This window comes from Heterocephalus glaber, unplaced genomic scaffold (assembly GCF_053883595.1).
Source record: "Heterocephalus glaber isolate CG9 unplaced genomic scaffold, H.glaber_assembly_v1.0 deba00000331, whole genome shotgun sequence".
Classification (NCBI taxonomy): domain Eukaryota; kingdom Metazoa; phylum Chordata; class Mammalia; order Rodentia; family Bathyergidae; genus Heterocephalus; species Heterocephalus glaber.
The window spans coordinates 64,993,742-65,136,679 of record NW_028258142.1 but is presented as its reverse complement, the minus strand read 5'-3'; the positions used below and the strand labels follow the sequence as shown (position 1 = coordinate 65,136,679).

General features: G+C 49.0%; 1 protein-coding gene, 4 long non-coding RNA genes and 2 pseudogenes across 5 annotated transcripts in view; 4 read left to right on the top strand and 3 right to left on the bottom strand.

The window, feature by feature from the left end:
• Positions 1 to 19,773: 19,773 nt before the first annotated feature.
• Rab12 (RAB12, member RAS oncogene family) lies at positions 19,774 to 38,552 on the bottom strand. Its single transcript, XM_004853220.3, has 6 exons — positions 38,363 to 38,552; positions 30,442 to 30,502; positions 27,374 to 27,512; positions 23,193 to 23,282; positions 22,550 to 22,654; positions 19,774 to 20,831 (listed from the first exon to the last, which is right to left on the bottom strand). Exons 1-6 carry the CDS (start codon positions 38,529 to 38,531, stop codon positions 20,718 to 20,720), a joined length of 678 nt encoding a protein of 225 aa, XP_004853277.1. The 5' UTR covers positions 38,532 to 38,552; the 3' UTR covers positions 19,774 to 20,717.
• On the bottom strand, positions 24,317 to 25,824 carry LOC110350858 (protein phosphatase 1A pseudogene; annotated as a pseudogene).
• Positions 38,553 to 38,740: 188 nt separating the features above from the next.
• Positions 38,741 to 55,555, top strand: LOC110350857 (uncharacterized). Its single transcript, XR_002397775.2, has 2 exons — positions 38,741 to 39,116; positions 54,164 to 55,555. It is a non-coding gene; the product is annotated as an uncharacterized LOC110350857 (long non-coding RNA).
• A 13,465-nt stretch (positions 55,556 to 69,020) lies between these two features.
• LOC101717674 (protein THEMIS3-like) lies at positions 69,021 to 119,616 on the bottom strand (annotated as a pseudogene).
• Positions 105,493 to 107,629, top strand: LOC110350856 (uncharacterized). Its single transcript, XR_002397774.2, has 3 exons — positions 105,493 to 105,836; positions 106,289 to 106,413; positions 107,445 to 107,629. It is a non-coding gene; the product is annotated as an uncharacterized LOC110350856 (long non-coding RNA).
• Positions 119,617 to 131,116: 11,500 nt separating the features above from the next.
• On the top strand, positions 131,117 to 132,080 carry LOC147830178 (uncharacterized). Its single transcript, XR_015442739.1, has 2 exons — positions 131,117 to 131,361; positions 131,646 to 132,080. It is a non-coding gene; the product is annotated as an uncharacterized LOC147830178 (long non-coding RNA).
• Positions 132,081 to 138,002: 5,922 nt separating this feature from the next.
• Positions 138,003 to 142,938, top strand: part of LOC147830177 (uncharacterized) — a 46,075-nt gene continuing 41,139 nt past the window's right edge. The window contains exon 1 of the long non-coding RNA XR_015442454.1: positions 138,003 to 138,387. This is a non-coding gene — a long non-coding RNA (uncharacterized LOC147830177). The remainder of the gene's footprint in view (positions 138,388 to 142,938) is intronic.

The window sequence follows — 142,938 nt, the reverse complement described above, 5'->3', positions numbered from 1 at the left end:
CTTATGTGTGTTTGCCTGTCTGTCTGTTCACTATGTTACAATGTGTACAGCTATTTTGTTTGAGCTCAACAATTTTTCCTTCTTTTTGCCTTTTTGGATTTTTAAAAAATGTTTGCCTATAACTTAAATTGGTTTATTGAGAAATGTCATTAAAATCAAAAAACATGCTTCCACCCAGGTGGCTAGCTGATCAAAATGAAGTCAAGACTGATTTTACAAAGACAATATATTGTTTTCTGTGTATAATAACTCAGGAATCTTTCATTGGTCAAAAAGAACATGTTAATTGTTACAGTCTGTTTCTCATAGGACATCTAAAACTTTGTAAGATAATTAAATAAAGACCCTTGGGCTAAAAAACTACTGGACAGTACTCCCTTTGGAAACAAAGGAGCAGCTGCCTGGAAATATTTGTTCTAGCCTTTTTTCACAAAGGGAACCCTGTAGGAACAGGAAAAGGGGATGTTACTAGAACCTCTGCATCAGGTCCTAGTCTCCTGTGAGCCATGACAGCACAAGGTGAATTAATCAATACATAGACAGAAAATGAGACTTAGAGAAGAAGCTGAGCTTTGGCCTGATCAATGCTGTTCTGGGTGGCAAACACCACAGACCCGAAGCTTGCCACACCTTTATTCAGAACATCAGCAGAAACAAAAGTATCGATTGACTCAGAGGGCATGATAACCATGATGATCCTAGAACAATGGGGAACTATGCAGATGAAGATTTGGTTCTTCCCAGGATGTCTCCAGATGGTGTAGTCCTGCCCTGGAGCATCACAGCATCATGGGACCATTGAGGTCTTATCTGTGACCAGAGGCGAAAATGGAGTTTTGTCTCAACATGCTGTAGCTGGCCTGTAGATGGGAAAACTAGGCCCTAATCATGATTTAATTATGAAATGATTTTTCCCCCAAATGTAGAATTGCTCCCTACAGAACCTCAGTAATTTCCATAGTCTTATGGGAATACACCCCAATAAACATTACTAAATATATTATTGTGGTATGTTCACATTGGTTATCATCAAAAGGCTAATTTTTCTGTGGGAAAACAATAAGGTTTTATTAAAAAATGCTCTTGGAACCAAACTAAATTAAGGGACAAAGGGTTTCATATAACTGTGATACTCATTGTTATTTCATGGTGTGCTAAATACATTCATGCCTTCCAGGTGTACAGGTCTTCTAAGATATTATTTATGGTAATAACCTTTTTTTACTCAGTACCTGGCTCTGTCTTGTGCTTTAGCTACTTGTGATAAGAGGTACATGTCAAGCCAGCATGAGATAGCCAGTCAAATAATAGTTTTTCTTAAGAACTTATGTGATGAAGGGCTGGGGACTTAGCGCAGTGGTTCCACTGCCTGCTTTGCAAGTGCAAGGTCCCAAGTTTGATCCCCGGTACCAAAAAAAAAAAAAAAAAAAGAACCTATGTGATATATATGTTATATGTGCCATAACACTTAGAGGTGGTCAGGTACCAACCGTACAAACAATGTCACAAACTAAAATTAAAGGTTAGACATTATAAACTTCTAAGATACATTTATAGGCCGATATGTATGTTCTCTTTAGATGCCATCCTATTAAAGGATAACAAATTAGGTGAGAGTTTTATATGTGTCATTTAATGTCTTATAATCAGATGGAGGTGTTTCACTAAAAGACTATTCTATATTTTGATGGACATTTAAGTGTGTTATCATGATAATGTTATCATGATTGTCATGCTAAAATACTATGTGTGGCTCTTGCCCTTAAGTTTCTCTACATAATATATAAGGGTTGTCTACTAATACAGGGACTCAACTTTCAGAACAATTGGGCTGGGGATTTAGCTCAGTGGTTCTGGCACCTGCCTCGCAAGCACAAGGTCCTGAGTTTGATCCCTGGTACCAAAAAAAAAAAAAACTTTTAGAACAATCATGGTTGATAAAAAATAACAGTCCTTAACTATACTTTATATTTCAAAGTGCTTGATATCCAGGTAAAATTATAATAGTTAAGCTCACTTATTCCAACTGCAATGCTGATGTCGCTGATCTTCTCTTCTGGGTGTTCAACAACCAAAGTTTAGAGACCAGAATTAGAAAGGTAACTGGGATAAGAGAACAGCCAATATTTTGGCCCTGGCCCCTCAAGGTCAACAAAGATCCAAGACATGAGAAAAACCTTTTCTACAGGATCCTACATCTTTGATAAGTCACCCAACCTCCTGAGCATGGCGATTGCTGGATGCCAAATCAACAAATGTACAGTGTGCCAAAGGAGGGTCATCAAGAGGGAAAAGTCTCTCACACTTTCACCAAAAGAAACATGGTCAATCAAGGCCAGGACCTATCCTGACAGCTGACACTGACAGAGGAGCTGAGAGGCTCTATGCATGGTTCCAAAGTAATGCCTGAGGAGACTTAACTGACCTTGATAGATAGCAAGAGGTTAATTTTGATTGACACAGGTCTCACTTTCACTTGGTCTTGAACACCCAATAAAAGAGTATAACTAAGGGCCAGGGATTTAGCTCAGTGGTTTTGCCCTTGCTGTGCAAGCGCAAGGACCCGAGTTTGATCCCTGGTACCAAAAAAAAAAAAAAAAAAACAGTATAACTAAAATATTAAGTCAAGACCATAATAATAAAGGTAGTTATAAAAAGGAGCTCCATTCACTGACCCCTTCTGGCACATTCCAGCTACTCTGGTAGCTGACCACTATTATTGGTCATTAAAAACTATGGTAAAATATATAACAGCTCAACACAAGTTTTTAAATTTCTTAGCTAAAATTGTCCTTCAAATTGTCTCTTTCTTCTTACAGCTGAAACTAGAGAGACTTATGATGAAATATCAGACTTATAGATAACCTCCATCAACGAAAGAGTTCAAGAGCCAGCAGGTTACAATCACTATTTCAGTTTCTAAATGTGACTCTTTCCTCAACCTACCTTTCCAGTCTAGTGCTCATGCTTAGATTATACATGCTCTAATTTCTTAATGCTTTGTCAGATTCTGGAATCCCCCGGACCTTCTCCTTGTCGTCTTTGTGGGAGGCTATTATTGGTTCCTCCTGGTGGAAATGTCTGTTAGCTATGTTCATAACAATCTTGCTGAGATTATTTGGCCCATGTCATTTTAACTGTTTCTTTGGCATTGTCTCCTCCAGACTCAAAGCTATATGTCCACCCAAGATAAGAATGCCTGGCATCTATCAAGGGTCTTTAGGTAAACCCTCTGTGGAGTATCTCTGAGTGCTGATCACAACTATAACCCTCTTCAGCTGGAAGTAGCCAGAATAGTCCCCGCCCCTTGCCCCCTCATCTCAGTTGGGGGTCCTTCTTCAGAGGAGGGAATATTATAGATAGGTAAGGTAATTAGGTATCTCATAGGTAGTTAGACTGGGCCAGCCCAGGAGGAGCCAATATGAAAGACAATCAAGACACATTCACTGGTTAGCCTTAGAAAAAGAAAAAAAGTGCTGCACCCACTTACTTCCCCAGGGGATAAATAGCAGTGATTGATGCTCTAAATAGGCATCAGTCTCCCCAGCCCAATTCCTTTCCAGAAATTCCTTGTATGCTTGCTGTGTGACTTATTTTCCCACTTGATGCCCATTTAATCAATATCACCTGGGAGCTGTACTTGTAATCTTATTGGTTGTTCATGGTTTTGTCCTGCCTAGTGCCCACCTTGTGATTTTCCACTGGATCTTGTAGTTTTGTCCCACTTTGTACCCACCTCACCCCGTGGCTTTGCCCTATAAATACCCTTGAAAAGCAGGGTCCGTGTGCAACCCCCTTTCTGGTCCCCCTCTGTCTCTCTTAAACAGAAGCTATCTTTCTCTCAATAAATTTTTCCTACTCTTTTTTTCCTCAGTATCAGGGATCAAAGTCAGGACCTCGTTCTTGTCAGGCAGGCACAGTACCACTGAGCTACATCCCAGGCCCTAATTTTTCCTGCTCTTAACATCAGTTGTTCCTAGAGTTCATTCTTCAGTTTTAGAGAATGTGAACTCAAGGTTCAGATATCTAGCAGGTTGGGAGTTACATTTCCCTTGTTTTTATTATTTTTGCCTGTGTGGATTACTTGCTGCTGTCCATCATTTTTAGATTACTTGGTGCCCTATATCAAAATCACCCTTGCTGAGCTTGATGGAACAAACGCACAGAAAGCAAAGATTCTCCTCCTTTTTGTGCTGAGCTTGGAGCCCAGGGCCTCCCACCCACTAGGCTAGCTCTCAGCCTCGGGCCTGCAGTGACAACTCATCCCTGAGTCGAAACAGGGAACACATTTCTCCACAAAGATCTGCCGTGGGGCTGGGGGGAGGCTCCAGACAGCGTGTGGGTTCCATTGCTAGCTCTGTAAAAAGATGGCCAAGAAAAAGAAAAAGAAGCAGATGAAAAAGGGAGCCTAGAAAAAGATAATAAACATATCCATCACCTCCTCTGGTATAAAATGAGGGTGCTGCTGTAGTTGCCTTCTTCCACTGAGCTTCTTTTGACCCATCCAAAGCCCTGGGTTCAGGCGGACACTGCCCAGGACACCATTCAGTCGCCAAGGCCTTGGGCCGGCAGGAGTTGAAAGGAAGGAAACTCACAGTGCCAGGGGATGAGCGTGGTTTGCGAAGGGTGGCAGCCGGCACCCCTGGGTGTGCACCATCTGTGCATCTTTTCATTTATCCCTCAGATTCTGTAACCCATCAAGCCACACCCGTCTCTGCCCTGGGTGGCCTGGGCTTTCCTGACTCCCAGGAGGAGTTTAATACAGATGACTTTATTTGTGTGTTGTTTTTACTCTCTGTGTGTGTGTGTCTGCATACACACGCTGCTGGTGGAACCCGGGCCCTTCAAGCTAAGCAACTCCCCCCACCCAGTCCTTATTTATTTACTTATTTTAATTTGAAGAGGGTCTTGCTAGGTCGCTAATTTGCCCAGCTAGGCTCTTTTGCAGTCCTCCTGCCTCAGCCTGCCAGAGGGTTAGAATTATAGGTATGAGTCTCCACACTCAGCTTATTTTTTTGTATTCTTTATTGCAGTTGTTCACAGCTCAGAAGTCTTTGATTTTGGGAGTGGGGTCAAACTTGGGACCTTGCACTTGCAAGGCAGGCAGCAGAACCACTGAGCTAAATCCTGGGCCCAGGAGTCTTTGATTTTGATGAAGTCTAATTTGTCTAGTTTTTTTCTTTTGTTGCTCCTTCTTGTTCCTGGGACACAATACCAGACATGCACAAGCTAAAGGAGAAGAGGTTTTCTTGGCTCGGTCTGTGGAGGTTTCAGTCCGCAGCCGGCTAGCTCCAAGGTGGTGCGCAGGGCAGAGGGGCAGCAGCTCACGGCAAGCAGGGTGGCAGAAGCAGCACTGCTGACACCCAGCTCTGCTGACTTTTCTCCCAAAGAGAGGCCCTGGGGAGCATCAGACGCTGGGAGAGGCCACCTGCTCTTCCAGATCTGCCCCAGACAGAGCCTGTCCCCGCCCACCTGACTGTCACTTATCTTTGTCACTGGCTCCTCTCCCCTGCTCCGTCCTCCAGAGAGAATCACTCGCAAACTCTTGTCTGTCCTCCTGGCCCATTCGGTCCCCCAGAGTCACTGACTCCCCCACGAAAAGGGTGAGCCAGCCTCTGACCCTTGACAGGCTGCTGGGTCCCCGCTGTCCTGTGACCCCCGTGTAAGGCCCTGAGACCTTTCTCCGGTCACCCTGCTGCTGCCAGAGCACCCCAGGAGCATGGGCCTAAGGGGTAGCCTCGCTAGAGGGCTGGGGGGATGCGGGCTCCTGCACCCCAGCACTGGTCACAGCCCCATCTGCCGCCGGCCTCGCGGGATGACGGGACCAACAGCACGTGGTCACAAGAGCTCTGTCCCTGCTGCTGGCTGAGCCGTGTCACCCAGGCTGCGTGTGGGGTGAGCTGCAGGATGTCACCGTGTGGCAGTCTCGGGACAGTGTGGCCTGGACAGGTCACCTCGCTGCCCTGGTCCCCATCTGAATGTGGTGAAGTCGCTCCTTTGGAGCAGAGCGGGGGCCGCAGCCGTTGGTCCCAGGTCAGTGCAGCTGTTGTGACCGTGAAAAGAAAGAAGCTGGGGATCCAGAAGCCCCGCGACGCCCCCAGGCCCTTCTGCCCACCCTAGCCAGGGCACTTTGCATACAGCTGCAGCCTGGCCCCTCTCCGCAGGCCCCGGCCACAGTGCCATTCAGGACGGAAAGGGGCGGCTGTCACCAGAGGCCTGGGATGAAGACTCCGGGGCTGCTCCTTCTGTCCTGGCCCTCTTCTCCACCACCCTTTTCCAATTTAATTTCAATTAAGCTTCTAGAGCCAGCGCCCGAGGTCTTTGTCCTCTCAGCGGGCCTCAAGATTAGTGCTCAACTGCAGGCTCTTTGGGAACAAGGTCGAAAGAAATCACAGTCAAAGTTAGAAATGCCGGGCCTTGCACAAAGTGACCATCCAGAGCACACTGAGATTGTCACTTTCAAAACAAAGACATTTATTTTCTCCTCCGGAGCAGATTGCCCGAGGCCCAAAGGAAGTCCGCACCCCATCCCTCCCCACCTAGGGATTAGCGTGGGACCTGGGGTCGCGGGGCCCAGCTGCAAAGCCAAATCCCTAATGAGAAAGGGCGTGGCTTCCAATCTCTGCCAGCCCCAGGGAGACCGGTTTCTTAGGTGACCTCTGGGCTGTTTTCCTGGGTAAAATTCACAGGGGACCACAGGAGGGAATACACGAAAATGAGCCTGGGGTCCCACCCAGCAAAGGCTGGCTCCCTGTCCTCTTGCAGGCCACCAGGCAAGCTTGGCCGCTTACCACTTATTCCTGCATTTGAGCTGTGATACTTAGCCTGGTGCTCACTACACCCCACCACGCAGCCTGGCTCAGAAGCAAGAGAAGCAGCAATCCACACACATTCTGCAAGGCGAGGCAGTGACCATCAGGTGGTGGCCTGGACTGGCTCCCTCTGTCCGATGGATTTTCACACAGGGAGCTCTCTCAGGACACACAGGTCTCACAGGACACGTCCAGGAAGCCGGGTGCCATCCCAGACAGCTGGAAGCCCAGGTCAGAGAGACCCCCCTCTGCCCCCAAGTACACGCAGCCCCTGGCCCGCCTCGGCAGGAGAGCTTTTTCTGGTGCTGCGGATGGAACCCAGGGCTCCACGGATGCAAGCCAAGCGCTCCCCCCGCCGGGTGCAGTCCAGCCCCAGGCAGCTGCTGCTTTTTTATTTAAAGCTCCTCCTTCCAGAAGTTGGTCTGGACAGTGTGACAGTTCATTTGTCCTTGTGACTGGACTAGGGGAGACCCGGAGCAGTGACTGGATCACAGGGCTGCTGTACTCATCCGTGGATTAACCATGGACGCTCACAGCTGCATGTGGTACAGGAGGTGGGGCTGCATGGAGTTATCTCCCTCACTGCCCTCTCCCGTGCTCTGCTCCGGCCTCCATGAGGTGAGCAGCTGTCCTCTGCCACACCCTTCCACTATGATGTGTCTGCTTTAAGAGCCAGGCGACCATGGAATGAATCCCTGAAACCATGAGCCAAATGCACCTCTCCTTTAGATTGGGGGTGTCAGCCTTTGTGTTCCAGCATGGAGAAGCTGCCCAACACACCAGCATCAGAGCCGAAGAGACATAACCAGCAAGCCCCTGGGAGAAGCCCAACAGCAGGACTCCTTGTGAGTCTGATTGTATATTCTGAAACTGTAAAAGTGGCCCATGGCAGAAGCCAGGTGGCATCTTTGGAGGGGAGGGAAGAGCAAGTTAAGTAGAACACAAGAAACACTTTGCAGATGTGCAAGGTGCTCAAACCAAGCTAGGGTGGGAAGTACTACCCAAGACGTAAAAACCAGGAATGCAGGGATCTGGAACTTATGGGACCCTGCCAGTTCTCAGCAGCGGGAGCCAGGAGAGGGTCTGGGCTTTGTCACATGGTGGCCCTGGGGAAGTCCACACTTGCTGGGTTTCCCTCTGTGCAAGTAAGGGATCGGACAGTGGACCCATCGCTCACTGGCCTGGCACCAGACTTAAACCTGTCTTGGAGTCCCGTCAGGTGCAACTGAAGGGTTGAAGACAGCGTCTTCTGATTGGTCCTGGAACAGCACCAGATTCAAACGAGGGATTGGAAAGTTGCTTTCTGATTGGTCACAGTGTCATCCCTAAGCCTGATATCATTTGGGGTCCAGTGTTCTGCGTTCTACCTAGCTGGGTGTGCGGTGTGCCCCAGCCCCAACCTCCTGCCTCAATGCAGGCCCTTGGCCCCAGGACTTCCACGTGGCCACTCCAGCAGGTGGCTCCTGTTCCAGGGACAGAGGCTGTGCTCGCTGTGGAGGTGCGGGTGGCGTGGTCCTGAGGGAGGGCGTGGGCAGAGGCTGGGCGCGGGCAGCGGGGTCAGGATGAGCCTGGCCCTGGGGACGGACACGTCTCTCCTCTGGCATCCATCACAGCACCCTTCCCAGACAGCCGAGACCGTCCCTCCCTTCCTGCAGCCTGGCTGGCTGTCAGTGTCGCATGGTGACAGAGTCCCACTGGGCACAGAGCGTGGCATCCTTTCGACCTTGACATCTGCAGGTGCCAGGACCTGGCTGGGCAGCGGGGAAGTGGAGCTGCCCAGGAATGCAGAGTTCGCCCTTGGGTCCCCCGCCCTGTTTGGCTCCTGCCTGCACTCCCTCTGGGGGAGCTGTCTGTCCTGGGAAGGTGCTGAGCTCTTTGTCACCAAGTGGTTTCCAGGAGCGTGTCCTGGCCATGCTCTGAGATGCTGCCCAACAACGGAGGTGCATTTGAGGGAGACACATCTCAGCAGCACCGACTCTCCAAGGGGCAGCAAGATGTGACGACTCAAGTGTCTGGGCAGCGAGGGGCACATCCGCCCAGGGTCCCCTCCAGTTTTTTGGTGTCTTTCTTCTCCCGCTCCAGCCCAATCCCCCTGCAGGCACCGAGATCGTGGGGACTGTCACCCTGGTGTCACCGACATTCACTCCTGCTTGCAGACAGCCCAGCTCCAAGGACAGGGATGGGGACATTGCACACGGAGTGACACTAGAGCTTCCTGTCAACCCATGCCAGGACACGGGAACATGGACGTCACCCCACGGACGGTGTCAAGGCCCAGGGGACAGAGCTGGCAGGGCGCTTCTACACCCAAAGGGCAGCGGGTGAGACCATGGGGTCATGAAGGCCAGGGGAGGTCAGGGCTGGCCCAATGCCCAGGGCCCCAGCAGCACCAGAACCTGTCTGGAAACAGCAGGGCCTCCAGGGACAGGTGGGGTGTGGGGTCCAGAAGGAGGAGGAAGAGGAGGAGGAGGATGGGGAAGGGGAGGGATAGAGGAAGCCAAATAGCTGAGAATCCAGCGAGGGTTGTGAGGGTGTGGGAGCCTGAGGGATTTCCAAGACAGCTGCAGAAATACTTAGGACTTGCTGAATTTTTTTTTCTAAAAAAGCAAAAAATTATCATAGATGGTGATGATGAAGAAAATCTCATGATGGTGGAGGAAAGGAAGAGGAACCACAAAAGCCCGGAAGGGGCTGCTGGACATAGAAGATGAAGGATATGGGCAGAAAGTCACAGCCGGTGGGTGGGCCAAGGTCCTGCCCGAGGAGTCAGCAGAAGAGATCCGCAGTGACATCGAGTCAGGGGAGAGGAAGGAGAGACCCCGGCCCCACCTGCACCTGCACCTGCACCTAGGTGAGAAGTGACCTTGGGGACAGAGCCAGCGGGGCTGGAAATGGCAGCCGGGGGCAGCTGCCTGGAAGGTACAGTGCTTCTCCTTAGGAAACTGGAGCGTTATTGTTTTTTTCAAAATCGATTTTATTTTATTTGTACAAGTTTGCAGTACTTGGCGATTACACTGCTCATGCAGAGGCGGTGCACGTGCCCAACGCATCTTAACTGATTTCATCCCCTCCCCTCTCCCTCTCTCCATCTCTCTCTTCCTGGTTCCTGTTATCTATCTTGCAGTATTTTGCTCTTTGTTGGTGGGAGTGTAAACTAGTATAACCAGTATCCAAATGAATACAGCGATTCGGCAAAAAACAAAGACTAGAAACCCCATTGGCCCCAGCTCTCCCTCTCTGGCAAAGCAGGGAGGTTTATCTATGGCCCAGGACTTGCTCTCAGTCTTTGGGGCCAGGTGTGCTGGTGCATGCCTGCTATCCCAGCACTCAGGAGGCTGAGGCAGGACAATTGCAAGTTTGAGCCCAGCCTGGGCAACTTAACACCTTAGCAAGGCCCTGTTTCAAAATAAAAAATAAATTAAAAGGGCTGGGTAGATAATTCAGTGTGGAGGCTCTGGGTTCAATCCCTAGCACTGAAAAAAAAGAAAGAAGAAAGAAAGAACAAAAGATAGGAAAAAAACATTAAAATCACAAAGAAATACCACTATATGCCCAGCAGAATAGATAAAAGAGAAAAGAGAGTCAATTTCAAGTGAAGATATTATATTCACATAATCATATTTATTCAATTATTTAAATACTTAATCACTTAAATGAATAATCTGAATATTCATTTAACAATTTAAATAATTTGAATGACTATTTCGTTATTTGAATAACTTATTGAGTTACTTTGAATAATTAAAGTTATTTTTATAGAAGAACAAGTTACTATTGTTTTAGAGACAGCAGACACCAGCAGCTCGATTGCAGAACTGCTGACCCACACAGTGTACGCACGCATGCCACAGGCGTGGGAAGCGAGTGTGTCAGAACTTATAAGCTGAACACACATGTGCTATGACACAGAGTTCCACTAGGATGTACCCAACAGTAATGCATATCAGCTAGGTGTGCTGGTGCACACCTGAAACCCCAGCACTCTGGGAGGCTGAGGCAGGAGGACTGCAGGTTCAAACCCACTCTGGGCCACTTAGTGAGACCCTGTCGGAAAATAACAAAAAAAGGGCTGAGAATGTAGCTCAGTGGGAAGCCTCTGGGTTCAATCCCCAGCACTGCAAAACAAAACAAAATGACAACAACAAAAAACACACTAAATTCCAGATAGATTTTGTGAGAATACAGTTTTGACTTCCTTAAATGGTACCTTGGCGGAAAATGACACAAAACATTTTGCTTAAAGCATTGCAGTAAAAACTATTGTTATACTATGTTTACTTATAATTCTTTCTGCTTAAAAATCTCCAGGCTTCTATTTAGAAAAATTCCCAATTTCAAACTGCATTCGTTTTGCTTAAATTATTGCTAAAATGTAGGGCAGAATTTTTAAAAACTTGTATTCCCCTTTCAAATTATACCAGATAGCCAAATGATACATTTTAATTATGTATGTTTTGTATATAGTGGAAAATCTTAAAATGATAAGGATTCTAATTTAGAAATAGTTGTACAATTTACGGGTAATGTGAATTTGCAATGTTATCGTCGGCGCTCTGGCTCCTCCTAGTGGCCATTTTGCATTATTGCAGAAGCTCTTTTGCGGTAAGGTCCTTCATTGAGTTCTGTCCACAGTTTCCCAAGATTTGAGAGGTGGCTTCACGAACGTCCCCACTACAGGAAGGTCCAGAAAGTAAAGCGAACCAAGTCCAGGTGTAGAGTACATTCCACAGCATCCCCTCACCAGCAGTAACACTGGCTCTAAAGAGGTTCTCGAGGTTGTCCACGTCACATGAAGGTCACACGTTGCACAGGAGACAGTTCCTGGGAGACAGGGCCAGGGCATTCTAATCCCCCTCTGCCAGTGCTGTGTTGGCCTGGGAAGTGATATCGGAGAGAACACAGGTGCGACTTTGGAGTCCATGCCACAGGGCTTCCGATGAAGCTGAGCAGTAGGTGGAAGGTTGTGTTCCCCGGCAGCAGGTCTCAATCACTTTCTCATCACTGAGACACAATACCCAACACCCACAACTCTAAGGAAGAGAGGTTTATTTTGGCTCATAGTCTGTAGAGGTTTCAGTCCATGGTCAGCTGGCTCCAAGGCAGAGCTGCATGGCAAAGGGAATGACAGAGGAGAAACAGTCCATGGCAGGGCAGGCAGGAAGCAGGGAGTGATCAAGGGAGGTGAAGGGAAATAGACCCTTGCAGGCCATGGCCCACTGCCGCACCTCCTCCCACCAGGCTTCACCTCCCACCCTCACATTTAGCTATAAATTCATCTGTGAACTAATCCACTATGAATGTCACACCCCATGATCCAATCATCTCCCCAAAGCCCTACCTACGAGCACATGAGGCTTTGGAGGACATCTACACATACACCATACAGCAGCTCAGAGTGTCACAATATGTGCCACTGATTAAGAGCAATCCATATGTTTTAAAAGCACCACGCAGATGGCAGGGCTGCTGTCATTTCTGGTGGAAAATAAAAATGCTATTGGAAATGCTAGAGTGATGGACTGACTACCACCTGGGTCTCAGTGTCCAACTTCTTCACCCTCACTTAGACTCCTGTTGACTTTGGGTGACATTTACTTTGGGATCAGCCATGGGAGTGGGGCAGGGTAAGAAAGCAGCAAAGCCAGCAATATTTAAGAGAGAAACTGGAGGGTTCAGGCTAGCAGTCTTTGTTTCACTGTCTTGTTTATTCTTCACAACAATCCTATAATCTACATCACCAGGCCCAGAGGGCTTAGGCACTTGCCAAAGAAAGATTTTTCCCTTATGTTTTCTTCTAGAAGATTTTTAGTTTTAGGTGTCATATGTACGTTTATGATCTATTTGGAGTTGGTTTTTATTTTTATGCCTGTAATCCCAGCACTTGGGAGGATGAGGCAGGAGGATTGCCATGAGTTTGAGGCCAGCCTGGAGTATACAGCGAGACCCTGTCTCAAGGAAACAAACAAACAATAAAGTTTATTTTTAACTGATACATAAAAACATAAAATTGTATGTGTCTGTGGGATATGAGTTAGTTTTTTGTACAAGACATATGGTTTGAAGTTCTCTTGCCTATGAATAACTCATTATTCTTAGCACTATTTGTTAAAAAAAAAATCTTTCTGCTTTGAATTGCCCCTTTCTGCATTTGTTAAGAACCCATCCAGTACTTGTGGGTTTATTTCATGACTTGTCTGTTTGTTCTTTCTCCCACACTGTCTTCATTAATGTGGGTTTATAATTAAATCCCGCAGTTGGGTACAGGAGAGTGGGTCTTCCAACTTTGTTGTTCTTCAGAGCTATTCTAGTGCCTTTGCTTTTACATATAAAGTTGAGAATTACCTTGTTGATTTCGACACACACACACACACACACACACACACACACACAGATCCTGGAGAGATTTGATTGGGTTGGCATTGAATCTGTAGAGGAGTTGGGAGGGAATGAATTCTTACCAAGTTCAAGGTTTCCAAGCCATGAAAACTACATCTCTCTCTATTTAGGGTTTTGTTTTCTTTCATCACGATTGCCAGTTTTCAGCACATAGTTCTTGCACATATTTTGTTAGATTTGTACTAAAAGTTCTGAGTTCTTTTTTGGGCAGTGGGTGCTATTTAAACATTACTTTAAAATATTTGACCTTCAAATGTTTAGTGCTAGAAAATAAAAATACAAATAATTTTTGTATATTGACCTCATCTCCTGCCACCAGCCTGGCAGAATTTCCTGCCGCTGTGAATTTGACCATGCTGTCACTTTGACGGGGACATACGTGGAACCACACATTATTTGCCCTTTTGTGATTGGCTCATTTCCTTTAGTATACTGTCCTCAAGGTTCACACACATTATAGTGTGTGTCATAATTTCTTTTCTTTTTAAGGTTGTATAATATTCCATTGTGTGGACAGACAACATTCTGCTTGTCCATGTATCCATCAGTGGGCACCAGCATGGGGTTGCTTCTGTGTTTCAGTGACTGAATAACACTGGTAGGAGCACTGACATGCAGATCTGTTCATACACAGACATACAACTCTTCTGAGCATGTTTAATTTTCTGAGTAATCATCATACTATTTTCCACAATAGTTGAACAATTTTACACTCCCATGGGCAGTGCATCCTGGTTCCAATTTCTTCACCAACATTTACTATTTTCTAGTTTGGTTTGCTTTGATAATGGGCATCCTAGTGTGAAGTGGCTGTCACTTGCACGACCCTGATGACGAATGGTCTTGAGCATCTCTCCACGTGTTTGTGGCCTCTGCGTGACTTCTTTGGAGGAATGTCTACGTTCTTGACCCATTGGTTATTGAGTATAATTTTTCATTGTTGTTGAGCTGTATAGATACAGATTTTGGCTGTTTTCCCCCATTGTTTTTATGGTCTTAATTTCATTGGTTTGTGCTGTATCTTCATTATTTCCTTCTTCTGCTTGCATTGAGTCTAAAATCCTCTTGTTTTCTAGTTTGTTAAAATGAAAACTTCTATTATCTGAGTCTCTTTTCCTTTTTCTAACTTCAGTCCTTTATGGTGTCCATTTTCCTCTTTGCACTACTTTAGCTCCTGGAATAAGACAGGTGCTTTCATGGGACACCAGACATGACAGTTAAAGGAACGGTGGGGGCATCCCTTTGTGCCCCTTCTCCCTTGTGACAAAGTATGGAACAATCCACCTTCCCCTTCCCATCCCAAGGATGTGCTTGAACAGCAGGAGCAGCCATGATGTCCCCAATGACAAAGCAGCCCCCGATCCAATCTTCTGCTAGGAAGCAGTCCCCTAAAACCCCACGGAGAAGGCTCAGAAATACCGCCTCAGAGCCCAATGAAAATGACCCATCTTGCACTCCCGTGAAGCACGGACACCAGGCCTGTTCTTCAGTTCCCTGTTGGCCTCCCTGTGGCGGCCCCAGCTGAAGCCCCTCTGTCTCCTCTTCTTTCTCACTGAATGCTTTCGCCTGTGCCTTAGCACTGCGCTGTCCGTTTTAATTTCCATCATCAACGAAGCAAGCTCCGACCTGCATCCTGGGTCAACGACATCCCACACATTCTGATATATCTGCATCTTTGTTCCACTGAAAATATTTTCAAATTCTCTCTTTTGGACACATGGGTTACTTTGAAGTATACTGTTTTATAAAAACAACAACACACATTTGGAGATTTTCTAGGTATTTTCTTTTGTTATTCTAGTTTAATTCGGTTGTGGCATAATAAAATATATGGTTTCATTTCTTTTGGCTTTTGTTAAAGTTTGTTTTATGGCCTGGAAGAGGATTCGTCTTGTTGACTGCTTCATGTATATTTTAACAGAATGCATTCACCACCTGTGAGAGGGTTCAGCTAGGTCAAGTTTAACATTGTCACCCAGGTCAATTAGGTCTCCTAGAGCCTCTCTGATTTTCTGGCTACTTGTTCTATTGATGATGGAGAATTGCGCATTCATTTCTCCTTTCAGTTTTATTGATTTTTGCTTTATGTATTTTGAAGCTCTGTTGGTAATTACCTATAAGATTGTTTTCTTAAGAAACTGCTCCTCATTATGTAATACTTTTCCCCCAGCAGTATATATTTGTTCTGTGATATCCGCTCTTCTTTGGTGGTGCTGGGAATCAGACCCAGGGCCTCATAGAGCCAGACCAACCCTCTACCACTGAGCTAAGCCCAGAGCCCCTGAAGCCTAACCACTCCAGCTATCTTCTTCTTAGTGTTTTCATGTCTTTGTCCATCCTTTTAGTTTTGTCTTTGTCCTCGTGTGGAGGTGGGTCTACTTAGATGGTGTATATTCAGTTCTTGGGTTTTTACACACTGTGACAATCTCTCTTGATATTGCTGAGTTTAAACTTTCTAGTTAATGTTATTCACCTGCTTCAGTGAAACTCAAAATCTTGCTAACTGGTTTCATCCAAGTTTGCTTTCAAAAGACCTTTAAAGGCAGTGCTTGTGTTTAAACCACACTAGTGACACCGGCAAATTAAAATGCCGATAAGAACACAGGGGGCCGGGGATTTAGCTCAGCGGTTTCGTTGCCTGCTGTGCAAGCGCAAGGACCCGAGTTCGATCTCTGGTACCAAAAAAAAAAAAAAGAACACAGGATTTGGGGGCATCTTCCAGTGGGCAAAAGCTGCAGCCCACTGGCTGGTTATTGGATAGATAAGGGGCATGTTTCTACATGTTTAAACCAACGCCTCTGTAAATCTTCTCAAAGGCTGAGAGCAGACAGCAAGGAGTCTGGGCTTCCGGGCCGGCTGTGCTCCTCCTTAGCATAGATTCGGTCAGGTTTCCTAATCTCCCCAAGACACTGTTAAACAGGTAAAATAATATGTCCTGCCAGCATTTAGATGAGCTATCTCTAAAATCTTGGGTAGAGTTGAGAGGAAATCTCTCCATTTGGGGCAAGTGCTCCAAAGAAATGAGATTTCTGGGTGTGTTTTCATGATGCAAGGACGGTTAACAGAGTAAACTTGGGAACGTGGCTGGAACTGAGAGAATAATTCGAATATATGCATGAGTCAGGGACCACTGCTGTGAGTGCAAATGGGAGGCTGGGTGTGGTGGTGCTTGCCTGTTATCCCAGGACCCAGGAGGCTGCATGTTCAAGGCCAGCCTGAACTACATGGTGAGACCCCATTTTATTAAAATAAAAATATGCAAATGAGGATCCTGGGGTCTTCCACCAATGCAGCAAGTTGGTAAGAAAAGGGTTTGGCTCAGTGTGGCACGGAACCAGTGGAGAAAGTGCTGTCTAGGGTCACTTTTGATGTCAGACTTGGGGTTCTGGGAGGATGATGGCTCCTCTCACTAGGTACGGATTACAGGGGACACGCTGGAGCGTCAGTTTGAAATGAGTGTCACTTGTTTCTGGTGTCCCTGTGATGTGCCAGGAGGTAGCCTGCTGGCTGTGCCTGGTGCTTAGGGGTGGTCTGTGCAGGCAATGAGAAGTCACCGGTACCTGGGCCACAGACGTGGGTGAGGGGCACACTGACCACTGAGCTGAGGACAGAGCCACGGTGTGATTGTTGATCATGACTGTCAACTTGACTGGATGAATCTCCCTGGCAGATTAGCAAAGCACACTTCCGGGTACGTCTGGGTGGGTGGTGGGGCATCACCCTGGGGACTGCACCTGGTTCCTTGCCCTTTCCAATGTGCTCTGCTTCCTGGCCACCACGAACTAAGTTTTGTTCCACCATGCCCTTCCATCATTGATGATTTTGGTTGGAGCCGGCTGACCATGGACTGAATCCCCTGAAACCATGAGCCGCATAAACCTCTTCTCTTTTAGACTGTGGGTGTCAAGCCTTTTCCCAGAAGCAGGAAAGCTAATGTGGCTGGGATGAGTGAGGGTGCTTTCAGCTGGTAAGAGGAAATCCCAGTGGAGAGTGGTGTAAATCTTCCCCATCTCGCCTGGGTGGACCACCGAAGGCTCAGGGTGGATGGGTGACTTCAGAGGCTCCAAAGCTGAATGGCCTGCGTCTGCCCCATTTTCCTCATCTCCCTTCCCCAACACCTCCCAGCGGTCTCTTCCTGCAGAAGCCCCGACGGTTCAAGATGGCGGTGGCGGTGGCGGTTCTGAGCAGTCTGTGGCCCTGACCAAGCCCGGAGGGAGCAGAGTGCCTGTCTCTTAAGCTGCCAGCAGGCTTGAGCTCATGTTCAGCACAAGACACGGCCAGTGCTGCCCCCAAAGCGTCACAAAGGGACAGCGCTCCCGGCTGACCCTGGCCTGGCCAGTCACCCACGGCAGCAGGAAGGTGCAGCTTGCCCAGAGCCCTTGGCCACTCGCAGCCTCAGCGAAATGAGGGCAGCCGAGAGATGACTTCAGGAGAAACCGGCAAACCTCCCTCTCCCCGGAGCACGAAGACGAGCAGAGGAAGGGAGCCTTTCTAGAACATTCTGTGTACTCACGGAGGCGGCACGGAGGTCCAGGGAGGGATCTGGAGACAGAGCATGGTTGTTACTATTATGTGGTGATTTACAAAAGGAGATCAGCTGAGCTGCAGCTCAGGGGTAGAGCACTTGCCTGGCCTTGATCCCCACCAAGGCCAGGCATGGACTGGTGAAACGGGAGTGAGGGCTGGAGCCAGCGACTGGTCCTGTTCCCCCGTGTTCCCAGCTTTATCACGGGACTGCAAACACGTGTGTGTGTGACTAAACGACAGCCATGCAAGACTTACTGCCACAGCCCCCTCAGGGTCCTCCCGCTTTCTCTTCACACACTCAGCCATCGCCTCGCCACTGGGAAGCAGCTCGAGTCCTCCGCCCACCCCGAGGCTAGGAGGTGTGATCGATGATCAAGAAAGCGCCACCTTCCCCTTCTGCCAGCCGCCGCCCTGGCCCCAGGCACAGGACGCTGTCCCCACTGCTGCCCCCACAGCCAGGCCACATTTTACTGTCATCAATGGACACACATCCCTCAAGTTAAGCAATGGAGAAAACCGCCTGCTGTGTTGCTGCACGGCTGAGCCCCGAGGGGGACACAGAGGCGGACTGGGACCACGAGGGTAGACCGGGCCCTGCTGCTCTCTGCTTTACAAGGGGTCCTGGCCATCTTCCGCCGGGTTCAGCTCCCATGCTCTCCACAGACTGGAGCCTCTCTGTGGCCACAGCAGCTACAGATTTGTGACGGGGGCTCACCATGGAGTCCCAGAAGGTCTTGAACTATGTAACGCAGGCCTCCAACTCAGTGATCCTCTTGCCTCAGCCTCCTGAGTGCTGGGATCACAGGAGTGCACCACCACACCTGGAGAGGAAGGTATATTTAAACAGAAATTCACTATAGCAACGTGTGATGGAGGCAAGGAGCTGCCACCATGGACAGGGGCTTGGGAGCTCAAAGGACCTCGCGAGCCTGGGGCACAGGAACTGCTCGCGGGCAGTCCAGTGGTGCTGATGGTGCAGCAGGTGACGGCAGAGGGTGGACGCCCGTCACCCGGTGGATGCCCGTCACCCGTCAGGACCGGGCCTGGCCCAGAGCCGAGTCCCCCTCCTCCCCAGCCGAGCACCAGAGCGGGATGCAGAGGAGCAGGCTTGAGCTGAGAGTGCAGCAGCAGCAGCAGGTGCAGCCAGTGGGCCTTGCATGGGAATCACGGGCAGCCCCTTGAGCAGGGATGAAGGTGTGCGCCAGGTCCCTCTACTTGGTCTGCTGGGCTTGAACTCGGCCCTCCGTCCTTGGCTTCGATCACAGGCCGAGACCCCGGCCCGCACTTCCTTCTGATGGAGAGTGAGCCCAAGGCTCATGCTGGGCTCCGTCTCAGCTCCTTTTACTGTTTTAAGACAGGGTCTTGCAAAGTTGTGCAGGCTGGCCCAAACGGGAGAGCCTCCTGCCTCAGCCCACGGGGGGACCAGCAGGCCTTGTTACACACTGCTCTTTAAGTGCATGATTCAGCAGCATTCTACACATGAGCAGCAAGCTAGCTCCACCACCACCCACGGCCAGGACGTTTCCCCAGCTGATGCACTGCATCCAGGGGGCAGCAACTTCCAGCCCCTCCCTCCTCCCAGCCCTGGCCACCACTACTTGTCCCTCTGTATGCATCTTCCCACTCATCTGTACCTCACAGTGGCATCACCACATCCTGCCTTTGTGACTGGCTTACTTCACTTAGCGCAATGACCTCCAGCTCATCCATGTGCTCTTTCCCTTTTCAGGCTGAGTACTATTCCATGGTTGGCACAAACCACACTGTGTTTATCCATTAATTTGCTGACAAACACTGGGTTTGGTTCCCTGTGGGCTGCTGTGAATCAGGCTGCTGCGCGCAAACCCTGTCATCAACACTTGACCTGCTCTTTCGAGTCCTTACACCCAGGGGCCCCTGTTGAGCCCTGGACTGTTGCCCAGTACGGAGGACGCTTGGCTTTTCCTCCTTAGATCAGTGGCGAGATGGAGGAGTGCAGCCGGGGACACTGCTGTGTTCATAGTGTACAACGAAGGAGTAAATGTGGCGACTCCACAACTGTCATTCATAAATACCAAATTTTATTTGCACTTCATTAGTGTAGAAAGACCACGACGCTCGGGACACGCCAGGTGAGTCCGCATGGACTGCTGACCTCGACTGAACAGCACGGTGCAGTTCGATAAAAGATATACCAAAGAGAGTCCACAATTCAGTATCAGACCAAAAAGTAAAATAAAATAACAGAAAAGAAACAGTCAAGGCATCTAGCCGTGGGCTCCGCCGAGGGGCGAGTTCCATCCTTAGAGACAGAGCGCTCAGGAAAGATACACATGTGCTCTTGGATACAGTGCAATGCATCTCTTTATATCCCTTTCAACAGGATTTGTTCAGGATGGCAGCGTTGTTTTAAAATCTTTTCTATCATTTCAAAAACACTTCTTTCTTTAGCAACAGTTCCTAAAAGCACGGGATTCCTCCGTGCACCAGGAAACCCGAGATTCTGCAGCCTCCAGCCAAGTCCAGTCCAGCCCTTCCTTACCTTGTGGCAACAACCTTCGGCGCCAGCTCCAGGGCAGCTTGTTCCAGTGTTCTGAGATGCTACAGCAGGAAATGTCTTGTAAATAAAGAAAAAGCACTTAACATAGCTTCGTTCTCAAAAAGTCTTTAGTTTTACAAATTTTCTTTGAAACAGTAAGCAAAGCACCACGTTCTCTCTTCTTAGCAGAATATCTTCTGTCCTTGTGGCATAAATGACAAGGACAACTGCATTACTTAGGCACATCACACCTTTCCTCTCTCCTGCTCTTTGCCCCAGGTGGATGAGGGCCCAGGATCAATGGATGAACAGGATCAGAGGGGAACGCGAGCTCACCCAGACTTACTCAGGATTGCATATCTGCATATGTACAAGTTAGTGTATAGCTGACTTGGATTACAAAGTGCAAAAGGAAATTGTCAACATGATTGTAGTGCAGAGACGCTGGCCCTCCTCGGTGGAGATCAGCAGCACCGCACATTCGGCCGAGGTGGGGGCAGCTCGGGCGGGACCTCAGGCTCCGGCTGCAGGGAGAGGATGCTGTTGGACAGCTCATTCCGAAGCACATCCAGTGGCATCTGCGGGTGGGAGCAGACAGGGGTGTGAATGGCAGGGAGACAGAAGCGCCTGGGAAAGGCGCTGCTTCCTGGAGCTCAGAGAGGGCTGGACCTCCTGCCTAGCATGCGCAGAGCCCACAGCTTGGCCAGCATTGCAAATAAACAAATAAACAAATAAAAGCTTTTAAGGGCCGGGGATTTAGCTCAGTGGTTCTGCCGCCTGCCTAGCAAGCACAAGGTCCCGAGTTCGATCCCCAGTACCAAAAAACCCCCCAAAAAACAAAAACAAATAAAAACTTTTAAAACTGTGTAGCTTAAAGCTCTCTGACCACCATGGTGAGACACAAAAACACTGAGCCAAAACAAAACAAGCAGGCAGGTTCAGGACTCCTCCAGTGGCAGCATGAAGGCTGCCTGGCCACTCTTGCCATCACCAATTTTCACAGGGCCCAGTATAATGACATTTTACACATGAGTAACTCAACAGGAAAGCTCTCTGTACTGAAAGGGTTATGTGCGTACTAGAAGAGCTGGGTGTGGGGGCCCATGCACTCGGACTGCTGCAGGTGTGAGGCCAGCCTGGGCCACATAATGTGTCTGAGGCCAACCTGAACTCCCCACCGAGAAGGCTTATCTCTGGAAATGCAGGTATGAAAGGAAAGAAAAGAAGGAGCCGCTCTGGGTAGTCCTAGGAATAATCATTTACTGAGCAGCTTCTAACTGTGCTGAACTTCTAACAGCTGCTTCCAGGACTGCCGGTCCGCATGCAGATTCCACTCGGCTCAGAGTGGGAATATTTGGGAATAAAAACGTGTCTGGACTGAACACGCAGAGCTCGCCTTCTTGGCATTATGTCTTAAAAAGGCAGTGGACCAGCCGCCTCCATGGCTCTGGCATTGTAGGGGGCCTCAGAAGTCATGAGGACCAGCTGCATGTGCACAGTGGCGTGCGTGGGGTCTACGTGGACCCCGAGCCCTCTCCTGGCGGGGACCTGGTAGTGCTGACCTCGTTCTCCTCAGGGTCCTGGAACCAAGTCCAGCAGATACCGAGGGAAAACTGTGACTGATTTTAAGCTCTTACTGAAAACCTGGAACGGCAGTGGGCAGGTGGCTGTTTATGGCTTCTGTCTCAAGGGCCCCCAAAACCTCATGCCTCACAGGCTCACTGCTGGTGCTTTTGGGTGTGTGACACTGGGCCGTGGGTGTCAGACACTGGACAGTGGGTGTGAGGCACTGGACTGTGGGTGAGACTGGATCACGGGTGTCAGACACTGGGCCGTGGGTGTCAGACACTGGACAGTGGGTGTGAGGCACTGGACTGTGGGTGTGTGACACTGGGCTGTGGGTGTCAGACACTGGACTGTGGGTGTGAGACTGGACAGTGGGTGACACTGGGCCGCGGGTGTGAGGCACTGGACCTTGGGTGTGAGGCAGTGGACCGTGGGTGTGAGGCACTGGAATGTGGGTGTGTGAGACTGGATCACAGGTGTCAGACAGACACTGGACCGGAGATGTGAGACACTGGACCGGGGGTGTGAGACACCACTGGACTGCGGGCGTGAGACACTGGGTTAGTCCACTGTCGAGTGCTGCTAGCAGGTGAAGCCTGGTGGGAAGAGGTGGTCACTGTGGGCGTGGCCTGGAAGGCTCCACCTCCCTCGTCCCTGGCTCTCTGCTTCCGGCTCCTATGCCTTGGACTGTTTCTCCTCTGCCACGCCGCAATCCTCTCGGGCCCTTTACCTTCTTCAGGATGTCGCCGACCAGCTTCAGGAAGATCTCGTCCACATTGAAGTTGTCCTTGGCGCTAGCTTCGCAGAATCGCATCCCGGTTACCTGCTGTGCAAACTGTGAAGACACAGACAGACACAGACACGCACTCGCCTGGGTCTCTGCGTGGGGATGATGCACGTAGACCTGTGCCTGCCCCAGGCCCTGTAGGGGTTGTGGCCCCTGGGCTTCAGCTTTTGGGGTGGGGGATCCAGGTCTGCCAAGTCCCACTGACACTCAAACACCTAGTCCACAAGGACGACAAGTTGACATCAGGACCTAAAGTCAGCGACTGGTCAAGTCTCTGAAAGAGCAACAGGGCTGAGATTTCAGATGTGAACCTTTCTTTTTCCATGACTAAGTCCTTTGCAAAAGCCAAGGAAGCTGAGAATGTATCAGAGAAAGGATGAACCACGAAAGCAGTTTTCAAATGTAAAAAAGTGTTGGTCAGTATAAATGCCAGCTTGGGTCATAACACACTTTAGATTAATGTGCTTTTCCCTTCTACTCCAAAATGAGCTTAAAGGGGCAGGAAGTTAGGAGACAGCAGAGGGGGAAGGGTGAGCCCTTCAGTGCCCTGGGGATCGGGCCTCTGCAGGGCGGGCAGGGTGCTCACCTTCTCTCCCTGCTGCCGGCTGATCTCCCGGTCCACCTCGCAGTCCAGCTTGTTTCCCACCAGGAGGAGCTCAGCGTCCTCGGAAGCGTACTGCGGGTTTGCAAAGAAAGCCAGCGTCACAGGCCGCCCCTCCCGTGCTCTGTGACACACAGGGCCACCAGCTCCCAGCGCGGCAGCACAGAGGCCAGGACTCTGTCCAGGGGAGGAGTCCAGACTGGCCGCGCCGCCTCGGCCGTGCACTGAGATCCCTACCGTTCAGGAGAGTGGAGAGAGAACGAAGTGAAGTGCATAAAACACAGCCTGCAAAAGCAAAAACAAGACCCCGTGCTTTGGAAGGACGTTTAGTGACACAGGCTGGGCCTCGTGACAGAATACTGAGCCAAGGGAGCAGGATGAAAACCTAAACCAGGGCCAAGATTTTACATGTACTTTAGTTCTTTTCTTTTTAAATTTCTTGTTTGTTAAATCAAGCTTTATTGATAAAACAGAATTCAGAATATCTTACAAGGAACAGGAGCAGGCCCAGCCAATCATGATAGAAAAAATGTGGCAGTCTCCTACTGTACATAGGAAGCTGCTGCTTATCAATTAGTAATTAAATGTAAGGACTTGTAAAAGAGGTGCAAAGAATGAAGGCATTTTAGCCCCAAGATTGCTCTTCATATGAATATACTGTATTACCTGCAATACTGTGGCAACATGGAGACAACATTCTGAAAACCGTGAAGTGAGGTGAGGTGAAGTGAATGGCTTTAGGAACCGTCTGAGTCCTCTGCCAAGAACATGGAGGCATTCTCCATAACTCCTTGAATGTTCAGCTTTGTACAGTTTTGAAATTATTCTCCGTCATCAGGTGCACGTTTGAGCATATAGCTGACATGGCTGCTGCTCTCCCTGTCCCAACTCTGAGTCCAAACACAACATGACTTGAAAGGACTATACATCTGTTGCATCACACAACAAGCCAAACATTTCTTATATCTTTGATAGTGATTTTAAAGCAGTTCATAATTAAATATGAGCATTTTGTACAAGGACAATTACACTTTACAAAAAAAGATCATGCAACAAAAATTGCTGGAGTCTGATTTACAACATGAATTATGGTTTGAAATCGTGTTTACATAAGTCTCAAATTTACAAAAAAATAAAAAATCAGTTCTGGGCTAGCTATTGTACTGCTGAAATTCTCTGGTGTGATCACTCTCACCCAAGTCATGTCCCTTTCCTTAAAGTTGAGGATGGATGTTAAAAGGTTCAACAAAGTGGAGCTGTACTCTCCCTTGGAGGTGAAGTAAACTCCATGGTTAGATGGGTGGTTTCACCACATATCATCAGTTGATGTAGTCAATGCCATCATCTGTGCAAGGATTCAGTCCATTGTAAATGGCTTCAATTACATTCCGCTTGCTTGCCAATTCACCCCCTGGTGGGAGGCTGGGGATAGTCTCACTTGCTAACGTGCACATCACATGGACTAAGTCTGGGACACCTTCCCCCTGCTTCTTTATGATTTCTTCTACTCTGCATTCCAGGTACCTGTCCAACTCTGCCTCCTTCTTCACTGCTTCTGGAGATACTTTGGTGCATTAGGAAAACAGATCAAAATCACACTCATGTTGTCTTGACTTCCCTTATGGGAACAGGTGTCAACTGTTTCATTGCAAACTTTCTCAAGATCGTCAGTGACTTCAAGCCTGGATCTTACAAAACCACAGAGCTCCTCGTTTCCCATAACATCCCAGATACCATCACCTGCAGGAAAAATGAACTGATCGACTTCTTCAGAGCTCTCAATATCATGGACTTCAGGCTCTGGTGAGACAAGCTGCTCGGCAGGACCTTTCCATGGACACATTTGTAATCAAAATCCCCAAGGCCCTGGACACAGCCAGAGAGCCATTCACATGCTGAATCATTACAGAGCCACCTGCATTCTGAATTCGGTCTTTTTCCAGCGGATTACTTGGTTGGTGATCTTGTGTGAAGAAGTGAATGTTCCTGATCCTACAAAGTAAACCTCTTGAGTCTCCAGAGTTAATGAAATGAGTGTGCTGGGGAGAAATCAAGACACCCACAGCTGTTGACCCACTTCTGCCTGCACCATGTTTCTTCTCTGGCATAACTCTCATGTGTTCATCAATCTCCAGCAAACCTGCTGATTCCATTCTTTACATTTTCCATAGCAGGTGCTCCTGAAGATCCTTTAAAATCTTGGTTACTGATGATGTGATCTAACAAATGCTCACAGCAGTATTTGGCAACCTGAGAACCAGCGTGCCCATCATACACAGCAAAGAAAGACCACGTTTCAAGTCCACTTGGCAAGCCGATCACAGCCGTGTGTGTATCTTGCATTTCCACTCGCCAACCCTGCATGCTGCTTAGCCCATATTGCAAGCCATTACCCTGCCCTTGGGCATTATGCTTTTCCATCTTTGGCTTGTCTAAAAATGCTCCCATTATGTCTTGATCCTCTAGGTCATCCTTCCTTCCTGCAAATATATAAACAACTGCTACTTTTTCTACCTAAAAGGCTATTCCCTCAGCTCTTAGTTTAGCTAATTTCTACACACTCTTCAGATCTCAACTTCAGCATCAGTTCTTCAGGACAGCCTCCTTTCTCTGAATTCCCTAGGTCAATTCCCCAGCATAAAGCATATTGTAGAACATTTGCTGGATAAGTGAACCAGAGGAGCCGTGGGTGGGCGGGTCCCTGGTCGGCTCAAGTGGTGACAGTGGCCCGGGAGGGGGCATGAAGGGGGGCACCACAGCGACAGTGGGCAGGGAGGTGGCAGGAGGAGCCGGGTTGCATCTGGGCCCCCTGTTCCTGGTGCCCTAGCAGCTCAGATCATCTGGGTGCCGGGGCGGGTGGCAGAGACGGGGACCCAGAGGAGGAGGAGGAGGAGGAGGAGGAGGAGGAAGAAGAGCTGCGGACACATCGCTTTCACATTCCACCTGCCTAGCGTCCCCCCACGCCCCTCCCCAGCCGCCTGGCCGGGCTGCAACCACTGGGCACCCAAAGCCGCCTAGCCGGCACACCACTGCCTTCTTTTCTTGACCTTCCAAATTTCTCTAATGAAGGTGCCATTAAATTTTTTTCTAGTACTGGGGATTGAATCCAGGCCCTTGCACTGAGCTACATCCCTAGCCCTTTAAAAATGTTTTATTTTCCAGGCAAGGTCTTGCTAAGTAAGCAGCCCAGATTGGGCTGAACTTGCAGCAGTTGCCCTGCCCTAGCCCCCCAGTGCACTAGGAAGACAGGCGTGCATCACTACATCCACTTGAGGTGTTGCTGATTCTATAAGGGGGCGAGTTAAACTGTTTTTATGATTTTCAGAAACATAGGTGCAACAGAATTTCTTTCTTTAAAAGGCTAACACATTGAGGGTCTCATTCCGGGCGTTTCTCAGCAGGCGCTGGGTGCCTGGAGTGCGGCCTGGGCTGGGCAGCTCAGCCCCGTGTGTGCTCAGTGAGCGTCCAGAGAGCTCTATTCAAAGACGGGCACCGTGAAGGAGGTGGCTGGGGCCACACGGGCGGGCCCGAGACCTCGGCCAGGCTCAGACTCAAGGCCCCGTGGCCCTGGGCGCTCAGGCCCGCCCCGGCTCACATTCATCACATTAGTTCTGGAAATCCTGGGCTCTGAGGCCGCCTCTGTCTTTTTCCCTCAGGTGTGCACTCTGAGGCCTCGAGCCACAGCCTTCTATGGGTGTTCCCCAGAAGAGGGGGCTACAGAGCCTCCTGGAGGCCGAGCCAGCGGGATCCCGAATGTCTGAAGCCAGCCCTGGCAACTCAGCGATAATCGCCTATCTCAAAACAGAGAATAAAGCTGGGCTGGGATGCGACTCAGGACGAAGGCCCGGGCTCAGCTGCAGCACTGGGATTCAGTAAGCCAAATGGAAAACCCATGCAAGACGAGGAGCTGCGGGAGCCCGAGACCCAGGGGTGGGCGACCGGCCCATGAAGAGGGCCGCCGGCCCGGGTGCACGGGTCTCTCGGGAGCAGGAGTCCTGGCGTCCACAGCAGCAGCCAGACCCGGGGAACCAGCATGTCTGGCTCCAAAGGCAGGGCTCAGGCACCGGACAGAAGCCCGTCCGGCTAGTTCAGTGCGGGACTCCAGGAATGCGCTCCGCTCCGAGGGCCCGGGCCCACCCAGCCCCAGCCCAGGAGAGGGAGCGCACCTTGTCGATCATCTTCATCCACTTGGGCAAGTCGTCGAAGGTCTCCTTCTTAGTGATGTCGTACACAAGGATGATCCCCTTGGCACTTCTGTAGTAGGCTGAGGTAATGCTGTTGAATCTCTCCTGACCTGCCGTGTCCCTAGGAAACCGAGGCACAAGTCAGCCGCGGGCAGCAGGGACCCTGCCACCCAGGGAGACAGCAGGGGGAGGTCGGGGACTTGGCGCATGCCAGCAAGGGCCCCGCTCACTGGCCAGCAGCAGGCCCTGGGGTGGCCTCCTGGAGTAGCCGCCAGTGCCCGGCATGCCAGGAAGGGAGGGGCGCGGACCCGGGTTTGGGAGAGCACAGTGCACAGCAGCTCCCGGCCGCCGGGCCCCACTTCAGACCACACCTTCCACTCCACCTCTGCGAGTGGCTCTGTGGCCCGAGAGGAAGGAAAGCGGCTCCCCTCTGAGCACAGGGTGAAGCCGTTTATTCTCCAACCCTCCTGGTCTCCGCCTAGGTGCTGACTCTCTGCTGTCATGCAAGGCCAAGGGCTGGCCGCTGAGATGCTGGCTCCACCCCACAGCATCCGCTGCAGTCTGCTCCGCACCAGCCCCATGAAGCCCAAACCCCCACTTCACAAGCCCAGGTCTGATTCCACCTTCCTCTTCCTGGGGAGACAGTGAATCCTCACCTCGCCCTGAGCCCCACAACCTGAGGATAGAGAGCTGATCTCTAGAAGCCTGCGGCGCACACTACCCTCCCGTCCGGTCACACAGCAGTGCCCACAGCTCCAGGCACCCCGGCCGCCTGGTCGTCCCGTGTCTGCCCCAGATGATGGAGTTAGTTGCTTCAGGCTGCCTTTGGCAGTGAAACCTCTACCCAGGCGGCAAAGGAGCCCGGGAAGATGGGCCGAGGGTGGACAGCGCCTCCGAACTCTGCATCTGCCTCGGCCTTGGCTCCCCGGTACTGACTCAGGCAGGGAGACCACCTACAGAGGAGGAAAGGGTTCATTTTCCTGACCATCGAGAAGCAAGGAACCGAAAAACATGGCAAAGACAGCCGCAGCTTCCCGTCCTTTACACTTTTAGGAATTTACAATGAATAATTTTTTCTTATATTGGCTACAAACAAATCATCCAGAGAGAGAGAGTGTTTGCTCTAGCAGGCCCTCTGTGAACCTGACTCCGTCCCTGGTTCCCGGGAGGGAGACTGGCAGCTGTGCTGGCTGCTGCTGCCCTCATCTGGCCAGAGAACCGCGCCAACAGCTGTGACACAGAGCAACAGCGGACAAGACACGCAGTCCAGGCCAAGATCCCTAATCCAACAGTACAGGATGTGCCAACAAAAGGCGGGCGTGTGATGCACACCTCCAACACCAGCTCTTGGGGAGGCTGAGGGAAGAGGGTCTCTGCAGGTTTGAGGCGAGCCTGGGCTCCTGGGCTATACTGTAAGACCCCATCTCAAAAAGCCCATAAAACAACCTAAAACGCTGCAGAATCTGCAATGTTCTGAGCATGAAGACAATACCTCCGGTGGAAAAGTCCGTGCCCGACCTCGTGAGGGGTTGCTGCACTAACACCCCTCTCACCTGCTGCATGCGATCTCTCGGGAGAGGCAGCTCACACCGGGGATCTGATAAGCAGCGTGGCCTTCAGGAGGTGGCCAGTCCTCCTGCTGCCACCCTGAGTCCCACTGCCCCTCCCTAGATGCACGGCGAGACTGAGCATGTGGAGGGCACAGGTGCTGGAGTGGGAGGCCGGCCGTATCCGTGCTTCTGGGCACAGCCAGCTGGGCACATGGACGCACTTCTATAAACTGGGTTCCGACACCAGAGGTTTTCACATGTGTCACAGCCATCGGGCATGTCTGTCATGCACCAAAGCAAGCTTCACACACATTCTAGTACTAGCTACCTTACCCTCCTCATCGAAAAGTACCCGCAGAGCCAGGCACGGTGCCCCACACCAGTATTCCCAGTACTCTGGGAGGCTGCGGCACGAGGATCGAAAGTTTGAGCCCAGCCTGGGCAACTCAGCGAGGCCATAAAATAAAAGTAAAAAAAGGGCTGGGGAGGTGGCTCAGCGGGAAGGCCCAGGGTGCAACGCCCAGGCCCAGAGGCAGGTGCAGAGATGGAAGTATCCCAGTCCCTCCCCAGATGGTCTTTCCCTCAAAAGCCTGTGACTGGAAACCGGAAACAGCATTCTCCTGAAGTCCCTGGGACGGGCAGCCAGGGAGCCGAGCTCGCCACCTTCCCGGCGAGTGAGCGACATCTCCTTTCTGCTTCTCAGGTATCCAGACCCACCTGCTAATGTTTCATAACCAAGCCCAAGCTCAAAGTATGAAAACAGAAACACAACAAAAGGAAAGCCGGCAAGTCTCCGGCCCTCCGGCTGGGCCGGAGCAGGAGAGGGGAGGAAGGTGTTACCTCAGACTCTTCCGGCGGGGCCGCAGCAGCACGGGACAGGGACACAGATGAGGATGGAGACACGGCACTGACATTCAGTGTTAGGTGACGGTGGTGCCACAGATGGGGGCAGTTAGCGCGATGGAAGCAGACACACAGATGTGGACAGACAGGCAGAAGGTGGGCACCTGCGAGAGGGTTAGTAAGCTGAGTGTGGCCGGCCCGAGCTGCCCATCCCCTGCCCCAGAGGCGCCAGCCGCCTGCATGCTTCTGCTGCGTTCTGAGACAGGGCCTTGCCGGATCGCTGTTTCCCAGGCTGGGCTTCAACTCCTCATCCTCCCGCCTCAGCCTCCCAGCGTGCCAGGAAGCCAGGCGTGTGCCACCACACCCGGCTGCAAAGGGGCTTCTCTCCAGGCCCACCTGTGAGGGCTGGCAGCCAGCAGCGCAGGGAGCAGCTGTCAGGACAGGGTAAGCACGTGCGGGCCACCGCGGTGACCAGCTCAGCTCATGCACATGACCTGCAGACAGGCAAAGGCTCATGGCGGTCTCGGGACAGGGACGCAGCGCCGCGCACAGATGGGGTCTGCAGGAGATGCTGCCATTACGTCATTTCCACACACACCGAGCCCACCACACACACAGACACAACATACGGCCTGTGGCGGGTAGATGGCCACTTACCAGATCTGTAATCTGATCTTCTTTCCTCTTAGCTCTACAGTTTTTATTTTGAAGTCAACACCTGTAAAGAAAAGAAAACAAATAAACGTGAAGCAAAACCAGAAAGATGCATTTTGTCATGGGAATCTACTTGTACAGTTTTGAGTTGTTACTAGAAAAATAACAGAACCAGAATCACGAAACCCCAGGGACAAGGCGGGAGCGCAGGGCCGAAAGTCAGAGGCCTGAGGGTGGCGGCGCTGTGTGCCATGCATCCGCCCGGTGTCCACGTCACAGCTTACAACCCACAGCGCAGCACGAAGACCACGTACAACTCATGGTCTCACTCTGTAGCCCAGCCTGGCCTTGAACTCACTATGTAGCCCAGGCTGGCCTCACACTCATGGCGATCCTCCTGCCTCAGCCTCTCGGTGCTGGGATTACAGGTGTGTGCCACCACACTCAGCCCCAAATCACATTTCATAGTTACACTAACAAATGTTATCTTGGGAGGATTCTTACAGGGAACACTGGAAACTTTCCTTTGTCTGAATTTGGAAATTAATATATTAAATTTCCCAGAACTCACAAAAAACTTTGTAAATATAAACAACTTAATACAGCCCACAGCAAGGGGGAGAATTAGTATTAGAAAGTGTAATCTTACACTAAGCAAATTAAGATGTGTCGGGTAGATCCAACTCCCCACGAGGAATGTAACACGCAATGATGAGAACCACCCCAGGCACCCTCTGCATTCACCTGCGGAGCTCTCGACGCCCGCACCTGTGCCCGTTACCACAGACGCAGAGGGGTGCGGGCGCGGCAACACGCGCAGCTCACTGTCCCTGTTTACAGTCCCCAAGGGCTGGTGCGCTCTGGCTCCCATGCCAGCCCCGTCCCATCCCTGGTCCGCGGGTGCTCGAGAGGTCTGGGGCACCAGGGACCCAGTGGCGCAGGCGCACAGGAGGGGTATGAGCTCGGCGCACACCCCTCCCCAGGCCGCTCCTGTCACTGGGCAGCACGGCAGCCCCTGGGGCCACACCAGTAACTCCTGCTTGTGTCACGGACGTCTTGCTACAGCTGCCTCATGGCTCTGGGAGGGGCGAGGCCGCAGGCTGCTGCCCTGTCCTCTCCGGGCTTCCACGCTGCACCACAGTCGCTGGGATTCCACCTGGACCGAATTCCCCTCATAATGACGGCGACAGTGGACATCTGTCACACCAAACGCAGCCATGACCCTCAGTCCGGCAAGGCGGGGCTGTCCCCGTTGTGGGGAGACACGGGCAGAGGCGGCACGACTTGAGGTGCCACAGCCCTCAGCCCAGCATGAGTTGGCGAACAGAAGCACCAAGGCTCGTGGCCATACCGCCGCCCAGAGCGAAGGCCCGACAGGAGTCAGGTGAGCAGAAAAACTGCATGGGCCATCCGGGACCCGGCCGCAGGAGAAGGCCCGTCTGTCTGTCTCTTCTTAAGGTGGGACATTTCCAAATCAGCACTGTGTTTCCTTTTGGTGGGCCACAGTCACAGCAAGGAAAACAGCAAAAGTACAGACACTTCTTTCTTCACCGGCCCTTTCCAGCAAAAGGCAAACTACCACTGGGCCCAGGCTGTGACCACCACACAGGCAGTGGGGAGGCTTGCGCCGGCCCTGGAGCCAGGCCCGACCTGTGGGCCCCTGGGAAGTCGGGGCTGTGTCAGGGTGTGAAGTGCTTTTCCTCCAAGGGTGTGTCTTCCATGAGCGCTGGCCTCGGATGTGACCTTGTGAAAGGACAAGGCTTCAGGCCTTTTCAGCAGTGCATGGTGACAGGCCAACTCAGGAACCATGTCAAGGTCGCACAGAGAGGCACTGTAACCTGGAAACAAATGGCTACTGGCAGAGGCAGAGGCAGCCCTGACCATGTCTCACCCGGCCTTTCCTACCCACGCTGCGTCCTGACGACTGTGAGACAGAAGTCAGTACCACAATCACACAATGCCAGGGCGGTCCCAGGGCCAGGGCCCACAAGCAGGAAATCCCATGGTCGCTGCACACACAGGCCACTCTCCACCGCTCCAGACTGGGCAAGTGCAGGGCCCCTCCCCAGACCCTCCCTGCCCTGACAGGAGGAGCAAGGAGACCCCTGCCCCTGGCCTGGCTGCCCCTCGGGGCACACGGGTGACAGCCCAGCCCTAAGTATGGAGTAGGAACTGGTTCTGGTGTCGGACTACTCTGGTGCTCTCCTGAGAGCAGAGTGCAGGGCTCCCTGCAGCTCATCCTCTGGTAAATCCTTCTGAGCAGGTGTGACGAGGATCCCTTTCCAGAGAACACCGCAGCAGCCAGTGAGACTGCCCCGCCAGGGTGGCACTGGCTGCTCAGCCTCCGCTGCACCTCCCCTCTATTGGGTGTGAGGACAGGGTCGAGGGAGGCAGGCAGGCAGGGCAGCAGGGTTGCTTCTGACATCTGACAATGTCAGGCACTGGGTGAGGCAGCCTGCTGCGCCCTCTGCTGCGTGTGGGGTCACAGAGGAAGGGCAAATCTAGAGGGGTCGGGGAGGAGTGGAGGACGCAGCTCCTCCGTGCACACACCGGTGTTAGCTCCCTGGCTGCTGGGCCGGGGAGGACCACACTTCGCCCAGGCGGCTGCTGACCTTCTGAGGGTCACACCTGCCCCTGCATGTGTCTCCTCAAGGACAAGGATGGGGCTTCAGTCTTTGCATTTATACTGAAAATCGGGAGCGGAGCAGGAAGGCTGTGCGGGTCATGGGTTTCTCTTTCCGGATAAAAAATTAAGAGTGTAGGCGGCGGGCATTGGCTCCTCAGCCACTCAGCAGAAGGGTGCCGCACCCCACACACGGCCGGCGCAGTGGGGCTCAGGGGAACAGCGACACCCCTCCCTCCTCCTGGGGCCTGCGCCACTCCACTCAGGTCCATCCTCTCCCGGCTCCTCCCCCAGGCTGGGGGGGGCTGTGTGTTGCTTTGTAGACTAAGAAGAGGCTGTGTGAGCCGAGGAATACGCTGCTGGGCTCCTTCCGGGTTTTAAAGGAAAAGGGCCTTAAGAAACCATACTCACACTCAGTAAGGACACTACTTCTGGTTGGCAGTCTGGGCCTTCCATCTACTTTCAAAGCTGTATAATGGGGGCAAAAGGGAATCCTCAGTTGCTCCTCCGTTCTAGCCTTTTATTCCGTCCTCCATGACTTAGCTCCCCTCCCAACAGGGACTCACCAGGTAGGCAGACGGCAGCCGACTGGGTCGCCTATGGGGCTGGAGGGACCTCTCGGTGACAATCCGGTCAGGCTTCCTGCTCACCTCCCCTGTGTCCGCGCCAGGCCCCAGATCTGCCTGACTGCTTGGCAGGTCCCAGCCTGGACAGGAGGCAGCCACCCTGTGCCTGGCTGCAGGGGTGCCAGAGCCAGGTCTTTAACCAGATTTTCCTTTGGCCAAATGATGGACCCAACTGCATCTGCACACTTTCTCTGAGAGAGCCCAGCTCCCCAAAGGCGCTGCCCTGCCTGTGAGTTTGCCCACCGTGTCCCATGCCCTGTGTCACCAGGTGCATCACCCCTGTGGCCTGCGGCTCTCGAAATGGGAGAGTGGACGGTTCCCCTAATTCTCTCTCCAGAGATGCCTGGGTCAGGGCGTGGACAACTGCATGTAAATACAGAAGGGAAATCAAGCACACAGCTGAGAACCCTGATCCGGTGTGGATGCTCATGCTGAGCTTTTACCTCCGCATTTCCAGGATAAAGTGTGTGCGCTCAGACACCTGTGACCGGCTACTCCGGCCTCCCCTGCTGGCCTGCCTTGGCCAAGGCGCCCAGAGCACCCTCTGCTCCACACACTTGAGGGACAGCCAGCCAGCATCTGATCAGGCAGCGCCATCCGAGGCACAGCCCGACCCGCCCCCCGCCCCGCCCCAGGCCAGGCAGGGAAGCCAAGCCACTGCTGCAAAGGAGGCAAACAAGGTTCACAGAGCAGAATGCCAAGAACTCTGAAATTCCCCTTCCTCCCTTCTTCATTTTAATCTTTTGTTGTTGTTATTTTCTGAGAAGTTGGTGAGAGTGAATTTTTAAAAATATCTTCATTCTTAGCAAAAGAAAGCTGGCAATCCTAGCTGGCCTCTAGCATTCTGGGCAGAAGATCTGACTGGCCAGGAACATCGAATTCTTGTCCAGACAGCCTTACACTTGCTCTTCCTGTATTTTAATATACTTGCTTTGGGGAATTTGGGGAAATTTTATAACTATGTGGCAAAGTTTATGATGCTTGAATGACAGAACAAATATACAGGCTGGAGTATTCCCTACCAGAAATGCTTGGAACCAGAAGCGTTTTGTATTTTACATTGTTTTTGACTTCTGAGTATCAGCATATACACGAAAAGACATGGGCATTTTATGCTCCGTGGTCACCTGCATTGCTGCCACTGCTGCCGCCGCCGGCACCAGTCTATCAGGGAAGGTCAGATGTGCAGCCCCACTGAGGCTTCACGCTGGAGCTCAGATTTGGGATTTTTGGATTAGGGATGCTCAAGCTGTCTAGGAACAAGTGCAATTCTTAGAAACCCCCAAAGAGAGTGACAAGTGGCTGGTGGGGCTGCCACAGGTCAGCTGATACCACAGGACAATTGGTCACCAGGGCGGACACCTGCACCCAGTTAGGAAGCGAGGAAAGGGGTCACAGTGTCTGATCCGTGGGAGCCGTAGGCCCAACAGAGGACGCTCAGCATCAGTAGAGCGAAGCTAAGGAGCCGGCAGAGGCAGAAGGAACTCAGCCCCCCCAGGGGACCATAGGAGGGAGTTCTCACCTCTCTGAGCTCCTGTCCCCATCTGGGAGCAGGGTGACTTTCAGCAGGCAGTGAGGCCCCCTGGCTGGCGCCTAGCATGTGCTCAGCAACAGCAATGGCTGGCATTACCTGATACACACAGACAGCTAAATTACTACTCAAAGTCACCAGCAACTTCGGCAGAGCCTAAAGCAAGAGCCCAGGTTCTCATTCTTCCTGTAGTGCTTTTTAGAATGCACTGCTGTTGGAGAGGGGTACTCACAGACATACATATAATACACACAGAAGTACAGATACAGATACAGGGTTCTGGGGACTGACACCAGGGCCAGCACACTGAGCCATTACCCCAGCCTTTCACTTTTCATTTTGAGATACAGTCTCACTAAGTCACCAGGCTGGACTCAAATTTACCATCCTCCCGCCTTAGCCCCTCACAGCACCACAATTACAGGTGTGCGCCACCACACCCAGCTATAAATATATATATTTTATGTTTTTTTTTAAAGTATGCTCCTTTTTTCCTTTGGAATGCTGGGGAGCAAGCCCAGGTCCTGGTGCATGCTGGGCACTGAGCTACACCCCTAGCCCTGAAGTATATTTAAAAAAGCTAACTTACCAGTTTATGCTAAATCTAGTGGGAGTCAAACAGGAGGAAGCCAGACCAAGAATTTGGCTATGCCACGCAAAAATGGTTTCTGTATCCCCTACCCAGGAAGTAAGGGCATGGGCATGAACCCGTTTACGTGCACCCACAGATTCCTGCGCTGTAGCAGATAATTAAGTGTACTTATGACGCTTGCATCACTACCAAAAAAAGTGGGCTGAGTATACTGTAAATTTCTAAAGCAAACTAACATTTTTCCATCTCAAACTTTAAAAATCTGCTCCTATACTTTTAAAAGAACCTGTCCAATCATGCTGGTTATATCAGACTAAGAAACTCAATTTCATGACTAAAAAATCCGTTTGAAAGACATACTTCCTTCTATGTAATTTCCATTACACAGATCATTGATTAAAATTGATCTTTCTAGTTTTTCACACCCTTGTGAATTTTGTATCTTTTAAACCAAATCAGCTTCTGATGTGCTTAACAATACAAAAACAAAGCAGCATTTTGTTGACTCATAATTTTACACACCAGTCCCTCCTCTCCAGCCCTCAGGACGTCTACTAGTTAGCTCCTGCTGCAGAAAGCCCGAGGGAGGCGCTCAGCTTAGAAAGACGCTTGGGAGACCCTCCTCCTTCCAGCTCTGGTGCTGTCCAGCTGTGCGTCAGCAGGAGACAGGCTCTGACAGGGCACCACAAGATGCCGTCTCCAAGAACTCACTGTGCAACCCGGAGATGAAACGAGAAACACTGGCCCCAGAAGGACCCAGGAGCTCACTGCCCACAGGACAGCCCACATTTAAACAGGACTGTTCTAAAGGAGCTCCAGGCTCCAGGTCCTCTTCACAACCTTCCAGAGAGGAGGCGGCTCCCCCAGCCCTCACCCCACCCCAAAGGAGGGGCGGGGCTTCCCAAACAGCGCACATCTCTAGCGCTGCCCTCCCTCGCCCCGCCCGGCAGCCAGACACCAGAGGAGTGCAAGGGACAGGAGACTCAGGCAGGCTAGAAAGGGGCTGGTTGGACCGCTCAGTGTCTTCATGGGCTGGATCAGGCCACGGGTTATCACTTTTCTCAGAGCTTCCCATAATTAGAAACATTTATTGAGCCAAACACAACAGGCTACGTACGGAGGAAGCGGAAACGAGCAAGAGAGAAATCCAACCACATTCAGCGTGGGAGACAGGGGCTGTGTGTGCCCGTGTATTTATGTTTGATGAGGGGGCAGAGAAGCAAGCTGCCTGGGTTCCTGGCTTCTTACTCATTCTGAAGTATGCTATGCAGCCTTAAGTTAGTTCTCCGTCTCTGGCCTAATGTTTTATCAAGAGGCCTTTAGGCTCCAGGAGCCCAAGGGCAGCGTCCACGCTCCTGACCATGACAGTCAAGGTTTCCGAGCACCCACTCCCAAGCGCCCAAGCAAGCTCTCCCAGACTGCGGGTGTCCTTCCCCGACTGGCTTGGAAATCCCTTCCTCACCTCGCCCCGCCCGCGCTGGCGCTGCAGTGACCTCTACGCACCTCCGGCTCCCCTCCCCCGCCTGGGCCTGCAAGGATTCTAAAAAATGCGTAACTCGAGGGTGAAGGGTTCTTAACTCCACTGTTTTTATGTCCGATACTAAAGAAAACAACATAACCCTCATTTCCTGGCTGAATATTTTAAACAGATTCAGTTATGCTACTAAACTTAACACCGTGTCCCCACGACTAACATGGAATGGAAATAAACATTACAGGAAGTTTTCAAAAATGAAACAAAAAGACAATACAAAAATTAAAGGTTTGATTTTCCAGTAAGACGTTTGAAATGTAGTAGCGTCGTTAAATGACAATTCACCAATTCAAAATTCCTGATGGAGATTCCCTGTAAATTCTTTACGTAGATTCCCTAAATTCCCTATGGAACCACTTCATCTCAAAGTCTTAACTACCGCTGCCTACAACTTTAAATGTCAGTACGCGGGACGACACTCCAATTCGTGTCAAGTCTCCAAACTGCCCAGTGCCCCCACACACGTCTCTTCTGCTCGCCACCAAGGTGCCCGCTCTTTATCCTACAAAGCGGCTGTTTGCTATTCTACAAACCTCCTGCGGCTGCCTCTGGCGTTGGCAGCCTGGAAGGGGTTTTTAAGGAACGTGGCCCACACCCCGGGCAAACCCAGGGTCGAGCCCCGCGAGTCCGACTTCCTGAAAACATTCCCTAGCAGTTTCGAGTTTAGATCCCTAGGACGTTACCCCCGGCGCTGACTTGGCTGCATTTCGCGATCTGGGAGGCAGTGGAGGACCCGTCCCGCGTGGCCGGCGCCGGGAGGTTCGAGGTCAGGGGTCCACGTCGTGGACGGGTACAGCAGGGAACGCGAGAGCAGCTTCGGTCCGATGTCCTCCGGGGGAACCTGGGCCACCGCGTCCGTGCCTCCCGAAAGCGGGCTCGCCCCGAGCGCCCGAGCAGGGCCGGGGACCGCGCTCGCTCGGCGCAGACGGCGCAGGGCCCCGCCGGGAGCGGCCTCGCGCCCACCGAGGCGCGGATCTCGCGGCCGCCCCGCCCCGCCCCGCCGGCCGGCCGCACTCACCCACGGTGGACTTGCAGGCCTCGCAGAAGGTGTCGTCGGTAAAGCGCTCCATCAGGCTGGTCTTGCCCACGCCGCGCGAGCCGATGATGATGACCTGCAGCTTGAAGTCGGCCGGCCGCGGCGGCTGCTTCCTGCGCCGGGGCTGGGCGCCCGCGGCCCGCCTCTCCATGCGCGCGCCCGGCTCCGCGCCGCGGCTCCCGGCCCGGCCCAGTCCCCACCCGCCCGGCCCGGCTCAGCTCGGCTCGTCCCGTCCCGTCCCGTCCGGGTCCGCGCCGCTGCCGCAAGAGGAGGCCGGGAAGCGGGTCCTGCGCAGGAGCGGCGCGGCGGGGCCGGAGCCGCGGACGGGCGCCCCCTGCCGGCCGGAGGACCGAGCGGCTCAGGCCGAGCCGGGCCGGGCTTAGGTGCGGAAGACCCGGGGCCGACTGAGTCCTCGAAGCGCCAGTGCCGCCGACGGGAGACAGCCAGCTCCGCGGCGCGCCGCGTGAGTGGGACTAAGCTCACGTTTCTCCGACGTGCTCGCTTTCCACAGGGAACCAGTGTGGGGTTTTGCTTTATTTTTTATCCAAGTGTCCTCCTCTCTCGGTGGAGCCAACCTGGGCCCCGTGTGCAGCGCAGGAACGAGGACAGAGACCCTGACCTCCTCCGGTGTCTGGAAACCGCCCTGCTGCACTGCACGGATGGAAGGTATCGGACTGACGCACGCGTGACTTTTCAGGAGCACTGCAGTTTTCCATAGAAAGACAGGTCTGCAAAGGTAATCTCTTTTTCCCCTCGCTGGGGATTGAGCCCAGGGCCTTTACACCGAGCTACATCCCCAGCCCGTCTTTATTTTTCATTCTAAGACAGGTCTTGCTAACTCACTGGGTTGCCCAGGCTGGGCTGTGCTTGTGACTCTCCTGCCTCAGCCTCCCGAGATGCTGAATGACAGGCCTGTGCCCGGTCACCCAGCTTTCCAAGGAAATTTTAAAGAATTTACTTCGGAGCGGCCTGGCTTCCAGCTTGGCCTGCCCTGACAGAGGAGCTTGTGGGGCTGAAAACCTTCTTAAACCTTCTTGTCCAAAATGCCGAATCTTCCCCAGAGTTGCTCCCCTGAAATCATGGCTCGAAGGGCGCAGCTGAAACCCTATGACCCAGTGGCCCCAGGACCCAGACCGACCCTGGTACCGCTTCCTTCCTTGGTGTGTGACGTTTTCATAGCTGCCCACGCTGCTCAAGTGGGCTGGCTCCCTGGGCCTGGTCCTAGTCCAGGCTGTGAATACGGGGTACCTCAGCACCCTGCTTTTGACAACAGCCCCTCCTTCCGCCAAGGCCCCCTTTCTTTACCACCCTCAGTGCTGTCACCGCCACCCAGGACACAATGGCCAGAGCCAGAGAGGGCTGAGGAGGACACCGGCGAGGAAACAGCGGGGCCAGTTTGCACAGGAAGGGACTCAGGGAAGGGCCCTGGGCAGGGGCGGCTAGGGATCCGAGGCAGGGGGTCCCGGCAAGCAGGGGAATTGTGCGTCACAAAGCGGGGAGTGACCACCAGGGTGCAGTGTTCCCTGACCCTCCTTTGTGTGGAAGGGGGACCTCAGCCGAGATTGTGCGGGCTCCAACAGCGCCATGTGACCTTGGTGACTGATGGGCACACTTGTGATTGTTGCATGGCTTCGAAAAATGCTTGCCTCAGAGCCGGGCGTGGTGGCACACGCCTGTAAGCCCAGCACTTGGGAGGCTGAGGCAGGAGGATCGCCATGAGTTGGAGTCCAGGCTGGGCTACACAGTGACTTCAAGACCAGCCCTGAACTACATTGTGAGACCCTGTCTCAAAAAACGAAACAAAACAAAGTTTGACAAAACACTGAAAACATGTTGACTATCGGTTATAAAGATATAAAGGGACAGAAAAAAGTAAAATTAGTATTTATGTAGTTATTGAAATTTAAAACACCAGAAATATTGAGACTTAGGTGGGTTTTCAGGGAAAATATATATCAAGATTAATTAGAATTATGCTTGTCTTCTTGTCCTTTAACTTATGATAAGAAGTGAGTGTCCTTCTATGAATTTTTTAAAATTAAATTTACTTTAAACTGATACATAAAAACATACAAATTATACATAGTTATGCAGAACCTGTGATGTCTAAATGACTAAATCATGTTAAACATATTTCCTCATATTTATCATTTCTTTAGGGTGAAAACATTCAAAATCCTTTCCTCTAGCTTTTTGGTTTTTGTTTCTTGAGACAGAGTCTCGCTATGTAGCCCAGGCTGGCCTTGAACTCACTGTGTAGCCCAGGCTGGCCTCCAACTCTGTGATCCTCCCGCCTTGGCCTCCAGTGCTGGGATTACACACCCAGCTTCCTCCAGCTTTCTGAAATGTTTGTACACCTCGTTCCTGGTGTCACGCTCTTGTCAGGTACTATGGGAGCTGGGTGCCCCTTTCTCTGGGGCGGGTGCTGGTGCAAGGTCCCACCTGCAAGCTCCTGGTGGGGGGCAAGAAGCACCCAGCTGCTCCTCTGGGTCCAGCGTCTCACTCCTGTGCTGCCCATGGAGCCCCACCTGCGCCTGGCGGACACCCTGGGGCGAGTGCAGCTCACCTGTCCAGAACTCCACGCCTCAGTGCCTAGCCACCTGACCTGCACAGACTGTCCGGGACACGGCAGCGAGGCCGTGCCGCCGGAGAGCTTGGGCCTGGAGCAGGCCGTGAGGCTGGCACTGCGGGCAGCTGCTCCTGTGGACAGGACGTGGCCCCAGGCTCGGAACAGCTGGGCACTGGTGGTGATGAGATCGGCAGTGGCAGAGGTGTGGCCAAACGGGCCTCGAAGACAGGGCTGTGGTGTGCAGATCTCTGGTGAGGAGAGCGTCGGATTGTGCGGGCTGAGTAACGCACGCAGGGTGAAGGCAGAAGCGTCCAGGCATCAGGTCCCATGGGGACACATCAGCCCAGGGTCATGTGCCGTCTCCCCGAGGGGTCAGATGATGGTCCCCGCCCCGTATTCTCTTTCCTCACCCTGACTTCTGTTCAGCTGCCCCAGCTGCTCCGTGAACCGCTGTGCTCAAGCCCCAGGACCCGGGGTGGAGGCTGATTTTCTGAGCCAGTCCTTGGATTCTATTCTCCTTGTCAGTCAGTGGCTTAGGGAATTCACGTTGCCAAAGTCTGGTCCATGAGACATGCAGGGAATCTTTAGAAGGAGGTGGGTTTGGGTAAAATGTTGCCTATTTTTTTAAAAAAAGACCTTAGAAGAGGCAGTTCCCTTTCTGCCAGTGGACGCTGTGCGATGCTCACAGTGGCTGTCGCCCCCTTGCGACTGAGAGTGTGCGCGATGTGTTGATGAAGGGGAGAATTGTGGGATGTCATGAAGTCTCCAAATTAACCAGCCACGGAGACTTCCCACCCAGGGACGTCCTACCTGGCAGCTAACCAGGTCCCTTCCTGCTTTAGCATTTGGAGCTCAGCTTTTTCATTATTTAGAGCTGAAATAAATATTAGCAAATGTAGGAAGGCTTTCTTACAGACGAAATAACACGAGAGGTAAACTCGAGTCAGTCCTAATTAAAAAAAAAAAATACAGGGCCGGGGATGGAGCTCAGTGGCACAGCACGTGCCTGGCAAGCACAAGGTCCTGAGTTCAATCCCTGGAGCCCCAAAACAAAACAAAACAAAAACATTGGCCCTCTGTTCTCTTCACGATTCTGGTTGCAAACCAAACTGGACAAGAACTGAATCTAATTTCCCCACAAGGTCAACATTGAGCCTAATCACTGGATTTGATTCAATTCTCGTCCACTTTGGTTTGCGACCAGAATCGTGGAAGGAATCAAGTTTGTGAGCTGAGGTGCCACTGTATAATTCACAAACTGTTCACTTGAATGCTCAGTGACAACTCCTTGGTGTATGCTGTACGATACCCGTGTTCTGCTCCTACAGCTGGGACCTTCAGGTACCCGCCGGGAAGGGAGAGTGCCAGGTAGGCAGAGCCTCAGAGGAATGCAGACTCCATGGATTTTCCAACTTGGAAATCAAAGCATGCGCTCCTGGCTGTGGGCAACCAGAATAAAAAGCATCCTCTGTGACCTGGGAGTGGTTCCAGGTTTTGTGGGGGATTGAAACTTACAATTTTGGGGTTCCTCATTAAGAAAAGAAATGTCTTGGTCTTCCTGTTTGCAAAAGATCTACTTCTTGTTTCCCATTATCTATCTTTTATTTTACTCTTTCATTTACCTATACTTTGCGTTTCTCATCTAAGAGGAACCACAGGATATTTAAGCTCGTGTGCCTGATTTATTTCATAAAAGGAAGGGGAAGGGAACATATAAAGAATGAGGATGTGCCCTGTACATGGACTGACTCCCCACCATGAATATGACCATTATGCACCACAAACGTGTACCGATAAAAATGTTAAAAATTTAAAAAGTAAATTACGTTATTGAAATATAACCCACATGACACACAACTACCCTCTAGAAGTGTATGCCTGAGCGGTGTCTGGCACATTCACAGGGCTCTAAACACCACCACGCTCGGTTTTAGAACATTTTCATCTCCCACAGAAAACCGTGTCTGGTAGCATCAGCCTGCACCTCTCCCAGGCTCAGGCAGCTCCGAATCCATTTTCTGTCTTTAGATTTGTCTGTTGTAGACATTTCCTATAAATGAGGTCACAGTCTTAAAAAGAAATGTCAAAATACCGTGCAGAACTGTCCAGCACTGTGAAATAACCGAGCTGTGCCCTCTTCCTGCTAATGTCATGGCCTCCTGGGTCCGTCAGCAACACAAGAAGAGGAACCAGAGGTCTCGGTCGGTTCCTGCCAGCACAGGAAGCAACTCGGGCTTGGTCAGCCTGAGTCTTCTTCGCCCTCGGGTGCCGGGCGGCGCAGGACTGGGTGGACACTGGCCGGGGCAGCTGGGGACCCCCGACCTGCAAGCCCCCTGGCCCCGCCGTGTCCAGAGCCCCTTCTTCCACCTGGCCAGTGACACATCCCATCCTCCGGAGCTGGCCGCATGTGTCCCAGAAGCTGGCCTGGAGCTATGTCCCGAGAGCTGCCTGCTGGCGAGAATTCAGCACGAAGGTTTAGTCAAATGATAAGTAACAATTCACAAATTTCAAATAGCTAACACTCCCTGTAACCTTGCTCTTAAACATGGCGTTTTAAAAAACCAGTAATTAATTGCCTGGATTATTTCTATAACTTCTTGTTACATCGATCGGACACTTCCGTCTGATGACATGACAATGATGCTGTAACGTCATCTTCATTACAGAGATCACCGATGCAGCCCATGCCTCCACGGGGATGGGGATCCTCGCTCCACAAGGGCCCAGGGATAGCACTCGCCAACCACACACTTCCTCCTGTGGACAGGAGCTCGCTCTGTGTCCATCGATGCCCCTTGCAGCCTCTTCTTCCTTCCTTTCTTCTCCCTTCCCCCCTCCCCGCCTTCTTTCCCTTCTTCCCTCCACCTGGGTCCCCTCCATTGCCCTGGGCCGACCACCCGCCTGGTCCAGGGGGGTTGCAGGGTTGACCCCCGCCCCTGATTTTCTTTGATTTCTTTCTCCTGCTTTGTAGTTTTGCTCACATAGATCTCGTTCCTATTTTGTTAGATTCACCCCTAGGTTTCCATTTAGGGGACTGGTAGGGTGCAATGATGCGAATTTTCCCGTAAGAGCAACATTGTACCTAACCACTGAATTAGATTCAGTTCTCATCTGATTCGGTTTTCAACCAGAACTGTGGAAAGAATCAAGTTTGTGAACCGAGGCACCACTGTACTTCATACGCGTATTTTCTGTGGTGAGAACACTTAAAATCTACTTGTTTAGCAATTTTCAAGAACATAATATAGTTATTAACTATAATCACCATGTTGTATCTAGTGTACGGAGTTTTTATCATGAGTGGCTGTAGGATTTCATCAAATGCTTTACTGTATCTCTTGATATTACCCTGGGATTTTTCTTCTTTAGCTTTCAATGTGATGGAGACAAGGTCTTGCTAGGTAGTGGAGGCTGGCCTTAAACTCCTGCCTCAGCCTCCCGAGTGCTGGGACGTAGGCGTGTGCCACCACACCCGGTGATTTTTGAAGGTGAAAATAGCCATGCATACCTGGGATAAATTCTGCTTGGCTGTGGTATATAATTCCTTTCTGCCATTGGTAGATTTGGTTTGCTAACATTTTGTTGAGAATGTTGGCATCTGTGTTCATGAGAGATGTTGGCTTGTGGTTGGTTGGTTGGTTGGTTGGTTGTGGCTTTGTCTGGTTTAGCATTCCTGTGACACTGGCCTTACAGACTGAGGTACAGAACAGGCTCTGCTTGTGCCTTCTGAAAGCAGCTGTGAAGAGCTGGTGCGATTTCTTTCGTCAGTGTTTGGTAGAATCCACCTGTCAGTGCATCTGGTCCTGTGCCTTCTGTTCGGGGAGGTGATTAATTATTGATTCAACTTCTTTAATTCTCATATACCTATTCGGAGTGCTTGCTTCTTGTGTGAGTTTGGGCACGTTATGTCTGTCAGGGAATTGGTCCATATCATCCAGGCCATCAAATTTGTGGGCACAGTTACCCATAGTACTTCTCGATTATCCTTCTTTTTTGAGTTGAGTAGTTTTGTTTCCCCTTGTTCTTATTGTTTCTGTTTTAGGCAGGGTTTTGGGCTCTTAACCAGGCTGGTCTTAAACTCCTGAATTCAAGCACTCCTCCTGCCTCAGCCTCCCAGATGCTGTGATTGTCATGCACAGGTCACCATACCCAGCTTTGATTACACCGTTGTCTATGGGATCCATGGTGAGCCCCCTTGCATTTCTGATAGTAGTGACATGTATCCCTCTTTTTTACTTAGCCTGTTTATCAATTTTATTGAAATTTTCAAAGAACCAGCTTTCGATTTCATCGACTTTCTCCCTGGACTCCTTTCTTCAGCTTTATTGATTTCTGCTCTAATTTTTGTCATTTATTTTTTCCTGCCTTTTAGAGTTCCTGCATCATACACATTTTGATAAATCTGCTTTCATTGTCTTCATTTAGCTGAGAATACTTTTTTTTTTTTTTGGTACCAGGGTTCAAACTCAGGACCTTGTGTTTTTGAGGCAGGCGGCAGAACCACTGAGCTAAATCCCCGGCCCAGCTGAGAATACTTTTAAATTTCTCTTGAAATTTCCTCTTTGATTCATCTGCTGTTTAGAAGTATGATTTTTTTTTTTGGTACCAGGGATCGAACTCAGGACTTTGAACTTGCAAGGCAGGCGCGGTGTCACTGAGCTACATCCCTGGCCTACATCCCTAGAAGTATGTTGTTTAATTGGCAAATATTTGGGGATTTTCCAGTTATCTGATACTGATTTCTAGTTTAACCCCACTGTGGTCTGGGGCGGGTATTGCTCAGTAACTGAAACCGCAGTACTCAGGTTAATTGCAGTGCTGGCACTCTGCCATAAACAAGTGGGTTTGGGGTTGCAATTTGGGCACCCGGTCTCTAGAAGCTTTGCCATCCCTGTCCCAGTTCATATAGAGACCTGTTGTTTTCCCTTTGCATTCTAATTTTCCAAGGCTTATCTTTAGCTCTTTCAGGTCCTGACCTTCCGTTACTTGATTTATTCGGTTTGCTCAGGCTCTTGCCCTTGTGGCCTATCTCCCTTCTATCTCCTGGACTCCACAGCACTTTGGGAGCAGGGGCATAGACAGAAAAGCCCAGGGCAAGACTTAGATGGCTGACACTGCAAAATCACCGCGTGCTCCCTGTGGCTGATGACTGTAAAATCATCGTGTGCTTGTCGTGTACCATGTGCTTAAGAATGTACCCTCTGTGTGCGTGGACTCCTTGGGAAAATGTTACTCACATTTTAAGAAATCCCCACCTGACCTTGTCCCCTGCTCAGAAACAAAGGCTAAGACCCCGACTGGCCTAGACCGCACCAATCCGTGACACAGTTATTTTTAGAAGTCTGCTCACCCCTGTGCACCTCAAACTCACTGGGCGTCTGGAGTGAGATGCTCCCAATCTTGCAGCTCGCTCTGCTGTTAAGAGAGCTCTTCTTCCACTTCCTCGGCATTTGCCACACCTTAAATAAACTTCCACTTCGCTCCGTATCAGTCTTGACGGCCCCATGTTCTGCTAAGAGTCCCACTTCTTCATTCTTCACCAGAGTGAGGGCAAGGACCCAGAGAGAGGTGGAGGTCATTTTGGGCAACCCTTGTCCCCCACAGCTCCCACCAGACACCACAGGGGCAGGTTCTGCTACGCTGGGACTGGCTTGTTCTGGATGAGTTGGACAAATAGTGTGGTTGTTATGGAAAACAGTCTGCAGGGTCCTCAAAAACTTACCAGCAGTACTGCCAGTTGATTGGACCTCCCCCCCGAAAGTGTACCTGAAGGAAGCGAACTTGGGGTCTTGAGGAGCTGCCTTTATCGTAGTGTTATTCAAACAGATAAGATGTGAACTCGATCTGCGTGTTCACTTGATGAGCAAATAAGAAGACTGTGCTATGTACACACAGAGGAATATGACTCAACCTTAAACAGGAAATCTTGGCACACTGTAATCCCAGGACTTGGTAGGCTGAGCCAGGAGGGCCACATAGTGAGTTCGAGGCTAGCCTGGAGTCCATAGTGAGATCCTGTCTCAGAACACTAACCCTTCCCCCAAAAGAAAACTGCAATTTGTTTCACTTTAATAACATTAAAAAAATAAATGTCACTTTGTTTTTCTTCAAGGAATCTCTCCATCTTTTGATGTTTCTGTGTGCATTCGTACATTTCATTTTTGTTAGTACATCATTTTTCTTATAGCATTAATTTTATTTAAACTATGATTCCAAGTTGGTGCCGAGCAAATACATTTGAAAGTAAGCAGTTTAAGAAGTGATCCTTTTGGCTGGCAATCTAAGACATGAACCTTAATTTATGGTTTCAGAGATTTCCAAATGTGTAATCCAGGGTCTTCGGTACCAACACTGCCTTTCTGAGATCCAGGCGGAGCTTGGGATTTATCAGTGGCAAAGGTGTTCCTGACTCATGCTCATAGTAACTGAAGCAGGAGAGTGGTTGTATTTTGCTAGCTTTTTGAGACACGCATGCAGTTCAGGCTGCCCTTGAACTCACTGTGTAGCCCAGGCTGGCCTCGAACTCGAGTCCATCTTCCTGCCTCAGCCTCCTGAGTGCTGGGGTAACATGCAGGCGTCACCACCCAGCCTAAAGTGGTTGTAGAGTTCTTAAACATCAGCGGAAGGTCCAGTGTCCCTGGGAGTTTGCGCTGCTGTTCTGACATGTTTGAAGATGCACAAAGGCAGGAGCAGGGCACCAGTGAGCGCTCCTGTTGCAGTTGATTCTATCTTCTAGGCATACGCGTGGGCTGCCAAGGATTTCTGTCTAACTCCCATCTTGGTATCAGTCTTTAAACATGTACACAAATCCTCATTAGTCCTGTTCTGTTCTGAGAAAAATCCTGACAGTGCTCACACAGGCTGCATGGGGCCCTCGGAAATCCAGAAATCAAACAGTAAGATCTGCTATATTATGTGGCACCACCTGGGATTCTTTTAACTACTGGGATCAAATCCAGGGCCTCTCACTGGACTGCTGAGCTACATCCCCAGCCCCCTTTTTAAAAGTAGAGTCCTAGTAAATTGCTCAGGCCGGCCTTGGGGCATAGTCCTTGTGGCAGGCATATCTGGGCTTTTCTTTAAAACAAATGTGCAGTATTCTGCATTTCTTACTTTAGTCATTTATCTCACTCAGTTTTTATTACACTTCTGTGTGGCTTTGTGTGTCATTGTCTAAGTAATGTGTTGTACTTTGCATCGATCCTCTGTGTTAATGCTCCATTATGACGCTGTTACAGTGTACTGTTGTTGCTGCCAAATGGAGAAACTTCTCGCTCCCTCATTCATAAAAGCTCTTAGACCTTCCTCCGAATTCCAGGCATTGCCCAGAGGGAAAAACCTGTTTCAGGTATAAAATAGACTCAGTGTGCCAGTCCTGCCTTCTCTTTCATGTAGTATCTGTCTAATTGGTGGGATGGTGACATTCTTTTTGTATCTTTACTCTGAAATACTTCATATTGCTGAAAATGCACATTTCTCGTATTTCACGTTTACGAAGCCCGTGTGATGACTGCTGACAGTCTTGCTCATCCTCACTTTGTGGTGGATTTATTTTTATCTCTAGAGGCTCTGTTGATATTTTTCCCTCCAGCTGAGTAGAATTTGTGTCCTGTTTCTAAGTCCTTCTAGCCAGATGACTTTGAGAATGTTCCCACCAAGACTTTTCCACAAGAGTCCAGTTTTGCAGGTTCAAATCATCCGGCCAGCACTTGGCTGGGCGGAAACAGTATTTGGCTTATTTACTTTACAAACATGTAATGAGCGCGCTTTGGATACGTAGTGAATGCACCCTCCCCAGGAGCTGGTCCCTAGAATATGGCATCTAATCCTTTCACTCCCCTCGCTCTCCGCTCCTCTCCTCCGTCCCTGGTTCTGGATTTGGTTTCGGGCATCATTTTTAACATCTGTCTTCCAGTGTTTCCGGAACGTCATCAGTTACGGGGACGCAGAGTCACAGCCTCTGGACTTGGGCACTGCCCAGGGGCGCCGCTGCCCCTTCTCCGAGTGGCTTCATTTTATTCCCACCTCTTACTTATCCCCTTTAAGGACTTACAAAATGATCGCAATAACCTGAAGCACTTGTCCTTTCTGATTTCTGATTCTGACGCTTCCATTTTTTCCCCGCCCTCCGAGGAGAAAGGCCCTTAAGATCCCTGACTCAGCGTGGTTGACTTCGCATTTTGACTTTACCAAAGTGACGTGCATCGCAGAAGCCTTTCTGCGAATTTCGAGTTTGAATCTTCTCCTGAGCAGTGACCCGCGGTCCCGTCCTGCCTCCGTGCCGGGGCAGCAGCAGCCTCCACAGGGCCCAGTGGCCCTCTTTAGGGAGCATCCGGGGTCTGCAGGGTGGGCGGCAGGCAGCGCGTCACGGCATTTTCAATTTCAGATACTTTCAATTTACAAAGTGTTTATCGGGATGTCGCTCCACAATAAAACAAGGCTTATCAGCAGTGGTTCAATATTCTATTTTAGAGTTTTAACTTTAAAAAAGTCTTTAGCAAACTTCTCCATTTTAACAACACCTTTTCGGGCCGGGGATTTATTTAGCTCAGTGGTTTCGCCGCCTGCTGCGCAAGCTCAAGGACCCGAGTTCGATCCTCGGTACCAAAACAACAACAACAAAAAAACACCTTTTCACTGTAAAAATTCTTCATTAGCACAATAATTATCTGCACAATTGGAGGGCCATAAAGCATTATGTGTGGATTATTAATGGCGGATCAAAGGCTTTGTCTTAGAAATTTGGCTTGTATCCTAATAGAAGCGGATGGAAATTGGAAGCTCACTTTTTATCACTCAGACACAGTAGAATGCTGGTGGCTGACGTGGCATGCACTATGAAGTGGACACTTTGTGTCAGTCGGTGCATCAGTGGCAGGGGGCTAACGTTTTTAAAGCTGCTCCCTGACTGGTCCATGACTGAAAAACAGCTCCTTGTTTAGAAGCTCAGATTTGTCGAGATGGGCTCGGAGAGGGCTTTCGATTACTGATGGGCCCCTTTCCATAAAGTAACAAAGACGCCTTGTATTTTGCAGTGTTGGAAAAAGTCACTTTTTTCTGTCTGAAATCACCAGTGCACACTGCTTTTGTTAAGACACATCGCTGCCACCTCCTGGAAAACGGCATTATGATTACAAACTGCCTCTTCCAAGTGGCCGAAGCCACACAAAGTCTGTGACAATACAGATGCCGCTCTTGTGGTGTCCTTGTGCAGTGCACGACCTGGGCAGCTGTACACTCTGCTTAGTTGTTTTCTGCGCCCGGTCCTGAGGGTTTCTCTGGAGAGTTTCCTCGTCATAAGGGAGACTCTGGGGAGGTCCTTGGGTTTCCCTTTGCCTAATAACCACAGGGGGGATGGTGTGGGAGCAGACCGCAGATTTAAAGATAGGAAGTGGGTAGAGATCCTTCTATCCTCGGGCCACACTATAGATTACTTGTGCCTTATTATTAGTATTGTTAGTAATATTGATATAGGGTCTCACTATGTGGCCCAGGCTGGCCTGTAACTCCTGGTGACCCTCCTGCCTCAGGCTCTTCAGCACTGAGATTATAGACATGCACCACTATGCCCCATTTACTTGCATATTTTAAACCACCCCCTTCAAGACCTTGTCCAAAGAGGAGAAGGTGAGGAAGTAGCACAAGGGGCCCAATACCTGCCTCCCTCTCCTTTCCCCTTCTCTGTGAGCCCAGGGGTCTCCCATCCCTGCACCTCCCTCCCTGCCTCTCTCACTGCTGTTCCGTGGACAGGACCCCAGGAGCAGCTCTGCATTTCACAGTGCATGTGTCCCCTCCTCCAGCTTAGGGACAGCAGTGGTGCAAAGCTGGTGCTTGGGAGGAGGCCACCAGCTTTGGGTGACTTGGGACAGAGCCAGCAGATAGCCTCGACCCTAGTGTGGGATCAAGTCACTGCACTTTGCACTTAAATCATCAAAAGCTTGGAAAGAGTTTTCACACCTGGATCTACGGCACCCCCAAGACCCACGTGCCAAGGCTTGACCTCATCCCGGGGTGCTGTTAGGAGGTGGAGGAACCTTTAACAGGGGAGGCTGGTGGGAGGAAGTGAGATCACAGGGGGTGTGGCCACAGAACGGAAGTTAGACTCTGACCCCTCCTCTTCCTGTCTCTCTGCCTTAGTTTCTGGTCTCCATGGGGTGAGCGACCTATTTTGCCATGTGCTCCTGCCAGGATGCACTGCTTCCCACAGCCCAGAATCAAGGGGTGACTGACCACGATCGGAGACCTCCCAATCTGTGAGCCAATAACCCACTCTTCTTTTTAAGTTGTCATCTCAGGTGTTTCATTATAGTAACAGCTGACGACCCCACTGCTACTCTGATTTCCTCACAAGAAAGCCATGGGAACTTGTAAACCACAGGTCAGCCAACAGGTCTGGAAACATCAATCCTATTTTATCATACAGCATAGATAATAATAAATCATGCATTATGTATCCAGCAATTGTTTGAATTTCCTATTCCTGCCTACAAGTTACTATGAACTTAGTGACTCATAAAAAAAAATTTAATGCTGGGTGTTGCAGTGCACACCTGTAATCCCAGCACTCTGGGAGGCTGAGGCAGGAGGACTGCAAATTCAAGGCCAATTTGGGCTACTTAGCAGGTGCAATGCTGTCCTGGACTACTTACCAGGACACTGTCTTAAACAAAAATCCGCATGATTTCATTGATTATCTAATGTTCTGAACATCCGAATTCCAAAATGGTTCTTACAGGGCTGAAATCAAGAAGTCCGGAGGACTGTGCTCCTTCCTGAGGTCCTGGGGAGAGCCCTTCCTTAGAGCCCAGTATCCAGATTCCCCTCATTCCTTGGCTGTGGCCACGCCTCCATCTCCCTGGTGCAGTGCGAGTCCCACCTTCCTCTCAGTTCTTCTATCTCCTCCCTTCAGCGCTCACATTTCCGCCTCCTGGGCAGTGGTTCCTGGGGAGATCTCAGGCCCTTCCAGGTCAGCTTGGGAAAACCTCTGCCAGGGCCCCAGTACCTCTGCTGAGTATGGTCACAGGGTCCCTGTGTGGTTCCAGGATTGGGGTGTGGACCTTTCCGGAGGTCATGACTCTGTATCACATGATGCTTCCAGTCTTGGTGATCATTCTAGGTTGGAAATGATATTAGCGCTCTGAGTGTCCAGGCTTGTCCATAGGTACTGAATGTGGCAGACAGTCAGGGGAGAAGGCAAGCTTGGTGTCTTCTTCACATTCCTGCTGGACATCTGAAGAAAATTAGAAAGAAAATCAGGTGCGGTGGTACAGGTCTGTCATCCCAGCACTCTAGGAGGCTGGGGCAGGAGGATCCCAAGTTTGAGCCCAGCCTGGGCAACTTAGTGATTTAGTGAGGCCCTGTCTCAAAATAAAAAATAAAAAGGGCTAGGGATGTAGCTCAGTGCAAAGGCCCTGGGTTCAATTCCTAACATCACAGACACACACCCGCATACACATGTGCGCGCGCGCGTGTGCACACACACACACACACACACACACTCCCAACCCTTTTCTCTGGGAGGCAGATTTGAGACTGGGATCTGCTCTCTTCGCACTCAGCACCTTGTGAATGAACTCTTCCTCTTGTGTGAAATTCATTATTTCAGTTACTGGCACATTATTACTGGTCAGCACTAAGAACTGAGGCAACTGGAGGGATGCTGGGGGATGTGCCCAGGTCATGGACAAGTAGGATGCCCTCCTTTTCACAACGTGAGCACTGGTGGGCTTTGGAATCCTCAGGGATCCTGGAACAAGTCCCCTGTGGACATCCAGGGACAGCTGTATTTTTTTTCATCTTATAAACTGTAAACAAAAGTCCCTCAATACCAGCAATTTATGTTGTGAGGGTAGTGTATGTGAGTGTGTTGTGTATTTTGAGACAGTGTCTTGCTGTGTAGTTCAGGCTGGCCTTGAACTTACTTTGTAGCTCAGGTTGGCCTCAAGCTCATGGTGATCCTCCTGCCTCAGGCTCTGGATCACTGAGCTCACAGGTGTGCAGCTGTCACGCCTGGTATGAAGGTGGTGTGGACAGTCCAAAGCAGAGTTTGGAAATATGATGGAGACTTCTGGCAATGCATGTGTTAATTCTGAAACACAAAACCTAGTATTATGTGTGCTGTGCTGTGGAACAGCGGCTGCCACAGAAATGAAAGCTGACATCAAAAGCCCCGAGAGGCCATGGTCATTGGCAGAGGGCCATAAGCTGCAAGCCCAGAAGCAATGAAAGCAGAGACTTCTGATTCTGAGGCAGCAGTGCCTCCACCAGCCACGGTTCAGGCACGAACCCCGCTCAGCCCAGCTTCCCTGTCAAGCCCAGCACCAGGGAAGATTCTGCCAGGTTCTCCAGGGTGACCTCAAGGTATTATTTTTTTCCACTTTTTTACTGGCCAGGATAAATGAACCAAGTCCCTTCTATTACCAGAACTGATGCTGAACAAACAGGGTGACTCTGGTTTAATAAACCCAGGGTCCTCCTCGGTGCCACAGGCGCGTGGTGGGGAACTTGCCCTGCTGGTGTGAGTCCTGGACTCTGTCCTCAGCGGCCTGAACTGCTAGCACCAAGGACGCTTGCAGTGCAGGTGCATGGCCCGACTAAGGAAGAATGGACATCACCCTGAGGGAGGGCCCTGCAACAAGTGCTCAGCATTTCAACTCACAAAACAGGCTTTTTATAGTTGCAATTAATGCAACAAATACCTAAAGAGACAACACTCAAAGAGAGAGGGAGGGAGGAGGGGGCGGGAGCAGGAAAGATGCAGGAAGGGAAGAAGTGTAGGCTGGAAGGGGAGAGAGACTCCAGGGTCGGGAGTGGAGATGCGTGGATGGGAGGGTGGGCTTGGCCTGTGACCTGGGTCCTCGCCTATCAGCTCCGGCACAGAGGAGTCTCAGTCTCGTGCCCTGACACCCTCGTCTGTCTTCCCCTTCTTCTTTTTCTTCCTTCTTCCTTCCTTCCTCCTCCTCCTCCTCCCCCTCCTCTTTGATTAGCTTAATGCTAATCCACCTTGCTGAAATTACCCTTCTGGGTTTGGTATCTCTGCCTGTCATGGTCCTCACCTTTCTGCGGTCTGTCCTGAGACCTCTGCACCCCTCATACTTGGTTTAAATCTGCTCCAGAGCTGCTCTCTGAGGAAGGTTTCTTCACACATGGTTACAGGACTTGGGTGAGTTTTTAAAATCCATCCAGCCGTAAATCTTTTATTTTTTCCCTTACAGTGGAAGAACAGCGTGAAATAGCATATGAAGATTCTCTTTGAACAAGACATTCAGTCTTTTCCTGCCTCCCCCCGCCCCTCTCTGTATCCAGTCTGGCCTTGAACTTGCAATCCGTCTGCCTCAGCCTCCCCAGGAATCGATCACTGCATCTATCTAGACTTCAATCTGGTTTTGGAGGGGGTACCAAATTTCTTTATCTGAAGGAATGGTGCAAATTAAAGAACTTCAGCGGATGTTTTGGTACAATGTACGGCAAAGCTAAGGTAAGCCCACGTGCATGCCCTGCCGTGGTGACAGGGACCCCACTCTGAGCTGGGGGCGCAGCCTAAGGGCGCTGGGTCACCGCCTCTGGGTTTGCGGCCACATCCGCAGATGAGTGAGGCGGGAACACGACGGCGGGCGGGAACTGCGGAGGAGAGCTGGTCCCTCGTGGTGGCCGGAAACAGAGGGAGGGCGGGGAAGGACCGAGAGGAAGGGGTCCGGAAGGGGTCAGGCCCGGGACCGCCCCCTTGCACCAGCCCCGCCCCGTTCCCATGGCTCCCGACAGCGCCGTCACATCACGTGTCATCAGCGGATCACTGCGTGGATGAATGAGGGCCCCGACGGTCCATCGCTTCCCCAAAAGCCCCTTGGCTGGGAACCAGGCCTTTCGAAATGAGTTTTGGGGGACATTTCACATCTAAACCGTAGCAACACGTCCTATCCTTTGTTCTGTTAAACCAGGACTGTTTGATTCAGACCTTGCTTTTAGTGTATTAATGACTCCATCGAATCAAAATACGCTTCTTGGTAGCTTCAAATGTGCGGAAATATGAGTAGTGGTACACAGGACTCTGGGAGGCTGAGGTAGGAGGATTGTAAGTTCAAGCCAAGCCCGGGCAACTTAGTGACTTCGTGAGACCCTAAAAACCAAAAAGGGCTGGGGGTAGGGCTTAGTGCAAAGGCCCTGGGTTCAATCTCCACTACTGAGAAGAAAAGGAAGGAAGAAAGAGAAAGCCAAGGGAAAGAAAGAAGTAGTTCTGTCGTGGTCTCCTCCCTCCGAGGGTCAGGGCAGCCTTACTGTTTGCTGGTGTGCCGCAGAAGGAATGCAACTCCTGTTTGGGTTGGAAGGTGAAGGTGCTGAAACACAGTTCGGCGGCGTCAGGTCCCTTCCACTGCGGTGTGCGACCATCGCCTCCGCTCGTCTCCACCGCTTTCCATCATCCCAAACGCGGGCTCTGCACCCACTCAAGGGACTCCAGCTGGGGCTGAGGCTCAGTGTGAAGGCGCTGGCGCCATCTCACCATCGAAAGAAACAAACAAAAACAAACCCCCCTCCCACAAAAAAACACAGCCACAACTCAACAGTTGCTCTCCCTTCCTCTGGCTTCTGGAAGCCACCGCTGCCCTCCCTGTGTGACTGGACTATTCCAGGGACCTTGTTCAGCGGAACCTGCGTCTTCCACCAAGCCCTCAGTCATAACAGACTCCCGGCCCCTCCGTGGGCCAGCAGGTGTCAACTGCCTTCCTGTCTGGGCTGGATCACGCCCCAGGCTGTGTCTGCCGTCTGTCTGTCTTTCTCACCAGTGAAGGGCTCCGGCTGCTTCCACACCGTGGCTATGGTGAACTCCTCATGCATCTCTCTGAGACCTTGCTTTCCATTCTTTGGCATGCTCACTCAGGCGTGGGATTGCCAGATCCTACGATAGTCACATTTTTAATTGTTTGAGGAGCCGCCACACCGTCTTCCACAGGGGCTGCAGCGTCTTACAAGAGTTCGGGTTTCTCCAGGAGGCCACCAATGCCTGGTGTTTCCAGTTGGGTTTTGTGTTGTTGATTGCTGTCTGCGCCCTTAGGGTGCGAGGCGGGGTCTCATTGTGGCTTTGGTTTGCATTTTCTGAATGATGATGCTGGGTGTCTTCTCATATGCTTATCTTATTTGGAGAAATACCTAGTAAGGAGCCCTTTGTCTGTGCTTAGTGGAGTTAGTTTCTGCTGTTGAGTTGTAGGGTTCTTTACATATTCCAGATAGCAATCCCCTATATACCCAATTTACAAATGTTTTCTATCATTCCTTGGGTGGCCTTTTCACTCTGCTGGTTCTGACCTCTGATGTAATCAAATGTATCCATTTTCTTTCTGTGTGTGTGTGGCCTGTGGTTTTAGTGTCATGTCCAAAAATCAGTTGTCAAAGTGTTCAACAGTGCTGTGAGGCAAATGGTAAAATCCAGGGTCTTCAGGCTCAGGTCTCTGACTGGTTCTGAGTTACCTTCCGAGCTATAAGGCAAGGGTCCCTTTGCATGCAGATGTTCAGTTTTCCCAGCCCATTTGTTGAAAAGACAGTCCTTTCCCCCACAGACACATGGCTCCCTTGTAGAAAATTGTGGGCTCCATGGTGTGACTATTTCAGGCTGCTCCATTTGTCCTGTCAGTCTCTGCGCCTCAGTCGCTATACTGTTTTGGTTCCTGTGACTTAGGGAGTTTTGAAATCAGGAAGTGTGAGACCTCCAACTTGTGCATCTTTTTCAAGATGGTGTTGGCAATTCAGGGTTCCTTGAAATTCTATCTGAATTTTAGGATGGATTTTTCTGCTTTTGCAAAAGAAGAGAAGTCACTGGGATTTTGGTAGAGATGGCAGTGCAACAGCAGGCTACTTTGGATCATGCTGACATCTTAAAGAAACTAAGTCTTCCAGGCCATGCACGTAGGGTGTCTTTGTACTTACGGGCATTCTTCTTTAATTTCAGTCTACACTTCATAGTTTTTGGTGTATCAGTTTTTCATCTCCTTGGTAACATTTATCACTAAGTATTTTATTTTTCTTTGCACTCCATAAACAGGATTGTTTCTTCACAGAGGCGGTTCTCATTGCTACTGCACAACTGACGTTTGCAAGCTGATTTTGTACCCTGCAACTTTGCTGAAGGGGTGTGTTCTAACGTGTGTGCGCGCGTGCATATGTGTGCATGTGTGTAATAAAATGGAGCTTTTAAAATGCTGTGCAGACTCCTTTCTCCTCATCTGTTGAGAGGCTGTGCGTGGATGCTGTCTGCATCAAACAAACCCGGAACCCGGAGCTGCAGGGAGTCCTCACCATCACATGCCAGCAAGGAGTAGGTACAGAAAGCAGCTGGCCAGGGCCAGGGTGCTTTGAATCTGCCCCCGCCGGTTACGCAAACTCGAGCGTCGTCGGCTTTGGATATTTCAAATGGAAAATATTGACAGAGAGAGGCGCAGAGGAACATTCCAGAGGACTTTGTGGGTGTTTTCATTCTGCTTAGGGTTAAAATGTGGCCCCCGAATAAGGTGAAGTCCTGTTCCTCCCAGCACTCAGGATTTCTTAGCAGAGGCTCAGTGATGGCTTAGGAAATTGCTTTGCTCCGGGCCCTCCTGCCACGCCGCAAATGAGCTGTAAGCAGTGTTCTAATGTAGGGCTGACAGCTTCGATGCTTAGGAAGCCGGCATTACCTCCTCTGTGACTGGAATCCCTTGGAGAACAGGGACTTCTGTGGTGTCCAGCGAGAGGCTCGAGATGGTGGACAGGGTGGGCCTGCCTGGGACTTGGAGGCGAGGAGGGCCTGAGAAGGTAAGGTCACAGTCCTCGGCATGGCCGGGGTCCGCAGGACACCTGCACCGGGGCCCAGGGGCTTTCCTTGTGGTGGGAGGGCAGGGATGGAGCAGGTGGGGATGTTGGCCGCCCGAGGCTCAGGGTCTGCAGGGAGCCACCAGCAGGGCCCAGGCTCCCTGGAGCCTGGTCTTCTCTTCGCTACCCCGAGGGGCTGGAAGCTCCCGCAGTCCAGGCCGAGGCCCCTGCCGTAATGACTGTTTGAGTCCCTTTCTGGTCCTCACGTGATGACAGGTCCTGCTCGGGGCCAGGTCTCAGACCGACTGTGCCTCAGCCTTTGATCAGGTCACGGGTCAGCTGCATCTGCTCTTGGCTTAGCCCACGGGCGGGGTCACAGGCGTGCAGGGCACCACTGTGCTGCCAGGCTTGCGCCCCTGCCCTGGCTGACCTTCCAGCCTCTCCTGAGGGAACCTGAGGGGCCCTCTGACCTGGAGCCCTCATCCCGGGGACCCCACTGGCAGCACTTCATATGGACCCGTCTGTGCCACCTGCTCGGGACCTGGCTCCCCCCCGCCCCGCCCCGACAGGCCGGTGATTCCTTTTCTTGGGTCTGTTCACCTTGGTTTGCCTCTTTCATGTGATCACATCAGGTCCTCCTTGTGTTATTCTGCATCATAGGAAAAATACCAACAACCTTACCACTATCATTCCCCACCGAAAATTCTGTACAAAGTTGGCTGCCACAACCCTGTTCCCCCAAAGGACAGGCGCTTCCGACCACATCAGCGCACACATGGGACATGGCACCTTTTCAGCATCTGGATAGCTTTGACCTCCTGGTTTATCCAATTGTTTGAAGTGTCTCATCTTCCTATTGCTATTTCCTAATGCATTTTTAAAATTCTGGTTAAAAATTGTGAAACTCTTTATTTCAAATTTAGAAGGAAGTTGTAAGTTCAGGACACAACTGGTTTTTCCCAGGCCACTGGAAAAGGATTCGCCCATATAATGCCCCATTACCTAATCCTCGAACCCCCTTTGCCTTTTGCCGGTTGGAAGGGAACCAAGGGACAGAGGGAGCGGAGGGCAAGGGGACATAAAAGGAATCAAGGTGTGTCATGTACTCGGCTAACTAACACCCCAGGACAGATGGACTCACTGTGCACTGCAGGCATTCATAAAAAGAAAAATTAACCCGTGCCTGCCCTGCAGTCAGCTGAGCACCTCTCACGTCTCCTGCTTCTGTCCTGGATAGCTCCTCAGTCTTCCCTTGGCTTCCATGCCTCGGATTTGGAGGTCACAGGCGGTCCATTAGTACAGCAGTGTCCTGTTTGGGTTGCTCTGCAGCTCCCTCCTGGTTAACCTCAGACGCCCTTTGCGGGAGGGTCCCAGAGGGACTCAGTTAGATTCTTCTTGCTCCTCCCTCGGGGCACTTTCCAGGGAGTCTTGCTCCTGATGCTATTTTCTGCTACTACCTGATGGAGTGGTGTCTGCCGGCTTCTCCTCTCTAAAGTTATTCCTTCTGTCCCTTGATAAGAAACAGGTATGTGGGAGGAGATCCGACTTGTCTGTGCGATGCACATCTGCCTCTCCCCATGGGCAGCCCTCTGCCCTGGCTGCCCGCGTCTAGGAGAGACTTCCTGCCACTTACCACTGCCCAGCAGAGCTCTCTGGGATGCTGGGATGTGGAGGAGAGAGGAACGGGTGCAGCAGGAGAAGGAAGGGTGATGGGGAAAGGATGCAGGATCACACAAAGGCGACAACCAGCGGCCTTGAAGAGCAGCGCTGGTCCTTAAAAATGTCGCACTCACCAATGTCATGGGGAAAGGTCACCAAGTTTTCCTAAGGATATCTGTCTCTCTGCATTAACCTATGCTGCTGTCATTTAAAAATTATTCTCTAGCTCTTAAAAAATGATAGCTTGCACTTAAATGTGTTTAAGTTCGTTATAGAGTGTTTTCATGTGGAGCATATACTCTGGTTGGGGTCCTGAAGGTCCTCAAAGGCTGGGTCCCCAGTGGTGCCAGCAGGAGGTGCTGGGGACCCTGGGGAGGAGGGGCTGGGAGGTCCCTGAAGGGGATGGCGGGATCCCTCTGCTTTACCCAGAGGCCTTGCTGTAGCCTGAAGCAAGGGGACCAGCTGGGCACAGACTGGAATCTCCAAAGCTGTGAGCCAAAGCACACTTCTTCTCTTTGAAGACTACTTACTTAGATAGTTCAGTGATCAGGAAGCTAACATGTGCCCCAGGAAACTGGATTACTGAATTGCTTTTTCTTTTATCTTTCTTTTTTTTAGTTTGCTTGGTTTCTTTTGGAGACAGGGTCTTACAATATAGTTCAGGCTGGGCCGGGGATTTAGCTCAGTGGTTCCACTGCCTGCCCTGCAAGCACAAGGACCCGAGTTTGATCCCTGGTACCAAAAACAAACAATAAAAAATATATAGTTCAGGCTGCCTTGAGCTCACTGTGTAGCCCAGGCTGGCCTCAACCTGGCAGTGACCCTCCTGCTTCAGCCTCCCAGAGCCCTGGGATTACAGATGTGTACTGCCACACCTGGCTTCACCTACCCTTCTAAGTTCAGATTTAATGCAAAGCATGTGGACATTCTATTTTGAATTGCTCCATATGGTATCTCAGTTGTCTTCACAACAGGCTGTGTGACCCACAGCAGAGTCCTCATCCACAGAGAAGGTGAAGGTTGGTTTCTTTGGGGGAAAATGACGAGACCATGGTGCCTCTTGCTAGCGAGGTATGCTCCTTACGGGGAGTAGTAACCCAGCCGGCCCCTCTTCTGGTCTTGTGGCTGTGAGCGTCAGTTCTCGATAATCCCGAGCCCCTGCTGCTTTGTTTTCCTGTTTACCGTTATTTTAAACTCTATGTGTATGGAATGTTTTGATCCCAAATGTAACGTTGAAAGAAATATGCCATATGGAAAACATGAGTTCGCATTATCAATAGTTAATCATTGTATTTCTAACAGTATGGTTCTCAGACACTGCTTTTAAAAGAACTTCAGGTAATAATTTACAAGCAGATACAATTATTTCTAGAAATAAATTAAAAAATAAAATTTATTTACATGCAAAATTCTGCTAAAGAGGTAAAAATGGAAAAACAGATGTTTCTCTGGAACATGTATTTGTTCTCTTAAAAAGGCACCTCGGTTTTAGCTCAGCACATTGTATCCTGGCATTGAGAGAGGAGCAGGGATTTGGGTGGGTTTGCATGGTCCTGGGACAGACTGGGTTCTCCAGCCAAAGGGGAAGTGTTGAGCTCATGCCCCAAGTGAGACAGTGCCCTGTTGTGGTATGGACGGCTGTGTACCCTGGGACGGGCACAGGTAAGCAGCACCAGGAAGATGTGTCAGTGGCTGGGCAACGCCACAGAGAACGGCTGCCCTCTGGGAGAAGAGACTTCACCCTGGCCTCAGATGCGACTTCCGACCCAAAGCATTCGGAACACGGCATTGCATCCTGCTTTCACTTGTGCACGTGGATCATTTTCATTTTCATTTCTGTAGAACAGACAAAAACCCAATAATTGGCCGGAAGATTCCATTAGCCCGATCAACGAGAAGAAGAGGCACGTGCCTCTTTTATTTCTACCTCTAATCAGTGATGACTGAGAGGCGGGAAACAGGAATTTTCAAGACCTGCTTTCCTGGTATGACACACTGTCACACCAAATAAGCACACGTCTTTGTGGGTGACTTAAATGATTATTCGGTGATGAAATTGGCTGTTGTGTTTCACAGGACTTGTCTGTCAATTTAGAGATTATGCACATGATGCCCAAGAGCTGGCTGATTACCTCAGATTGGGAGAAACAATGTCTCAATCACCTTATAAACAGATTAAGTTCCTTTCACATTAAACCATTGTTTAAAAATAGGAAGGCGCAGCCTGGTTTCTGGTCCTAAAATATCCCAGCCTGTTAGATGACACAAGATCCTGGTGTCTCTGCTTTCACTCATGGATGGGACAGTTCATCTGTCCCTAGGGGCTTTTAGTTAGAGCCTGACCCTGAGCCTGTCTGAGAAAATCACCCTTACAGCCTCTTTCCTCCCCATGCGGACCCATGGGAACAGAGTCCAAGCTTAGCTCCTGCCATCACGATGACATCCAGTGGCAGAAGGCCCTGTCACGGGCTGGTGTGTAAGAACATGGCTGAACGAAAGGTGGAGGTGTTTCTAAGAGGGTTCAGGGTTGAGACACATCAGTGGTGCTTCATGGGGGGAGGTAAATTTGAAGGTGGCAACTGTCGCCCGCATGCCAAGAACATGAGGTAATTACAGCATAACCGTGAGCCATGGTAGCAGGGACCGGAGTGGTCTTGCAAAGGGTTACTATAGTGGTTCCTCCATTCACGAACTTAATTTGTTCCACACTTCTCAATTGGTCGGGAACGGAATCAAATTTGCCCATCAGGGTCGATGTAAATAAGGTTAACCCATCCTGAATCGTATGTATTTCTTTAACCACAAAAACATGAAGCAAAGTACAGTGCAGCATGAAGAGAGAGAACTCTAGCCTGGCTTGAGGCGACTTCTGGCCTGGAGGACGGGAGGGTGGGTGGGAGGAGGGTACTTCTTCGGGGAGAGGCCCTCCATGAGGACATCGGGAACCCTCCTTCAGGGCTTCCTCTTAGCTGCAGAGTCGCTTTTGATGAAAAGCTGTGTTACGTCACTTGTGCTTTCCTGGGCTTCATGACCCTCGGGAAATGAGAGGCCACAGTATGGTTCATCAGATCCAGCGCTCTGCTCCTTACAGTCATTTTGGGGTGGTGCTTCTCAAAGAAATCCCGGCACTCGTTCTGTTTTCTATAATGAATTTTATCGCATCACTGTAAGCTTCTCCCTGTCTTCCTCCTCCTCAGTGGAAGGCTCCTCAGCAAGTGCCTCTGCTGCTCACTCTGGGGTTCAGCGAGTCCCTCCATCATCAGCTCCTCATCGTCCCCAACAAGCTCCTCTGCGTCTGCACCACTGGCATCCAGACCCAGGCTGCTCCCCTCCACCACCTCAGGGGCCTCAGGCCCCTCACATCACACCCAGTGACACATTCTGGCCACAGTTTCTCCCGGGCTGAGATTAGGGTCTGGCGCATGACATTTTCTCAGGCTTTGTCAATGAGGTTGATGCAGTGGACGATACTGAAATGTTTCTTCCAGAACTCTTTCAGAGTCGAGGGCATCTCTTCAGTGACTTGAAAACACCAGGTGAAGAGCGCCTTTGTGTGCAGCTTCTTGAAGTTGCAGGTCACTTGCTGGTCCGTGGGCTGCAGAAGAGGTGTCATGTTGTGGGGAGGAACTTGACCTTTGGGAAGCCACACTCAGCGTCCATATCATCCACCAAGGCTGGAGGTGTGCCAGGGGATTCTCCATCAGAACAAGGCTCCTTTCTTAACAGTGAGTGTGGAAGCCTCGTGCAGCCATCCATGAGCAACCGCCTTGTGACCCAATCTTTCACATGGCCTCCACATGGCAGACAGCCTGGCCTTGCTCAGGTTCTGTTCCTTGAATGCCGAGGGATCTGGGAATGGTGCACCAGTAGTGGCTTAATCTTCAGATTGGTGCTTGGGTTCACACAGAGCACAAGGGTCAGTCTGTCCTTCATGGGCTTGTGCCCTGGCAGGACAGATTCAGTGTTTTCTCTGAATATTTTCAAATCTGTGGTAGGTTGAAACTGCAGGTGTGGAGCCTGCAGCGTGGGCGCTATCTGTGGGTCTGTTTTGGGAAGTGGGTTTTTCACTGTGAAGGAAGCAGCTTGGGGAAGCTGCAGAAGAACCCCATGTTGTTGGATTTGATACTCTGGCTTTTAACACCAGCCATCCCGTGAGTTCCCCTGTGAGGTGGTGAGATGTTTCTAGATGCATCAGTGTTCTCACTGGAAACATCTGACATAACTGTAGCCACGAGGGAAATGAGACACATACAGAAGGTGGAGGGTCTCAGGGACTCTCCAGAGGACTGGTCACAAGAGCAGGGTGAAGCCATGGTTTGCTCTATGGGAGGGAGGAAGCAAGAGCAACAAGGTGAGATCACAAAATGCAGTGGTTAAAATTTTTAAAAAATTATTACAGTAAAAGACACATTGCCATGAATTCCCCTCAGAATACTGCCCCTGACACTAAACACACTTATCCCATTGTTCTTGCCCCTTTCAGGAGCAGTTCTGGAGCCCTCTTTATTGTCTTTAGCTGTCCTGTGTGGCTGCCTCAATGTCCTGAATGGATTCAAAACATTTCCCTTTCAGTCATTTTGACTTTGGGGAAGAGCCAGAAGTCACAGAGTGCCTGTTATGGCTTGTATCTAGATGTCCCCCTAAAGCCTCATGCAGTCATAGGTAGGGAGTTTTGAAGGTGGCTTGGTTAGGGTGTGTGATGCTGGGATTAAGGGGACCCACACTGAGTGTGGATGAGACTGTCCAAAGAGCAAGTACCCTGGATGAAATATAAAGGCAGGCTTGGTTGCTGCTGCTGCTCTTGCTGCTTGCTGCTTCCTGCCTGCCACACCATGAACCATTTCTCCTTTGCCATGTCACTCTACCATGTCACCCTGCCTTGGAGCTAGCCAACTATGGACTGAAATCTCTACAAACTGTGTGCCGAAATAAACTTTTTCTCCTTTATCTTTGGGATTAGACATGCACTTATTTAGAAGAGGGGCCACTGCAGAGGCTACTATGAGAGAGAAGTGGCACAGGTTAGTGAGTGAGTGGAAGATACTACCCAGACCTAGGTGTAACAGGAATTAGAGAGAAAGGAGTTAAGATTCTGTTAGGCAGTAATGACAATAGCCCCAAAATGGAGCCTGCTGAGTCATGACCTTCCAGGAACCTCACAAAAACATCTACCAGATGTCCTGCAGCTGTCTGGGTCCTCCCCAGAGCAGGATCAGCCTGGCCATTGGCTCAAGGGCACATGAGCACTGCATGAACACTGCACAGATTGGACCTTGAAAAATGTGTAGTCTCCTATAAGGTAGAGATTATGTCACTTATACAACAGCCTACGCTCTCTTCTAAACCCCTTAAAAACTCCTAGACAAAGACCCTTCTTGGGTGTCCTGCTCAGAACCCCCTCTTGTCTAGTGAGAGCTGTACTTCCTTGCCTCATATCTTTTATTTTATTGCCTTTCTATCTTTTAAATAAATTTGCTTGCATCCAACCTCATCTGTCCATGATTTCATTCTTTATTGCTGTGGGACATAACCCTGGTGTTCTGGTGTCATCAGGACCAGAAATCCAACCGGGCTCCTTCCCTGCTGCTGATCTCCCAGCTTTGGGTGCCATGGTGGGTTTAGTTTATTATACAATGCATATGCAAAGGTTCACCTTGTAAAATTAGAAATACTCTTGATAGAGCTAAGTCCTGTGGCTACCTTCTGCAACCCAATCCTCTCCTCACCCCCACACCCCAGGTCAACACTGCTCTTTGCTTGATAGAAATCACACCTGTGCCTGCATTTATACACATTTGTTCCTATAGAAAGCAAAGCCTTATGGCTTCCCTGAATGTAAATAGTATTTTAATATAATTCTGCCACATGCTTTTGTCACTCATCAGTGTCTCTGAGATCTTTCCATGCTAGCACACATAGGTGCAACTCATCCTTCCCAACTACTGCACAGTATTCTATGGTCTATTCTATTCTATTGTATTCTACCTTATTCTATGGTATATTTGTCTTCTTGGCATGTGCTGTAACAAAATACTAGAAACTCAGTGCTTAAACAATGGACATTTATTCTCATATAGCTATGGAGGCTAGAAGTCCAAAATCAAAGCATTGGGAGGGCTATACTTTCTCTCTGAAGGCTCTGGGGACATCCTTACTTCTCCCAGGGACTGTTGCCACTCCTTGGCTTGTAAAAGTATGACTCCAGTCTCTGCCTCCATCTTCACATGGCTTATGCCTCAAGTGACTCTATCTTATCTCCTGTTCTCTTCTAAGAACATAGGCTATTGGGAAAAGACAAAAGGAGTAGAGTACATTCTTTCCATATAAAGCAAGGTCCTACAAATATTGCAGTCACTTCTCACATTCCATTGGCTGAATCTTGGTCCCACAGCCCCACTTAGCCTTAAGGAAGCCTGGGAAATGTAGTCCTTGGCTGAGTATCTAGAGATTTTGCTACTATGTAACTAGGGATAAGTGGAAGCCTCTGCCGCCCTAGGAGTTCTCCAGTGCAAATGTCCAGAGTGGAATGGCTAGCCCCAAGGACAGGCTTATTTCAATTGTGGTAGTGTCAAGTTATCCTTTAATGCTGTCATGCAGATTTACATTCCCACCAACAAGGTTGAGAACATCTTCTTCCATACTATCACCAACCATTAATGAAAGCAAATTTAAAAATTTTTGCCATGACAGTGGACAGAAATGCATATTTTAAAGTATTTTCATTTCCATGATTTTTAGTGAAGCTGAGTATTAGTTAACATTTATTGATCATTTCTATTTTATCTTCTCTGATTTTTCTTTTTTCCCCTTTTGATTTTTTCCTATTAAATTTGCTTGTCTTTTTCCAGATGACTAAAAGGAGTTCTTTACAATACGCTCAGTTTTAATATGCCTGTCATAACTGTAAGAAATAGTCCCCCAATTTTGCACTCTTTCCATTTTAAAAAATATTATTTTATTGGTACATTTTCGGTATACAATATAATGACAGTCATCATTGGAAATTTGCACCTTTACATAATCTCTCTTGGTTCTTATTTTTCCCCCTTCCCCTGCTCTCCCTTCAACCCCTCCATCCCTCCTTATTTACAAAGACTTTGTTTCTAGTTTTTCATTTTCTCATATTAATTCCATTCCCTTCTTTCCTTTCCACTATCCCTCCCACTTCCCCCTCCCCTTTGCCCCTTTTCTTCCTATTTCACATTATCTATTATACTGTTTAGTCCTTATTTACCCTTTCAGTTTCTCACACTAGAGAAACTATTCAGTATTTACACATGTGTGTCCTGTTTATTTCACTTAAGAGTATCACCTCAATGTGCATCCATTTAGCTATAAATGTCTCTAATTTCTCTTTTTTATGACTGAGTAGTACTCCATTTTATAAAAATACCACATTTTCTTTATCCTGTCTCCAGTTGATGGGCATTTGGGCTGCTTCCAAGTTTTAGCTATTACAAACTGTGCTGCTATGAACATGGGTACACTTATATCACTATGGTATGATTCTTTTAATTCTTTGGGGAAGATCCCCAGCAGGGGAAAAGCTGGGTCAAATGGGACTTCCAGTCCTAGTTCTTTGAGGTATCTCCACACTGATTTCCACAGTGGTTGCAGTTTCCATTTTGTTTTAGGGTATATTTTGTCACAACAGATTTTTTTTTTTTATTTTTTGGTACCGGGGATCGAACTCCAGACCTTGCGCTTGTGAGGCAGGCAGCAGAACCACTGAGCTACATCCCCAGCCTATAACAGATGTTTTAAAGATGTGTTATTCATGTCATCTAAAAAGTGTTCATTTTAAAAAGCAAATGTTGTTTCTAAGCTTTTTGTCCCATAAAGCTAGAAGATTCTGGAATGATTGGAAATAGTCTTGTCCCTTAGTCTAAGTAAGGGGGCATAGAAAGCCAGCTCATATCTCATGGTCTCATCTCCCAAATCTCAGTTCACCTGATCCTTCCGTGTTGTCCATACAGGGCTCTTGTCATCAAACAAGTGATAGAGCTTTCGGACAATCCTTGGACACCCTAAGCATCTAGCTAAGAGGAGAAAGTCTTCCATATTATCTATTAGAGTCGATGTGAGCTTCAAGGTCCTCACAAACAAAAAGCCTTTTGGGCGGGCAAAATTTGCTGTACTCATAGGTTACAGAGGTATAATACAATAGGACCAATGTCAGAGCCCTCTTTGAATAAAAGAGAGTGAATCTTTTTGGTCATTCCTGCTGGCAGGGGGTTATGGTTTATATCTGGATGTCACCCTAAAACCTCATGTAGTCACAGACAGGACCTGTGAAAGGTGACCAATTACAGGAGCTTATAGCTGACTTGCTGTTGGTCAGAAGATTCCGTCACTATGGGTGTGACCTGGAAGGTTATCTCTCCCTTCCTAGCTTCTCTTTCACTCTCTGGTTCCCACTCACCATGCTGTAAGCAGCTTCTCCTCTGCCTTGCTGTCCCACCTGAAGCCAGCCAGCCACAGACTGTAAACATGAGCCAAAATAACCCTCTCCTCTTTTAAGACTCGTGTGTTGGGTATCTGTCCGAGCAATGGGGAAAGTAACTATAACACAGGATATGTCATGGCATCAGGAGGAGAATCTCAGCTGTGTCCCTCATGATGGGCACTGGTGAGGGTCCTGTTTCCTCCCCTGAAAGGGGACAATCTGAGCTCATTCTTTCTGGAGTCACTGGAGGATGCAAGAGATGTCAGTTGTTCATCATGCACTTGTACATAGTGTGCCCTGAGCACGTGCCTTTCCAACTGGTGGAAGAAGAAGTAGGAAGACAAGATACTAATGCAAGTGCTAGCAAAAGACCACTGTGTGCATTCTTCCATTTGTCCACAGATTTTTATTGAGTGTGTCCATAGGCCAGGCACTGTTTAGAGTAAGGACACCTGGAGAAGTGTGACTCCAAGCCTGGGTACATATGAGATGAATAATTAGGAGTCTAGAACAAATAAGCCTCCTGAATAAATACAATTTCATTTTAATTGAAAGAAGAGCATGGTGGCCATGTCAGGACATTATTATAGCACTGCTTTACATACACACCAGCGGGAAAAATATCTATCACCTAAAGACAAATGCTATGGTTTAGGTAAGCATCCACTAAAGGTCTGTGTATTAAAGACATGGACCCCACGTGTGGTGTTGTTGGGAGGTGAGGGAACCTTTAAGAGGAAGGAAGTGATGTCATGGGGGCGTGGCCTTGGAGGGAATACTGGGACTCCAACCCCTTCAAGGGACTGTTCTCTTCCTGTTTTTCTCTTTTACTTCTTGGTTCCCCTGAGAACAACTTTCCCCAGCACATATTCTGATCCCAACACACTGTGCTGTCATAAGCCCAGAGCAACAGTCCAAGCCACCATGGACTGAAATCTTGGAAACTGGGAGCAGAAATACACCCTTCCTCCTAAGTTCATTATCTCAGGTATTTTTCATAGCGATGGGAAAGCTAACACAACAACTCTTGGCAAAAAATGTCCAAGAGTGAAGGAAATAAGTAACTTTGAACGCATCTGGTTTCATCTCTGTCCATCTGAGCCTTTACATTCCAGCAACCCCAACACACGCAGGTCCTCAGAGGCAGTGGCTGCTCCTTGGAGAGGAGGCAGGGCTGATGATCATGTTTTCTAAGACAAACTTCTGGGCTTTGGTGGGTGCGGTGGTGATGGGGTGCAACCAAGCAATTGCTGTAGGCCAGGGCCTCTGCTTCGGTTATCTCTTCTATGTCTGGGGAGCCGTGCTGGTCTCCTCACCATCTCTGCCCTGTAACCTGTTCTCTATGACTGACACCTCCACATCGGTCTTCTCCACTGGGATCTCCAGTGTGGGTTCCAGCAAAGTTTCACCTTTTAGCTACAAGGGATTGTTCAATGATGACATTGTCAACTCTCAATTCCTCTGTTCCGAACAGAGGGTCTCTGGCTATTGTGGGGTCCGGGCTGACTGCCTTGAGGTGACACGGGAGTCTTGTGAGCTGGCACACCTCCTGCAGCTTCCCCACACCAGGGTCCATGGCCAGCTCCAGGAAGTCACCTTGTGCAAACAGACGCAGCATGACCAGGGTGTTGGTGGCAGTACTGTAGCAGTTGAGGATGTCAACTCTGCAGCTCACTGCAGATTTAAGCAGCAACCACACTCGTCTGCAGCACCAGAAAGCACTCGTTGGCTGCAAATGGTGCAAACTGCTCTGTGGGGGACGTGTGGTCCCTGCAGGTCCGAAACTGGACCTGTCTTGCTGCATGGCCATGGCGATGTCGGAAACCATGTGGAAATACCAGCCTCTCCAGAGCACCGAGTCCCAGTAGGGGGCAAGGTTGAGGAAGTGGCGCCCCGTCTTCCCTCTGGAGAGCTCTGTGGCCAGGAAGTGGTGCACTCCCTGGTCCCAAGGATGGTCAGGAGCTGCCCGCACTTCAGCAGGAAGGGCTCTGCAGTGACCATGCTCGTGACCCTGACTCTCAGCAGGAATCACGTTTCCTCCATGCTGAGGTTTTGTCTCATTGTCACAAATTCATCTGGATTCTGTCCCAGTCCTGTCACATCAGCAACACGGATGTCCAGCTCAGAGGGGGTGGTGACCTTGTGTTCACCTGCAGGGGCAAGAAGGGTGACAGCATGAGGTCCTGGGGCCCCTACTAGATTCACGTGGCACAGTGAGTGCAAGAGAATCATAAAGCATACGCTGCTGGAAACGCAACGAGAGGCCAGCATGGAAGGACCCAGCCACAGGCTACTCAGGCCACACCCTCTGCGTCTGCTCTGAGTGCACACGGTGCTGAAGGATACACAGGAAGCCCTGGACATCACACTTCATTAGGACCCAGGGGCTGCGGGGTGCACATTCAAGAGAGAACACATGCTCTGAGGCGAGTGACAATAATGTGCACTGCAAAGCGACAGCCGCTGACAGCTCATCCCTACTCTCACAGCTGCAATGTGCACCCATCCTCACGGTGACCTCAGGGCGGTAACAGGGCCCGCAGATAAGAACTCGAGGTGTGGACAGCGCTGGGGAGATGAGCCACACACTCAGGAGGGGCCTTGGAAGGAGGCTAATAAACGCAGGGAGCTGTTACCTCCCTCAATCTGAAGGCAGGAGGGAGGTGGTGGCAGAGCCTGAGCTGCCAGATTGGAGCTTTTGGCAAAGGGTCACAGCCAGCCTGGCCATCTTCCCGGGAGCCCGTTCCCTCCCCTCTCAGAGCTGTGGACTCTGAGAACCTTGGCTGAACTTAATCTGAGACCAGACAGCAAGGGAGGTGGGTTACACTGACCTCCAGGAACACAGAAAGGACAGAGGGACAGTCAGGTGGTTTTCCTGAGGCTGAGGCAGGAAGGCCCAGGCAGGTGCACCTCTACACTATGGTATGAGGGACCGAGTGTCACTGAGGTGCAGGACTGTCTCTGGCTTCAGTCTTCTATGAAGACACAAGTCACGATGTGCTGCTTTGGAGGCGATGGTTTTAGGAGCATCTCAGTACAGTTATTTAAGCCCCAAGATTTCTAAATGGAAAAGGGCTTTGAGCAAGCCATAAAGAAAGAACATTTATAGCACAATGACAAAGCAGCTGTTCCTCATCTCCCCACCTTTCCCTTCTAGGTTTTCATGTAAAATGAAAATACCACAATGATTAGAAGGAAATTTAGCCTTATCATTTGTATGACCAAGAGGGCTGCAGGCTGACACAGGTCCACTGACTTCCGGAACATGGAGGATGTAATGGGCTCAAGGTCAACTCTGACCTCAACCTAACTGGGCAGGAGTCACGCTAAAGCAAAACATTCGAATCTGGCTGTGTCCGGTTGATGCCTGGAAACAGACATTGAAGTCACACTCTTTTTAAGGGTTTTGTATACAGGAGCATGTACTCCAGAGGAAATTGTAAACCTGGATCAAGTGTGTTCAGTCAGTGGTTTATGGGGAATTTAAGCTTTGTAAGAAGCCAAGAAGTGAGACTTTCCTCAATAAAGCTCTAAGAGCCTGCACAGTGGCCCGCTTCTGTAGCAGCAGCTGCTGAGGAGGCTGAGGTAGGAGGATGGCTTGAGATTAGGAGTTGGAGACCAGCCTGGGCAACTCAACAAGACCTGTCTCATAAAACAAAACCTCAAAGAGCGTCTAATTAAGACATAAAATCCACTTTAAAAGTACGGGAAACCATAAAAGCATGGAAGGGATGGGGGCATGGTTCGGCACTGGCCGCTTTCCTTCAAAGCTGGACAGTGGTGGCCTCAGGATGCCCGGCAGAGTCAGGAGGGTGCTCTGACCAGAGATCTCCAGCAGTGAACTAAGAAAACAAGCTGTCCTGTGGGTTAGTTTTGGAGATCCGAGGCTCTAGGTGGTAGGGCCCTCTCTCTCTCTCTCTCTCTCATGATGTCGATGGCTCTTTGAAAGATGAAGTCTGTTCATTATTTTAAAATAAATCTGTGAATATTTTTCAATTTCTCAGTTTTAATTTCTAATGTGGTAACTATCGATAGATGTAACCCATGGAAACCCACTTCGACACCCTGCGACCCTTTCTAGGGTTGTAAGCTAAACTATAAAACCTCTCAGATCGTTATTTTCTGAACCCAGTGAATAAGGATAGTACTGACCTGACCAGGCTATTGGGATGAACTCAGAAGCAGTTTTGAAACCTGGTCTTGTGGTCAGGAATCTGTTGGTCTGGCGGGGCCTCCTCTGGTGGTGGAGCCACTGAAGATCTCTTCGGAAGGCCTCCGGGAGAACCCTGGGTAGGTCTCTGTCACACTAGGCCTCCTGCACTTCCCCCGGGTCTGGTGTGTCTCAGCCGGGACCTGGCGGTGAGCTCACACTGCAGGACCCTGGATGTCCCAGTAATTCAAGCCCAGGTCGCACAGCGCGGCTAACGTGTACTGTGATGGTGTGCACTGTCTGCTAACGTCACTGACCCAGCATCTCTTTTTCTTTTTTGGAGTCAGCATCTTGCTGTGTTGCACAGGCTGGTCCTGAACTCTGAGGCTCAAGCGGGTCTCTGGCCTCAGCCTCCTAAGTATGTGGGATTGTAGGTACCACCATGCCCAAAGGCCACCTATTTTAAATGATAATATTCATTCTTCTTTGTACAGAGTATGGGAGCCCATATGCTGTAAGTGCCTGAGGCGGGCAAACAAACACAAAGAGGAGCTGTTCATGAGGATTAGATTGGGAGGAGGAAATGAGATTCAGTTTTACACCCGCACACCCAGCGCAGAGAGGTGTCCTGGGGTTCACCAGGCATACAGAGCACCTGTACACCTCGGGGCCACCCACTTCTCACTCTGCGCTCCCCTGGGGACCGTGCCCACTGACCAGTCACTCCTCCTGCATGTACCACTGCTGTCATCACTGCTCAAAGGAGGGAGCAGAGGGAGAGCGAGAAATGGTCACCAGATGCTGGGCCATGATGGAGAGTGGATTAGGGAGCTGGTTCCTACTCAGTCTGAGTATGGTCAACAAAGAAAGGCAGCGCAAATCAGAGCAGGGCTTCTCCTGCAAACCCAACAACCAAGAACACACTTAGGCCCTGCCATGACTCCTGACCAGTCTTTTACAAACATTGCCCCCTGCAAGAGATCTTCCAGCAAGCTTGAAGCCTGCTACAAATTCATGCCTAATGTAATATTTCTTTTCTGCAAAGGAAAATAAAATGATCCAGTCCACTAGTAGAGAGAACAGTGCACTGGATTCTGGGAGTCACATGGACTATAAACAAAGTCATAACATTAATGTGCAGCATGGGACTGGCCTTTATGACAACATCTAAGAAAAGGCACCAATAATAAATTTGCTCAAAGGATAAACTATTTTTTCCTGCCTAGAGCCCATCTATCTGGCTGTCACCTTTAAATGAATATTTATTAAGGGAATCAAATAAAAGCATTTCTAGTCCACTAAAGGAATATGTTTAAACATAGATGATGACAACAATATACTAGGTGACGAGATGGCTGGGTTTTTACAATAATGGGATAGATCACATTCTTTGGGAAGAGTTGTTAGGACTATGTTTTTGGGATCCTTCAGTTCTTCTTAAATCAAGGAGTCAGAGAAGCAAGAGGTAGGTACTTCCTGGAAGTGGGTTCTTTGCAGCTATTTCTGGGGCACCTGCCCATCAATCTGCAAACCCGTGGCCCAGCAAGTCCCTGCACTGGAGTAACAGCTGTGTGTTGGATGACAGGGTATCCTCAAGGCAAACAATGTCTTTGCCTAGTGTGCCTGCAGAACTTCTCTGCTGTGGCCTGGATATGGTTTGTGCATGGCCCCCAAGGTCTGTGTGCGGGATGCTTTGTCCCCAGTAAGTGCACGTTAAGAGGTAGTGGTGCCTTTAAGAGGCAGGGCCTAATGAGAGGTCATTAGGTCATTGGGAGCGCTGCCTTCTGGGAGAATTAAAATAGTACTCTTGGAATCCTGTTTAGCTCTCCAGAGACGGTTGTTATAAAAGAGCAACACTGCCCCCTGCAGCTTCCTGTCTTGCTGTGTGATCCCTCTCCCTGGCATGCACCTGGCATAATGCCATCTGCTACAGAGCCTTTACCAGAGCTGGTCCCAGGCTGTGTGGATTTTCAGCCTCCCAAACAGTGAGCCTCAGGCTGTGCCCTGCTGCCCTGAGCCTGTGTTTCCTGCCTGTGAGCAGCTTCCACCTCACGATGGTGTTGATGGTACAGAGCTGGTCATCCTGGGATTCCTGGAACTGGCCCCAGCAGTCCATGGGGAGCAGCAGCTGCAGCAGAGGCTTCTTTCTTGCCAACTCGCATCTCAGCAGCCTCTTCCCTTCCCAAACTTCAAGGCCAATCAAGGACAATGTTTGTCTTTCCCTGAGCAGCATGGGCAGCTCCAGCTTGGCCATGGGGCCCAAGTTCTCAAAACAGGGAGGGCTTCTGTGGGTCACAGGACCTCGGGGAACACAGACAGAGTGGGCCAAGTTGGCCACTGTTTCCAATGGGACTGGATCTGCAATCAGCTGGAACCTCCCTGCAGAGAAAGCAACAGAAAGCAGTGTTGAAGTTATTCCACCAATGGGAATGGAATCAGAACTGTGGCTCCAAACTCAGCACCATTTGGAAGTACAGTGTTTGTTATTGTTGCTTTTTAAATATAACTCTCTCCCTCTAACCTGCTGAATTCGAGGAACCCAGTGGGCCTCCCTCAGACTCCTGCCTTCTCTATTTCCCACCCTGCCCCAAACAGGCCTTAGCATCTCTCCCATTTGCTCTGAAATGGTTTCTGTGTCTCAGTCTCATCTTTCAAACACCACACACCATTTCCTGTGTTCAGAATCTGCTGATGTTTGTTACCACTTGGCTCATATCCCTATCCCTGTGTGCCCCGGGGGCCCTATCTCCCATCACTATCCCAGCACCTGCTCCAAAATGCAGGTACGCCTGGCAGTCTCTTCCTGAACATGCCCTCACCCTTCCCTTCCCTGCCTGGAACACTCTCTGCCCTCTCCCTGGATTGCCAGAGGTCTTGGTGCCCTGGAGAGATCCTGTTCCCTTGTTATAGTTTGGACCTCAGATGTCTCCCAAGGGGTACGTGTTGAGCACTTGGTCCCAAGCTGGTACTGCTACTGGGAGGTGGTGAGAACTTTAAGAGGTGGGGTCTAGTGGGAGGAAGTGAGGTCATGGGGGGCATGACCTGGTATGTTGGGACTCACCCCTTCCTCACACTCTCCTCCTTTTATTCACCATGAGGTGAGCTGCTTTGCCCTACTACATGTTCCCAGCCATGATGTTCTGCCCCACCACAGGCCCAGAAGCAATGGAGCCAGGTAACCATGGACTGAAACCTCTGAAATCATGAACTAGAAAAAGGCTTTCATCCTTTAAATTGATTATCTCAGGTACTTTATCACATCAGTGGAATGCCTCTGCAGGAGGACTTTTGTCCACCCAGGGATCATACCTTTCCAGGACCACACATCAGCTTTCCCCGCTTCTGTTTTGCTCATGTCAATGAGGCCTTCAGAGTTTCTGGGATCACAGTTTCTGAAAGCACAGCCATGGCCTGAGGAGTCCAGTGTTGGCTGCTATCTCAGGGAGCATGAGGGACATAGGTACCCTGTGACTGTGGTGACTGTGGCCACCCAACTGGAAGCTCAAGATGGATCCTGTAGGTGCTGAGGTATAGATCAAGCTGTGTCTGAAACTAGAGCTTATCCCTGGGCTCAGAACCAAGATATATTATATAAAGGTACAAATTCCCAATAATGAATGTCAGCATATGGCATACTTAAGATGTACTGATAAAACTAATGAATTAAAAAAATTGAGGCCAGGGAATTAGCTCAGTGGTTCTGCTGCGTGCCTCACAAGCACAAGGTCCCGAGTTCAATCCCCCTACCAAAGAAAATAATTGAAAATAAAATAAAATAAAATAAATATATATGTTTTTTAAAAACCTGTCTTCCCAGGTCTAAGCCAGTTAGAACAAATTTCTCTCACTGGCAATCAAAAGAATCCTGAGGTTCCCTTCATATCACCATAGTCATTATTATTTCCTTCAATTTTCTTGCTTTCTGGAAGGTTCTGTGCCCCTCTAGTAGTATGCATAAGGTCGTTTATCCATTGATCCCAAAATCCTCTCAAAGTTCCTTCTAAATGGAAACTTTCATGGGTCAAAGGACCTTTCCCTATATAATAAAGCCACAGCGTTCTCAGTCATGTCAATAAAAATCTGGCTGTTAGTCAGCTTTCCATTACTGTCACAATAGTTGAGATGATCAACTTAGAAAGAGGAAAGGTTTATTTTAGCCCAGAGTTTTGGAGGTTTTAGTCCATGATTGGCTAGATCTATTTTAGGCATCAGGTGGTGGTGGGGGAAAGCACATCTTGGTAAGAAGTGTGGGGACCAAACTGGTTCACTTCATTGTGACGAAGCAGAAGAGAAGGGGGAAGACCATGGCCCCATAATCCCCTTCATGGTCATCCCTCCAGTGACCTAATGACCTCCTACAAGGTGCTACTTCTTAAAGGTCCACCTCCCAATGGTGCTGAGCTGGGGACAAAGCCCTTAACACATAAGCCTTTGGAGGGCACTCCAGATCCAAGCTATAGCACCCACCAAATGAGAAAAACCCCACCAAATTCAACAGAGAAAGATATCACTAAAAGAAAGCCAGGCATCACTACTAAATATTTGCACAGTATTGGCTGGTGAACACTAGCATGTGTAGGTAGACTCACTGCAACCCCTCTCTTTAGAAAGTTTCAGCCCACTATTGCTGAACCTGCACCTCAAGCCACAAGGCTGGACACATGACCCAAGTTAACCAATCAGAGTGGCCCATTTCCTGGGCCACAGTGATTGGCTCAGAGATGGACATGTGATCCAAAGAGGCCCTATCAGCATTCATTAGGACTTAATATTTTAATTATTGGGATTGTACACTAACACAACACCACTGCATTGTTCATGATCACCGCCACATGGTAAAGGAGGTTATGTACAATAGGTATGAATGAGACCACACTTTTGCTTGTTACAAGTAAAGCCAAGAAATTGAAAGAATAAGAGAGCCAGGGAGTGACTCCATTGTTCAGGCTTTTAGAAGTACCCCAAACTGGGCAGCTTACATGCAACAGACAGAAGACTCTGCTTCTCACTGTTCTGGAAGCTGGGAAGTCCAAGACCAAGGTGCCAACAGATTCGTTGTGTCACGTGGAACCACTTCCTTTATTGTGGATGGCTGTCTTCCTCCTTTGTTAGGATGCTAATCCTTATCCGGAGGCTACACTCTCCTGACCAATCATTCCCTAACACCATACCTTGGGGTCAGGGTCTCCACACACAAAGGTGGGAGCATGGACATACAGGTTGCAGGGAGCAGGGAGAAGGAAGGAAGAAAAGAGAAATCACAGGTGCAGCTTCTGGATCCACTTGAAAGCACTCTACTGCAACCCTGGCTACAGGACCAGGCCTTCCCCTTTCTATCTAAGCTATTTTAATTGGTTTTCTATCAGTTGCACCCAAGAGTCTTTGCTAATAAATAAGCCTCTGCCCTCACTGAGGTCAGAACTGACCCGCGCTCGGACATCAGTCTCTGACTGTGTGCCTGTGATGCATCATCCGTGCATGAAGTAACAATGGCCCTTAAAAACAAAACAAAACAAAACAAAAAAACAATGGCCCTTCCACCGCATGCCAAGGAACATGAATGAAACAACTGAAGGTTTGGAAGTTTCACTTTAAAAAAGAGTATTTCTTGAGAGTTGTTAAGAATACTCAATACAATAGCAGGGGACTTTGGTTTCTGTTTGATCTTCATTGATAGCTCCACCCCCCAACTCTGTCCTGTCTTTTCCTTTCCTTTCTTTTCCTTTTCTTCCGTGGTACTGGGGATTGAGCCCAGGGCCTTCACATTGAAGTACATCCTGAGTTATTTTTAAATTTTGAGATAGTCTTTTTGCCAAGTCTCTCTGTCGTTCAGGCTGGACTCAAACTTTTGATTCAGCCACCTCAGCTCCCAGAGTGCTCGGATTTTTCCTCATTTATTTGTTATTCATTTATTTTGGTAGTACATGTCTATGGTACATAGTGAATACATCCCTTGTGGGGAGATGGTACGTGTACTTAACACATCTTAATTCTCTTTCATCCCCTTCCCTGCTCCTGCCTCCCTTCAGGGATATTTTATTTATTTTTTTAATTAAAGTTTTATTAAATAACTTTATTATCAAACACACACATACAAAAAATTAAAACCACTCAAAGAAGAACAATGATATTTTATTTTTAAAAGCAAAAACTAGTGCTCCAAAAATACAGGTAACAAAAAAGTAAGTTGGACTTCATCAAAATTAAAAGCTTTTGTTCATCACAGAACACTATCAAGAAAGTGAAAATATAACCCACAGAATTGGAGAAAATGTTTGCAAATTATACACCTGATAAGGGATTAAAATCTAGATAAAGTGTTAAAATGTAGAATATATAAGAATATATAAATCTAGAATAAATCTTTTCCTTAAAGGAAAAATGATTTCTTATGTTTATTGTTTAAAAAAATGAAAAGAAAAAAAGAAAGTTAAGTACAAAGAAGAAAATCAACATTGTAATACCACCACTGAGCAATAATTAAAGCTAACTTTGGCTTTAAACTCTGGTGTTTTTTTCTAAGTGTTAGTACATAGTCACAAAAAAAGCTCCTGTACTGTTTTATAATTTTTCAATTTGTCTATAACTTAAGGTATTCTTTGACTACCATATCTTTAGGGTATGTTTATATTCCATCATTATAGGTTATCTCTTTTTTGGGGGGAAATATTTAGTTTGTTTTTCATTTTTCACTACAATGAAAAGTTATTTAATGAACAGTCTTGTCATACTATCTACATGCACATTTGAAAATACATTCAAATTATAAATTAACAGATGTGGAATTCTGGAGTCAAAAACTTTTTTAAAAACTTAAAAAAAATTACAAATGCAACATACTCTCATTACATGCAATGTACAAATACGTAAAAGTTGAGTCAGAATTACCCTTACTGACATCTATTCTAAAACTCTGAAATGTTTTATTTTATTTTCTTCCAGTGTTTTGTTTGTTCATTAAAAACATTATAATCAATCATTTTATATGATTTTGTGTCCAGTCATTTTCACTTTCCATTATGTGACAGGGTAATTCACACTTGCTCAATATTTCCCCCATTCTTTGTGTATTCCAATTCTCAACCTCGAGGGTTTTCCCAGCTGCCTAAACACTGCGGCTGCTTACAACCAACCAGCAGCCCAGTGCTTCAGCCACTCAGGAGGAGCCCGGTCAGGCCTTGGCCCAGTGCAGCCTGAGGATGGGGTGGCAAGGCCCCTGCTCTGCGCTTGTTCCTGAGGACCCATCGGAGCTGTGGCAAAGAGTCTGCATTGCCAGGGAACTTGGGGCACCTGGAGGCTGAGGTGGGGTGTCCTGAGTGCAGCAGGGAAGAGTGGGCTCAGGCCTGGGGCACACCAGAGGCAAAGGTTTATGCACTAACAGCACCTGGTGCCTCGTGCCAGGGGCCCTCTTGGTGGGGAATTCTGGGTGCACAGGGTGCACAAGGCCCCTGTTCCCATCAGGTCTGTAACAGAGTGTGGGGAGGACTCTGGCCCTGGGTGGACCCCCAGCAAGGCCACTGGGGCAGAGGGACAGCTTCGGCCAGGGTTAGGGAGGGCTGAGCCTGGCACAGGTGCCGAACCAAGGGAGGCTGCATGGAGCGGGCAGGAAGAGGAGCCCGAGGGAAGGCAGCACACAGCCCCAAGGAGAAAGGGAGGTCCGGGTGACAAAGGTGACAGGCAGGTGGGGGTCTGGGGGACAGTCAGCTTAGGGCACGCTTGCGGTTCACACTGGTTAACTGTTTATGTGACAAGGGAGAGTAAGGAAGAGGCAGAAACCAAGGAGCAGAGCTGGAGCCACTCTGTGGGTGGGCATGGGGCTGGGCGGGCTGGGAAGAGCTGAGGGAGGGACCATGCTGGGACATTTCCTACCACTGCAGCGGCCTGCGGGCTGGATATAGACTTCAGTTTATTTAAGGATATAAAGAAATGTCCCTACGTCCCCCAGTTTGTGGGTCAGCTCAGGCTAAGGTTTGGATATGCGTCCCTGTGAGAGCCGTGTGTTAAGGCTCAGCCCCTGGCCCACGAGGTGGTGGCATCTTTGGGTGCTTTCTTGCCACTGGGGACCTTTGAAGAGGATGGCGGGAGCGCTGCTTCTCCCTCTTCCCCTCTCTCTTTCTCTTCCGGGTCGTGGGGAACGGTTACACCACCAGCCATGATGTGCTTCCTCCCCGAAGGACCTAGAGCAGCCACTGATCCATCATGGACTGAAACCTCCAACCCCAGAGCCCACATGAACCTTTGCTGTTTATAAGTTGACATCTCTGGTGTTTGTTACAGTAGTGGAAAGCTGTCTGCTGGAAATCACTCCTCTGCAGTGTCGTTATTGCTGTTACCATTTGGTATGCCAATTGGTGACTAGAACTTAGTTACCTATTCTTTGGAACGAAATGAAGGTATGAATAATAAAATATTTGACCACTGGACATTTTGGTTGTCTTCAAGTTTTCATAGTAAATAAATCACTGTGTAGAACCTATTTGTGTTCACTTCCTTTTATTATCATAGGACGTAGTTTGGCTGTGGAAGGACTGAATTAAACTTAAGGTTACTCCTACACATTGCTAAGCTGTCGCCAACATCGGGTCCTCTCAATTCTGTGATTCCCTGTCCCGAGTGCTGCTTCTAGAAAGCCTGACTTAGAACTTGTGGTGTCAGGTGCAGTGCTAGAAGGTGGGCCCCAAGATGGGACTCTTGGGTTGGGGCACCCCAGCTGGCCTGCACGGAGGACCCATCCTCGGCAGCAGATGGAGTGGCCTGGGTGCCGAGGCCCCACGTTCTCTGCAACTGCGGACCCAGGTCACCCTTCCCACAGTGCCCAATGACGTGTTCCCCATTTCCATCTGCACCCTCCCCAGAAATGCCTTCAGCATCCATCTTTCTGCCAACAGCCCCTTAATGCTTTTTCTATCATACGCTTTGGAATTCTTCCAGCTCTGCCTGTTACCCAATCCCTGCAGCCCCCTGCACCCCAGTATCAGAATCCCATCAGCAGCAGCTGAGAGCTTGAAAACGGGGCCTCAGGCCTGTACCTAAAGACCCAAATTCCGCCCCACCCAGGTGACTTGAAGAGGACCCCAAGTGCCACATCAGACATCCTCACCAACACCAAGATTCTACCTGGGGGAGATGCTGAGCAGAGAATCTAGCCACGCTGCAGTCAGACTTCTGACCAACAGAATCTGGGAAATGATAAATGTGTGTTGTCTTAAGTTTGTGGACACTTATTTTGCAGAGCAGAAAGCTCCTACAGTGCCGGGAGGAGGGGTTGGTGCTGCAGAGAGGCTCTGTGAGGTCCTCTCTTTGCAGGTCAGGGCCACGGTTCGAAAAGGTTTGGGAGAATCTGGCTCCCCAGTGGCTCTGAGGGCGATAGGCAAGGGGATTCGAGAATGGACAGCAGAATGTGGAGAGCGGTGTTAGCCATAGAGGCGCCATGTTAAATCTTACCCTCCATTGTATAGAGCAAGGAGCCTATGTTATGAGGAACCGCGTCCTTGCCAAATTAGATGTTTACCTTCAGAAATTGTCCTGGAACATGATGAACGTTTTGTAAACCCAAGAAACAAGAAAGCCCATGAGGGTGGGGAATTTCCAAAGAACTAGAGAACAAGGAAGCAGGTGTCTTTGATAAGGGTCATGATTAACAACCAAACTCACCTGTGAAAAGAAGGGGAGGAGAATAAAAAAGCACAGAGGCAGTCTCTCGGAGAGGCTCCTGACTCTATCTCTGCGTCTTTCTTTTTCTTCATCCTCACTCCCCCATTCAGGTGCTGTTCGACAAGTGACGGCTGGATCCGTCATGGGTGGCGCCCGAACAGGGACCTGAATACGGGGGACCATAGTGAAGGACACCGTGGATCATGAGCTTGGATAAGTAAATTAAGGGCGGTGAATACACTTGGGAGTAACAAGATGGGTATTGGTAATAGCCGAATGCTTTTTGAACATATGCTTCAAAATATGCTTCGCGCTCATGGAGCAAAGGACGCTGAAGGTGCCAGGTGGCTGCCTGAAAGATGGGTCCGTTTTGCAGGAAATTCTCCTGCCCCTCAGGATGATCCCGACAACTGTCCTGCTGATAAATCTAATGATGACGCTTAATGAGAAGGTTTATTGGACTTATGAACCTGATCCACCTGTTGTACATCCAACGAGCTGAAAAAATGGACAAGTAATGGTATGGGTGAACAATACCAGGCTGTTGGATGAGCCGGCGGCACCTGACAAGAACGAGGTCCGATTGTTCAACTACACAGGATCAGAAACCGGAATCCCCATATGTTTCTTCAAAATCGACAGAACTGATTGTATAAGACTGAGCGCTCGCACCCTGGCAGGAAGGCAGGTAGCTCAATGCAAAGGCGGGATCACTGGAGTCCATCTACATCTACCTGTGGGTATAGAGACCACTGGTGTAGTGCCTCAGACTTTTAATGCTCCAATAAGACTATTCCATGGAAGAGATGTGTGGCGGATGCCTCTGTGAGATATAATATTACTGGACTTAATACTTATGTTTTGGACTGGTCTGAAAATTCTTGTCATCCCAAAAGAAATGTCATTGCATATGTCATGCGCTCTTAGGTATTGCTTGTAGGAAATATTAGTGTTCAGAAAGGTTATGATTATTATAATGTAATTTACTTCAATTGTCAAATAAGCAATTGTGTCACCCGAACAGAAAATCAGATAATGGTTTTGCGAATGTGTTCTTAGATTTGGATATTATAGATCTCCAAAATGCAGAACCCCTCAAATTTGATGCAGCCCAGGCTGCACAGGATTTTATCGATCAAATTAGAAAAGTTCTGCCATCTACATCTGCATTTACGCGGTAACTCATTTCCATAGTAATTATTGGAGGAGGGCTGCCTCTTAGATGCATGATCCTTCCGGCACTACTGCAGATGTTTGTGCATTCTTTAATGAGGATGGCTGGAAGTACTCATGGTCTACAATTACATGCTACACCGCCTAAACCCATTGTGTAATTCCCTGCAGAGGCTGGTAGTCAGTGACGGGTAAGAGGAATACAGCAAATCACCAACCTAAGACAGAGCAAGACTACTGTGATGCTCTTGACTCCATGACGGGTAAGGGATTTCTTTACATTCCTCACCTAAGACAGGCACAGCCTATCTGCATGATCAAGGGACCTTGATCATAATATATAAAACAGGGGGAGAGGTGGAGAGCGGTGTTAGCCATAGAGGCTCCATGTTAAATCTTACCCTCCATTGTATAGAGCAAGGAGACTCTGTTACGAGGAACCGTGTCCTTGCCAAATTAGATGTTTACCTTCAGAAATTGTCCTGGAACATGATGAACGTTTTGTAAACCCGAGAAACAAGAAAGCCCATGAGGGTGGGGAATTTCCAAAGAACTAGAGAATAAGGAAGCAGGTGTCTTTGATAAGGGTCATGATTAATAACCAAACTCACCTGTGAAAAAAAGGGGAGGAGAATAAAAAAGCGCCGCGGCAGTCTCTTGGAGAGGCTCCCGACTCCATCTCTGCGTCTTTCTTTTTCTTCATCCTCCCCCATTCAGGTGCTGTTCCATAAGTGACGGCTGGCTCCGTCAGCAGAAGATGGAAAAAATTTTCGTAACATATTTGTACCCTCCTCCCCTAATCACCTCTCGGAGTCCCCGCCATGGGACACCATCACCATGGTGAGGGAGCTCGAGCTTTGAGTTTAGGGATCACGATATTTAGACCATGGCACTAGGTGGGTAAAATAAAAGCTTCTTACACATAAAACAGAAAAGGTATGAAATTGAAATAGGCAAAGGACTTGAACAAGCATCTTACAAAATTTAAATAACCAATAACTATATACCTCACTAAAAGTCACCAAAAAAATCAAAATGTGGTATCATCATTCAGCTATCTAACAGGCAATAGATTTTTTTCTTATAATTTTTGTTACAAGAAAGCAGACCCAGCAAGTTTCATGCTCCCTGGTAGAGTGTGAGTTGGCCCACTCTGGCAATATTTAACTAGCCTGTAATGTGTATATACCCAAGGCCTTTCAGGGCGGTGAAACGCTGATACTACTGTGGTGGCCGTATGTGATTGTACATGTGTGGAAACCCACACATGTACAACGCCAAGTGTGAATCCTAACTGTAGACTTCAGATTTCATAGCGGTGTGTCAAGGACATAAGTTCATCATTTATAACAAACATACCACTCTGGCTAGAAATGCTGACAACGGGAGAGGTTGGGAAATCTCTGCACCTTCTGGTCAATTTTAGGACAAATCTGAAGCTCTAAACATAGTTAATAAAAGAAATTCTAAAGACGTGTCTAACACACTGTCTGACACATGCATTCCTTCAGAAGTTTATTCGAAGGAAGTCATCAGAGATGTACACTCAGCTTTCCATACGCATGTATTCCCTGAGCCATTATTTACAACTGGATAAATACACATTGAACATTCAATTATTTGGGGACATTGAGTAACTATTGGAGTGGCTATAGGATGGAATTGTGTAGAGTTTAATAATCACGAGCAAAAAACCCCCCGAAAACCAAAACAAACAAAAAAAATAATCACGAGCAGACTTACATCACAAAAGGAGTGTTTGTGATGTATTAAGGAAAAAGATCACAAGGCAGAGTGGTATCAACAATCTGATCTCAATTTGTGTGTCGGGGATGGTGTGTGTGTGTGATACACAGGACATGGGCGCCCACAGAGCAGGGCTATAAGTACATGCATGAAATGTACCCACTGTCATCCCTAGGTGTTACAACTGCACGTGACTGTACTTCCTTTTGTACTTTTCTGCATTTTTAAATTTAATTTTACAACAAATGCATAACACATATCCTTTCTTCCAAGCAATCAACTTACCCAAAGTATTTCCTCTGGATTGGTACTTTTTCTATAATGTGATAGTCTAGTTTGCAACAAACTAAAATAAAGCTAGAAAATTGTGATGCGACAGAAATTGAATGATAATTTTTTAAAAAGAATACCTTGATTATTTTGTATGAAAAGTACAGTATAATTTATACTGGCTTCTGACAGATTTTTGGAAGGCTGGTGGTACTCATTCTGGAGGTGGAAACTGTGTATTACAGACAATATAACTGAGGTTGTTCTTGAACAAAGAGTAGCAGAATTTAGTACAGTCTGGGGAAAAATCTCAGTTTTAAAGCTTAATTTTTCACAGTCAGAAATGATTAGTTAAGACTAAATCAGAGCACTTTGGTGGGCTGGAAGCTATTGGATTGTGTTTTTTTTAGCAACATGTAATTTGGAAATGAAAACAATCTTGTTCATTTTCGTTTAGGCAGCAGTTTTGGAAATTAAATTGTTTAAGATGAAAGTGTGTAAGTAAGCACCATGTCTTTTTTATAATCTGATTGTAGTTTCCAAATTCTCTTTTAATATACAAAGAAGCTGGAAATGAGCCTGATACCCAATGAGGCAGAAAACATACTTTTTTTTTTTTGGTACCAGGGATTGAACTTGGGTCCTTGCACTTGCATAGCAGGCGACAAAACCACTGAGCTAAATCCCCAGCCCCATACTTATCTTGATGAGAAGAAGAAAGGAGTTGGGGAAGCTGCCCAATTTTACATTTAAAAAAGGATGGGAAATTGCTTCTTGTGGGAATGACTCTGGGCGTGGTGCGCTGTTGGGGTTCATTGCTTCCATCCTGACTCGGCCCTTGTCCCCACAGAGGGCAGACTGGGAGCCGTGTCCAGGCCTCCTGAAGGACTGCAGAGCCCCAGGACTTGACACCCCTCAGGAATGTTCTTGTTTCCCATCAGTAACTGTTTCCCCCCACTTCACAACACCCTCCACCATGGAGCCAACTGTCCAACTCCTGGAAGACAGACCTTCAGTTCCCAATGGTTTTTCATTTTTTAAAAATTTCTGAGTAACATGTATTCATTGTACATAGGAATGGGGTTCAGTGGGATGCTTCAGTAGGTGCATATTGCATGCGTTGTTAAAATCCCATGTCCATTTATCACCCCAGCCCCCTCCCCAACTTCTAGTAACAGTGATAGGATGACGGGGTTATTTCCTCCTTCCGGACCGGTCCCCCACAGGAAGGAGAACTTGAGTCACTGACACTCTAGCAGATTTCCTACAGCTTTGCCCGCCTTCCCTTGGGTCTTTCTTTGCTTCCTGACTGTGAACTTTTGGGGTTCCTCAAGATTCAGGCAATTCGAACCCAGCTTCTTTTCTTCCCAGACGATTGCCTGGTCCCTTGAACTGAAGGATTATTGTTATGCTGCTTTCTCCCAGGTGCACACCCCTACCTAGATTTCTTCTTTGAAATACTAACCAACATGTCTGGGTTCTGCAGGGACCTGCCCCAGACCAGCATGTTAGAATAGAGGCTGAAGAGCAACCAGCCGGTGGATGGTGAGGAACTCAACCGCATGGAGCCCCACTCCATCTCACCCTCAACCCGCCTCCCAGCCACCAGCTCACCTGAGGGGGCACCTGCAACCCCCTCCCTGCCTCTGTCCCTCCTGGCTGTGCCGATACCTGGTTCCACACTACAGAGGCACAGGGGGTCGTAAAGGCCATTGTCCTGAGCTCCAGAAGATAGAGCAAAAGTGAACAAAAGAAAGAGGGCCTCTCAGGCTCCTTGATGAAAACTGAAGCCCACTGGAAAAGTGAAAAGACTCTCGGCAATAAAGGCACATCAGACCACCGTACTTGGTAAGTTGGAGGGATCATCACCTCCCATCAGAACCTGGACTATCTTCAGGGGAAGGGCAGCTGAAACCTGCAGTACAACCTTGCGGAGTTCAACCCTGCAGGAGGACAGGGAGCTCAATTGGGACTTGCAGCCAGAAATCTGCCTGAATCTTACGGGTCTGTGACTGGCTTGCTGAGACTCATTGACTTATATCTGCACACTGCTGCCCACATTATTTATTGTGACAGCAAAGACATACCCTGAAGGAGGCCCTTCATTTTTATTTTCTATTTTCAAAATTATTATTTTTTGCTCTTATTTTTAATTTTTAATTTTTTTCTTTTTCTACTCTTTTCAAATTTTTATTTTTCTCTTCTTTTTCTGCTTTCTTTTCTCTTTTCTCTCTCTCACACACACACTCTCTTGCTATCTCTTATTGTTCTTCATCTCTCTTTTTGTTCCTGTTCTGGCCCTAAATCGGATTTTTTCTTTATTTTTCTTTTCTTCTCTTTTTCCTTCTCTCTATTGTCATTAGTTTTAAAGGAAAGTAAATATTGTTTCTAGCCTCCCTATTTCTGTTAAGTTGTTCTGTTCTCATCTTTGTTCTTTCATTCTGTCTTTTCCTCTTGGCTTCAACAGTTTCTTAGAGTTTGCTTGATCATCCTGTGTCCTCTGGCCTCACTGCTAACCTTCCCCTATCCTTCTACCTATCCCTCCCTCCCCAACTCCTTCTAATTCTGTATTCCGAAGGGTAAAGTTGCTATATTGAAGCATTTATTCACTATAAACATATGTTGGGTTGGTCCTTGATTTTGATTTAATTCACACAGTTAAAGGTGATAGATTAATAACTACCACAAATTGTCATTTTCTAAGCTGTGCTTGATGCTATAGTGTTGCTAATTGTATCACTTGGGCTCAGGTGTTGTGATTGATCTAATCAGTGGTCCTTCCTGGTGAAATGAAAATAAGACAGCCTCAGAGCCATTAGGGACTCAAAACCTAAAGACCAGCTATATCTGGAAGACACCTCTGAGAAGTAATCATCCCATAAGGGTTCTAAATACAACCAACAAAGATACTTACAATAAGCAATTTCGAAGTATCAGCCCAGGAATGAAACCAAGGATAGTATCAAAAACAAAAATGAGAAGACATTTAAGTAAGGCACAAACTCAGACTTCCACCCCAACAAGGGTAAATCCTGGGGGAAATGAGGTGGAAAGGTGATAATCAACCACCTGGACAACCTGAACTGATACCACAGAAAGTAACAAAACAGATGAATGGGGCTCTAGAAAAATTCAAAACAGAAATAATCTCCCAGATAACTACAGAGATGGTGAGCAGAGTGAAAGACATGACTAGAGGCTCTAGAAAAGAAACAGATTTAAAAAATAGATGAGCTCAGAAACATGCTAGAAGCCATGAATGCCCAGCATAAGAAAGAAATGGAAACCATGATTGTGCAACATAAGAAAGAAATGGAATCCAAGAAACAGATTCAAACAGGAGATTAAAAACTCCACTGAAAGTATTCACAGCCGATTAAGGGAATGTGAAGATAGAATATCAGATATAGAAGACAGAATTGTGGTTAATGACCATGAAAACAGAGATTTCTTAAAAATCGTAAGGGACCACAAGAAATCAATCCAGCAGCTGCTAGATAATGCAAAGAAGAATAACATAAGACTGATAGGAGTCCACGAAAAAGCAGGAGAAAGTACAATTGACATAAACAAATTGTTCACTGAAGTAATAGTAGAAAACTTCTCAGACAGAGGTAGAGAATTGAACATACAGATAAGTGAGGCATATAGAACTTCAACTAGCCATGATAAAAAAAAATCTACATCTAGACATAAAACACTCAAGATCCCAGAAACTCAACAGAAGAACAAAATCCCACAAGCAGTTAGAGAAAAGAAACAAATCACCTGCAAAGGAAAGCCCATCAGAATCATGGCAGACTTCTCAACACAAACCCTCAAGTTAAGGAGAGTCTGAAGTGAAGTATTTCAAGCCCTAAAAGAAAATAACTTCCAACCTAGACTGTTGTATCCTGCAAAATTATCTTTCAAAATCAATGGGGAAATTAGATACTTCCACAACAAAGAACACCTGAGAAATTTCATGAACACCTAACTAGCACTCCAAACAATTCTAAACAATATCCTAGAAAAAGTCAGTGAAGGTCACATCTCCAGGAGGCCCAACAGAGCAAATCCACCAGGCAAGGCAAGACACTAAAGGGAAAAAGGGGGGAGGGGGAAAGACCCAACAACAGTAAAACATCATGGCAAGGATGAGTCAATATCTATCAATTATAACCATCAATGTTAATGGCCTCAATTCACCAATCAAAAGAAACAGACTGGCAGAATGGATTAAGAAACAAAATCCAACAATATTCTGTATATAAGAAACACACTTAAAACAAAATTCATAGACTGAAAGTAAAAGGATGGAAAACAGTTCTCCATGTGACAGGAGCCTGGAAGAAAGTAGGGTTAGCAATCTTATTTGCAGACAAAGTAGATTTCAGACCAAAACTAATTAAGAGAGACAAAGATGGTCACTACATCCTTATGAAGGGATCAATTCAAGAGGAAGAGATGACAATCATAAATATATGTGCACCAAATATGAATGCCCCCAACTATACAAAAGAAATATTAATGGACATGAAAAACCAAATAAGCACTGATACAATTGTAGTGGGGGACCTCAGTACCCCACTATTACAGATAAACAGATCATCTAGACAAAAAAAATCAACAACAAAATTCTAGAACTGAACCAAGCTATTGAACAAATGGACTTAATAGATGTTTACAGAGTGTTCCACCCCACAAAATCAGAATATACATTTTTTTTCAGCTGCACACAGTTCATTCTCCAAAATAGACCACATGCTAGATCATAGGACATGTTTAAGTAAATGTAAAAGAATTGAAATTACCCCCTGTATATTATCAGACCATGGTGCAATAAAATTGGAGATTAATAATGTAAGAAACCATAACCCCCACCCCCAAACACATGGAAATTGAATAACACCCTCCTGAACAACCAGTGGGTCACAGAGGAGATTAAAGAAGAAATTAGACAGTTTCTACAAGTAAATGATAATGCCAGTACAACATACAGGAATCTATGGGACACAGTGAAAGCAGTTCTACATGGGAAATTCATAGCAGTGAATGCCCATATTAGGAAACAGAGAGAACTCAAATAAACAACCTAATGCAGAACCTCAAGCTCCTAGAAAAAGAAGAGCATTACAAAGCCAAAGCTCCTACAAGAGAGGAAATTATAAAGACCAGAGCAGAAAATTAATGCAATGGAGACTAAGAGAACAATACAAAAAATTAATGAATCAAAGAGTTGGTTTTTTGAAAGAATAAATAAAATGGACAAACCTTTAGCCAACCTTATCAAAAAAAGGAGAGAAAAAGCTCAAACCCATGCAATTAAGAATGACAAAGGCGAAGTCACAACAGACCCAGCAGAAATCCAGAGGATGTCAATACCTACTTTGAGAACCTTTACTCTAATAAAATGGAAAACACAGGAGAAATGGACAGATTCCTAAATATGAATTGCCAAAGTTAAATGAAGAAGACATAGAAATTCTAAACACCCCAATTACAATGAGTGAAATTGAAAGTGCAATAAAAAATTTACCAACAAAGATAAGTCCAGGTCCTGATGGCTTCACTGCTGAATTCTACAAGACATTTAAAGAAGAACTATCACCATTACTCTTTAAACTCATCAATGAAATTGAAAGGAAAGCAATACTTCCAAATTCATTCCTGGAAGCAAGTGTTGCTTTGATTCCAAAATGAGGGAAAGACCCAACCCAAAAAGAGAACTACGGCCAATCTCCCTAATGAACATAGATGCAAAAATCCTCAACAAGATGCTGGCAAACAGAATACAGAGGGTCATCAAGAAGATCATACACCCTGACCAAGATGGATTAATCCCAGGGATGCAAGGATGGTTCAACATACATAAATCAATAAATGTAATACACTATATTAACAGAGCCAAGGACAAAAACCATATGATCATCTCAATACATGCAGAAAGAAGCATTCAACAAAATCCAACACCCATTCATGATTAAAAACCCTACAGAAAATTGGAATAGAAGGTCTTTATCTCAACCTGATTAAGGCTATCTATGAAAAACCAACAGCCAACATCATAATGAAAACTGAAAACTTTCATGCTAAAATCAAGAACAAGACAAGGATGCCCATTATCACCACTCCTGCTCAATATAGTTCTGGAAACATTAGCCATAGCAATTAGAAAAGAGAAAGAAATAAAAGGAATAAAGATAGGAAAGGAAGAAGTTAAACTGTCATTATTTGCTGACGGTATGATACTTTACATAGAAGACCCAAAAAACTCCGCCAAAAGACTCCAAGACTTAATTGAGAGATTCAGTAGAGTAGCTGGATACAAGGTCAACACTCAAAAAACAATAGCCTTCTTGTACACAGAAAAACAGACACTGAGAGAGAAATTACGGAAACGGTTCCTTTTACAATAGCATCCAAAAACATGAAATGTCTAGGAATCAATCTAACAAAGGAGACAAAAGATGGCTACACTGAAAACTACAGCACTCTGAAAAAGGAGATAGAAGTGGATATAAGAAAATGGACAGACATCCCCTGGTCCTGGGTAGGAAGAACCAATATAGTGAAAATGGCCATACTTCCAAAACTGTTATATAGATTTAATCCAATGCTGATTGAAATTCCAACAATATGTTTCACAGAACTAGAGAAAACAATCCAAAAATTCATTTGGAACCAGAAGAGACCTAGAATAGCAAAAGCAATTCTAGGCAACAGAGACATACCTGGGGATATCACAATCCCCAACTTGAAACTATACTACAAGCTACTGTGATAAAAACAGCATGGTACTGGCAAAAACAAAACAGACCTGAGTATCAGTGGAATAGATTAGAAGATGCATAAACAACTCTAGACATGCTCAGGCACCTCATCTTTCACAAAGGAGCCAACCACCCTCATTGGAGGAAAGATAGCCTATTTAATAAATGGTGTTAGAAAAACTGGATTTCAACCTGCCAAGGATTAAAACTAGACCCATACCTATCACCATGCACTAAACTAAGATTGAAGTGGATTAAAGATCTAAATATTAAAACAGAAACACTAAACTTGCTGGAAGATAGGTAGAACTCTTGAAGACATTGGCATAGGAAAAGACTTTATGAACCAAACCTCAGTAGCATGGGAACTAGCACAAAGAATCAACAAGTGGGATCTCATCTTATTAAAAAAGCTTCTGCACTGCAAGAGAAACCACCAACAGAGCTAAGAGACAACCTACAATGTGGGAAAAAATTTTTTAGCAGCTGTACCTTAGACAAAGGACCATTATCTAGAATATACAAAAAACTGAAAAAAATCAGACCCCTCAAATTTAAAAACCTAATTCAAAAAATGGGCATCTGAAATGAACAGACATTTCTCAGACAATGAAGTAAAAGCAGCAAATAAACATATGAAAAAATGTTCAACATTACTGGTCATTCGAGAGATGCGGATGAAAACTATGCTGAGATTCCACCTCATTCCAGAAAGAATGGCTGCTATAAAGAAATCAACCAATAACAAATGCTGGCGGGGGTGTGGGGAGAAAGGAACCCTTCTCCATTGTTGGTGGGAGTGCAGACTGGTGCAACCACTGTGGAAATCAGTATGGAGATGCCTCAAAGAACTAGGGCTAGAGGTCCCATTTGACCCAGCTATTCCCCTGCTGGGTATCTTCCCAAAAGAATTAAAAGAATCATACCACAGTGATATATGTGCACCCATGTTTATAGCGGCACAGTTTGTAATAGCTAAAGCTTGGAAACAGCTCAAGTGCCCATCAACTGGAAACTGGATAAAGAAGATGTGTTTTTTTAATAAAATGGAGTACTACTCAGCCATAAAGATCAAGAAACAAGAGACATTTATAGCTAAATGGATGCATATTGAGACCATCATCTTAAGTGAAATAAATAGGACACACATGTGTAAATACTGAATAGTTTCTCTGGTGTGAGAAACTGAAAGTGTAATTAAGGATTAAAATGATTAAAATGAATAATTGATAATTTGAAATAGGAAGAACAGGTCCATGGGGGGAGGGGAAGTGGGAAGGGAAGGGGAAAGGAAAGAAGGGAAAGGCAAAAGTATAAGAAAAGGAAAAAATGGAAACAAAGTCTATATAATTAGGGAAGGGAGTACAAGGAATGGGGAAAAAATAAGAACCAAGATATATCATGTACAGGTACAAGCACCCAATGGTAAATGTAAATGTGTTGTATACCTAAAGTGTACCAATGAAAGAATTTAAGCAAAAAAAAAAAAAAAGAATGGAGGCTGAAGGGGGCGGGGACTGTCACTGTGTCACTCAAACTTTTCACTCACAGAGAAGGATCTTAGACTGCAGGGTTCAGGGTGATGTCCACCTGGCACTTTCAGACCACCTGAGGTCATATTTGTCTGAAAAACTGAAATTCACATGTTCTAAAAATCCCCAAGCCATCTCTCTCTTCCACAGCTTTCCTTTTGGTGATAAATGGCCCCCAGATTCCCACGCCTATTCTTAAGCCAGAAGCCAGGATTTCATTATAACATCATTAGTGTCTCTCAGTTCTTCTAAAATACATCTCAAGTTTGTCCTTTCCTCTGCAGGCCACCATGTTTATCTTGTCCAGGCCACTACTGTGGGAAGCTTGGAGCATGACAGCAGCTTCCTTTCAGCCTAGCCTTGCTCAAACACATTCACCAAAAATCTACAAAAGCAACTGGTCTGGGTTGACTCTGTGTGCGCCCCCCGCCCCAAGTTCATGTGTGGGACACTTATTCTCAATGGTACTTGGAGGTGGGGTGTCTAGGGGGTGACTAGGGTCAGCTGTGGTCCCGAGAGTGGGGTGGTGTAATAGCATAAGCAGCTCTGCAGAGGAGGAAGAGGGACCCAGGCTAGCACAGTTGCTGTCCTGCCATGTGGTGGCCTCTGCCATGTTATGACACAGCACGGAGGCCCTCACAAAGCGCCAGTACTATCTCCTAAGTGTCTCATCCTCTAGAACCATAGGCTAACTAAACCTCTACCCTTTATAAATGGCTGTCTCATGTGTTTTGTTACAGCCATGGAAGACTGAATAGGGGAGTGACTGTCCTTGAGTGTAGCTTGGAACACAAAAACATGAAGGCTCAGAGCAGCAGAGCGAGCAGCCTAGGGTGCGGATGCATGGAGCTGATGGGGCAGAGCCACGGTCGGGGTGGGAGGACACGAGCTGCCCTATGCACACAGCTGGGCACCGGAGTGAGGATAGAGGAGATATTCGTCGGCTGGTGGTTCCAGGTTGTGACAGCCCTGGGTCACTCACCAGTTCTGTGAGCTGAGACACGGCCCTGAAGCCCTGCACTGGTGACAGGAGGCCAGATGGTGGACCTCCAGGGCCCCTCCCAGCTCTGTTGCTTGGTCCTCCCTGTGTCCAGCTGCACATCATACACAGAGGCCTTCCTGGTGGCCAGAACATCTATAAATGAACAACGCTTTGTGTCACTGAGGCCCCTGCCGTCCTAACACATCCATGCGAAGTGATAGCATCTCTTTGTCCGTCTCTCACCCTCTCTCCCCTCCTGGCAGGCTTTGTCCCCATGGAGACTTCTTGGCCATCAAAGACCCGTGATGTCAGACACTGCTCCCACACCTTGTGTGGACAGGAATGAGTGTAAACTCTGTCCTCCTCTTCCATTAGAACCCTGGCTCTTGGTCATGAATAAGGGCTGGGGTGGTCATGCAGGTATGTGTGCAGAACAAACCAAACCATCAGCATACAGCAGAAAATCCCTCCCAGAAATCCACAAGCTAGAAAGTAAATGAAAAGGGGAATGAATTTAGCAGGATAGAGGAAGGACAAAAGTGAATGTATCCATCACCTTTCCACCACTGGGACAGAGCACCTGACATCCACAGTTTAAGGGAGGGAAGGTTTACTTTGGTTCAGGTTTCAGTCCATGGTGAGCTGGCTCCATTGCTGTGGCCTGAGGTGAGGCAGAAGCATCACGGTGGCAGAGGAGAGCTGCTCACCTCATGGCAGCCAGGAAGCAGAGAGAAAGGGAAAGAGCTAGGGAGGGGAAGGGGCCAGGGTGGGCACACCGGTGGGGACCTGCTTCCCCCAAGTAGACACACCTCCTCAGAGTCCATTTGGCTCCAAACTCGACAATGGATCCAGCCACCTCTCTAGGCCATGCCTCTGAACACTACTGGCTTAGGGGTGCAGCCCTCCATACATAAGTCTCTAGGGGGACACTTCCTGTCTAACCACAGCCTTCTGCCACCCCTGGGGCTGTGCTCAAGACACAGGGAGCTCTCAGAAATCGTCAGGCCAGGACCAAGTGCAGCTGACAGGAGGGCTGTTTGCATCCACTGTATAGGGAATGGTGGCCCCACATACCACCCAATTCATGAGCTGAGCAACGCCATCCTCCTGTGTATTGGAAACCAGGGTTTCCCTTGGAGAGAAGTGGAACCAGGGGAAATCTTGCCTAGGGGCACTAGACACAGTGACCTCAGAAGTGAAGTACTGACAAGAGAGTGAGTAGGTGACAAACTGCGTTCCAACCAGTGAAGACCCAAGCTGCACCGCAACTTGGCTCTCAGGAGGCTCACAGCAAGGCTGACCCTTCCTGGGATTTCTTCCAGGGGAGCCTAAGCTTGCCAAGAGAAAGAACCAAAGATGTTGGCCACTAAAGGCACTTAAATGAAGTGGCCAATCTAACTCACTGAATGGCAAAGCCTCTGGTCAGTAATAACACACACACTACACACTCGGGGCTCCTCGGGACTTCAGTTGTGCCTCATCCTTAAGAAGGCAGTCACAGGGTTGGGGATTTAGCTCAGTGGTTCTGCCACCTGCCCACCTGCAAGCACAAAGTCCTGAGTTTGATCCCCAGTACCCCCCAAAAAAGGCAGCCACAAGCACCAGACATCCAAGGAAATCTGCTCAATCCAATGGCCAGAAACCAAAACAAATGAGGTAAGGAACTCAAAGGAGACAGAGACAACACAGGGAATAGGATAAAAGTTTTTAAAATTGTATCTTCAGAGTTTCATAAAACAAGGAGACTGTTTGTCTGTGACCAGGAGATATTAAAACTGTGAGAGAAGAAATGAAAAATTGAAGAGTTGGATGATAAACATCCAAGACTTTAAAATAATAGATATAGCACAGGAAGAAAATAGTAAGAAAATTAAATGTTCACTCCAGAAGGCCCAACAAACAAATAATAGGCACTCCAGAAATGGAGACTGTAGAAAATATAGTGGGAAAGTGACTAGGTAAACAACTCAAGATTCATTAGAACTGAAAGATAGGCATTTTGAGTTTGAAGGGCTCATTAAGTATTCAACACAATGTATGAAGAAACAGCCCTAGAAAGTTACCTCAGAATGAACTTCCAGAACAATAAGGAAGAACAGACTTGTTTGTTTGCAGTACTAGGGATAAAACCAGGGTCTGGCACACACCAGGCAAGTGCTTTACCCCTCGACTATTGCCTCAGCCCAGAAATAGATTCTTAACTCCCCTGAATAAAAGAAAAGCAGTAGAAAAAGCTTCAGGAATCAGAAAGGCAACAGACTTTATCATGACAACAAATGACATTAGAGAAACAATGGAACAGTGTGGTTAGAATGGAGTGGGGAATTATCCCCACCATGAAACTGGTACAGAGCACAATGATCTAAGTGATGTGTCCACCGAAACCCATAGGTCGAGCTCCTCCCTACCAAGGCGATGGTGTCAGGAGGCGGGGACTTGGAGGTGATAGGTGGCAAGGGTGCTGCTGCCATGCGTGGGAGTAGTGGGTTGTCTTCCCCTTCCACAAGGTAAGGACCCAGCACAACAGTGCCACCTATGGATCCAGAAGTGACCTCACCAGACACCACATCTGTCAGAACCCTCAGCTGGGATTCTACCTCCGAAACCGTAAGAAATCCATTTCTGTTGTCGATTGCATTTTGTTATAATGTCCAACAGATTAGCCTGGTCAAATTGCTGATTAGTTTTGGAAGCAGCCTATATGACCATCAATAGAGAAATGGATAAAGAAAATATGGGATTTATACACAACAGATTACTACTCTGCCACAAAGGATAAACTTGAGGCGTTTGTAGGAGAATAGATGCACCTTGAGACCATAACGTTAAGTGAAATCAGACACACAGTCTTAAATATTGCATGGTTTCTCTTATATGAGAAAACCAAAATATAAAGAACAAAAGAAAAGACAGATAATAGAAAACAGGGAGGGAGATCTTTTGCAAATAGGAAGAGGACCAAGAGATGGAAGAAGGGGGAGAGAAGGAAGGGGATGTAAAAAGAATGAAGTGTTATGTACATGTACCAACTCCCCACAATGAATGTGACCGTGATGTGCTACAAACATATACTAACAAAAAGAGTAAGGGCAGGGTAAAGGGACTTTATCTGTATAAGGCCTCAAAGTTTACTCTCCACGTACTTTTCTAAGGAAGAAACTAGAAGACGTCGGTTCCCCAAATCAGGAAGCAGCTGAGAAGAGCCACATATGGGTGTCCCCAGGGGGACATGGGCAGAGTGCTGGAGCACCTGGCAAAGGAGCCAAAGGATCAAGGGGCTGGCTTCTGAGGGAGGCCTTCTTAGGAAAGTAGGCAGAATTGAATGTTCTTCTGGAGCATTTGAATGGATTGCTGGAAAATTTGAGAATAAATCACCAATAGGTCAAAAGGCAAACCAAGACCAAAAAAAGGAACAAAAAAAGGAAAATTTAGCTATTGTATTACATATGACTCAGGTGTGAATAATTTAATTATTGTCATGTAAACAGCGTGTGTGTTTATGTGGGTTGAGGTAAAATTCTCTACATATTCATCTGTAGCAGAAACCAACAAGTATGATCTAAAAATGGAAAAAAATTAAAGAAATAGTACATATCTACATATCTGCAAATTCCACATCTGAGGACCCAACCAAGAATTGAAAATATTTGGCAAAAAACCCACCTGTATCTACTGAACTTGTGCAGACATTTTTGGTCATTGTTCTCTAAACAACACAGCATAACAATTATGTATATAGCATTTACGCTGTAGTAGGTGTCTCAAGTCATCTGGGGAGCGTTTAAGGTACACAGGAAGAGGTGCACAGGTTCTATGCAGATACTGTGCCATTTTATATGCAAGATGTGAGCACTCACAAATTTGGGTATCCACAGGGAGCCCTGGAACCAGTCCTTTGTGGATACTGAGGGATTCTTATGTCCACATTTTATTTAGAAATAAGGAGGGAAAATCCAGAAGAAAATGCTAAATGAATCCTTGCCTTTTAAAGAGTCAGAACTAGGGTGGAGAAGGGAATCTCTTGTGTTTTATAAGCCTTATGGAATAACTTGGTTTTAAAAAGTGTTTATATACATAAAAGTCCATGGAAGGGAGGAAAGGAAGAAGGAAAAGGAGTAAGAGAGGAGAAAAGGAAGGAGAGAGGGAGAAGAGAGGTCTGATGAATTAGTTCATATTAAAGTGATCCTGATCCTAGATGGTTTAGTGAAGTCCTGTCTTAGTCACTTGGGACAAAATACCCGACAACCACAAATTAAAGCAGGAGAGTTTTATTTTGGCTCACAGTTTGTAGAGGTTTCAGTCCATAGTCAGTTTGCTCCAAAGTAGGGCAGCATGTACAAGGGGCATCACAGAGGAGAAACAGTCCATGGGATAGCAGGCAGGAGGCAGTGAGCAGCAGCATCGAGCCGCCTATGTTCCATCCAGGCTACAAGCATATTGGTTGGTGTCACCCACACCCACAATGAGGCTCTGCCTTTAGTAAATCCATTCAGCCACACCCAGAATCATGCTAATGGGCTGATGGAGTATCACACATCCTAGATCCAGCCACCTCTGAAAAGCCCACCTATGAGCATATGAGGCTTTGGGAGGACATCTAATACAAGCCGAAACAAGTCCCTTCCTAGGAACACTCACATTTTAAATGGTGACAAGAAATACCATTTACATTTGAACCCAAAGAAGTGAGCCGGGCCCTATAGTGGGAGAGTAGGGGTCTGCATGGAGCCACATGGTCTGAGGGGCTCCCCAGGCCCTCGCAAGTCATAGTTAAGGGCAGGAAAGCGGGGTGGCTGAGCCAAGAAGGGAGAGGCTGGCACAGTGGGATGCTCTGCTGGGGTTGGTATGCAGGGCTGGGGAGGAGCCCAGTGGTAGAGTGTACCCCAAGCCTGGGTGAGACCCAGAGCTCCAGCCTCAGCCCCAGAGCAAAACAGGAAGACTTATTTATTATTCCTGAGAGGCCCACAGGCCTGGTGGGGATAGAGTAGGGTGAGTGAGGGCTTGGGAAGCAGGTTGAGAACTCTGTCCCTGGGCCGATTTGTTTTGGGATGGACAGCACCTATCATGTAAGGCCTGGGAACCCAAGCTCCACCCTCAAGCTCTACTGGAGGCTTGGCCGCTCACTGAGGACAGGATCAAGAAGATCTTGAGTCCTTTCTGAAGATCATGTGTCCTGTGGGTAACCCAGAGCCCACCAGGGTGCAATCCCACCCTGACCATCACAGCTGCTGAAGATCCCCACTCGGTGGAAGACTTGATCTGAGGGAAGGGAAGAGAGGCAGTGCTGAGCCAGCTTGGGAAGCGGGGCTGTGTGATATAAAGTAGCCCTGGATTTCTGGAAGAGAGCTTTATTTTGCTCAGGGTTGCAGTGCCTGGTTGGCTCCAAGGAAGGACCCGGGAGGAGGAAAGCTGCTCACATCATGGCAGCAGGAAGCAGAGAGCAAAGGGAGGAACAAGGGAGGAAGATAAACCCCTCCAGGCCACTGGCCCATGGATTCACCTGCAACTAGGCTCCACCCAACAGTACATTTATCAATTCAATATAGCTCTCTGTGTGATCCAGTCACCATTGAAATCCATGAAGCTTTGGGGACACACCAGATCTAAACCATAACACCATTATTATTACAACCTATATTTTAAAAACTATAGCAGTCCCCCTTTACCATGGACTAAGGCTGCCATGAATGCCTGAACCAATGAATATGCTTGTCAGCTTTGAATTACTGTAACAAAATACCTGAGAGAATCAACCTACAGAGAGGAAAAGTTGATTTTGGCTCACAGTTTTGGGGGTTGAGTCCACGGCCAGTGGGTCTCATTGCTTTTGGCCCTGTAGGCGGCAGCACAAAAGCTGCTCACCTGGTGGTAGCAGGGAGGTAAAGCGAGGAGGAGGAGAAGCTGGGGGTGGGATTGTCCTTCAAGGCCATGCCCCCAGTAACCTCATTTCCTCCCATGAGGCTCCACTTCCCAAAGGTCCCACCACCTCCCAACAGCACCATGGGTGAGGGACCAAGCTGTCAACATGCAGACGTTTCAGGGATATTCAAGATCTAAACTATAGCAATAACTAATAATAAAATAACATAATTATGACAATGCATGGTAATAAAAGTCACTTGAATGTGGTCTTGCTCTGTCAAAATATCTTATTTTATTCTAACCTTTTCTCTTAAAGGAAGCATTTAATGGCTTCTCTGGCATATTCAAATTGCCAGCATCACTAGGTTTTTTTGAGACAGGGCCTCACTATGTAGTTCAGGCTGGTCTTGAACTCACTGTGTAACCCAGGCTGGTCTCAAATTCACAGCGATCTTCCTACCTCAGCCTCCTGAGTGCTGGAATGACCAGTGTGTGCCAACACACCCAGTAGCATCACTAGCCTTGTGCATCTGGGCTATGATTAAGTAAAACAGGTGACTCAAGCCCTGGCACTGTGGTACTGGGCATCTGATAAGATTATTTGGCAGCTACTCTGTGAGTGATGGCAGGTAGTGTGGAAATGCTGGACAAAAGGCTGATTCAGGTCCTGGGAAAAGGTGGAGGGGGGATGGAGCAAGGGATCACCACCTTGTGCAGGAGTAAAACCTGGGAATGGTTTATTTCTGAAATCTTTTATTTAATAACTCTGGACCATGGATGACTACTGGTAACTGCAGAAAGCAAAATCCAAGACGAAGGAGGACTGCTGCACGTAAGATGAAAGAGAAGTGAAAATCACACGAGATAGCAACAGCCATAGGACTGTAAGTAATTTGCCTCCCTTTTATAGTGATAGTGTTCCCAACTTATATAAGGGGCATGCATTGCTTTTTAACGAAGGTATGTGCCAAAACTCCTATAGCATTAACAGGCTTGTATCATCAAAGTCAAATTAGCAGTATACAATCACTACACAGATGCCCTGAGATTCTAATTCCCTTATTGTTTCCAGCTCCTATATCAAATATTGCATTTTAAAAAAAAAATCATTAAAAGATTCAATGATCATGTATCTACCTACAGAATTAGCTTAGATTTCCTGTTATCCACATTCTTTGCTGGAAGTTTCCCGTTTATTCTGAGTGTTTCAAGAAGTTACTATACCATTCATTCCTTCCCAGTGATTCGACAAAGATTTTTATTGCTTGTTCTCCAAGGTACACAGCAGTCATAATTAACAAACCCAGCCGTCGCTCAAACCCTAAGGCCAAGGCAAGACGATGCAGGCGGTCAGGCCCATAAATACTGCGTCGAGGACGCTTGCACTGACCTACACTCTGAGAGAAACCCGAAAACATGAGCCGTTCGACATCTGCGAAGTTCCCCACTCCAGAGCTTACAGGCTCCAGGCTCCGAGCAGGGCTGCATGTCCTCTTTCTTGTCATAGAAAACGTTGGGTGGCTTTTTCTCTTGTGCAGGACCTCAGAGAGATGCAGGATGCTCTCCTTTCTCCAAGCCCAAGAATTCCCAGAACCCAAGTTCTCACCACTTCCGGAAAGCTGCCTCCTCTCTGCCCTCCTCTCTGCCCTCCTCTCTTTCTGGATCCTTCATTCTCATGCGCACGGAAGAGTTCCAGAAACACCTAGGCCCAGCGCCTCAGAGCGGCCTGCATGGATCCCGATGATGACCGGCAGGGCTCCCTGCAAATGTTCCTGGGACCTAGTACCGCGCAGGACCACTAGATGGCGCCACAGGCACACAGAGGTCGCAAACCCCACGCGCGGAGCAGAGCTCTGGGTCCGGATCCTGCCGAGGGAGATGCGCTGCTTACTTTGTCACCAGGTGACGTTAGGGAGAGCGTCTCTGTGAACACAGGGGATCTGGGCACCAGCACCCCCTTACAAACTGTGTGTGTGTGCGCCTAAAATTGGGGGGCAATTTTGCTCTACGAAGTCACTGCAGTTTTCAAACTGCGTTGGCTCCTGGAGGCCGGTTCCATTGAACAGCACTTAATCCAAGCAGTCAGGGTCAAGGTGGCGGCGGGTCCTGATGCGGAGCGCGCGTGGCTGAGCGGATCCCAGGCAGCTGCCACTGCCCGCTGCCGCCGCGGTCCCCGGAGGAGGGCCTGGTGACCCTGCGGCTGAGCGTGCGCACCCAGGGCTGGGAGAGTTGGAGAAGGGGCCGCCGGGAGCACCCCTGTCACCTGTCAGCCTTCCCTCCCTGACACACCCCGCCCGCCGGAGGCTTGCTGGACCCCGGATCATCTCGGCACGTGAGGACGAGGACTTGTGTCAGTGCAGGCCACGGGTGGCGGGGCCATTGCTTCCCTGCAGCCGCCGCGCGCCTCCTCTCCCCCAGGATCTGGGCCTCGGGCCCCGCCCGCAGCCTCCTCCTGAGAGCCCTGGGCGCCCTGGACGCACCCCCCACCCCCCTGCTTCCCTGCAGCCCGGGAAGGAGCGCCCTGCACACAGCCCGCAGCAGGGCGGCCCTCCTCAGTGCCCTCAGTCTCCTCCTCACAGGCCCGGCCCCCACACGGGGCTTTGCCCACTGCTCAGGGAGCAGACCTGCTGGGCCTTAGGGGTGCCCTGGTCAGAGGGCAGCCGTGACAGCCCAGCAGGGATCAGGACGGCTGAGAGACAGTCCCACGTGTGGAGGCTCCCAGGAAACACCTGAGGCCTTGTTGTTATTTTGTGGGGTTTTTGTTATTAGTATTTTTAATTTTTAATGAGTAACTAGAAATTGTATATTTTCATGGTCTGTAGAACATGACATTTTGAAACTTGCTTATGTGCAGAATGGCTACACCAAGCTAACACATGCCTCACCGCACATTCTTATCTTTTCATAGTTTTTTTGTGTGTGTGGTAAAATCCATTTAAATTCCACTCTTTTAGCAATTTTCATGTATAAGTTATTAATTAAGGTTTCCCCTTATCTGAGGTTCTGCAGTTTCAGTTACCTGTGGGGAAATGTGATCTAAAAACATTAAATGGAAAATTCCAGAAAAAATTCATACACTCTAAATGGTATGTCATTATGATTAGCATGATAAAATCTCTCCTTGTCACCCTGTCTTCTGCCCAGGACATGAATCACTTCTTCGCCCAGTGGATCCACACTGTCTATGCTACCCACCCATTAGTAACCGTTAGTTATCTCGGTTATCAGACCTGCCTTAATGAAAGCACAAGACTAGTGATGCTAGCAATTATATCACAGCATGTGGTTACAATTGTTCTATTTTATTATTGTTGTTAATCTCTACAATGTCTAGTTTGTAAATTAACTTTATTATAGGTGCATACTGATATTATAGGCAGAAAGCCCATTCAGGCCTCAGTGCTATCAGGCCTCATCAAGCATCCATGAAACATTTTGGAATGATCCCAAGGATAAAGAGGACTACCACGCACTCACCAGGTTGACAATCTGTATCTTGAATTTATTCCACCTGTCTGACTGAATTTTTATACCCTTCCTTTCATAATCTTGTTGTTACAGTGTTTGTTGCTTACTCTCAGCAGATGTTCTCCCACCAACTACACAAATAGTCACCAACCCCTCAATTTCCTGTTTGCTTACCTCCAAGTTTTTATGAATGTGTCAGGGGAGATATTACATGTGCTCCTCATTCCTGCCTAGGTCTATTAAATATGAATTACCCTTCTGGAAACATCCAGAGGCCTGGAAGAGTTCTCCTCTCACCTCCCCCCCAGCCCACCTCTGTCTCTTTGGAATGGCCGCCCCGGGAAAGTGATCACAGCTCTTGGGACAGGAAGTGGTTCCCTCCCACACAGGAAACTGTGGACTGCAGCTGGTCCAGTGCCTGGTGGGGAATTTAGTGCTGGCATCGGCAGTGTGTGGGGTGCTGAGAGCAGAGTGAGCCCAAAGACCCCATAGGCAAACCAGCTCTTACTGGCTTCCTGGCCCGTGGTCAGACCACTACATTGCTGGCTCCTTATTTCTGTCAGTTCCAAAGACGGCGGGAAAGGACGCAAGGGTGTGACCATCTTCCCAGACCCCACGGTGAGTGGAGTTTCCTGGTACCTCCTGCCCAAGGCTGCTTTGTCCATTGTGTCCCGGCTGCCATGCCCTCTCTCTTTCTGAAGAATGAAGCTGTATCAGTCATGCCTTCTGCTAAGTATACATCTTCGTCCTCTCTCTCTGCCAGCTCGTTCTCTACAACAGCTAGGTAAGTAGGGAGGTGGGTGAATGGATGGATGGATGGATAAGAGAGAGATAGGTAGGCAATGTTTCCTGCTTAGGAAAAATCCCTCAAACACAAGTCTTTTGCTGGAACGTCTCTCCTAGCTTGGCTGAGTGTGGCTGTGGTCTCCGCCCCTCCCGCCTCCACATCTCCCCTCTCTCCCCTCTTCCTCTGAATGGGGACTCTAGCCATTCAGCTGAAACTGATCTCCCCAAGGCCAAATTGTAGCTAAATTAGGTGCTCACCAAGTGTACAGCATTAGCACTCTCACCAAACCCATTTTCATAGTCCACCCACTTAAGAGTCCACCCCACTGATTTCCTTTTAAGGTCCTTCTTTTGAAACTTGCTCCTTGCCAGGTGCTTTGAGAGGCTTCTCTTCCTCTTGCTGTCTCTTCAACACAGGTATCCCCTTGAGCCTGGCCGGTATCCCTAGCCTGAAACTCTTCACCCTCTCCTTAAACAAGCTCAGCCCTTCTTGTGGTCTGGCACCACCAAGGGGCCTTTCTTCTCCTCCCAAAGAACTCTCAAAAGCCGTAGGACCACCCACCTGCTTTTGGGGACCCAGAGGCACCACACCCAGGACCCAAACTGACCTTGCCATCACCAGCTGCCACCCACACCTGGGAACCCCAGCACTTCAGGGGCACCCATCACCCACGTCTGTAAGGATGGGCTCTTCATAACCAGCCATCTGACCAGCTGTGTGGCCTCATCTCTGGGTGCCGCTGTATGTACCCTCATGCAAGCTGAGAGGGGCCCTGGGGTTCACCTGCAGGCCCGCTCGGGCTGTGCTGCTGGGGCCTGCTCTACTGGCCTGGCCTCCTTCAGGCACTGGAGAACAGGCTTGTCATTTCCTCCTCCCAGGACCACTTCCTGCTGGGTTGGGTGCCCCTCAGTATGCCAATAAAACCAAGGTGCTGGACTCTCCCGTAGAGGGTGGGAGCTCCTTGGGATCCTAGTGTTCGGGGCACTCTGTGTCCACAATGCCAGGTACTGGGTACCAGCTTGATCTCACCCAGGCTTAGGCTGCACTCAAGAGGATGCCCGGTCAGCCCCGGCTCAGCAGCTTAGCAGCTGGGTGTCCTTGGTCCTCATTTGTGTCCATAAACCAGGCTGGTGATTTCAAATGAGTTAGTCCTTGTCAAGCAGTTAACTAGCGGCCAGCCCTCAGTAAGTATTTTCATTTCCAACGTGTGAGCTATTTTCTGTAAAGATCTGTTGATGAAGTCCAAGGGGGAAATGACTTTGTCCTGTGGAGTGGCTGGAGAGGAGTGGGGAGGAGGGAGAGGAAAGGATAAGACAGTGGAGGGGTCATAGCTTGGATCTAGGATGTCCCCTAAAGGCCCATGTGTGGAAGGCTTGGGGCCCAGCTCGGCCCTGTTGGGAGGGGGTGACCTTTAGGAGGAGGGCCCTAGCGGGAGGAAGTGAGGTCACAGGGGCGTGGCTTGGAGCGGATATGAAGACTGTGGGAACCTCCGGCCTCTCTTTCTCGGTTTCCTGGCTGCCCCTAGGCTGTGGGCCGCCTCCTCTGGCGCATATTCCCACGGAAGCAGACTGTGCCACCCCGAGGGCCCTGAGCCAGTGCAAGCCTCTCCTGCTTTCAGTTACGAGCCCAGGTATTTTGTCACAGTAATGGAAAGCTGATCAACGTGGGAGATAAGGCAAACTGTGGGAGAACAGATTGATTATTTATCTTTGTGTAATCAAGAAAAGTAGAAACTTCCATTATTTCTTCCCAGTGTCACTTGTGTGTGTGTGTAAATGCTACACTTTAGTGTCAGAAACTTGAACATGGATCTATAAAGGATATAGCTCGCCATTTATTTACTTTAACTCTAGATTATTCATTAAAAATCAAAGATTATGATGCTTATTTTAAGAATTAATTTAATTCACACAAATTAAATTATGGGTTTAAAGATTTTTCCAAATCTCCTTTGGACAGGAATTTATGTAAGGATGAAGCATTATGGTGATATCATCTTGAGTCAGCACTGTAAGCCTCAAACTGTGCATCTTGTTGAGTTTATAAAATACATTTTAATCCCCCCCCCCCCCGCTACTGTAGGTGTCAGGAGAATGCTAAACTATAAGGAAGAATGAGAAAAAGACATGGAAACTGAGTCAGATATTGAAGCAAATTAAAAGAAGTCACTCCACAGAGCTCTACTGTAAAATAGATCGGAGATAAAGGTATGTGGAAGTTATTTTATGTCCCCTAATAATCACTCTGTGAAGTATTTTTCAGACTAAAGACAGTCCAGTCCAACAACAATAAAAAGTAAATCTTTTCAATTAGATTCACTGGATTCTATTAGAATTCTCTTACATTTTATTAGAACTTCATTTAGACTCACCTTTCAGTGGCCCCCGACTCTGAAAGCTCAGGCAGGTGGTGCCAGATAGCTGACAATGTAACCGGCCCGCTGCCTTCTCCTCAGGAGGCAGTTCTGTCAGGAGGCATAGGTTCTGCTGCCTTCTCCAAGGCTGCACCACGGATGGGGCCACCTGGCCTCCCCTGAGGTCGGCTGGCCTTCGCTCGGCTGGAGAGGTGGGCTTTGTCCCCCTGCAGCCCCCCTGGAGGTTTCTTAGTTGTGACTGAATCTACGGGCTTCTCCTTTCAACCAGCAGAGCCCTACGAGAGACCACGCAGTGTGGACAGCACGGGGTGGGGGGGGTCCTCGGCGTCCTTCTCAGGGCATCAGGGGATCCGGAAAGAAGCATAGCATGGGGAGAGTAGGGGTGCGAGGGCGTGGAAGGGGAAGGGGGTTGAGTGGATGCGGTGCCCTGGCGTGGGGACCAGAGCTGTGTCCCTGGCAGCCACCCTGCCTGGGGACCCCCACGCTGGGAGGCCGGGCATCCTGGTCTGTGCTGTCGTGAGCATCGTACCCAAAGACGGACAAACACACTGTCTAGGCTTGAGGGTAATTCCAGAAAGGCGTTTGCTGCTAACCTACTTGTTACTCATCCCATTAATACTCCTCCGTTCTGGGCCGGGATGTAGCTCAGTGGCGCTGAGCCTGCCTGGCAAGTGCAGGGTCCCGAGTTCAATCCCCAGTACCAAAGAAAAGCCCTCATACCTAATATTCCTCAGTTCTGCCCCACAGGAATTAGCTAGGGAAAAAATAAAACTCAGACTCATTGGTTCTTCAGGGTGAATCCATATATGTTTTTCCTGAGTCTTTTGGTTTTCTCTTTGCTCCTCTGGCTGCTGCCCTCAAAAGACTCAACCTGGTTTTCCAAGATGATGACAGTGGATTAGAGACACACATAATCAGGAGGAGGCCACCCCAGCTGACTAACTTGCAGATTTGAAGATATAATGGCACCGCCTCCAGTCTCTGATGACTTAAATGAATCTCACCTTCTGATGACTGAAGGAAAATGTGTTCCTGAGTGCGAAGAATGGTCCAATTTTCATTACCTCCCAGAGGCAGAGCCTGCGAAGACGCTGAGCTGGGCTGCACAATTCACCGACAGAGCAGAGCTTTCAGGGGCTCCACGGCACCCGTCCTCACCTAGGAAAAGCCCTGCACTCAGCCCATGCTCGGAGTCACGCTCCGCCGTGTCCCGGTCCGGTAACGCAGGGCAGCCTGGATCTCTTGCTTTCTTATGACCCCATCCCCAAATACACCCTCTCAGCTCTATTGGAACAAACCCAAAGTGCGGTATCATCAGTTCTAAACCGAAGGCCTGTTTCCTGACTTTCTATGGAGAACTGTGTGACTTTGTAATTAGGAAAAAGGCACAATTTTTGCTTTTAACTGACAAGTGGTAATTGTGTATATTTGTGAGGTACAGTGTGATGGCTGCACGTACACACGCATTACAGAAGGATCCAGTCAAGACAGTTATCATAGCCAGACCTTGCATTCACACCTTCCTGTGGTCTGTGGTGAAGAATCTATTTTGGCAGTGTGGGAATGGACGAGGCACTGTTAGCTGTGGTCACCACAAAGAGCAGAGCGCTGGACTCACTGCCCAGCCTGCCTCGGACCCTGCCCGAGTGACCACACCTGCTGTCCCCACCTCTCCCTCCTGGGGCCTGTGTGCAGCACCTTTCTGTTCTCCCTTTCCATGAGGCCCACATATAAGAGAGACTATGTACTACAGTGGAGCCTCGAGTTATGACTGACCCGACATACGAACAACCTGGGTCATGACTGGAATCTTAGTTTTAACTTATGACCAGAGTCATGAGTTATGACCCAGATGGTCTCAGATACAGATTTAACCCCTAAAGAGTCCTGGAAGGAACATGACAACATCCTTACCTGTGTGGGGTTGAGAAATCCTGGCCCAGTGTCTCTCTAAGGACACTGGGATCTGCCAGGAGACAGACTCTGAAGGCTGTGTAGAGGAGCCTGAGGCTTCACCGATGAACTTGAGTCACAACCAGTCCTCGGGAACAAATTGAGTTTGTAAGTCAAGGGTCCACAGTATTTGTCTTTCTGCTCCTGGCTGACTTCACTTAGTGTAACGCCCAACAGTTCAGTCCATGCGGTTGCTGATGAGAGCACTGCCTTCTTTTTCAGGGCTGTATGATACTCCTCCGTGTGTGTGTGTGTGTGTGTGTACGTATCCTCTTTACCTGCTCCTCCATTCATGGGCGCCTAGGTTGCTTCTGTGTCTTCAGTATTGTGAACTACGATGAAGAAAGTAGGGAAATCTTAACATGAACATTAAAAAGTCTTCCCGGGCCGGGGATTTAGCTCAGTGGTTCTGGCACCTGCCTTGCAAGGACAAGGTCCCAAGTTTGATCCCCAGTACCAAAAAAAAAAAAAAAAAAAAAAGCACACAAAAAAAATCGCTTCTCAGCCTTTTGGCTAAGATCAAGTGTAAAAAGTCTTCCCGATAAGTCAAAACAGAGCAGGACGCAGGACCTCAGTAAGAATAATTATAATAATAACTCTGCCCCCTACGATAGTGCACGTGTTTGGTCAGCAAGCAACACCGGGAGGTTTGTGGTGGTTTATGTGTCTGCATCACTGCTGGAGCCTAAGGACACACCCGGGTCCGAGCAGGGTGTCAGCTGGTCAGGGACCGGGCCAGGTTTTATCAAAGGGTGCATGATAGCCCCTTCCTGTTGGCCAGCTGGGCTCACTCAGTGGCCGGCGTCCTTGAGCCTCCAGGGTGGCTGTGACCCACTGGCTCCATCAGTGGTGTTGGTCCTGGGACTCAGCCACACACTCTCCTGGCACGGGAGGCCTGGGCTTGCCAAGTCCTGGGAGATGGCACAGGGCCATGAGGAAAAGAAGTGTTCTTACTCCGGAGAAAAAGGGGCTTTTGAAAACTGGGCTCTGAACCAACCTTCTTCAGACTGGGAAAGGGGTCCCTTCATTTCCACAGGCCCACAGCCACACCTGCCCTGGCCACTGTGCCACACAGAGACTCCCAGCCCTGGGTGGGTGTGGAGGTGCCTGCGCCCTGCTGCCCTTTAGGGTTCAGCGAGGGCAAAGCCACGCTTGAAGGCCAGCACTTCTGGGTGCATGGATGAAGACTCAGGGAGTCGTGGATTCAGACAGTAAATACTAACTGTTCTGTGGGTTCGCCTGAGAACCAAGGCTGGCAGGATCTCATTTCCCATGAAAGCCTTTGGTCTCCAGGAGCAGTGATTCGGTTTCCTGTGACCACAGCCGGGTGCAGCGATGCAGGTGACTGCTGGACCCAGGGACGGGAGGAGAGCCGCTCAGAAGTCCTCCCCATCACCCAGAGCATCTGCAGGTCTGTCCTGCCCTGAAGGCCTCTCCTGTTATGCTCGGTCACTGAGCACAAGTCCCTGGACACAGAAGCAGCCCCTGCGCCCACCTCAGCACCTGCACAGAGCGTAGGCCCGCAGACGTTCATGGGTCCCACCAGCGCCGTTCACTCCCCATCCGGCTCCCTGATGCCTCTGTGCTGGTCTCAGCTGTCCAGCTAGGAAGTGCCACACACAGGAAACCTCTCCTCACTGTGACAGGAGTCGGAATGCAGCCTGTGGAGACAGGACTGGCCCCGAGACAGCTCGGGAGACAGATGCAATGTCAGCAGGGTTTTCCAGCCCCCTGCCCGGCTGGCCCCAGGGCTTGGCTGTTCTTTCCTAGGAACCCCCAGCACAGCCACCGTCAGTCTTCCTCATGGCAGATGCAGGACGCTTGATTCTGCACCTTGGAAGAAGGCTGCTCCAATGAGGACTGGGGATGCTGGGAGAGGGCAGGACCCTCTGGACCCCCAGCCAGCTGCTATGTCCAGGGAGCTCCATGTCGAGCTGGGATGGCTGGAAACATGGGCACTGCAGCTGGCATCCACGGATTGCGGGGGAAGGGACCCCAGGGGGAGCCTCGAGCCCCAGGGCCGACACGAGCCTCCGCAGCTGAGCCCGGTGGTTGGGTGCTGTGGGGCTAGTCAGTCCCATACCTCGTTTTACCCAGAGAGCATCACATTCCTTCTGCATCACATTCCTGGGACAAGGCTGAGCCTGCTCTGCTCTGGTGACAGCAGCTGGAGCAGAGGCCGAAGGTTCTCTGAGGCCCCAGGATTTGGGGGTCAAGGGAGTCAGTGGGGAGCAGCAGCTGTGTACCCAGCAGACCTGGCCACAGCACTTCACTCATCACGGCCCGGCAGGCGCAGCTGTGACAAGGATGGGTGTGTCACAGTGTGCCCTTCGCGCCCAGTCTCCCGGGAGTTTAGCTACACGCTGGAGCGAGGGTGGGCGGCTCCTCTTCAGGAAAGAGGCAGTGGCTCAGCCAAAGCAGAGCACCTTTTTCTGTTTAACGCTGCCAGCCGTCTTGATCCCCACAGAGGGCCACACTGGATGAGAAGACGCCACATCAGGCCCCAGGCAAACACAGCTGTGGGCGAGTCACCTGTCACGCGGATGAGCCTCTGCCAGGCCCCACTCTGTCAGGGAAGCTGACAGGGTGCACGAGATAGTGGGGAATGCTTGCTTCCAGACGTTCCCAGCCCTTTCTGGAGACGCCCCCATGATGCCTGTCTGAGCTTTTGCTACCTGCTTTCCTTTGCTCAGCATTTGGATCTCAGAGAAACAAATCATCAGCATCTTACCTCCAGCCTGTGTTACCTTTCCCTCTCAGCTCAAAGACCAAGTTCAGGGAAGCACAGGTCCCCAGCGCTCCCCAGTAGCCCGGATTCACCTCAGTGACGCCAAGGCCAGTACGGCCTGGCCGCCACAGGGCTCCTCACCACTAGGAATAAAATGTCTCTCGCCCTGACACAGCTTTCCAGCCTGAAGCTGCCCGACTGGGATGGTGACTGATGCCGGCCCCTCCCGGCAGTGCGCGCGCCCGTGGACGCGCCCTGCTGTCTGGCGCTCAGTGGCTTCCCTGCAGGGTCCCCTCCACCTGCTGTTCTACTTTACACTCCACTTCCCTCATCCACTGACAGACACGTCAGCACGTTCTGCTGCAGGGCACGGCGGCCGGGGCGGGAGACGGCTCCCACAGGCCCAGCACGGTGCATTAGGCAGAGAGCCAGCAGGTTCCATCCGAGGAGGCACTCCGGCTCATCAGCTCCTCCCTGTGCAACAAAATGCCTGGTCATCTAGGGTACAGCAATCAGGGCAGAATGGCTCCAGCTGCAGTGGGAGCTGCACTAGATTCTGAGCCATCGGCGCTGCTCTGTAAACTGTGGGGTTTTAAAGTAGGGCTAACTCAGGGCAGCAAGTGGGTTTATCTTGTTTGGGTTCTCATGCCTTTGTTCTGCACGGGAACCTGGGGACGCTTCCAGGTGTCAGATCATCCACGGTCTCCTCCAGGCATAACGACAAAACAGCACGCTCTGGGAACCATCAGAAATGCATTTTGCTCTGCTCTGAATCCTAGTAGGGGCTTTTCCAGTCAGATAGGATTTGAAAGCTGAGAAATCTTTTTATCTTTTAAGTTAACAAACTGGGCCTGAGACAAGACATTGAAAAGCCCGCAGTGTCGGGCACAGGTGGATGGTAGGAGACAAACTGCCTCACGAGGCTGGCATTGATCCTCATTCAGCTTTCAGTAGATCATTCATTTTCTTAATTGGGAGAAAGCTAAGGGACCGAATGGGCAGATGACAGTTGGATTCATGGTGATGACCCAGGAATCGATCTCCACGGGTGCTGCAGCTCAGCTCAACACTGTGGGGTCCCCCAAGTGTCTGCTGGGTGCGGGCTGAGGTCGACGTGGGGGCCTCAGGGTTTATGGGTGGGCAGGACAGGGTAGACAGACGCGCCACATCGGACAGCAGGAAGCACGCCAGCACCACTGACCCTCGTTCTGCTAAGCTGAGCCTGGGTCTTCACCCATACATGCCCACGTCCTGGCCATGTAAGCTGCTTTCTGGAGGGCGCTGCTCCCTGCTCTGCTGGCACAGTGACTGCACACACCCGCGCTAAGCCCAACAAGGCAGAGCTGGCCACAGAGGCCTCTGGACCTGGACTGAAGTCCCAGGGCTCTGCAGGGCACAAGGAGTCCTGGAGAAGCCCGAAGGGGCCCATGGGAAGGCAGTGTGCCAGAATGGGGCACCTCTGGGCTCCCACAGTCCTGTGGAACTGCCAACCTCGGGGACACAGTAAGCACCTGACAGTCTGCAGGGCCCCAAGCAACACACCAGGAAGAGTCAGCTCCTGGGGTTCTTTAGATTTGGCAGGGCCTCCTCAGTGGGCCTGGTGGGCAGCTCTGTGGTCCCAGTGTCCCTTCCCTGGGCATGGGTTTCCTCCAGTGGTGGCTCTCAGAATACAGATGTCAACCCAGGAGGGCCAGCGGGAAGGCCCTCACTTCCTGCAGGGCACCTCTCAGTGGCCAGACCAGGGGCGCTTGTTTCCTGAGCAGCCCTTTGCCCTGTCTCTGAATACAGCTGACCACCAGGCATCCTCTGTCTGACTGTCCGTCCCTGCCAATGGATTTGGGATAGAATAAGTGGCTATGCATTTGCTCCATCCCCAAGCAGGCTGCTCTCTGTGGGTTTCACCCCTCTGCCAGTGGGCCGTGCTCTCCAGGGAAAGCTGGCCTTGTCTACGATGGCCAGAGCTTGCCTCTCGGCCATGACTGGCCAGGAACCCAGGCCCAAGCTCCTCAGTAACCAGCAATCTGGCCACAGGGGTGGGGTCAGGAATGGGGAACGGCCATGGAGACTCAAGGGCAGGTTTGTGGGCACTTAGAATGGTTTTTGTCCTTGAGAGTGAGCCACGGGCTCGTCTGCCATTCATTGATGGCAGGACTTCCTTCCCTTTGAAGGCTGAATAATGTCTATTGGATGTGTGAGGCGTGATGAAAAATACAGAGAATGTTTAAATACAAATTAAAACATTTATTGCAGTAGAAGACACATTGCCATTAATCTCTCTCGAAATTCTCCCTCTCACATCAAACACGTGTCCCATTTTTTTTTTTTGTACCGGGGATCGAACTCGGGTTCTTGTACCTGCAGGCAGGTGGCGGAACCACTGAGCTAAATACCCGGCCCTCGAGTCATTTTCTGAAGCACTTGTGGAAGCCCTCTTTCATGGTCGTCTTTTCGTGACTGCTTCAATGTCCTGAATTGATTCAAAAGGTTTACGGGAATTTCTGTCAAATAAAAACACAATGCTATGTTCTCATCCACCTTATTCACCACATCTGGCACTGTGCAACTTCCAGCTCTTCCCCAGAGGCAAAAGGACCATGAAAGGGAAACATTTTGAATTGATTGGGGACATCAGAGCAGTCAGGACAGGGCAACTAAACACACTCCAGGAAAGAGGACTCCAGAGCTGCTTCATGAAGTGGCAACAATGGGATAAGTGTGTTCAAGGGAGGAGGAGGGTTTTAAGGGGAATTAATGGTAACACGTCTTTTACTGCAATAAATTTTTAGACATTCCCTGTATTTTTGATCACACCGTATAGAGCACCTTCCCTTTATGCAGTTATTCAAAACACTCTATCATAGACTTAATTATTTTCTTGCTCAAAATTTGGATATAATTTTGTCCATATTATTGCAAGTACCTGTTTCCTGTTGTTACGGAAAAGTGCTTCACATTGAAACTAGCCAGACAACAATCCGGCTGGATTTCCAATTTACATGCATTTGATTGTGGGGCTGGATTCTATATGGTGGCCCACCCCACCGTTCTGACTCCCTGCAATAATTAAAACAGCCACATCACTCGAGCAAGTCTCCTCAGCATTGAATGGATGGGGGCGACCTGGGTCTGAGACGCAGGTCTATCAAAAAGTGCCAGCTCTCAGCCGAGAAAATAAGAGGACATAAATCACACGTTGCTTTACATGGAAATTGCCTGTTAAATTTTAATATCAGCCGCACAAGCTCCCCTCCTTCCTGCTCCTATTACACCGTGAGGAGAACATTTCTGCCTCCTGGCACCAGGGCCCTAATCTGGAAGGAAGGAGAGGTTGCAGACTTGTTCGCCCCATTCTCCAAAGTGATAAAAATAGTAAAGGTAGTCAGTGGTGATTGATGAATTTCAATAACATAAATAATGGTTGTAATTGCAGTTGAAAGAGGAATATTTTCCACTTTGATGCATCTGACCCCCTGGGCCACCGTTAACAGAGAGGCACACTGGGAAAGGCTAACAGATGCCGAGGGCCGGGTCCACCGCCGGGTGTCCGGCTCTGCCTGGTCCCCAGCGATGACCTTGCTCTCTCCCTGTGCCAACCCGATGGCTTTTCCACCGTGGCCTGGAAGACACCTCTGTCACCCACAAACTGCACTCGTGGGGCCATGACCACCAGAGAGCACCGGGCTGCCGCTTTGAATGCTGCCCTTGGCGATGTTAAAGCTCTGTGCGGCGCACGTGGCCAAGTGGCTGATCGTTATCCACACTCCAGAGTACCAGACAGTGATGTCCCTGGCCAGAGCACTGCAGGCAATACCGGAAGGAAGCAACGTGTCCCTCCCAATCGACATTCCCCAGCTGAGTCCTGAGGGTGTCCCGGGAGTGCTCCTTCCCTGCCCTTCATCTTGGCTGCCTGTCCTCTGGCTCCCTGCCCCCCATTTCTGCCTTGCACCTCCCCTCCTAATCCCACCCTCCTCCTTTCTACCCCTATGGCAGAGCAGAGCTGCTGCTGCTTCTGATCAGCCATCTAGATCTCTGCAGGTGCCAGGTTCCCCGTGTGTGTGTACTGAACCCAGGGCCTTCACACTGAGCTACATCTCTAGCCCTTTTTTATTTTGAGACATGTTCTCCCTGTTGCTAAATTGCCCAAGCTGAGCTTGAACTTGCTGTCCATCCTCTTGCCTCAGGCTCTGAGAGTGCCAGGATTCCAGGTGTGTGCTGGCTCGCCCAGCTCTGAGTTCCTTTGATATGACAGCAGCAGGTCTTGAAGCCAGGGTGGCAGGGACAGAGTCTGGGGGCCTGAGGCAGGGGCCAGCCTTCTCCCTGCTTCTGGCTGTCACCCCGCCTGCTCCCCAGGGAGGCCGGGCAGAGCCGGGAGCCCAGTGGGGACACAGCTGATGCTCTGGCAGCTTCCTCCCAGAGCCTGTCCTCAGCACTTTCCCGCCTGGAGCTGATCCTGGAACTCACACCGCACCCAAGATGCGTGCCAAAGGGATCACCTCTCCTGAGGCATGCTCCGAACCTGCTGGGAGGAGGGCTGTGGAGGAGAGTCTGGCTTCTGAGTCGAGCTGGGAAGACAGACTGGCGGCTGGGGGCGGTCACCTCACTGGGCTGGTGGGGCGTCAGCCCTGGGGAACAATCCTAGGACATGCGGCCCTTCCAGGCAGACCCGAATCCTGGAAGTGCTTTTCCAGAGCCTGAGAACACCCAGGCGTAGATGGTGCATCACAAAGAGGTGCTGTTCCGTGCTCTCCGGGGAGTGTGTGCCTGAAAGCCTTCCCTAGGTTCTGGTTCTGGGGCATGGGGATGTGTGTGTTTCCATCCAGCTCCGGAAACCAGAGTTCTTCTACTTGTAGAAGACTGTAGAAGCAGCTAGAAAGAAGGAAGCTTTTTTTTAACCAGTTTTCTTCCCCTCTATTTAGTGCCACGATTTAATGGCTCTGTGGCATTGTCAAAGCATTCTAACACTTTATCAATAAAGAGGCATTTCAAACATCCTTTGGAGGTGGCTCCACGTTTACCCCCCACCCTGATGTCTCTGGTGCCAACCCTCTAATCCCCGTGTCGATCCTCACTTGAACCCAGGACTGAGATGTCTTCTGGAGCTGCCATGGTTCTGCTGGGTGTTGCAAATGGCCGGGCCGTAGAAAGAGCTTTCACAGCAATGCTGCGGCTGCAGAGCTCCCCTGGAGCCGGCTCTGACTTCAGGGATGGAGAAGACGGCCTTCCACAGCTGTGCCCTGAGCTGCGGAGCTTACCCGTCTGTGTTCTAAGCCCCGGCAGCCGCTCTCGAGGCTCGATCCGCCTTCCTCTTTCCAGTCCACATCTCCTCAGCCCCTTCAGCTCTGCACACTGCTCCTCTTCATCCTCCCCTCTTTATTTCTCCCTCGCTCTCATTCTCTTCTGTCTCTCTTTATGGATCCCAGTGTAGGCATGAAATTCACATAGATTTCATCTTCCTCATTGCACAGCCTTCTTCAGTTACAAAAGGTGAGTGGGGCATTGTTACTCTTCTCTTGCTCTCACGAACAGAACAGAGCAGCACCGTGCTTGAGTTCATTGCTCTCCTCGGCGGTCCCAGACTGAGGAGTCCCTGGCTTTCTCCACCAGTTGGGGACAGTACTGGTCACCCTGACGCAGGATGAGAGGCTCAGGACTTCTGCAGACATCGCGGGCCAGCGAGGCATCTTTGAGAGGTCTGCCGGCCGACAGAGAAGTGGCGCTGGATTGGGCAGCCTGCTTCCGAGGCCCGAGTCGCCGGGAAATGCCCGGCTGTTACCCTACCCGCTTTCCCACTGAGCCCTGTTCCAGCTGGTGGCCTGGCTCCCTTTTGGGACTCCTCCTGGCAAAACTGGACAAGAACAACCCTCTCTCCCACTCATCCTGTGAGAAGTACTCTCAGCTGCCCAAACCCAAGGAATGGACTCAGAGACTGGAAGCACAAGTTGAAGAGAGACTTCAGTGTGGGTCTCGAAAGCCCGGGTGTCTGGTAGACAGGCACAGCCAGGGCAGCTCCGACACGAGTTTTATTCCCCGACACATGGCTCTTTTCCCCCAGTTTCTCACTGGCGGAGTACTGAGGGGTGTACGATCTTCCTGGATGTCATCTCGTTTTCATTATTTCCCCTTGGGGTGTTCTTTTCTCTCCCTTCTCCACTCATGTCCACACTTTTCAAGAAAGACTTTCTTAATAGTTAATTCTCCCCAGTATCCTGTTTGCTTAGGGACCTTTCAGATGCCTGAGCTTTGTCATGTCCACAAGCCATTAGGCCAGCTGCTAGCAATTTTCCTCTCAGGGCTAGCTGCTCTGTCTCGAAAAAGGACCACTTTAAGTTTGTATTTCTCACACTGTACATGGTTGTATTCTGTAAATGTTCTCAAAAGCCAACAGCAGACCCTGACCTCGGTACCTTCGTATCCAAGAGGTTCACTGACCATCCCCAGATCGTGCTCCCGTCAATCCCTTCTGCTCTGACATGGGCGGGTCTAAGGTTGACCACCGTCATGAGGTCCCGCTGGAGAATGACAGGTGAGTCAGTGACCCTGAAAAAAGCCATTCGAGTGGAAAAATTACCAAGGACCAAAGTTTTGTTCAAAGATTTGTATCTAGTATTTCTATTGGTAAATAAAAACTTCAAGCAAAGTGTGGCTATTCAAACTTGTAAATTCTGACATAGAAGACAAATGAATTCATTTTCTAGAACAAAAGAGCGAAAGACCATTGTTTGGGTCATTCTGTATCTTTTATAAAGAGGCAAAATTTTAAGTATGTCAGAATGTGTAATTCATCCTAAAACGATTTGAGATGATTTTTCCTCGAGAAGTAACAGTCGGGATCCGCCCCATCCAGTGGGCGGAGGGTGACCATGTCACCCCAGCAGCTGGTGCCCCTTCCCCAGTCATGGCAGTGCAGAGAGGGTGCTGGATGGCTTTCTGCTGCACCGGCTGAATTCTGCTGGCCATGAAAAATGCGATACCATCGACAGGATTTGTTTTTCTTTTTATCATCAAGCTAACAAAAGACAATTCTTCAAGATCACACTTATCTATGCCTTAGATTTCATATGTCAAATTGCAGTAATTTCTTAGCAGAGTGAAAAATATTCACTGCTTCAGAATAACATTTTTTCCCCTTTCTAGGCAATCATTAAACTTCAAATAGCCATTGGTGAATAGCTTCACTCCACACCCCCTGTCAAATAAAAAAAAACACACACAAAATCTTCAACTAGCAGGAAATATGCCAACGTACACCACATTTAAAGCCAAGCACAGAATCTTGATTGTATATTTCATTCTGCCCAGGGATAAGGAAGATGTCTCAGCAAATAAATATGTCTTCCATGAAGAGAACATTTTTTTCTCTCTTCTAATTCTCTACCATCTCAGGAAGGGAAATGTCCCCCCTGAAGTTATAATATATTAAAAAGAAATAAGGACAGGGTTGTTTTTTTTTTAAGGGAAATCATTCCAACGGAATGACTCTTAATTCTTCACTGCACAAGATTGCTCGGAGATGATCTAGAACACAAGACTCCCCTCCTTCACCCCAATTCTCAAAGCCCTGTAACCAGCAATGCTAAGCAATCCCACATTTCTTCTAGGATGCGACAGAATTCCCTATTGGAATCAGGTACCATCTCCCCTATCTGAAAAATAGTTTCCTTCTGTCACCTTCACTTTTCTAGGCAAAGAGTTTGGATTTAAGGAACTGATGTAAGAATTCCAAATTTGATCCATGGCGACTCAGGTGGTTTCTGGCTTCTCCTGGAGAGCATAGCACTGCTCAAGGAAGTGAACTGTGGTCAGAGGTGATCAGCCGGGGACAGTGACCCTGGCTGCCGGGACAGAAGAACAGGAAGTGGCTCCTCTGGCCAGGTGGAGAAGCCATAGTCCAGGTTGACCGCTGGGAGGGGCGGCCCCCCCGATCTGCTGGGAAATGCTCTCACTCACCCTTGGGGTGTGTCGTTCACATCAAAGAATCCCAAGCCCTGAGCAGCACACAATCACCCAGTTGCTGAAATGCAGGTCTGGGATGGGGTTGACCCCCGGGCAATAGGTGTGGCTGGTCCTTGGGCCACTCTGCGAAGAAGGTCCCAGAGCCGTGAGCATTGTGGGGCGCCACCTTAGGGTGGTCTGCAGGTGCACAGTGTCAGCCTCACCTGTGGGCTGCTTAGATGAGGGGCAGCAACCCCAGCCCACCTGGCCGCCCTGACATCCAGCGAGCTCTGATGGGCAGCGTCTCTGACTCAGACAAGCTTGTGAGGGAGGCAGCGTCTCAGGCTCCACGGAACGTTCTGACCCAGAGGCTGCCCTGCCCTGCTCCAGAGCAGCGACGACAACCTTGAGCCTTGGGAGGAGACACACTTCAAACCTGAGGGGCAGCAGCTGCACCCAGCCTGCTGGAGCTGAGCAGCCCCCACAGCTGGTCCCCAGGGCCACCTGCTGGCCCACACACCCTGCCCACAGTCCCCATCTGCCCTGCGCTCCGCTCCATAGCCAGCGTTTCACCTTTTGTTCTCATAGTTTTTCTCTTTTTTATGTGATCAGAAGAGTCACATATATCTATTGTGGGCAATTAGAGGACAAAGAAGTCCCCCATGATTCCACCTCCTTTATTTATACTTTGGTATATTTTCTTGTAGCCTTTCCCTCTATGCAATGACAGAATTCCACTTTTTTCACTTGATGTTGTTTTTGGCTTTAAAAGCACTTCATAAACATAATTTTAATGCCTATACTTAAATAGTAGACATTAATAAACTCTTTTGTACTAATGTTAGATATTGGGTCATTTAAATTTTTTCTATACAGGCAAAGAACATCTTTATATTCATTTCTTATTTCCTTTGGATGAAGCCCTACAAGTGTAATTACAGTAATTACTGGGCTAAGTGATTTTCATGTTTGTAAGGCTGTTGTTATCCAATGCCAAATTGCTTTTCAGAAAGTTTTAAATAGTTGAAACTCTCTCTTATCTACCCAGGCTCCTCTCGCCCTCCGCAGCTTTGGGATACTGGCGTCTGAGTATTTGCTGATGTGGTGAAGGACACACGTTTATCCTTGCTGCTTTTGTTTCTTTATGGTGATGCACACCTGCTCACTTGCACACCCAGTCCCACTGGAATGGAGCCTTGAGTTGCACACATTCTAAGGCAACTTCACTTTCCAAAACCCCATGTCTGCTCCTTAAAACCTCCCTCTGTCTCTGGGTGTCTAATGGCCATGGCCAGGCCGGCGTTTCTCTGCAGGGCGGCCTCACCTGACCCTGGTCACAGGTAGCTAGTTCCGCAGCCCAGCCCGCTGGTCCCTGCAGCCCATCTCTTACCTGTGGTCTCCAGTGAGTGTCGAAAGGGCCTCCAGTGTGTAAACTGCATGTGTGTGCATGGCGGTGCATGCACAGACCAGGAGAGGACACTCTTCCCCTGGTGATGCAGGATGTGCAGACCTTGGTGAGGAGAAAGGGCTGGCTTTCAGCCCCACTTACCTGCGGGCCAGGTGACCTCACAGGGCACCAGCCTGCTGAAAGCATCCCTGAGCAGTGAGCTCCATCTGAGCATTCTTCATGGAACCGCACTGGATGTGAGAAGCAGAAGAGCTTCCTCTCTCCCCCGTGCCAGTGGCCTCTCTCTCCAGGAATCTTTCTCTGTCTTTACACTTCAACAACTTCCCCCTTGTGATGGGTATGATGAAGGGCTGCCTGGTACAGATTTCCGTCACCCTGGCAGATGCTCACTGTAACTTCCTGCCACCTCGTTGCTCATTTCATTCTACAGTGCGATGTCCGGCTGACATTGTCTCTAAATGCCAGTGTCACCCCTCTCCACCCCTCTGTGCCCTGGAGTTGGCACCTGCCATTTCTCCCTTAGGAAAGAAGCAGCTGTCGCACTGTGACATCTGCAGGTCCCAGCCTCCAGCCCGAGGAGGAGGAGGACAGGAGAACAGCATAGAAAGACAACTTGTCTTGAGTAACCACTGGAAAAATGGAGAAGTCATGACCATCAGGCCTAAGTGACAGTCACCTAGGAGAGGAACTCGATGGCAGAGCTGCTTCCTGGTGTTAAAGATCATTAGAAATCAACAGAAATGTCAGCCAGTGTCACAAACCCTGCTGGGGCTGCGCCAGTGCCTGGGGGCCATGCTTGTGATGACCTCAGGGATCTGATGGTGGCTGCTGGTGGCAGCTAAAAAACCAAGGCAAACTGCTGGGACGCGGCTTTTCTTCTGTAGGTCTAGTTTCTAAGTGAACGGTGGGCTGCTTATAACCACAACGAAAGGTAGCATCGTCTCAGTAGCAGTCTCTTTAGTGTTCTCCACACATTCCCTGGGGCAGGGCTGGGCGTCTCTCAGTCCATTTCCTCTTGTTACAACCAAGTCTCTGAGGCCAGCTGATTTATGGAGAAGTCTGTTTGGCTCACGGTTTTGTAGGCTGGGGTCCAAGAGCTGCTGCTGCTGTCTTCCCAGGGCCTTCTTGCTGTGGCAAAAGATGGCAGAGAGTGAGACAGAGGTGGAGCCAGTGCACCAGCCCGGGTCTCCTCTTCTGCCGTCACCAGTCAAGGGCACCCATTCTCATGACCACATCTGCATGGTGTCACCTCCGAGGCCTGTCAGCGTGTAGAGAACCTGGGGATTGAGTTCGCCCATGAGTTGCGGAGGGTTTAACCACAGCAGGGCAGGGGTGTGGGAGAGACGGGGAGGGAAACTTTCTGGGCCACAAAGCCCCAGTTCTCTGCTCACCCTGAGCATCTGCTTTGCTCCAGGCGTACCGCACCCCATGACGCAGGCTGAGGCGCGATGACCATGAGGGGAACACCTCTCCGCAGACACCCTCAAGCACACAGAGCGGCCGGCCATGAGCTTGAGATACAAACCCGCATCTGAAAAGATGCTCAGAACTGTCTCATCCATGGTCAGAGTCTAAAAACAAAACAAGACCGAGAAATTTAATTTGAAGCAGGTCAGGTTACCGGGTTGATTGTATTGGCCGCTGCACACCATTTTCTTTCTTTACAGGAAACAACTTTCAATCAAATAAAAAGATTTGAACACACTGATAAAAGTAAACTTTGAGCCCCCTCTTGGTGGCTGAATCATACCGGGATGGGATTTTTGTGGGTGTGGACTTCCTGCATAGGCCAGAATGCAGTACAAAGAAAATATTCCGAGTGATCCTGTTTTTTAACAAATGGTCTCCTTTGTAGTTATGATGCTCTTTTCAAAGCTTTCAACACAGTCCAGAAAAGGTGTCTTTTTTGTGTTTCATGCACTGTCACGTTTCTGCTTGACAGTGACGATTATCTGGAATCAGTGTATAAATTCTCCCTCACCAAACAATGACACTAAGTACAATCCCAAATTATACTAGAGCAAGTAACACTTGCAAAGGTGAAGGGCTCGCAGGTCACCGTGTCACGGACACCACCATCTTTGCAGTGTTTACATTCTGCGTAGAGGTGTTGGGTGGCCTTTCTTGAAGGGCAGAGCTCCAAGGCTGGGAGGCCAGGCTGACCCCTACCTCCATCTAGGGGAGGGAGTGAAAATTCACCCACGCCATGGCCAGTGCAGGGTGCTGACCCAGGATGAACCGCGTTGAGGAAGGAAAGTGGGACAAACGCTGTCAAGTGGCAGCAATTCCATGTCCACCCATAGCCTGTGGCAGGCGAGAGTTTACAAGTCTCTCCCAGGATTGAAAGGATCAGAAGTCCAGCCCAACCTTTCCCCTGACAAGTGGGCGTGTTTCACCCATGCAAATGCAGAAGTCTCAGCTGCAGAAAGGCCCAAGGAACTTGGTGAGAAGACGCCCAGCGGTGAGTTCCCACATCCGACAGGATGCACGTTTCCTTCGGGCCAAGTTTCACTCCAATCCCAGAGGCTCTGCAGAAAGTGACCTTAGGCTGTTCAGTCACCCGAGGGAGATCCCACACCCCTCTACTCATCTCTGTCTGGAGCCTGGAGGAGGAAAAGTCCCCTTTCTATCCCTACACCAACACCACCCTCAAAGAGAGAACTGCTGCTCTGCAGTTCTTGTTTGCAGCTCCACTTGCGACCCTCTGGCTTACTGTTCTGGCAGCAACCATGGTGCCCAACACCCCGGCCGTTACCCATTCCTTTCCCTATGCACTTTGCTCAGGGGAGGCAGAGCCCGGTGGGGCTTGTGATTTTGCAGCTGGCAGTGGACACATGACCAGTTCTGGCCAATGAGATGGAGGGGACATTGGAGGTGGGGATGTGGCGGCACATGACTGGGCTAGAGTGACTACTTGTGAATGCGAGGGAACATGCAGGAGGACAAAGAGACCTCAGGGTGCAGCCAAGCACCAGACAGAGCCCTGGACCTCACTGTGAACAGTGAGACCAACTACCAGAGCTGCCCATTTCCAGTCTCGTGTCTATGAAGGAAACAAATCCCTCTTTAACTCTTCATTGACTTCTCACTGTCTTTGGCTAAACACGCCCTATCATTCAATGATTCCCCTCACAATGTGGCCTTCACTTTATACTTGTGTGTTTCCTCTACACGGAGAAGCATGCAGCAAGACAGAAATCAAGAGAATAAGTTTTTGGTTATATTGGAGGTACAGGGTGAGATCAAATGTGAAAGGGGAAGAGAGACCAAAGGAAGAAAACATTTAAATGGTTTAAAAATAAAGCTTAATAAAAATCTTTAAAAGAAAAAGAAGATCGCTGCGTGTATATCTATATATATTTTTCATGGTTAACATTTTATAATGACAAACATTTGGAAATAATGGTTCAGCTAAAACTGTTGACAGGTTGATGTACATGTGTTGGTAAATGTGCGTGTATGTGTGTGTATTATGTGGCACGTACAGGGGGCCTCTGTATCTTTCTGCATTTGGAAAAAAGTTGCATCAGTGCTGAGTTTCTGCAGACTTTGTGTTGTCATTACCCGATAAACAAGGCGGTGTAACAGATAGTTGGATAGATTTGCATCGAATTGGGTGGTCTAGTAACCTAGCAGCGGTTCCAAGCGTATAGGAGAATGGCTGTGAACACTCCCCCATTCCATGTAACCGACTTGAGCATCTGTGGATTTTGGTTTAGGGATGTATAACCAGAGACCAACATCCCCAGGACCGAGAAACAACTCTGTGTGTGTGTGTGTGTGTGTGTGTGTAAAACACATATAGTAGAATCGCATCGCTTTTTATGTCTGTGTGCAGGAAAGGCAGCCTAATTGGATGGCTGTGTGCAAAAATGATAACTGGTGTCTTGGCTGTGGTATCGTGGGTCATTTTCTCCCTTAGCTTATTGTTTGCTCGAACACTGTAGTTTTTCTACATTACCCTGTATTAATTCTATGATACAGGAAATGGAGGGAAACCCCAAAGATGCCCTCCTTGAGCAAGGGTGGTCCCCCAGCGCGTCAGAACACTGAGGCTCAGCACAGAAGTTGCTTGGGGAGGGAAGGGGCCCCGTGAGAGGACAGAGGCTGGGACCCTGTCTCCTCGGTGCCGGGCGCTCAGGACAGTGATGCGGTTGGTCGGATCGCTCGGCTGTCTGGTCCTTGGAGAGACGAGGGTAGAAATGTGATATGTTAATGTATTGTTATGGCTTCTCATCTGGCTGGGGCTCCAAAATCAAGATTACCAAATATGATGGGCCTTACGCTCTATTTTTACTGCCTGAGCTCCAGAGAATAAATTTAAATGGGAGAGACTGAAGAGTGAGAAGACCTCTCTCCTACCAATTGAAATAAGAAGCCTGCTCTCACCTTGGAGAACAGTATATCTTCTTCCAAGGCAAAAAACGGCATAGAAATTTAGATTCATGTAGAAGGGTTTCTGCAAAGGTTGTAAAAAGAGCCTCTTTACGGAGCTGATCCCTTCTTGGGAAATTTTATTGAATGAAATTTAATGGCAACTAGTTTCTGCTGAAGTTGAATTTTCTCTCCCTGTCACTTTCCATCGGGCCTAAGTACATATCTGTCTTTTTCTCATCTATTCCAAAACATGATTTAAAAATATTGAAGTAATATTTCTTTCCCTTCAAAGAATGCTTGTTTCAAGCAGGAACCTAAGGTGTTTTTCTCCCCCCACCCCCTGCCGCATTCAATCTGTAATTTTGTAGGTTACACTCATTTGCAGATGGGAGAGATTGCCTTTTATTCTTCTCCAAGTGTTAAAGCAATTTAGATTAATGGGCCTTGGACTCTTTGATACCCGTTTTTAAGGCATTTCAGAATCTGTGGAAGACGGTACCCTTTCATATGTGATAAGTAAAAATCTCGGCAGATGAAAGCCTCTTCCTTTCCTTTTTGTTTTTGCACAAAAGAAATCTTCAGAGCTGCAGAAAAACTGCAGAGGTGAGAGAATTCTTCTCCGCCCTCCCTTGGGCAGGGACCCTGGCAGCAGCGCAGAGGACTTGGGCGATGCTTCTGGGGTCCCGCGGGACGCGTTTCCCAGGCTGACAGCACTGGGCACTGCCCCGCAGCCCTTGGAGACTCCGTCAGGACGCGGACGAACGGCGAGCCAGGCCCCAGGCGCGGTTGCTCCGGGGAGTCCTGGCCGCCGACAGGGTGGCAGCGCCCTTGCGGCCCTGACTTCAGCCCCGGCCCTGGGCAGGCCGTGCAGAGTTAGTCAGGGCTCCCGATGGGCTGACTAAGCTCTCAAGGTTCACGGATGCCCCTGCACGGGGAGGGCGGGCGAGGGGTACCTCACAAACCTATAGGCATCCCCGAGCTCGGGGGGTGTGTGCGTGCAGGTGTGTGTGTCGGTTTGTCTGACTGGAAGAGAGAATGGTTATCAAGGACAAGCAGGAAAAAGAAGGAAAAGAAGTCACACAGTGTTTTCCTACGTGAGCCGCAGACTCAACCTTTTCCTTTTCCTTGACGGAGACAAATGCCCAGATGTGGGTGAGTTATAATTTGCTGCCTAAGCAAGGGAACAACCTAGAGGGTAACAGATAAAAATAAAGCCACAGGGACCAGCAGCATTTAAAAGTTGTGAGCACAGAGTTACCCACAAGAACCTTTAAGCCTTCCCAAGGACTAAAAGAAAATAAAAAACTTAAAAGAGCAAAAAACCCCCACATTGCACAGAAAAAGAACATACCGCCATTAACATCATGTGGTAATTTTAACATAAAAATGACATTAAAAGGGGCAAATAGAAAAATGGGCAAAAAACCCAAACAGACTTGGAGCCTCCAGACATGTGGGAGACTGAACTGCTGTCTTTATGAAGCCACTTTCTTGATGGTGATACAATTGTTATAATCAATAAATCAATGTCTTGTTTACAAGTAACAAAAGACACAAACCATTAGCCAACTTAGAAAAGAAAAAAATGAGAGGTGTAGAAAGCTCAAATATATGAACTAAAAATGGCAAAGGTGAGAGAACTTGATACAGAAGAAATTTAACCTCAAGACTACCAGGCTGTCTGAAAATATATTTGAAAAGTTGGTAGAAATGGATAACTTTCTAAAGAAATACAATTTACTAAAATGGACCTGATTAGAAATTGAAAACCGATTTCTGTAGCAGAAAGGGAGAAAGTTATCAAAGAAATACTGTAAACACACACACACACACACACACACACACACACACACACTCATATGGTTCATGGGACAATTCTGCCGAACCTTAGAAGATTAGAAACCTGCCATATCCTCATGCTGTCCTAGAGCATTATTACTCGCCTGGTGGAGCAAGCATAGCATTGATGTCTAAATCTGATTTTAAACATTCAAACAGGGAAAATAACAGACAAGTGGCACTTATAAATATTGATTTGAATTTTCTAGATAAAATTTTTGCAAATCACGTACCGCATTAAAACCCTAACTCTAGATCATCTTCTAGGTCTGTGAGCTGAACTGATACGGATTTGTACTTACGGATTCATCCACTGCTTTGGTGCAGTTTGGGTGGCTATCACAAAAGCCTGTCTTTCCCAGGTAGGAATGAGGCTGTGGGTTGGGGCCCTAATCCAGTGTGACCGACCCTTACCACAGTGGGGCAATCTGGAGACCGACTCACACGAGAGGAGCAGGGCGAGTGAGCGTGAGGAGGCTCCCAGTTTGCCAGGCTGAACATCCAGGACTGGGCAGCCCCATCTGTCTGAAAATAGCTAAGGTGAGTTGTGTGCATGCACCAACCTCCCACGGGGAATGTGATCACGAGGTACTGCCAACATGGGCTAATGAGAACAAAAATTTAAAAAGCACACAATGAGACAGGAAGCAAGAAGGACTCAGAGGCCAGGCCTACTCCTTTGTGTTTTTATTCATTAATTTTATTGGTACATTTTAGGTGTACAGCATGATGACATTCATCATTGGGAACTTGCACCTTTACATAATCTCTCTTGGTTCTTCACCCCCTCCATCCCTCCCTGTTTACAAAGACTTTGCTTCCATTTTTTTCTCATATTTATTCCTTTCCCCTTCCCTCCCCCTCCCCCTTCCCCTTTGAACCTTTTCTTCCTATTTCACATTATTATACATTTTGGGCCTCATTTACACTTTCAGTTTCTCACAGTATTTATGCATGTGTGTCCTATTTATTTCACTTAAGAGGATGGCTTCGATGTGCATCCATTTAGCTAGAAATGACTCTAGTTTCTCGTTCTTATGGCTGAGCAGTACTACTCTTTTTAAAACAATTCGCTGTTGCAGAAACAAACTAACCCCTTCCGAGGTGGTTTGCTCAATGATCTAATCACCTTCCAGCCCTTGAAAGCCCCAACACCCCAGCCCGGCCGTACTGGGGACGAAACTTGCGGTGTGTGGCCTTTTGCGAGGCACAAACAGTACCCAAAGCCCAGCAGTGTGACAACCTACACTTCTGTTCTCTTCACCCTCCCCTCACAAATACAAATGCCAAGCCAGGAGAGACAAGCCCTTCAAAAACCAGCAGCTTTCAAGGTGCATATCCCAGGAAAGGTGATGAGAAAAGACAGAAAAGACAAAATAAGTGGGAAAAAGTAATCAAAGAACAGAATCCAGTGTCAAAAAGGGGAACAAGGAGAGAGAAGACATCTCTAATGTGTCAGACAAGTTAGCAGAGGAGAGAAGACAAGCAGATGAGGGGACAGAGAAGACCTGGGACACCCAGGGCAGCCAGGCTGGGGGCTGGGAGGAAGGGCAGGAGGGAGAGCCTGCTGCCTGTGAGCAGCAGGGCCCAGAGGACTCCCGACCCTCCTGGTCTTCATTTCTGTCCCGCCAAGTTGCTGCACCGGAAGCAGATGGGGAGGATATGCTCAGGCAGGAAAGTGGGTGGGGATGTTACACGGGAAGGTGGATCTTCCTGCTGCTGTCTTTCTTTTGTGTCATTGGGAATGAATGACACAAGGAAACCCCCAACGCCGGGCACTTTACACAGAACAACCACCAAGTCCTCCCCGCAGCCCTGTGGGTAGATGGTGCACAACTCATCTGCAGAGGAGGAAGTGGGGGCGCAGACAGGAAGTGGCTGGCTGAGGTCACTCAAGGTCAACCTGGGCCACTTCTGCGTCTGTCCTTCCTTGGGGGCACAGCCCTTTGGCTTGATTATTGTTTTATAAAAATTACACTAGTGGTTCATTTATTTTACGTTACTGTAAACTGCTGCTGCTTGATGGACAGGGAGACGGGATCTCTGTGTCATTCAGGACATTCACTTGATTGAGATTTAATGAGCGGAAGTAAAATAATACTTCCAGTGAGTATACATTGTCAGGTCATATATATAGAAAACGAGCTAGTCAGAAGTCACATGTTTGCAGAGACACATCCAGTTGTGCGGGGACATTATCACTTGTTCTGATGTGAATTTACCGACATAAACCATCTCTCCATATTTTACAAATTGGCTTTGCCACCTGTGGTGTTGGCCATGGCTCCTGCACTGTGGCTGGGGCCCAGCACACCCCACCAGACCCCAATTGCTCCTTGCTCTTGAGGACAGGGCTGCAGACCACACCAATGATGCAGTGACAGCTGAGTGGGTGATGAGTCTAGCAAAGCAGAGATGTTTGTGGCCAAAGAGGCCATGCTGGCGTCACCTCCAAGATGGCAGGACCAGGCCAGGCTCCCGCGGTTCCCCCCACGGGAACACAGCCCTAGTCCCTGGGGCACAGCCACCTGCCCTCTGCAGCCTGCAGTGTGCCTCGACATCCCCACAAAGAGCCATTGGCACCTGGAGACCGTTCAGAGTCAGGGAGGAGCTCTGGCACCAGTTATGCAGGAGCAGCGACCTCCCGCCCTGTACTTCGTGCACTGAGGGGAGACTGGAGCCATGCCGTGTGGAGTCAGTCTCTTCTGTCCCTAACAGGGTTTGCTTGGGTCCCTTGCTTTGAAGGTGGCCATGGGAAACATCCTGGCTGGCAGTGTAGTGCTTTTCTTGGGTCAGTTGGAATGGGAATGTCAGAGGAGACCTTGACAGTTCTTGGACTACAGGGAATTTCGTGGCTCGTATCTGAAGCACTATAGGGATCAGATGTGTTTGGTTGGGTCTCTATCTTAGTTTGTCCCAACTTCCTCCCTCTCTCTTCTCCCATATGCAGCTTCTCCAGGCTGGCTTCCTTGGTAGCCAATGGCTCCTGTGGTGACGAGCCTCATGGATACCATACCATCCAGGCAAAGAATGTCTCTTCTCAAACTAGCTAAGAACTGAGCTTCACTCTAATTGGACCACAGCAGGTCACATGTCTGAGGTCACATGACTGGGATTAAGACAATCCGATGAGGCCCTGGTCAATCCAGCCAAACCCCATCGTTGCCACTTTTAGTGAGAGTCTGTGATGCCCACATGACCTCGTTTCATCCTCCAGCAACTCCAAGCCAGTCATTCATGTTCTTCCCTTACAGATGGACTCAGGCTGACAGGCAGAGTGGAGGGACCCGTCCAAGGTTGCACAGCTTCCAAAAGAAGCCTGGAGTGAATCCAAGGTGGGTGCCTGGCCACCTCAGAATCACTGTCTTCTCACCTCCCATTTTAGAGGTGGTTAAATTCGTGACTGGTTGAAATTAGGGCACCCACTGGGTGGTATGTGGTGACGGCAGGCTGGCATCACCTGGATAGGAGCAGAGAAGAGAAATGGCCAAAGAAAGAGTGAGGGTTGGCCCAGGAGAGAACCACGGGACCCATTGGGAAGGGTGGGTCAGGTGCAAAGGGCCTGCGAGCTGGGGCCGATTTCAGTGGAAGGGCTGGGGAGGGACCACCTCCTGAAAGGTACGACACAGAGCCAGCGTCTGGGGAGCTCAGGCAGTCATGCAGTGGGCAGGGTAAACCCGAGATCTGGGAATTCCTCCCTAATGGGCAACTATCACATCCTGCAGCACCAAGACCAGTGTTTCCAAAATGCACCCATTTTATGGCTAAGTAAGAGAAATATTGCCAGAAAACTGGCATGGACTTTTCTATCACTTCATGTTTTCCTTTCAAGTTGTTAGAGGAGCACTGTTGTGTGTTCTAGACATGGACTTACCATGTAATACTAACGCTCGTATAATGCTGGACCCACAGGTGAACCATATCAGTTAGGACATTTCTCAAACTTCTCCCCACCCAGCTTCTATACCAACTGTGTGGGTCCCTTTTGGGCTCAGAGTCTGGGTCTGTTTCCCCCAAGGCCTGGGCTGTAAGGGGCTGTAGCGATGTGACGCTTTTTACAAAAGTGTGTGCAATGAAAACCGTGGGCGGCCCTGGCTTGGGACTGGGCCCAAGGAGACCAGACTGATGAGGTTTCTCTCAGCCACTGAGGTCCAGCTGATTGCCCAAGGCCCAGTGCGTTAGCTGGTTAAGCTGTGAAGAGCGACCCGCCAAGCTTGATTGACTGGGCTGTGGCCAATTAAGTTGCTTGGAGGCCTCGCCCCCCGCTTTCCTGTAAGTGCTGCCCCTTGTGCTGTGGGCTGGAGCTCCTGGGGCTGCTCTCCTTCCAGAAGTTGTCGGACTTTGTAGTCAGGGCGGCTCAGTCCACACAGACTCCACTCCAGGTTGTCAGCACGAGGGCTTCCCTCTGGGTTGGTGTTGGTGTAGTAGGCAGGTCCGAGGTGGAGCTGCAGCGCCCCAGAGCCTGGGGTCACCTGAGCGGGTTGTCCGAGTCACTGTGCCCACCAGGCCTGTGCTGCCTGCTTCCTCACTGCCTCTGGTTCCTGGTAAGTTCTCGCGTGGATTCTGAAGTGTCACAGATTTGTGTTAGAAGCTAAGTTTGTCGGAGGAAACTTTTTGGTCTGGACCGCGCTGGGAGTTGTGGCAGAAACAGAACTGAGACCTCTGGGGAGGTCTCTGTGCCTGGCTGGTTCAGAGAGAAACCGACCTGGGTTTGGTAAGAAAAGACTGGGTCCTGTGCTGTGCTGGCTGCCTTGATGTCCTGAATGTTTCAAAACGTTTCCCTGTCACCACCATTTTTAATTTTTTTTTTTTTTTCTTCTTGAGACAGAGTCTCACTCTGTAGTTCATGCTGGCCTTGAACTCACTGTGTAGCCCAGGCTGGCCTCAAACTCTCACAATCCTCCTGCCTCAGCTTCCCAAGCGCTGAGATTACAGGCATGCACTACCACACCTGGCTAGCCATTTTGACTTTGGGGAAGATCCGGAAGTCACATGGTGTGAGATCCGATGAATAAAGTGGATGAGGACACAGTGTCTTGTTTTCACGAGCCTGCCTTTCCATCGGATGACACTCGGTAGTAGCATTCACTGGATTTTTCATCACACCTTGTAGAGACACTCAGGAAAGAGGACTTCTAGAACTGCCACAGAAAGTGACAAGGACAGTGGATAAGTGTGTTCCAAGTGAAGGGAAGTATTTGGAGGGGAATTAATGGCAATGTGCCTTTCACTATAATGCATTAAATTTTAAGCATGCACCTTATTTTTTGATCAGCCCTTGTTTGCTCTGAGAAAGCACATAATCTTGATGTGGTCCCAAGGTACTTTGTACTGGGAGAGGGCGTATGATTTTGGGGGGCTCTGCAGTGGCTGCCTCAGACCAAATGGGCGGCACCCAGGGTCTAGAAGTCCTCCTTGGAACTTCTGCCAAGTTCATGGTCAAGAACTCCCAGAACTGTGCTTGGTGTATTTATTTCTGTTTATTTCTGAGACATGGGTGAACCTTGCTAGATATACTTTGAACTACAGTGACCACAATCAGGGCATCTTCATTTGGACAAAATCGCTTATATCAAAGTCTCCCCAGAAATAAGACATATTTTAAATTAAGCACACAGAGGCTTTTAATTAAAAGACAAATGAGGAAAAGTTATTCATAGAAGCTGGAGCCTTATATCAGGGGGTCTGCTACTTTTCTGCTCTGATTTGAGTCTCAACCTCAGAGCAACAAGGTGGGCCAGCCAGTGCAGCAGGAATGGTGAGTGTTGGTTAGTGCGCTTGTGCCATCCTTGGTGGCTCAGTTAGAATGTGGCCTGTCCTGGGCTGGACTGGAAAGCAGCCCCTCCCCTTACCCGCAGCCATCTCCAGGAAGGGAAGGTGATCCACACCTGCGGAGGAGGCTCCATAAAAGGTCTGCCGCCCTCCGCACCTGGAGCAGAGGGACAACTAGGTCACTGAAACCTTTGTGGTGAAAACGCAACCACTGTCTGTGCAGTAAGCCTTACCTTTAACTGCTTTGCCTTAACACAGATGCCTACTTATGCTCTTCTTTTCAAAAGAGGGTGGTTAGGCCTGAAATCTGATCACAATGAGCGACCTCCTGACCACCATAGGGAAGGATGAAGCCCTTGCTGAATTGGTGAACTGAGTGACAGGTGTGCATAACACATGAGTCCTTTTCCAGTGACTTGAAAACCAAAACTTCTTCCTTAATGGTTCTGATTTTTATTGTGTTCAGAGTATAAAGTCAGCACATGTGTGATTCTGAGTTGTGGGGGATTTCTGATCACTTTCATTGGTTAGGGCGGGCTACTAGAAATTGCTCTGAAAACAGCTCTTCATTGCTTTTACCGAGGAACATGGAATGTCCTGGCTAATTGGTAAAACACTAGCAGCTGCGTCCATCTAGCAGCTATTTAACCATCTCCGTTACACATTCTACTGGGGCCCAGGGTACAGTGGCAGATAAGGTAGATGTACTTTTCCTCAGTGGGTGTCATACAAGAAACATGTATGCACATATGGCACAGGTAAAAAAAAATACAGGGACCCTCAAGTTACGACTGGCCTGACATACAAACAACTTGGGTTAATTGGGTTAATGGAAGATTCATCTGCCACTTGTTATCCATAGTGTACCCAGGTAAACATCCAGATCTCAGCTGTATTGACTTACAACTAGCTTGAGTTACAACCAGCCCCTGGGAACCAGTTGAGTTCGTAAGTCAAGGGTCCACTGTACAGAGCATCAGCAATGTCGAGCATTATGGATAAGATTCCTGAGCTCCAGAGTATTTGCAAATAGGTGGAGTTGAAGTCCTTGGACGAACTCCTTGTTTTGCTGATTAGTACTAAAGTACTGCTGGTATCTGAACTTATTACCTGGTAATGAATACGTTCTCCTGGAAATGGCTTGTTTCCCTGCAGGGGTGGGGAGCTAGATGTTTGGGTGTGTTTGTGACGTGAACAGGATTCTACTTGCTGGAAACGTGTTTCTAAAGATCATGAAGTTGTGCTCATCTATAAGATGTGACATGCAAGTTAAAAATTTCTGTTTTTGCTAGAAATTAAGGGTTATTAAGAGTTGTTTTAAAAGTCTCATGTGGTCACTAAAATTAAAAATAACTCTTTAGGCAAGGAAAGTAGGAAATGTTTTGGGTAGGTGAAGCCGTAGAATATGAAAGATGTGTTTTGGCGTAAGGTGGAATTATTAACCATTGAAGATGCGAGAGGAACAAATTTAGGAGAAATAAGTAATGTAAGGAGTTTGTGAAAAGTTTGCAAAAGAGGAATCTTGTGAAAGTTCTGTCAAACAGGCTAAAGTTAAAAGGGAATTAATATATTTTTATGTTATTTTAAGCAAGAGTTATGAACTATTTCTGAAAAATTTTCTAAAATCAAATTCTACATTAACTCTTTTGACATTGAACTAACTTTGGAATATTCCAGAAGGATCCCTGGCACGTCTGAGCATGGAGTCTATTAAATCAGACCTGTCTGATATCTTACATTGTTTGGGAAGCATTGTCCAAGAATGGTGGTGGTTCTTCATTGAGTTGTGCTTGTGTAAAAGTATTCATGGATTAAACATTGTGTGGCACTCACAGATGTCTGACAGTCCTGGTGTAATGTCTTTGCTCACAGCCCTAGTTACTGTCCTAGTGTTATGTGCGCCAGAGAAAACCATGTTTGAGGGTCAACTGCATTCCACCCTAAGGAAATCTTGGCAGAACTTTGGTCATGGTCGTTCTGAGTTTTGTTTCACGCATGGTACTTACGGACTCTGGCCTGAAACATTTCATCTCCACGGAGACTCACAGGACTCTGACGTGTGTAGGGTTTTTTTGGGGGGGGTACCGGGGATCGAACTCGGGACCTTGCGCTTGCAAAGCAGGCGGTGGAACCACTGAGCTAAATCCCTGGCCTGTGTGTAGGTTTTTGATACCTTGGAGATCACATCCTTGGACTGGGTCAGAATTCCTAGAACTCTCATGAAGAGACTGATTGTTAACAAGCAGATCAACTCCAGGCAGAGAGGTTTGGCAGATTTGTCCTGAGTTAGCCCCTGCTGAAATGTGTGATTGAAGAAAGTCCTCAGGGCTGATCCAAATGAGCTCACCCGTGCTGGCCTGGTTAGTGGACGGGGCTACACGGCAGGGAGAGAAAGCAGAGTGACATTGGGAAGTAAAAGAAGCATTAAGTGTGGGCTCATGGAGGCTCAGGCAGCTGCCTGATCTTTCCTGAATCTTTAAAGTCTCCGTGACTCAGTTCTGGGTTTTTTGTGTGCTTCTCGAGACCTATTTGTACATATTTGGGAAGTATGTACAGTACGGAAACTGGATATTTATATACAATGTCAAACCAAGGTGACAGACACTTCAGTCTCAAGGACTGGTCACTTCTGCATGTTGGGAATTTTCGCACTCTTTTCCAGTTATCTTGAAGTTATGTTGTGTTAGATAGTAACTACTGTATTGTGCTACAGAAATCCACAACTAAGTCTTCCTGTCTGATTTGGTGTTCTTTTTCTAACTCTCTGTTCCCTTCCACACACTCTCCTAGTCTCTAGTGACCACTACTCTGCTCTGCTCATTTATGAGGTTCACTGCTTAGTTTCATTTATTTGAGAACATGTACTTGTCTTCCTATATCTGACGTATTTCATTTAACATCATGTCCTCCAGTTCCACGCACATTGCTGAAAATGACAGTCCTTCCTCTTTATGGCCGTATAATATTCCACTGTGCAGCTATACCACATTTATTGGTTCACCTATTGATGGGCCTTTAGTTGATTCCGTATCTTGGCTGTTGTGAATAGGGATTCAATAAATATGGGAGTGCAGATGGCTTGATATGATTTCTTTAGGATGTATATCCAGTAGCAGGATTGCTGGACCATGTGGTATTTCTTTTTTTAAATTCTTTTATTGGTACATTTTAGGTGTACAACATAATGACATTCATCATTGGAAATTTGCATCTTTACCTACTCTCTTGTTTATTTTTTCCCCTTCCCCTGCCCTCCCTTCAACCCCTCCATCCCTCCCTATTTGCAAAGACTTTGTTTCCATTTTTTCATTTTCTCATGGTATTTCTATTTCTACAGAATGGGATCCCCTGCTGTACTCCAGAGGGGCTGCACGACTTCACCTTTCTACCAACAGTGTCTCAGCCTTCCTCCACATTCTCACCAGCATTTATTGTGGTTTTTGCTAACAGCCATTCTATCTGGGATGAAGGTGATATCTCATTGTGGTTTTGATTTGAGCTTCCCTCATGAGTGATACAGAGCATTTCTTCATGTAATCCTTGGGCAACTGTAGGTCTGAGAAACATCTCAGGTCCCATTTTGAACGGGGTTGTTTTGGATTTCTTATATATTCTGGATATTAACCTTCATCAAATGTATGGTTTGCAGATGTCTTTCTCATTTCACAGGTTGTCTCTTCACTCTGATTATTTCCTTTGCTGTGGAGAAGCTGCTTTGATAGAATTCAATTTGTGTATTTTTACTCTTCTTCCCTATGCTTTGGGTTCCTATCAAAATATTTGTTATTTTCACCAGCGTCTTGAAATGATTCTTTTGAGTGTTTTTATAGTAATTTCATAGTTTCAGGTCTTGCGTGTAGGTCTTTGATCCATTTTTGAGTGTGTGTGTGTGCGTGCACGCATGCGCGCACACGGCATGCGTGGAGTGAGAGGGTAGGAGTCCACTGCATGTGGGTATCCAGTTTTGCCAGCCCCCCTTAGGAGGCTGTCCTTTCTCCAATGCATGTTTTCCGGTGCCTGTGTCAAATCAGTCGGTTGTAAATATGTGGATTAATTTCTGGGTTTCTCCATTCTGTTCCATGGGTCTATGTGTCTGTTTTTATGCCAGTGCTATGCTGATTTAGTTACCCTAGCTTTCAGTATGTTTTGCCGTCAGGTATTGTGATTTCTCCAGCTCTTTTTCCTCTTAGGGTTACTTTGGCTATTTTTGGTCTTCTGTTGTTGCATATGAATTTTAGGGTTCTTTTTTATTTCTGTGAGAAGTGAATTTGTAGATTGCTTTGACTTGTGTGGTCATTTAAATGACATTAATCCCACCCCCACCTGCAGGATACCTTTCCCTCTTTTCTGTGTCCTTTATGATTTCTGGACTCTAGCTCATCGTGGGATAGACAAAATAATACGAATCAGGAAACATTCATGCAACGGTTCAGAGAAAGGCTGGCCTTAAACCCTGTCAGAAGGGACTGTTCCGGGTTCTTCTCTCACCTACATTGCAGTACAGCTGCGGGACCCCACACCTCGGGTCCATTCACCTGTTGGAGGCTTTCAGGCAACCGACTTCCCCAAAACCAGACAACGTCTTAATGCTGTGGGCAGCTTTGCTTGAGTTGTCAGAGTCAGATGTTCTGCTGTAAGACTTGCTCCTCTACTTTTCCTTGGCCCCACTTCTTTCCCTTGACAGGATTAGACTAATATAGAGATTTCTAGTCCCCGTTCTCACTCCCAGTTTGGGGTGCTAACTAACGGAACAGTGTGGAGTCTGGAGTCTGAAGGTGCTCATACTTGGGCTGCAGATGGAGAAATACAGCAGCTATTGTAGTCTTGGTTACAAGAACCCTAACAAAGAGGCTACCGGGTTAGGGTGGACAGACTCCTCACTGACTTGTTCTTCGGCCATCTGGTTTGCCAGTGGTTGGTTTAGAGGCCTGGCTTAGGAGCATGCTCTAAACTCCCAGTATCATCTTCCTCGTTGTCTTAATTGGCCCTTGGTGGGCCATATTCTCAGGTCTGCATCTCTGTGCAGCCACCATATGCAGTCAGTGGTCTCTGTGGCTGGAATGACAAGAACGTACATGCCCCATCACGAGGGCATTCTAATCCACTGATGGCGAACCTTTTAGAACTTTCAATGATGGCAAACATCGGGCTGTAGCACACATGCCTTTGGTTCACCACCACTGCACCATTGAGACAGGAAACCCAGGACGGTGGCCACTGAGCATGGCTCTGAACCCTAAGCTATAGGTGAACTCTCACTCAGGGGAGCAGGACCAAAAGAAGGGTGACGGGGTGATTAAAACATGGAGGCCATTGGATTGGGACTGGGCACCCTCATTGGGCCCAATGGGACCAAACCATTCGGATTGAATCACAGAAGGCAAGGTCTAGCTGGTCAGAGTGCTGTGTCCTGTTAACTGAGTATGAATAACTAACTGAAGCTGTAAGCAGGTGGCTGGTGGATTCACTGGACTGTGGCCAAATAAGTTGTTTTCAGTGCCTCACTTTTGTTTTCCTATAAATTTGGCCTGATCGCATTGTTTAGAGTTCTCAGAGCCTGCTCAGGTTCTGGGAGATGCCCGATTCATGAATCCTTTTTATTTTGTTTTGCTGAAAAAAACTCTACTAAAGTTAATTGGACTGTGGAATTTTCCTCTTCACAGGTGTATCCAGGATCTGGAGATTTCTTGGTCTTTGGGTTTCACTTCTGAGTACGGGCTGAGCAGTTCTTACTACAGTGGACCCTTGGCTTGTGAACTCAATTGGTTCCCGAAGGCTGGTTGTAACTCAAGTTGATTGTAAGTCAATACAGCTGAGATCTGGATGTTTTCCTGGGTACATGCTATAGATAACAAGAGGCATAGGAACCTTCCATTAACCTAATTAACCCAAGTTGTTCATATGTCAGGGTGGTTATAACTTGCGGGTCCCAGTATTGCCTTGTGGTGTCTTCCTTTAGTCCTGAACAGCACTTGGCTGTTGCTTTGCAGAAAATCACGAAATTCCATAAGAAACAGTTGCTTTGCTACAGTCAATTCGTACTCACCCCCTGCTCCATGTCCAGACTCATTATATGCTTTTATTTTTCATTTCAAGGCTGAATCATAGTTAACATTTTGAGGATACCATAAAATAGCAATTACACTCTCCATCCTACCATAATGTCCACTAAAGTGACTGCCCGTGAAATGCTTGATGGAGCTGGGACTGGCACAGTGGCCACTCTGGCAGGTCATAGCTGCCACCTGCCGATAGCAACTGTAAGAAGCATCCCTGTTGGAATCCGGCAGTGTGGCTCCTAGGGCCGACTCAGGTGGTAGTGACACAGGCGTACCTTACCAAGCAGGGCGAGGGAGCCCCGCGGGCAGGAGAGGCAGAGGCCTGCAGTGGTCCAGCCCATGTGTCAGACTCCGCTAGGGACTTAAGAGTGACCAAGCAAGGCCACATCCCCAGAGGTTCTTATGACAGGGCTGGAGGATGCTCCCTGCATCCGCGGGTGACCTTCTGCAGTGCCTCAGGAGCGAGTGGTGACCTGAGACCCCCAGGTCCCTGGGAGAAGAGTGCTCTTAGGGCTGCCTGGGCTGGGAGCTGGCTCCCCCATGGCAGACTCTCCCAGGGTGCATTGTGGTCCTGTCTGTGGATCCCATGACCCCGGGCAGAAGGGAAGGTGTGCCTCTTCCCTGGGGACCAGACAACTGACGTCCTGCAGTCCCTGTCTATTGTTGTCCTGCTGCCTCACCACTGTACATACAAATACTCAGCCTTAAAAAGGGCGGACATTGAGGCAGTGGGGAGCCCCAGGCCAGCTGTGAGTGGAGAAATACTGCGTGGCTCCATGGACACGAGGTCAGGATCCCATAGTGGTCCTGAGTGGTCAGGTTCACAGAGGCAGAGCAGAATGGGGTTTCCAGGGCTGGGGTACAGGGGCTTGGTGCTTGAGGGGTGTGGAGTGTCAGTGGGGGAAGATGGAAAGATTGGAGTGGGGGAGTGGTAGTTACACAAGAGTGAGAATGCACCAGTGCCACCAAACTGCGCCCTTCCAATGGCAACAATGGCGACATTTATGCTTCAGCTGTTATACCCCAATAAAAAAGAGGCTTTTGAGGCCAATGTTGCAATTTCAGAGTCTCCTCCTCCATGTTATTGGTGGGTTACAGATTTATCTAAGCTCTATAGCAGCCAAGTCTCAAGCGAGGGGCTTTTTCCTCTGAGAGCAAGGGGCTTACCTGACTTATGAAGCAAAACACTTTGTTATAACAGCCGCTTAAGTACCGACAATTAAAACCAATGCCTATTACACGGCCATTTAAACGTGTGACAATTTACTAATGTTTGTATCAGCTAATGGGATCAGAAAGAGAGGTGAGCTATGTTTAACGGATATACATACTTTAAAATGAGGGTAATGACCGATTAATTGGTGTTTTATGAAATAGAGACATTTAGTTAGCACGAGGGAGAGCAGGAGTCCTGGGCTGATGAGCACAGGCCCCTCGTTAAGTTGTCACAGGAGCAGAAAGCCTGGCCTTTTCGTCACACAACCCCTAAATCCGAAAGGTTTCCAGCACCTTGGAAATCTCTGGCCCAGGGAAGGCTTTGCCAACAGCCAGGAGCTACTGGGTGCAGTGATTGCCCTGGAAGGGAGCAGCAGGCTCCTCTGTAGCTGGGTGGGTGCCCTGTTCCCTTGGCTGGCAGGTCGCCAGGAGGCCAGCACACCTGAGGGCCGGGATTCTAGCAGGGGCCCAGGTTCAGCGGGGAGGCTCAGCCCACACCTGGGTTGTTGTGTCAGTGTCAGTGGTCCTGGGCCCTGCTGAGGGCACCTGGAGGGTGGCTCTCGGCTGATCTCCAGTGTCACCAGCTCTCACTTCCTGGAGGTGTCAGGTGAGCCCAGGGAGGGCCTGTGGCGGCTTCCATGTGGTTTGAATGTGGCCCCTGGAGGCTCTTGTGTGGAAAGTCTGGCCCTTGGGCTGGCAGCGGGGAGGGCTGTGGCCTGGTGAGCGGTCGCTGGGCCCCTGCAGGGACTCATGCTGTCTGTCTTTGTTCGTTGTGACACAGTGACGCTACCCATGCACTTAGCCCCTTTTTGCCCCAGGTGGTCACTTGTCATTTCTCTGCCCGGCTCCTCACCAGGACATTGGCATGTTTCCTTGGTCCCCTCCAGCTGGAAGAATCGAGATCCGAGCCTCTTTATAAAGTTGCAGTAGGAGGGGTTTTACAGGCACACCACAGACACCAGCACAGGTCCCAGTGAGACGGTAAGGCCTGGGTCCCTTCTCAGACCAGCTGCGCTCTGGGAAGGTCACCTGAGGTGGCCCCTGCCACACTTCCCGCCTGGGCACCTGGTCCTGACTCAGAGTGCGTGGGCTCAGCATTGTCACAAACTGATCCTCAGGGCTTAGTGTGACAGGATCTCTGCATGTCAAAGCTGCATTCTGCTGTTCTATGGGTAGTGGAGCCATTCCTAGGGCTCACAGTGACCCCAAGAGTGCACAGTGTCCCCAGTGCACGCTCTCAGCTCTTGGGCAGTCGGACGAAGGGCTGCTGACAGCCTCCTTACCCCCGACTGAGCAGATCACATATGGAATTTTCTTTTCTTTTTTTTTTTGGTACTGGGGATCGAACTCGGGTCCCTCCGCTTGCAAGGCAGGCAGAGGAACCACTGAGCTAAATCCCCGGCCCTGTTGTTTTTTTGGAACAGGGCCTCACTATGTGGTTCAGGCTGCCTGGAACTCACGGCGGTCCTCCTGCTTCAGTCTCCCGCATGCTGGGATGATAGGCATGCGGCCTCACTCCTGCCTCAGACACTGGAAATAAGGCTCAGATGAGACAAACAGCCAAAGCAGCCGGGTGCTGCTAGCAGGACCCTGAGCCCAGCTCAGACCTCTCAGTGTGAGCCTGGAAAGGAAGCAGTGGTGGAGACGCCTGAGCCCCAGTCCTGTCCCTGCCATGGTGTGTGACCATGAGGGCCCGGGAAGCCCCTCACCTGCCAGAGACCCAGGTCTTCCCCTGTGGAGAGGGCCGGACATGTCAGCCTCCTGGGACTTCTTGGGGTGAGAGTGGCTCGGTCCATACTGGCTGGTAAGGACTGGGACTCCTCTGGCTTCTCTGTGGGGAGCAAGGGTCTGCTTTTGGGACTGTGGCCATAGCGTGGTGATCAGGCGTTCTCTCTGGTGCTTCACTAGCACTTCGGGGCCCAGGGCCACGAGCTGCTGCTGCAGTGACAGCAGAAGGCCTTGCTGACTGCCACGCACGGCGTTGGGCCCGCCTGGCGGGGACATTGTTGGTGTCCACTGTGCCCAGCCGGCTGCTGCTGGACCCAAGGGTCTGGGGACAGCATAGCCACAGAGATGGCCACAGGAGCCGGGGTCTGGCCTGGCATCCCTGCCCAGGTGCAGCTGCTGAGAGCCCCATGCCGCCCACTGTGGTTGGTTGTATGAATTAGCACTTCCTTTACCACAGTTTTGCTTTACCGACTGAAGGGTTTTTGAGGCACCATCCCTTACCTGTGACACCCTCAGTGGACATTTCACGTTCCCATACTTCTTAGCTTTCAGGGAGCCTTGCTGTGTGGGAGAGACCTGCCTCGGGCAGATGAGGAAAGAAGGCAGGGAAGAGGGCCACAGCTGGGGTCCTTTCACCTCCTGTCACGGAGGCATCAGCGCCTGTGGCATAGTCCCTGTCCTTCCGGAGGAGAGAGGGCCGGGAGTCCTGTCCTGTTCTCTCTCCAAGGACACGTGCTGTTGAAATGGGTCTGCTCAGTGTCACTGGAACCCAAGGGTGCTTTATATTCATGCAACTCCAGGCGTGGCTCCATTTCTCTTCCAGTGGAAGCTGAGGGGCTCAGTAGTCTCCCCACTACACTGGCACAATCACCTTAAATGGGATGATTACATTAAAACAGTTCTGGCAAGACGGATTTTTCTTTAGTGGGTTCCGGCTCAGCACCACTACAGCAGAATGGGCTGGAAACTTTGGGCAGGGCCAGAGGCAGGACCTAGGGCTGGCACGGTCCCCGTCTTGGCAGAAACTCCTCAGTGCTTCCTGAAGGGTAGGAGGCAGGCAGGAAGGCCCACGGGTCTGGAAGGATACATCATAAAGGGATCTAAGGGCCGGTGCTCAGCTCTGCTGCCGCCTGGTTTCCTGAAGCAGAGACCCTGCTGGGAGACAGGAGGCTGTGGGCACTGTGGGCTGTGGTGGAGCTGAAAGGATGCAGACCCTGCTCTGGGGACGGTGAGGAAGCATCAGCCTGTGCACATGCCCTGTGTTGAGCCCTACAGGTCTCCAGGCTGGGAGGGCGCACTTTACCCTGAGCCCTTTACCTCGCCATGGAGGGAGGGGAAGGTGTTAGG

Coding starts and splice junctions, on each gene's coding strand:
- Rab12 (XM_004853220.3), bottom strand. CDS start 38,531: ATGGAGAGGCGGGCCGCGGGCGCCCAGCCCCGGCGCAGGAAGCAGCCG. Junction 30,503..38,362: donor GGCCTGCAAGTCCACCGTGG/GTGAGTGCGGCC, acceptor TTTTCTTTACAG/GTGTTGACTTCAAAATAAAA. Junction 20,832..22,549: donor TCGGCGACATCCTGAAGAAG/GTAAAGGGCCCG, acceptor TCCCACCCGCAG/ATGCCACTGGATGTGCTTCG.